We start from the raw sequence: 133149 nt of genomic DNA, 5'->3' as shown, positions 1-133149 counted from the left end.
TAATTACTATCAATTAATTACTATGTGGTGAACTTATTGCTGCTACAATTCACCACTGTATTATATTGTATTATGTTGATGCCCTTGTGGGCTCCGCCCCCACGGGGATGGTATATAGATCTGCAGCCTGTAGGCGGCACTCAGTACAGAGCAGTCGCAGGCAGGCACAAATCTAGCTTATTAAAACCACTGTTCACTTCTACTAATCGTCTCGTGTGAATTGATGGTCGCATCATACTATCGATGAGTTCACATAACAATTTCCTTCTTATGTTCTGTTACTAAATAAACAATTAATTACTATTCTTTGCTGAATTGGCTGATAGTTCTCAAATCTAAACATTTTTAGATAAATACATATATCCCTCTTTTTGTCATGTCTTGCAACAGCTTAAACTGGCAGATTTGTGAAAATGTAGCACGTGATTAGATGAGCTGAGCCTTTTGCATTGCCAGAGCCAGTAATCCAATCATCAGATTGGATATTTTGAATCTAAGAATGAGGTTTCTGATTCCAGATTCACTTGCTACAAGGTAGGGAAGAAATGTTGAATAAATTATTAGGCTGGAGTACAAGATCTGTCAACTGGTTATTTTTATTCATAGCTGATCCAAATATAATTCATATCTAGCATAACTCACCCTCATCAGGGTTACTACATATACAATTATTAAGATTCATTTTCCATCTAGCATTCAGGTCCGAGGAAGATCAGTAGAAAAGATTAACATTATCAATTAATGAATACTCATTCTATAAGTTTTCAGTTCTATAAAGAAAAATTACTACACTTTATAGTCAGATTTTTAAGTTATTGAGCTTCGCCAAATACCCAGGCTCTTAGTGAACTGTGGAAAATGTTTCATATGTATACACTTTCTTTGTGGCAATGATTTTATGCTAACATATACAATGTTAAAATTACATGCAAGTAATTTTCCTATGTCAACAATCACCAGTCACAATTTGCTGCAGGCTTTAGCCTCAAGTTGGCAGCATGGCCCAAGTTGCCGATATCAACTCAACACTTGTCTCTTTTATCAGATGATTTCTCACATCCCTTTCCATTACCCATCCCTACCTGCTCTCCTCACCCATCGCCCCCACTGCCCAAGGAGAGTCAGGTAAATTATTTCAGAATATTAAATGTCACATTTCTAGCAATAAAACTCCTGCCCTGTTGCAATGTTCCACAGTGCTCTCCCTGTGCTTGGGTCTTAGAAAATTCTCCTTTTCCCTCTGGTCCCTGCTACTCACCTTAATTTTGCCCCTGCTTCTCTCCCTGTCCCTGAACCCAGTGCCATGCGCGCGACAGGGTTCACTCACTCGCCACCATGAAGCTATTATCTTCACCAGTTTCTCAGCTCTGGCCAGCCTGTACTTCACAAATGTTCATAGCACTTGGCACTTTGGTTGTTTTGGCCTTTACTTTCCTTCTTAACATGCTGTCCCCACGAGTGAATCAGTGATCTTCAAATCTTAACTTCTTCCTCCACTCTGCAGGTTTTCCAAATGGTCAGCAATTCTGGGTCCCAAAACATCATTTGAACGACTTCCCTGACCCTTTTAAGTGCAGAGATACAGACTCTCTACACATTTGACAGCAATGGGAAAGGGGTGAAGAGGCTAAGGATGGGAGGAGCAAGGGTAGGAGATAGGAGCTGAAGGATAGAATGTGGGCCTCACAATATTAACTTATCGCAGTGTCCTTGTTTACTTTCACAGGCTTGCATTTCTGTTGCCAGTTTTTTTGGAAAGGCAGCAATACAAACCTGACAAGAAGAGGCACTAATTTCCCAAAGTCATTTTAAATTCATGCTTAAATATTTGTGGCAATAATGATAGCACCAGGCCATAATTTTGAAAGATATGTAAATGCAACCTCTTAATAATCAGAATTATTTCAAAATTAAACATTTACATTTGAACAAGGAGGATGAGTTATTCAGTCCTTCAAGCATACTGCACCATTTAATAGGCTCAAGGCTGATCTGACAGTCACATTAAATCTGCACTCCACCAACTCCCGACAGCCTATCATCCCCTTGCTTACCAAGAATTTATTACCCTCTGCCTTAAAAATATTCTAAGATTTTGGGAGGGATTCTCCGGCCTCCGACGCCAAAATCGCGTTCGGCGATCGGCGCGAGAATCCACATTGGCGCCGAAATCAGGGGGGGCACTTCTTTTACAATGCTCCACCCACTCCAAAACGTTACCCGAGGCCCTCCCCCGATGCTCCACCCCCGATGGGCCGAGTTCCCGATGGCATCAGTCGCGTGTGGTATTTTTTTCCGGGAACTCGGCGCGGCAGCGGACTATGTCCAGCACTACACAGTTAGTTGGGGGGGGGGAGCCGATCCACGGGCAGAAGGGGCTTTGGCAGAGGCTGATAGCACTGGTGGGGGTGTGGTGAACCTTGCCAAAGGGGATCACTATTTGGCAGGCCAGGTTCGCGCGCAGCGGGGCCATGCGCGGCCACGGACCCGGCAATTCTCCGGCCATATCCGCAGCTACAGCCGAGTCTCTACTCTGCGTGCCTGCTAGCCACCCCCCACCAGACTGTGGATCAGTGGCCGTTTTGCACCTTTTTTTGGTCGTAAAACACCACCATGCCAGCGGTCAGCATTTAGCCTCAAAATCAGAGAATCCAGCCCTTTGTTTGCACAGCCTTTTCAGGAAGAGAGTACCAAAGACTTACAACCCCTGTGGGAAAGAATATTGCCTCATCTCCGTTTTAAATTGATGACCCCCTTATTATTTTTTTTAAATATATTTTTATTAGGGTATTTACAATTTTTCTAATAATAACAGCGACATAAACATGGCACAATAAACATTTCCACCCCCATCACAATCTTCACCCCACCCAACAATAAAACAACAGTCTGGCCCTCCCCCCCCCTTCTTTTTTTGGAATTCTGCTTCCGCCGACATTTTCATTTTCCCCATGAAAGTCAACGTACGGCTGCCACCTCCGGGTGAACCCTAGCATTGACCTTCTTAAGGCGAACTTTATTTTCTCGAGACTAAGAAACCCAGCCATGTCACTAACCCAGGTCTCTACACTCGGGGGCTTCGAGTCCCTTCACATTAATAAGATTCGGCTCCAGGCTACCAGGGAGGCAAAGGCCAAGATGTCGGCCTCTTTTGCCTCCTGACTCCCGGCTCTTCTGACACTCCAAAATTCGCCACCTCCGTACTCGGCACCACCCGTGTTTTGAACACCGTGGACATCGCCTTAGCGAAACCCTGCCAAGGCCCTCTGAGCTCCGGGCATGCCCAAAACATGTGGACATGATTTGCTGGACTTCCCGCGCACCTCGCACGCCTGTCCTCTACACCGAAAAACCTGCTCATCGGGCCACCATCATGTGTGCCCGGTGGACTACCTTGAATTGTATCAGGCTAAGCTTGGGACATGATGAGGATGTGTTAATCCTGCTTAGAGCATCCGCCCACAGACCCGCCTCTCCCCCAGCTCATCATCCCACTTGCCCTTTAGCTCCCCCACTTGTGTTTCCTCCGATTCCATAAGTTCTTGGTAGATGTCTGATACCTTCCCCTCTCCAACCCATGTCCTGGAGACTACCCCGTGGCGGCAGCAGGGGGAAGGCCGGAACCTGCCTTCTCAAAAAGTCTCGTACCTGCAGACACCTAAACCCATTCCCTGCTGGCAATTCAAATTTATCCTCCAAGGCTTTAAAGCTGGGGAAGCTCCCGTCTATAAATAGACCTCCCGTCCTCCAAATTCCTGCCCCCTGCCATCTCCAGATCCCACCATCCAGCCTACTTGGTACAAACCGATGGTTATTATAAATCGGCGTCCAAACCGATGCTCCCTCCACTCTCTTACATCTCCTCCACAGCCCCCAGATGCTCAGAGGCGCCACCACCACTGGAATAGTGGAGTATCGGGCCGGCGAGAATGGCAGAGGTGCCGTTATCAGTGTTCCCAAACTTGTGTCTTTACGTGATGGCGCCTCCATTTGCTCCCACACCAATCCCCCCCCCCCACACTACCCACTTCCTAATCATGGCTATATTAGCCGCCCAGTAGTAATTGCAAAAGTTCAGCAGCGCCAACCCACCCTCCCCCCGACTGCACTCCAGCAACACTTTCTTCACTCGCGGGGTTTTACCCGCCCACACAACGCCCGAGATAGCCTTATTCACCTGTTTAAAAAAGGCCCCCGGGATGAAAATGGGGAGGCACTGAAAGAGAAACAGCAATTTGGGGACAACCATCTATACCCGCCAGTCATAGCGGGAGCATGTCGCATCTCTTAAAGTCCTCTTTCATTTGTTCTACAAGCCGGGATAGTTTTAACTTGTGCAGTGCCTCCCATTCCCGAGCCACCTGGATTCCCAAATATCGAAAGCTCCTTCCTACCATTTCAAACTGCAGCTCTCCCAGACTCTTCTACTGCCCTCTAGCCTGGATCACGAACATCTCGCTTTTCCCCATGTTCAATTTATACCCCGAAAAATTACAAAATTCCCCTAAGATCCACATAACTTCCCCCATCCCCTCCAACGGGTCTGAGATATACAAGAGCAAGTCATCTGCGTAAAGCGAAAGCCGGTGCTCCACGCCCCCCCACCCCGAACCAGCCCTTTCCATTACCAAGAGGCTCTTAATGCCCTGGCCAGTGGCTTTATGGCCAGAGCGAACAGTAGCGGGGAGAGGGGACACCCTTGCCTCGTCCCTCGGTGTAGTTTAAAATAATCCGACCTCAACCGGTTCGTACGCACACTCGCTACTGGTGCCTGATAGAGCAACTGCACCCAGTCAATGAAGCCCTCACCAAACGCAAACCTTCCCAGCATCTCCCACAGGTAATCCGACTCCACCCGATCAAAAGCCTTCTCCGCATCATCACGACCACCACCTCCATCTCCCCTCCCTCTGAGGGCATTATAATAACATTTAGGAGCCTTCGAACATTGGCCGTGAGTTGCCTGCCCTTTACAAGCCCCATCTGGTCGTCTCCTATCACCCCCAGGACACAATCCTCTAACCTTGTTGCCAATATCTTAGCCAGCAGTTTGGCGTCCACATTTAGTAAAGAAATTGGCCTGTATGACCCGCATTGCTCCAGATCCTTTTCCCGTTTCAGGATCAATGAAAGCGAGACCTGTGACATTGTTGGGGGAGGACTCCCTTCTCTCTTGCTCCATTAATTCCCTCACAAGCAGTGGGCTCAATAACTCCAAAAATGTCTTATAAAATTCCACTGGGTAGCTGTCCGGCCCCGGGGCCTTGCCAGATTGCATGCCCTCCAACCCCTCCATTATTTCTTCAATTTCAATTGGGGCTCACAGTACTTCCACCAGATCCTCCTCCACCCTCGGGAACATCAACTGACCCAAGAACTGCCTCATCCACTCCACCCCAGCCAGGGATTCTGACTCGTATAATTTATTGTAAAAGTCCTTAAACACCCCATTCACCCCCACTGGGTCCAGGACCGTGATCCCACCTCTACTCTTTACTCTCCCTATCTGCTGGCCGCCTCCCTTTTTCTGAGCTGGTGCGCTAACATTCAGCTTGCCTTTTCCTCATACTCATAAATCGCCCCCCTTGCCTTCCTCAGTTCTTCCACCGCCGTCCCTGGAGTCAACAGCCCAAATTCCACCTGTAACCTCCGCCGCTCCTTCAGTAGCCTCGCGTCCGGGGCCTCCGAGTATCCCCTGTCCACCTGGATAATCTCCCCCACTAGCCTATCCCTCTCAGCTCGTTGCACCTTTTCTCTGTGGGCCTGTATTGAGATTATTTCCCCTCTGATTACTGCCTTCAATGCTTCCCAGACCGTTGCTGCAGAGACCTCCCCCATATCATTTGTTTCCAGGTAGTTCTGGATGGACTTGTTCACCTGCCCACAGACTTTTTTGTCTGCTGACAATTCCACATCCAGCCTCCATAGCGGGCGTTGTCCTCTCTCCAAACTAACCCACAGATCCACCCAATGTGAGGCATGATCCGATACTGCGATTGCTGAGTACTCAGTTCCTCCCCTGTCAGCAAAGCAGCTCCCCCCCCCGCCCATTCCACCCTGGTAACAGAACCAGAAACTCAACCCCCCCCATATCAAGCTCAAGCTCATCACCTGCTCACCCCCCACTGTGCTTCCGTGAGCCAGCTGAACCAGCTGACCTGATAACTACTGCCCAGGGCACCAAACTGACTGTCTCTCCATTGTTCTCTCCCCTTCCCCCCTGCTTAGACATACATAGTCAAAGCATCACATTCCCCAGCAAACAAACAGTAGAAAAAACAGTGGAAAAACAACCACAGAAACTGCTCCCCCCCCCATCCAGCTCCCAATAAAACAAAGTTAACTTTTGATGCCGAAACAGCCCCATATTGCACATAACACTACTTATTTAAACCAGCACCAAAGTGATTATCAACAAATCACCATTGCAATACTCTCCCCAAAGCTCCAGTGTCTTTAGGTCACATCCAGTCTTTTTTCCTTGATGAAAGTCAATGCATTGTCCAGTGTTTCAAATTAGAATTCCCGGTCCTCATATGTGACCCACAGACGCGCTGGGTACAGCATCCCGAACTTCACCCCCTTCTTAAAGATGGCCGATTTTGCCCGATTAAACCCGGCTCGCCTCTTGGCCACTCCGCGCCCAGGTCTTGATAAATGCGCAGCTCACAATTCTCCCACCTGCTGCTCCGCTCTTTCTTGGCCCACCACCGAATTTGTTCCGCATCCAGGAACCGGTGCATACCTACCACCATCGCCCTCGCTGGCTCGTTCGCTCGGGGCTTCTTCGCGAGGGCTCTATGCGCTCTATCCACTACCTGGGGCCGTGGGACGCCTCAGCCCCCATCACGTCTCCAACATGTTCGTCACATAGGCCCTCACATCCGATCCCTCACTGCCCTCCGGGAGGCCGACGATTCTCAGGTTCTGCCTCCTGGATCTGTTCTTCAGCTTCTCCTGCATTTTTTTCTGGCGGCCATTCATCATCTCCACCTTGTTCTCCAACATGGTTTTGTATTCCTCGTGCTCGGACACCTTTTTCTTCACCTCCTGGATCGCACGTCCGTGGATTTCTTGATTCTGCACCGCCTGATCAATCGAAGCCTTGATCGGGTCCAATGTGTCCTTCTTAAGGTTGGCGAAGCATTCTTCAAAAAACTTCACCAGCTGCTCCGTCGGCCACTGTGCCGTCTCCCCGCCGCGGCCCTGCTTCTCCGCCATGTCTTCCCGCGTTGCCAGCTCTGCTCGCGTCTTTCTTGTAAAACTTTGTCTTCTCACACTTCTGGTCCAATTCTCCATGCACTGGAGGGGGACTTCTCCTCAGCGTCTCACTCTCCACCGATTCATCCAATAAAACCCGGAAAAAAATGGGAGATAAAGGTCCAAAAGTCCATCACAGGCGAGAGTTATCAAATGGGCGACCTACTCCTCCATGGCCGCCACCGGACATCCGATGACCCCTTATTCTTAAACAGCGATCCCTAGTTTTAGACTCTCCCACAAGAGACATCACCCTGTCAAGACCCATCAGCATCTTAAAGCGTTCAATTAAAGCGTTTTTCTTCTAAACTCCAGCGGACACAAACCAAGCCTGTCCAAACTTTCCGCACAAGATAACTCACCCATTCCAGATATTAGTCCAGTAAACCGATACTGTAAACAGTATTTCAGATGTGGTCTCACTCGTGACCACTACAACTGAAGCATAACCTCCCTAAATGTGTATGCAATTCTCCTCCCAATAAATGATAACAATCTATTGGCTTTCTTAATTACTTGTTGAACCTGTAAATGTGCCTTTTATCATTCAGGGACTAAGACACCCTGATGCCTTTGCACTTCAGTGGTGGATTCTTGGTCCCGCCGCGCCAGATTTCTGGTTCAGCACGCCGGCGGGATGCTCCATTTCACCGGCTGGTCAATAGGGTTTCCCATTGTGGGGCAGCCCCACGTCGGTGGGAAACCCCCGGCAAAACGGAGCATCCCGCCGACGGAGAATCCAGCCCCAGATCTCTGCAATCTCTCACCATTTGGAAAGTAAGTTCCTTTTTCTTTTTTGTTACGACACCCTGGGCTAGTACCCGACCGATTCTAGCCCCACAGATTCCAGAATGCCAACAAAAGTGAATTAACCAATAATTCTTATAACGTTTCTGAGATCGTTGGCCCTTGACTGCTCCAATTACTTGCAGGTACCAGATTTGTAAATGAAAAACAACTGTTTATTTATAAATAGAGAAAAGACATAAGAACATAAGAACTAGGAGCAGGAGACGGCCATCTGGCCCCTCGAGCCTGCTCCACCATTCAATGAGATCATGGCTGATCTTTTGTGGACTCAGCTCCACTTTCCGGCCCGAACACCATAACCCTTAATCCCTTTATTCTTCAATACTTATGCAATACTTATGCAATACTTATAATAGAAAAGTGGCCAGCTAATCTATGACACCCTTCTTTGACCACCCACTACATAAACACACCCAAGACAGACACACACAGGAGGAGCGGAGGTCAAAATAAGAGGACTAATATGAAATCATAGAATCATAGAATTTACAGTGCAAAAGGAGGCATTTAGCCCGAGTCTGCACTGGCCCTTGGAAAGAGCATCCTACACATCTTTGGACTGTGGGAGGAAACAGGAGCACCCAGAGTAAACCCACGCAGACATGAGGAGAACGTGCAGACTCCACGCAGACAGTGAGGTAAGCCAAGAATCGAACTTGAGACCCAGGAGCAGTGAAGGAACAGTGCTAACCACCGTGCTACCGTGCCATGGATGATGAGTTTCCTTGCTTCGGATGTTGAAATCTTTGCAGGCTGTCCTCCCAGGAAGCCACTTAGGATTGCTAATGAGGATCCTCTGGCAGGTGCATTCAGTCGGAATTCTCAAGCTGTAGGATTTCCCCTGGGGAGTCACTTTCACTTTTATTATCTGGGCTTTCACTCAAAAGAACAGCCTCAGGCTTGTTTAATTCTTCTTTATTTTCAGATCCACCAGAATGACCAACAGTTTGTCTGAGATAAGAACAGAGGGTGGGATTCTAAGTTTTTGAGACTAAGTGTTGACGCCAGCAGAGCACTTGTGAACTTTCACGATAGAAAATTCAGCGCAACACCTGCACCAATTCTGATACCACTAATGGGCTAGCACTGGAGCCACATGGAACACAATCAATTCCACTAAAAATGGAGCTGGATTCGCTGGGTCCGTAATTGACACTCAAGGCTGACGAGTGCCGCACACAAACAATTCTCCCTCCACACACACAAGATGGCTTTAAGGAGAGCGATCAAGATTCAGAGACGATGAGCTGGATAACTTCCTGGAAGCAGTGGAGGAGAGGAGACCCTATACCACTACCCGGGAGGAAGGATGCCAGGTGCTGCCGTTCGACGTGCCTGGGCACAGGTGGCAGAAGCAATCAGCGCCATGGGCAACGTCGTCTGGACTGGCATCCAGTGCAGGAAAAAACTGCATGACTTCCTCAGGGCGGCTAGGGTGAGTTGGCAGCACTATGCCCCTGTCACCAATACTGCCCCCCCCCCCCCACAGCATAACCTGTCCCATCTTCCCCCGGAGGATGACCAAATCTTCAACCTGCCCCACATGCCAGCCCCCATGGCTGGGTGCCCTGGCCACTGAGGCCACCAGCTACCCACGCACTGGCCTACATGCGTCAGACTGTCTAAAATGTTTGTTGTTTGTGTTTGGCACCCCCCCCCCCAGGAGAAGGCCGCACACAAGCGCCGGAGGTGGGAGACGACCGGAGGGGGACCAGCAGAACTGCAGCCCTTCACTGTGGCCGAGCAGTGGGCCCTGAACATGGCTAGCAGCCCAGAGGAAAGGGAGGACACCGGGGTGGATTGCGGTCACGGGCGAGCAAGTGAGACCCCGCTGAGTTGCGGATCCCCATAAAATGTGTGTGCCTCACCCCCACACTCCCGACCCCACACCACGCACATCCCCACACCGCCAACCCCCCCACCCCTCCATGCCCCCTCCCCACTACCCCACCCTCCCCCGGCCCGTGGTCTAATCATACTTGTCACCTTGTGTCTTGCAGGACCTGCTGGAATGGGGCGGGTCGATCCGGTGTCCCCCGGCCCCAGCCAGTGCCAGAGCCGGTGCCCCTCCCGGACAGCTGACCACTGATGGGGAGAGCAGCCCGGTCAACTGCCCGCCCCCCGACACTCAGGACACCCCAGAGCTCGGTTCGGAACATGACACTGATTTTCCATCACAGCTGTCTCCAACATTCTCCACCATCTCAGAGACTATCACCTCGGTTGGGCACTTTAATAAAGAGGCTCCTGGGGCACTCTTTGGTGTGCACCACACAGCTGACCCAGTAGGGCAGGTGGAGGGAGGAACACCTAAAGGGCCGGACCGTCAGAGGGCAGGCCAGCTCCAGGAACTAGATGCCATCCAAATGGGTCCCGGGCTTCTGGAAAATCCAGTCCCAACCAGAGTGCAGATGCAGTCAGAGAGCCAGGGACCACGAGCGGATATAAGTGAGCATCCAGCAGCACAGTTAGTGCCGACCATGCAGGACATCCAGGCCAACACCACATGGGTGGCGTCCGCGGTGGAGGCATGGGGTTGGCGGTTTCGGCTATGGATCAGCGTGTCCAAGGCCTGAGGCATTTTGTGGGGCCCAAGACAGGGCTGCTCTCTCATAGGCAGCCATGTGCCAGAGCCACCTGGACATTGCAGCCGTGCTCCTCAGCGTGGCCCAGTCACAGCAGGCCATGGCTGGGAACGTCGGTGGCATTGCCCAGATGCTGGTTGGTGTGGCACAGACAGAGGGTGGTGGCCCAATCCCAGAGGGAGATGGCACAGTCATCGCCGCTGATGGTGGGGATGTTTGAGGAGGCGTTAGGGAAGGGGGTGTTGCCACAGACTTTAGGGTAGGAATCAATCTCCCTGTTGCTCAAACAGGATAAGAATTCGACTGTGTGTGGGTCGTATCGGCCCAAATTACTCTTGAACGTGGATGCAAAGGTGTTAGCGAAGGTGTTGGCGGGTAGGTTGGAGGAGTGCCTCCCGAAGATGATAGGGAAAGATCAGACGGGATTTGTGAAAGGGAGGCAGCTCTTTTCGAACATTAGGAGGGTATTGAATGTAGTTATGGCACGACCGAGGAGAGGGAGACAGAAGTGGTGGTAGCATTGGATGCCGATAAGGCGTTTGACCAGGTAGAGTGGGGATATTTGATGGTGGTTTTGGAGCGGTTTGGGATTGGGTCACAATTTGTGGAGTGGGTAAGACTGCTGCATAGGGAGCCGAGGACAAGTGTCCGCATAAATTCAGGGTAATTTTTCTCTGCACCAAGGGACCAGGCAGGGATGCCCTATGTCCCCCCTGTTGTTTGCGTTTGCGATTGAGCCTTTGGCCATCCCGTTGAGGAGTTTATTTTTGTGCCTGCCGATCTTCCTGACAAAGGCATTTTTTGAGGAAGTAGGTAAGATGATTACCTCATCAATATGGGGAGGGGAAGGTGGCCAGGATTAGGAAGGTGATGCGACCATCAATTCACTCAAAGACACAAGGAGAAGTAAACCGTGGTTTTAATCTGCTTAGAACAGTGCCTGCCTGCCTACTGGGAACTGCCTGCAGGTCAGCTGCTCTTTATACTTCCTCTTAAGGGGAGGAGCAATGGGCGGAGCCCTTACATGCCCCAACATATCCGCCTGTGGATGAAGCCACACAATGGCCCATGGGTGGAGCCCACAGGGTTAACAACATAACACAACAGCAAAACATGATACAAATGCACTAGCATTATTATTAGCACTATACATTCACCACATTCACCCCCTGTTAAAAAATGAAGTCCGGTGGGGGTGACGGGCTCATAGGTTCAGCCGGTCCGGCGCGCGGATCGTGTGCTGCGATCGGCGAAGCACTGGTGTTGCAGCCGGTCCGGGTGGCTGTGGAAGTAGGTCCGGTGCGGGCACAGGCTTGGACTCCGGGAACGGCTCTTCTGGAGCTTCATTCCTGTGGACCGGTGTGGCGGGTGGCAGGGAGCGCGGGAGCCATATAGGGGTGGGGGAGCTGGACATGGTAGGTTGGACAGGATATAGCGTGGGGGCTGCGGTGGTGGTGTCGGTGGTGGAGCCTGCGGGCGCCAGGTCCCGGAGAGAGACGGTATCTTGTCGGCCATCGGGGTGGTCGACATGAGCATATTGTGGGTTGGAGTGCAGGAGCTGGACCCTCTCTACCAGGGGGTCGGTCTTGTGGCTCCGAACGTGTTTTCGGAGGAGGACTGGTCCCGGTGTCTTCAGCAATGACGGAAGCGAGGCCCGTGAGGTAGCACCCCTAGGGAAAACAAACAAGCAGTCATGAGGAGTTTGGTTTGTGGCCGTGCAAAGGAGGGACCTGATAGAGTGGAGCGCATCGGGGAGGACCTCCTGCCAGTGAGAAACTGGGAGATTCCTGGACCACAGGGTCAGTAGGACGGTCTTCCAGACCGTCGCGTTCACTCTCTCCACCTGCCGTTTCTACTGGGTTATAACTGGTCGTCCTGCTCGAGGCAATGCCCTTACTGAGCAGGTACTGAATGACGAGCCCCGGTCACTGTGGACATAACTGGGGAAACCAAATAGGGTGAAGACACTATACAGGGCTTTAGTGACAGTGGGAGTGGCCATTTCGGAGCAGGGGATGGCAAATGGGAAGCAGGAGAACTCATCTATGATGTTGAGAAAGTATGTATTGCGGTTATTGGAGGGGAGGGGTCCTTTGAAATCGATTCTGAGGCGTTCAAAGGGCCAGGAAGCCTTTACCAGGTGTGCCTTATCTGGTCAATAGAAGTGCGGTTTACACTCCGCACAGATTTGGCAGTCTCTGGTCATGGCTCTGATCTACTCGGTGGAGTAGGGCAGGTTGCGGGCCTTGATATAAGGGGCGAGCCGGGTGACAGAGGTCATCGTGGATAGCCTGTAGTCGGTCATCTTGTGCACTGGCGCATGTGCCGCTGGACAGGGCATCTGGGGGCTCGTTGAGCTTCCCAGGGCGATATACTATATCGTAATTATAGGTGGAGAGTTCGATCCTCCACTTCAAGATCTTATCGTTCTTGATTTTGGCCCGCTGCGTATTTGTCAAACATGAAGGCTACCGATCGTTGGTCGGTGAGGGGGTAAACCACCTATCAGCGAGGTAGTGCCTCCAGTGCTGCATGGCTTCCACGATGGCTTGGGCTTCTTTTTCGACCGAGGAGTGTCGAATTTCAGAGGTGGTGAGGGTGCATGAAAAGAACGCTACCGGTCTGCCTGCTCCAATGCGTCGCTCTCCACCTGGAAGGGGACGGACTCGTTCACCGCGTGCATCGCGGCTTTGGCGATGTCCGCCTTGATGCAGCTGAAGGCCTGGCGGGCCTCAGTTGCCAGTGGAAAAATGGTGGCCTTAATTAGTGGGTGGGATTTGTCCGCATACTGGGTGTAATAGGAGAAGAATCCAAGGCACCTCTTCAGGGCCTTGGACAGTGAGGGAGAGGGAGTTGCAGGAGGGGGCGATCAGCGCCGGGCCCTAGGACCCCATTCTCCACGACGTAGTCTGGTTGTGCGGAAAACGCATTTCTCCTTGTTTTAGGTGAGGTTGAATTTTTGGGCGGTTTGGAGAAATCGGTGGAGGTTGGCGTCGTGGTCCTGCTGATCATGGCCGCAGATGGTGACATTGTCCAAATTCGGAAATGTGGCCTGCAGCCCGTACTGGCCCACCATTCGGTCCATTGCTCTTCGGAACACCGAAACCCCATTCGTGACGCCAAAGGGGACCCGGAGGAAATGGAAAAGGCGGCCGTCTGCCTCAAAAGCCGTGTAGTGGCGGTCCTCCGGGTGGATTGGGAGCTGGCAGACTTCAGATCCAACGTGGAGAACATGCGGTAGTGTGCGATCTGATTTACCATGTCTGCAATCCAGGGAAGGGATACGCATCGAGTTGCGTAAACCGGTTAATGTAATTAATTACCTGTAATTACGGCTGTAATCAATTACCATCCGGAACTATTCCACGGTCTTGATGACCCCCACCTGAGCTCTCCAGGGGCTATTGCTGGCCTCGATAACTCCCTCCCGCAAGAGACGCTTGACCTCGGACCTAATGAATGTCCTGTCCTGCATGCTATACCGCCTGCCTCTGGTGGCGACTGGCTTGCAGTTGGCGGTGAGGTTTGCGAAGAAAGGGGGAGGGTCGACTTTTAGGGACGCGAGGCTGCATATGGTGAGTGAGGGTAGGGGTACCCCGAACTTAAGAGTAAGGCTCCTGAGGTTACATTGGAAGTCGAGTCCCAACAGGAGGAGCGCAGTGGTCTGGGAGCACATATAGTTTAAAATTAGCATACTCAGCACCCTATATTGCTAGGGTTGCAGTCGTGCACCCTTGGATTTGCACCGAGTGCGACCCAGAGGCGAGGGAGATGGTTTGTTGCGTCGGGAAAATTGGGAGCAAGCAGAGTCTTACCATTTCCGGGTGAATGAGGCTCTCTGTGCTCCCGGAGTCAAAAAGGCAGGGTGTCTCGTGTCCGTTAACCCGGACGGCCATCATGGAGCTCCGGAGGGGCTTGGGTCGCGACGTTCAGGGTGACCGCGCTGAGTTGCGGGTAGCCGGCGGCATGATCGGAGGTGCTGGGGCGGCCCCGCGATGACCCTCCGTGTAGATCGTACATGTCGAGCGGCGTAGTAGATGGCGGCCACCGTTGCTCGAGCGTGGCGGGCGGTGAGGAAGATGGCGTCCAAGATGGCGGCCCCATGGATCGCACGTGGCCAGCCGCGTGGGGGAGGATGGCCAAGATGGCGGCCCCCGTGAGTCGCACATGTTGTTAGGGGGCGGAGTCGGCAGACACACTGCCACATTGCAGGGTCTGCGGGCCTGTGAGTCTGAGGATCGGGTCTGTGAGTTAGAGTTCTTAGACCTGGCCAGGCAGACCTTGGCGAAGTGTCCTTTTCGCCCGCAGCTGCTGCAGTTCTTGATGCGGGCCGGGCAGTGCTGCCTGGGGTGATGAGACTGGCCGCAAAAATAGCAGGGTAGCCCCCCATGATGGGTGGGCGGTCGCACGGCACAGGCCTGGAGTAGTCTCTGGTCGGGGGCCCACGGGGGGGGCGGGGGCGGTGTCGTGTGGTCGGCTGGGAATGCAGTAAGGCTCTGAAAAGCAGCCTCCAGAGAGGTGGCTAACTTTACCGTGTCGTTCAGGTCCTGGGCCCCTTTTTCGAGCAGGCGTGTCTCACATAATTTGACCGGACTCCCGCCACGTAGACGTCTCGGAGAGCGAGCTCCATGTGCTGAGTGGCCATAACAGCCTGGTAATTACAGTTGCGTACGAGGGCTTTGAGGTCACATAGGTAGTCATCTAGCGACTCCCCGGGGCGCTGGCGGTGAGTGGTGAAGACGTGTCGCGCGTAGACCTCGTTCACAGGCCGAATGTAGATGCGTTCGAGCAGCGCGAGGGCATCTGTATAGGAGGCGGCCTCCTCGACAGAAATGCGATGGCTCACCCATGCGTGGAGGAGGCTCAGCTTCTGTTCATCAGTGACGGATGGCTGGACGACACGGCGAGGTAGGCCTTGAAGCATCGAAGCCAGTGCGAAAAAATTTGTTTCGCCTCCGCGGCCTGCGGATCGAGTTTCAGTCTGTCAGATTTGAGGGCTGATTCCATAGTTGTATTTAAGCTGATTAAATCACGAGAAGTAAACCGTGGTTTTAATCAGCTTAGAACAGCGCCTGCCTGCGACTGGTACAATACTGGGAACTGCCTGCAGGTCAGGTACTCTTTATACTTCCTCTTAAGGGGAGGAGCCATGTGCGGAGCCCGTACATGCCCCAACATATCCCCTGTGGGTGAAGCCACACATTGGCCCATAGATGGAGCCCACAGGGTTAACATAACACAACAGCAGAACATGATACAAATGCACTGGTGAATTACTGGCAATATACATTCACCACAGAAGGTACTGTTGCAGAGAGGACGGCAGTCGGGGGGGGGTCTCTCAAACTTACTGTATTATTACTGGCCGGCAAATGCTGAGAAGGTGAGAAGTTCGGTTGGTGTGGGACTCCCGGTGGGTTAGAATGGAGGAGAGTTTGTGCAGGGGGTTGGGGCTGAGGGCGTTGACATTGAAGATCTGGAGGCAGTTGCGGCAGCCTTTAGGTTGTGGGCGTGGTCAAGGGAAATGCCGATTCGGGGGAATCATAGATTTGAGCTAGAGAATTGGGATGGGAGTTTTCCGAGATGGGCGTTAGGGATTGGGGCAGGGGGAGATGTTGAGACATATGCAGATTCAAGATTTTGCTAGGAAGGAGGTAAAGAGCTTTCTGGTGGTGCCGGCCCCCACACTGTTGGAAGAGGTATTGACGACAGGTGGAGTGGAGAAGGGGGTAGTGTTGGCAATTTATGGGGTGATTCTGGAAGAAGATAAGGTATCCCTGGAGGGGATTGCAGCAAAGTGGGAGGAATAGTTGGGGGAGGGCATGGAGGAGGGGTTGTGGTGTGAGGTGCTCCGGACGGTGAATGCTTCAACTTTGTACGTGAGGTTGGGGCTGGTACAGCTGAAGGTGTTGCACTGCACAAAGATAAGGATGATCTGACTCTATCAGGGGGTAGAGGATGTTTGTGAACGTTGTGTGTGTGGGGGGTTGCGCAAATCACATTCATATGTTTTGGTCCTGTCCAAAACTGGAGGGGTATTAGTCTTCAGGGTAATCTCAAAGGTGGTGAGACTCGAACCAGGTCCACGAGAAGCCATATTCAGGGTGTCGGATCGGCCAGGGTTGGAAGCGGGTGCGGTGGCAGATGTTTTAGCCTTCGCATCATTGATCACCTGAACGCTGGTCCTGTTTGTGTGGAGGTCAACTTCTCCGCCCTGCGCCCTGGCATGGCAGGGGAATCTGATTGGGTTCTTAATACTCGAGAAAGTGAAGTTCGACTTGAGGGGAAGGATGGAAGGGTTCTACAACTCATGGGCTTTATGTATTATGCATTATCAAGAATTGGATGACATTGAACATTTAAAGGGGAGTTGGAGTGTATAATTTATTGGTGATTATGTATGGGGTGATGGTGGATTCCTGATTCTTTTTCTTTGGTGTATTTAAAATATTGAGGGCTGTTTGGGGGGTTGTTGGGATGAAGGGATTGTTGGCCAGTGGATTGACATTGTATTTGTTATTGTTGATTATTTGTCGATGGGTTTAAATTTGATGAAAATGTGAAAAAGGAGAATAAAAATATATTTTTAAAAAGACGCTGCCCTGATCTCGGTGGAGCCAGCCTTACCGACTATCAGACCCTGCCCTGCCAGAGTGACAGCACAATCTACACCCCCAGATTCTCTGTGCACTGAGTGCCAGAAGATCTGGAGTGAAAACTCAGCTGTGCATCTGAAGCATCTGAAGATATACACACTGGTTCAGTCTGAATCTGATACTCTGCCAGATTCCAGTTAAATTCTGCGCCATGAATCAAGACCGAGACTTGTGTGTTTGCATGGTCATGCTAGATTGGTCATAACAATCATAAAATTTCAAAAATGTGCATTTTAAAAACAAAGCAAACACCATCTTCCTCAAATTTGAATTTGAGTATTTTTATAGTGCAATTGAACATATATCGGTCGCATCATCTTGAATCATTCCGACAAGAATGAAAAAGGACTATTCATCTGAATAGTTGCAAGCGCAGGGATATGACATTCTCTGGCTGTATTAACTGAATTTATATGTTAAGTGTATGCTTCATGAGAGATTTTGGAATTAGAGAAAATTGTTTTTCGAAGTCTGTGCTACATAATGGGCTAAATATTGTAAGCTGTTTGTGACATTAGAAAAAAAACAACTAAATGGGTCCCTAAACTAGATCTAATTCAGCTGGTGAAGTGTGGCAATAGATTGCTTCTTGCCTTGTATTACCTTTTTGAAAAATACTGCAAATGCTTTCCATTTTTCTTGGATTTCCTTTGAGTGGCAGAAGACTCAGGCTCCCTCCTTGTAATACAACTTAAGATTTCCTCTTAATTTCAAAATTAATAGCTTTCTGGATTGATTTTCAAATTTACGAATTAATGCATAAATTAAGGAATTAATTGAAAGATTCATTTGCAAACTTATTAACTCATTTCCAAATAATTTATTTTATATCATTGAATGTTAACTGAGAAAATACATCATATTTCAGCACTCAAACCTTCACAAGGCAGGCTAAAATAGTGCATAAAATGATAATTTAGTTAAATTGCCAAATGAGAGAAAATTCCAACAAGAATAGCACCAAAAAAACAATTAAAGCCATTTCTCTCCGACAGAATGAATTTCTATGAATATAAAATTGAGCAATTCTTAATATAAATGAATCTTGAGAAAATTATGGCTGGTATTCAGTTACTGTTTGGCTGTATTAACATATAAATTCAGTTAAGTGGATGCTTCAAGAGAGATTTTGGAAATAGAGAAAATAGTTTTTCAAAGTCTGTGATACATAATGGGCTGATTTTGTAATTAAAGGAAAGACTAGAATTCCTACCCCTACCCAGTGGAACTATCTACTGAAATGTAATAACCCTCTTATAATAATGTGGAATCAAACGTTGGCTACAATTCAACTGACTAAAGTTCTAGACAATTCTTACAATTAAAACGTGACTGTTTCATTTAGGGCATTTGTACCACAGAAAAAAACATATTATTAAACATGTGGTATCATGCTATAACCAAAAGCATTAAAGGGCGGCATGGTGGCTAGCACTGCTGCCTACCTGAGGACCTGATTTCGATCCCAGCCCCGGGTCACTGACTGTGGAGTTTGCACATTCTCCCTGTGTCTGCGTAGGTTTCACCCCCACAACCCAAAAATGTGCAGATTAGGTGGATTGGCTATGCTAAATTTGCCCCTTAATTGGAAAAAAATAATTGGGTTCTTTAAATTAAAAAAGCCACAAAAGTATTAAGCACTAATGTTCCATTGCTAGAAACGCAGTGACTCAATGTTTCAGCTCGGTTAAATTCAAACTTCTGGCTGTGGTTCAAATAATTCCCACTTTAGGTAGATTTATGATATTCAGCAGTAAAGCAAAATTACACAAATTATTTATAGAAGTAGAACAGATTTGCTCACTACACTAAGTTTAATGTGTTAGCTTGATAAAATGTAACAGGAATCTGCACTTTAAAAAATGGAATGCAACCTTTTTAAACTCAAACATTTTTGACGTAAGCAACTTTTTGATTTCTAAACATTTGAACATGTATAAAAAAATTAATAGGAGGAAAGATATTTTACTACATTAAAGGCACTATACAAATCCAGGCAGTTTAATGAAGCTTGAAAACGAGACTTGGCAGGAAATTACATCCAGAATAGGATTTCTTCATCTGTATATAAGTTCAAATTCCAGCTGCTATCAGTCCCTATACAAAGGGATTACTTCTCTCTTCACTTGTCTTTGTGTATGAGGCATCCACCTGTCTCAGGAGATGATGGAGTGTATATCACTTCACTTCTGGATTGAACATCATCTATTATGGTTGTAGTGGTTGACTCGTAAGTGGCAGTTCCTTCTGCAGCAGACACAGATCAATAGCATTGGACAGAGGTCAACTGATGTTTTTTACTTTCCGCCAGGCTCTCTTTTTTTGCCAACTGGTAGTTTCTTTTGTCCTCTGCATTCTCCAAGCCCTTTCTGACTGCTGGTCTCCAGGCACTCCGGTAAGTAGTAAGGACTTCCCATTCATTGACTACGATCCCAGTCAACTTAAGAGTCTCTCTTGCAGGCATCCTTGTATCACAGATGTTAGTCACGCGCCTGTAGCAAGCTCATCATAGGGTAGGTCTTTGGGGATGTGGCTGTCAACCATTCTGCTCACATGACCTAGCCAATGGAGTCGCTGCTGACATGGGAGCAAACATGCTCGGGATCCTTGAACGTTGTCCTTCCATCCTCAGCACTATTCCCTGCCAGGATATTCCTGCCCAATATTTGTCTCAGGCTGTGAAGGTGGAAGGTGTAGCAGGCTTTCTTGGCCTGCATGAGTTGTCCATGCTTTGCTACTGTAAAAGAGGATGCTGAGAACACAGGCCTGGTGCAGGTATTTTCTGTTAGTTTGCCGTTGGTCCACACTTGTGGTAGGGAAAATGGAGGACCTGAGGTACACATTGGACAGTAGGGAAGGGAATGCCTGGAAAGGGTTAACCTGATAATCTCTAAAACTCAAAATGTGGACAAATGCAAATTAGCATACTAAACGCAGGCATATCTCGGGTAGCACATATCATAGCCTACAAAATGAAAATGTTCAGCCTGGCTCATGAATGTCTGAAAGGGGCACTGTGGACCCACCCAATATACATGTATCGGGGAAACAGAGCACTCACTGGTTGTCTAAAGGATGTTCCTTTGTACTGCAAAGCAGATGGACAAGATATGTTCACTGAACGATTAAAAGTAGAGCATGTCAGACAATGTATCCATGTCATCTAATCAGGGAAGTGACTGTAACCTAATCAAAATGCCGGTATCGATAATCGATTGTATTGTAGTACTTTGAATCACCTTGCATTCTTTTGAATTAGTCCGGACTATCCAAAACTGTAAAAGATGTGTAAGACAAGTTCATAGGCCAGAGCTGTAGTTAATATGGCTGAATTTTAGCTCTCCCGCATGCATGTGGCAAATAAAGCTATTTTGTTAGTTTCATATGGTCTGAAGAACTCAACTCATTTAATTCTGCTAACACTTGTCTTCTCAACTTTTCTTTGACATGATAGCTGCAGCCCTGGCAATCTTGGTGCTGATTTCAGCGTCAAAGTACAGGTTGCTGGTGATTGTTGCTCCAAGATATGTGAAGCTGTCAATGACCTCCAGAGTGAGATTGTCAATGTTGATGGAAGGTGGAGGCCGGGATTCTCTGAAATCCCATCCTCGGGGGCTAGATCGGCGCCGTAGTGTTGTGCGCTGCTCTGGCGCCGAAGGCCGGCTGACATGGGTACATGCATGCGCGCCAGGGGTCCACGCACACTCGCCACGGGTTCATGCATGCTCGCCACAGCCGTCTCTGCGCCGGCCCACGGGCAACATGGCGGAGCCCTACAGGGGCCCGGCACGGAAGAACATAGCGCGCCCGCCGATCGGTTGCCCCCAATTGCGGTCCTGGCCACCGTGAAGGCCCCCCCCCCGGGTCGGCTCGGCTCGGCTCCCCCCTCCCCCCCCCCCCCAACCAGGACGGCCCCCACAGCCAGAATGCTGACATCTCGCTGGGTAGGACCATGCGCAAACTACGCCGGCGGGACTCAGCGGGCACTCGGCCCGTCGAGCGCGCAGAATCGGCGGTTGCTGGAAATTCGGCGGGCCGGCATCGGAGCGGCGAGGCGGGATTCGTGCGATTCTCCGACCTGGCGCAGGCTCGGAGATTCCTAGCCGGACTCTCTACAAACTGCCCCATAACTTTGGTCTTGGTGGTTGACGATCGAAACACCTTGCAGGCCCGAGAGAACCAATACGCAAGGGGTTGCAAGTGAACTTCTGTATGGGTTGCCCAGTACGGCGTCAACAGCAAATAGTAACTCAGACTAGGAATCTACACACTTTGGCTTTGGAGCGCAGTCTTGCCAAGATGAGTGGGTTTACTGTCAGCTTTGTCAGGTGCCTTCTGATGTTGACTGTTAAGAGTAGCAGTCCTTAGGGGAGCTGATATCAATAAGGGCACATAAAGGGAAGCAGGAGAGTAAGGAACGGGAGCGGTTGCTGCAAGAACTTTTGAGGGTGGACAGACAATATGCGGAAGCACCGGAGGAGGGACTGTACAGGGAAAGGCAAAGGCTACATGTAGAATTTGACTTGCTGACTACAGGCACTGCAGAGGCACAATGGAGGAAGGCACAGGGTGTACAGTACGAATATGGGGAGAAGGCGAGCAGGTTGCTGGCACACCAATTGAGGAAAAGGGGAGCAGCGAGGGAAATAGGGGGAGTGAGGGATGAGGAAGGAGAGATGGAGCGGGGAGTGGAGAGAGTGAATGGAGTGTTCAAGACATTTTATAAAAAATTATATGAAGCTCAACCCCCGGATGGGAGGGAGAGAATGATGGGCTTCTTGGATCGGCTGGAATTTCCCAAGGTGGAAGAGCAGGAAAGGGTGGGACTAGGAGCACAGATCGAGGTAGAAGAAGTGGTGAAAGGAATTAGGAGCATGCAGGCGGGAAAGGCCCCGGGACCGGATGGATTCCCAGTCAAATTCTATAGAAAATATGTGGACTTGCTCGCCCCGGTACTGACGAGGACCTTTAATGAAGCAAAGGAAAGGGGACAACTGCCCCCGACTATGTCTGAAGCAACGATATTGCTTCTCTTAAAGAAGGAAAAGGACCCGCTACAATGCGGGTCCTATAGACCTATTTCCCTCCTAAATGTAGATGCCAAGGTCCTGGCCAAGGTAATGGCAATGAGAATAGAGGAATGTGTCCCGGGGGTGGTCCACGAGGACCAAACTGGGTTTGTGAAGGGGAGACAGCTGAACACGAATATACGGAGGTTGTTAGGGGTAATGATGATGGCCCCACCAGAGGGAGAAACGGAGATAGTAGTGGCGATGGATGCCGAGAAAGCATTTGATAGAGTGGAGTGGGATTATTTGTGGGAGGTGTTGAGGAGATTTGGTTTTGGAGAGGGGTATGTTAGATGGGTGCAGCTGTTGTATAGGGCCCCAGTGGCGAGCGTGGTCACGAATGGACGGGGATCTGCATATTTTCGGCTCCATAGAGGGACAAGGCAGGGATGCCCTCTGTCCCCATTATTGTTTGCACTGGCGATTGAGCCCCTGGCAATAGCGTTGAGGGGTTCCAAGAAGTGGAGGGGAGTACTTAGGGGAGGAGAAGAGCACCGGGTATCTTTGTATGCGGACGATTTGCTACTATACGTGGCGGACCCGGCGGAGGGGATGCCAGAAATAATGCGGATACTTGGGGAGTTTGGGGATTTTTCAGGGTATAAATTGAACATGGGGAAAAGTGAGTTGTTTGTGGTGCATCCAGGGGAGCAGAGTAGAGAAATAGAGGACCTACCGTTGAGGAAGGTAACAAGGGACTTTCGTTACCTGGGTATCCAGATAGCTAAGAATTGGGGCACATTGCATAGGTTAAATTTAACGCGGTTGGTGGAACAGATGGAGGAGGATTTCAAGAGATGGGATATGGTATCCCTGTCACTGGCAGGGAGGGTGCAGGCGGTTAAGATGGTGGTCCTCCCGAGATTCCTCTTTGTGTTTCAGTGCCTCCCGGTGGTGATCACGAAGGCTTTTTTTAAAAGGATTGAAAAGAGCATCATGGGTTTTGTGTGGGCCGGGAAGACCCCGAGAGTGAGGAAGGGATTCTTACAGCGTAGCAGGGATAGGGGGGGGCTGGCACTACCGAGCCTAAGTGAGTATTATTGGGCCGCTAATATTTCAATGGTGAGTAAGTGGATGGGAGAGGAGGAGGGAGCGGCGTGGAAGAGATTAGAGAGGGCGTCCTGTAGGGGGACTAGCCTACAGGCTATGGTGACAGCCCCATTGCCGTTCTCACCGAGGAACTACACCACAAGCCCGGTGGTGGTGGCTACACTGAAGATTTGGGGACAGTGGAGACGGCATAGGGGAAAGACTGGAGCCTTGGGGGGGTCCCCGATAAGAAACAATCATAGGTTTGCCCCGGGGGGAATGGATGGGGGATATGGAATGTGGCAAAGAGCAGGGATAACGCAACTGAAAGATCTGTTTGTGGATGGGAAGTTCGCGAGTCTGGGAGCGCTGACCGAGAAATATGGGTTGCCCCAAGGGAATGCATTCAGGTATATGCAACTGAGGGCTTTTGCGAGGCAACAGGTGAGGGAATTCCCGCAGCTCCCGACACAAGAGGTGCAGGACAGAGTGATCTCAAAGACATGGGTGGGGGATGGTAAGGTGTCAGATATATATAGGGAAATGAGGGACGAAGGGGAGACTATGGTAGATGAACTAAAAGGGAAATGGGAAGAAGAGCTGGGGGAGGAGATCGAGGAGGGGCTGTGGGCAGATGCCCTAAGCAGGGTAAACTCGTCGTCCTCGTGTGCCAGGCTAAGCCTGATTCAGTTTAAGGTATTACACAGGGCACATATGACTGGAGCACGGCTCAGTAAATTTTTTGGGGTGGAGGATAGGTGTGCGAGGTGCTCGAGAAGCCCAGCGAATCATACCCATATGTTTTGGTCATGCCCGGCACTACAGGGGTTTTGGATGGGGGTGACAAAGGTGCTTTCAAAAGTAGTAGGAGTCCGGGTCGAACCAAGCTGGGGGTTGGCTATATTTGGGGTTGCACAAGAGCCGGGAGTGTAGGAGGCGAGAGAGGCCGATGTTTTGGCCTTTGCGTCCCTAGTAGCCCGGCGCAGGATATTGCTAATGTGGAAAGAAGCCAAGCCCCCGGGGGTGGAGACCTGGATAAATGACATGGCGGGGTTTATAAAGCTAGAGCGGATTAAGTTCGTCCTAAGGGGGTCGGCTCAAGGGTTCACCAGGCGGTGGCAACCGTTCGTCGAATACCTCGCAGAAAGATAGACGGAATGGGAAAAAGAAGGCAGCAGCAGCAGCCCAGGATCGGGGGGGGGGGGGGGGGGGGGGGGGGGGGAGGGGGAGGAGAGGGGGGGGGGGGGAGGAACCAGAAGGACTCTCAGGGTTGTTAATATATACTGTATAGTATGTATAGGTCGTTGCTACAGATAATTATATATTGGACTGTTAAATTATATTTTTGGAGAGTGTTACTTGTGACAAGGCAGTTGCCAATTAGGGCTAGTTTTCATTTTTGTTATTTATTATTTATTCATTTTTTGTTTATAAAATAGGTCATTGTTATTTGTGTTGTTATAATATTGTGTAAAGGATGCACAATGTACTGTGTTGGTTGACCAAAAATTTTCAATAAAATATTTAATAAAAAAAAAGAGTAGCAGTCCTCAAAACTGAGTTATTAATTAAATTGAGAAAACCAATAGCTGGAAATAGATTGAGAGATATAAGTAATTGAAAGCTGCATATGGTCAAACATCAGGCTCCAATTATCTTATTGGAATCATAACTATTCAATTTACATCAGTTTGTAGGAAACTTTTAATGAAAAACTTATCAATAGGATATGCAAGCCAACATTAAATTATACAGTGAAGTTGAAAAGCATTTTTGGTTCAGTTTGTACTTGGTTTGCAGGACAAAGTGAATAATTTCTTGTTTTGAAAGCAAAGGAATATTTTCCATGCTAAATATATAAAATACAGATGTATATATGATACTTGAGAGTTTCAAAATGGTTTCAAATAATTGAAAAATCCTGCACAAACCTCATTGTTAAAAGCATTAATGTCAAATACATTTCACGCCATTTTTATTTTCAACGTATCCATGTATTGGAAAGTAATTTTTGTTTTCCAGGCCAATGTATTTTTTGATGGAATCTTGGATTAACAAAGCATTTTCAAATCGTAATTATATTTTCAAAATGTTGAGTGACACCAGCATTTCATTACAGAATTCATGGGGCTAGAAAATTGAACACATTCTAAGTAAGTGGGAAATCGGGATTCGCTGGTGCCACTCAAAGGAAACTAGCATCTCTTCAAGGGAAGGTCCACTCTCACTGTAGATTGAAGGGAAACTTTACAAGTCAAAAAGGGCTCGAAGAGAGACAAAGAAGGCATCCAAGTTACCTGATACAATGTTTGAATCTCCGATTCAATCAGTCGGCAGGAGAGGGAGATCTTGTGCTCCATGGTGGGAGAAAACACTCGAAACAAGAACAGCTCCGCTAGTGGCAAGATGTTGGGAAATGGTAATAATGTAGACTCAATGATAAAAATTCATGTGTCCTTATTCTTTGCGTATACCTGCAGCTTCACTGTGTGAAATTGCACGTGCAGAACTATTGTTCCAATGCCCATGGGGGAAACCGCAAACCAAAATGACCCCAAAAGTACCAACAAAATTACACTTTCTGCAACTATGACTTTTAACATGAACCTGAGTCGATGAATAGGCAAGTGATACTTCAAATAAAAGGAAAATTACATTTTAAATAGACAATAAAGATTTCTCAACCACATTCACATCACTCCTCACACCAATGTGGCGCTACATAGTTGTCCAGTTCTACAATGTGCTATTCTTTACTCACACAGAGTAGGTCAAGAGTCCTATCAAACAACAGCTTTCACTTTGAGTTTCATATACAAATTATCATCTGCAAGGCACACTTCTGCAAAGCTCCTCAGGTCATGATAGCCTCTCTAGTGTAGCTTTCCAGAGCGTCTTTTCAACCAAAAACATCTTTAACAGCTCCACCACAAAGGGATTTGGAATCAGGGTGATGAAATATTCGTCCTCAAATCATCACTTTTGTTTTTGCTATAGCTACTATATTCAGCTGTGCCATGCACTCCAATTTCAACCATCACAACACAAAACTATTTTACTGAATATTTAATGTTGAGGGCATTTCGGTGGTTTAAACAATATTTCTCCAATGACAAAACAAAACACGAAATGCATCTTAAAGGATATAGTGCATTGGAGGGGAAAGAACAAAAAAACAGAATATTTGTTATTTATGTAAGATATTAATTCCAGAAAGTTTTTTTTGAGAAATATTTACTTTCAATCCAGTACCATGACCCCAAAGGATAACTGCAGTTTTGCACCAGGTACATGACAGTTGTTGCTGCTCAGAATTGATTCACAGATTCACGATAAGTTGGACTGCCGATGTTAGGAATGAATCCCTGCTCAGAACCAAAGTCAAATAATAAAAAGAACACTTCAAATCCCAACAGCAGATCAACCACCAGCTCATCAGCCTAACATCAGCAAATTGGAAATCAATATTGCCACTTGATGCCAATTGTTGGGTTTCCTGGCATGCATGATGCTTGCGAGACTTCATTCAGAGGAATGAACTTTGAACAATTTTCAGTCTCAAAATGCATTTGGAGAGCACAACACCCTAATACTTAATATTTACTCATTCTATTCCTCTTTTTTTCTTATAAATTTAGAGTACCCAATTCTTTTGTTTTTCAATTAAGGGGCAATTTAGTGTGGTCAATTCACCTATCTCTTTTGGGTTGTGGGGGTGAGACCCATGCAGACACGACTCATTTTATTCCTAATTTCTTCAATGCCATCATGGAGAAATAGTGAACAGAGGTCAAGCACTTGTCTTCCTCAGTCCTAGATCGGAAAACCTGATAGACACCTTGCTGAATGGCTCTATAGGTCTCGCAGGTTACATGCCCTCTTAATTATTGATGTTCAAGAGAAGCAGGTGGGAACGAGAATTGTAGGCTGGGAAACTCCAGTCCACAGTGGGCCTCGGGACTTTTGCGCAGGGCTACACGTGCACTGACGGTGGAATGGCTGCACATGCTCAGTTGTTTTTTTTAACATTTCGGCAGACCGGGAAGCCAGCCCTTTGCCTGTGCAGAAGAAAAATAAAAGTGAAACAGTGTGAAAAGGAGGGAAGGTGACCTAGAAGAGGAGTGCCATTCCAAAGAAAGTGCCCTAAGGAGCAGGGCATGAGAAGGGGATAGGAAGAAACCCCCAAACCAAAACGATGGTTCTAAATCAGAGTGGGACACAAAGAGTTCCCAGGAATAAGTCCAAGTTAAGGAACAGGAATCTGAAACAGGTCCTGTTAAGTAAAGTTAAAAGTAAAGAGCAGTGCAATTGGTTCTGAGTGAAAGAGACAGCTGCAGGAAGCAGACTTGGACCAAAGTGGTTCTGAGAGAAGCCTGAAAATCTGAGGCAACCACCGAAGTTTGGTGACTCCATGATGCAGGCCTCAAGGGAAAAGGTACTCTTTGGAGCAGTGAAGTTCTGCTGGGCGTGGCTGAAGGTCTGAGCGGGTGTGGAAGGTGAAGCTTGAATGTATGTGTAGATTCAGGGGATGGAAACATCAGTAAGCAAGATTGAAATCTTGGAGATGTATCCTTGTTGAAGATGTCAGAGTGAAAGCGTCATAAGTAGAGAATTAGACTACAAAACATAGCAGAATTAGGCCACTCGGCCCATCGAGTGTGCTCCGCCATTCAATCACGGCTGATGTTTTTCTCATCCCCATTCTCCTGCCTTCTTCCAATAACCCCTGATCACCTTATTAATCAAGAACCTACCTACCTCTGTCTTAATGACATTCAGTGATTTAGCCTCCACAGCCTTCTGCAGCAAAGAGTTCCACAGATTCACCACCCTCTGGCTGAAGAAATTCTTCCTCATCTGTTTTAAAGGATTGTCCCTTTAGTCTGAGATTGTGTCTTCTGGTTCTAGTTTTTCCTACAAGTGGAAACATCCGCTCCATGTCCACGCTATCCAGGCCTCGCAATATCTTGTAAGTTTCAATAAGATCCCCCCCTCATCCTTCTAAACTCCAACCAGTACAGATCCAAAGTCCTCAACTGTTTCTCAAATGACAAGTTCTTCATTCCAGGGATCATTCTTGTGAACCTCGTCTGGACCCTTTCCAAGGCCAGCACATCCTTCCTTAGATATGGGGCCCAAAACTGCTCACCATACTCCAAATGGGGTCTGACCAGAGCCGCTTATAGCCTCAGACGTACATCCCTGGTCTTGCATTCTAACCCTCTCGACATGAATGCTAACATTGCATTTGCCTTCCTAACTGCTGATTGAACCTGCATTTTAACCTTAAGAAAATCATGAACAAGGACTCCCAAGTCCCTTTGTGCCTCTGATTTCCTAAGCATTATCCCATATTGGAAAATAGTTTCTCCTTCCAAATTGCATAACCTCACACTTTTCCACATTGTATTCCATCAATCATTTCTTTGCCCACTCTCCTAGCCTGTCCAAGTCCTTCTGCAGCCCGCCTTCTTTCCCAATACTACCTGTCCCTCTACAGATCTTTGTATCATCTGCAAACTTAGCAACAGTGCCTACAGTTCCTTCTTCCAGATCATTAATGTATATTGTGAAAAGTTGTGGTCCCAGCACCGACCTCTGAGGCACACCACTAGTCACCCATTACCATCCTGAAAAAGACCCCTTTATCCCCACTCTCTGCCTTCTGCCAGTCAGCCAATCCTCTATCCATGCCAGGATCGTATCCTCAACACCATGGGCTCTTAACGTATTTAACAATCTCCTATGCAGCACCTTGTCTGAGGCCTTCTGGAAATCTAAATAAATCACGTCCACTGGTTCTCCTTTGTCTAACTTCCTTGTACCTCCTCAAAGAATTCTAACAGATTTTTCAGACATGACCTCCCCTTGGCAAAGCCGTGCTGACTCGGTTCTATTTTAATCACACACTTCCAAGTACTCCGCGATCTCATCTTTAATAACGGACTCTTACTAATGACCGAAGTCAGGCTAACCAGCCTATAATTTCACATCTTCTGCCTCCCCCCCTTCTTAAACAGCGGTGTTACATTCCAAGGCAAGTTCTTTGAACATGGGAGATTGGAAGTCCTCATGAGAAACTCAGAGTTTTAGTGAGACCAGTTGGCTTATGGTGTAACAAGTTAGAGGAGGATTGTTGAGAATCCATAGAATTTGCTTTGATCGCACCAGTCATTTACTTTGGCATGTGGAGTGTCTGACCACAACTCACCATTAGTTTAGATGTATTGCATACTCATTGAATCGTAGGGTATAAGATAAAAATTGTAAATTGTGTTATCTTTACAAATTTGCATGTAACTGTAAATGTGAAGATGGAGTGAAGGAATAGCATGATTTGACTCATTTACTGGTGGTTGTATTGAGATCTTTCAAACCTTTTTGTCCAGTGTAATAAGGTTAATTTTTCTTGTTTAATAAATTGTTTGTTCTTTGTGTTAAAATTTCACAAGTCGACCCCTGTGAATATGTTCAGTAAACTGACCTCCGTGTTTTAAAAAAGTTAGGATCCAGAAAGCCAGGTTCCACTCTGGGATCTGACTTATCCAGCAATATCAGCTGGAATCGCAGCAGAAAACTGTCAACTGAATTAATACGGCAAATAAGCATCACATCTTAAATTACAGCACCCGTTTTATTTTAGCTCAAATTTTAGTTAAACCTAAAAAGAGCCTAGGAAGCAAATATCCATTAAATGCAGCAGTAAACAGTAGATACAGATATTTTCAACAGTACCAAGTTAATTTCCACTGTGATCTGTGCAAAATCTTTTCATAATTTGTTTTCAATGCTAGAGGTACCAAAAATCACATGTCCAACACATTTGTTTTTGCACAATAAACAGTTTCAAATTACAATCATTTATCATTTGCAGAAGTGACACAAAATGCTTGCAGATATGTTCTAAACATGATATGAAGTAAACATTTAGTATACAGCTTCCTGCTCAGAATTATTAAAAAAAAACACAAATATATATTCAAAAGTGGCATCTAATTTTTAAGCTTTTCTTACCTATTGTTAAAAAAGTATTAAGTATAAGCCATCACAAAGTGGTGATACTGGTGCCTGCCAGTTCAGCCAGACTACTGAAGATAGAACAATAAAAAAGACAAATTTCTCCTCTGGAAAGAGGGAAGCAGTCTCTCCCCTTAACAACCCTCCATGCCATCCGCATTTATAAATCAGAACGCATCAATCTGTGCAATGTTCTGATGTCACACTGGACAGAGACCTCCAAGACTTTGTTGACCCATCCTCGCAACATAAAACATACAGTGCAGAAGGAAGCCATTCGGCCCATCGAGTCTGCACCAACCCACTTAAGCCCTCACTTCCACCCTTTCCCTGTAACCCAATAACCCCTAACCTTTTTGAATACTAAGGGCAATTTAGCATGGCCAATCCACCTAACCTGCACATCTTTGGACTGTGTGGGGAAACCCACGCAGACACGGGTAGAACGTCCGCACAGACAGTGACCTAGCCGGGGAATCAAACCTGGGACCCTGGCGCTATGAAGCTACAGCACTATCCACTTGTGCTACCGTGCTGCCCAAGTTCAAGGACACCAACAGATATGGGAAGAAACAAGATGGTTTACCACAAAGAAATGTTCTTTTTGATGATTTAAGGTTAGGGTTAGTTAAGGCAGCAGTTCAGACGATAGCTTTCACCTGATGTCACCATATGTCGAATATATAGCTAACTGGGGGTGGGTGGGGGCGTGATGTCACAATTACTTTTGCACTTCTGGGCTTGCCATCCAGTCATCTTACTGGAAAGTGTATGTGTGGATACAATCAAGCTCCACTATAATGGCTGTTCAGCTTGGTTTACAGATGAGGAATGGCACTTGATGAGCTACCAGAACCAATGAAATTGGACACCAGCAGTAGTCACCTTTTTCATTCATAAAATGAAGGAGAAGAAAGGCAAGATAGCACTAACAATCTGTAGCTCGTAAATGAAATCCCACACTGAGCTGTTTATCATCTGGCACATTAAAAAATGAGAAAAATGCAGAGAAAAATTTAACCAATTTACACTGTTTTAAAACTAACATGGCAATAAACATTTTGTTTTCATTAATAAAATGAAGCATTTTCTTCTACAAAAGTTCCTAACTTTTAGTAAACAGTATATGGACATCAATTCTATACTGTAACACTAATGTTAATGCTATCACCATTTATTTAAAAGTCATCAGGTATCTTGGTTGAAACAAATCCTATTTTATACTCATTTAACTTCCTCTGACTAGAAAACAAAATGTTTTATGTTCAGTAGATTAATAAACATTATTCACATAGAACTCAAGTAAAACAGGTAATGTTGCCAGCTGTTGTCATTAGGTGAATGTTGGCGATGCTTGAAAGCAGTGATTTGCAATAAAAAATTATTAAGCAATTTGAACTGCTTGTAGAATCTTCATAATGGCACTAAAAAGCTCTTCAGCTTTACATGATGGTCATTTTTTTTCTTTTAGCCAGTCATATGATTAATATGACCCTAAAACAGAACCACATTCACAAATAATTAGTAAAATTCAACAGTATTACTGGCAGAACAAGTATGCTTATCCTTTGAAACAAACATATAAAATAGTGGAAAATAACACATAACATGTCAAGCAAAAGTTGAAAAACTGTTTCTTCCAGAGTTCTATAAGCCACAAGATATCTGTGTCCCCCAATCCCTTCACCTATTTTCTCTTTTCAATCCTCCCTAGTCATGTACTTTGTTGGCATATCAGGGGCTGGTTTAGCACAGGGCTAAATCGCTGGCTTTGAAAGCAGACCAAGGCAGGCCAACAGCATGGTTCAATTCCCGTACCAGCCTCCCCGAACAGGTGCTGGAATGTGGCGACTAGGGTTTTTTCACAGTAACTTCATTTGAAGCCTACTTGTGACAATAAGTGTTTTCATTTAATTTCATATGGTTTTGCATCCTCTATACCCATTGGAGTTTATAAGAATTAGAGGTGGTCATATTGAAACATATAGGATTTGGAGGGGAATTGATAGAGTGGATACCTGAAGGATGTTTCCTCTTGTTTGGGGGGGTGGGGGATTAAAACTCAGGGACATTGTTTAAAAACAAGACAGATGCCGCAAACCCTTTCTCCCAAAGAGTCATTGCTCTGTGGAATTCTTCTCCCCTGACAGCAGTGGAAGCTTGGTCTTTGAATTTATTTAATGCAGAAGTAGACACATTTATGTCAGGTGTCATGATAGGGAGATATTAGGAACTTGGTCCAGAAACAGGGTCCGAGATGTAGCAGGCACTTTAGGGGTTAGCAGACTGAGCTAAAAGACTGCTAGCAGCAAAGTCAGAGGTGTAAGCCCATACCCTGAGCTACCTTATCCCATTCAGACTTAACCTCGTTAGTGGGAATATACAAGATGCCCTGGTTCAGCCAGGATGATCCACTCAAGATCAATTGTTATTTTGGACAAGCTTGTTTGAATAGCCATTAGCCTATCACAGTCTGATGACCTATTTGTCCATTCATGGAAGGTTAGTTGCATATCAATAGCATGGCTCTGTTCTTTTGTATAAACGGGAGTGGGCAATCAGTTAAGATAATGATAAGTTCAAGTCTAGAAACCCAAGAGAACCTTTAACTGAGGGGCTGGTGGAGCTTAGAGAAAGAGAGAGAAAGACTGCTGTTCTGAACTGTGGAAATTGGCTAAAGAGGTCATGAAAGTTGCCACTGAGACAGGCTTTGGAAAAGGGTTCTGAACAAACGTCCCTAACAGAAGGAAAACTGCTTTGTAAATGCAAGTTTTGCCTTGACCTGTCTGTGTAAGCAGCATGGTTATTTAATGGGAAGTAGTGTGTTAACGTTAAGAAACTGTATTTAATCTGTGTTAGAGTTAAAGTAAAAAATTAATTATTGTTTTCTTATCTTTCGCTGTAATAAAGCTTGTTTATAAAATAACCAAGTCCAATTTCTTACATTATCGCTTCTAGAACGATTGACCTGTCTGCACCGTATTAAAACTTTAAAAATGTTGTGGCATCTGTCCAGTCTCTTAGCCACTGTTAAGATCTGAACAGGTGTCTGTAACACAGGCAAGAGAGTCAAGAGTTTATGGGGAGCAGACAGCAAAGTGAGTTGAGATCACAACCAAATCAGCCATGATTTTATTGAATGGTGGCACAGGTCTGAAGGGCTAAACGGCCTACTCCTGCTTCTATGTTCCTCTGGGCATCCTCTTGTCCCTTTTCTGAATTACTATTATTCATGTAAGCCATGGGAAGAAATATTATCAGTCCATTCAACCTAAGAAGCCATCACACCCAAGCTAAGACGCCATCATACCCTAGTACATCATCCAAACTTCTTTCAGGTAAGATTCTACAGATAGATGGCTGATAGAACTCTGGGCAATTTTCTTCTCCTAACTAAAGGTGCTGAAATTTTGCAATCAACTAAATCACCATAGATGAAGGGTTGAATGAAGGTGAAGACAAAGTCCTTTGTAGTGTGTATGGCTCAGCAGCTCACTGAATAGACATCTTGAGCCAGTGCAGAGACTCAAGACAAGCCATTTGCTCAGTGGCAGCACTCTCATCTCTGCGTCAGAAAGTCACAATATCAAGCTCCATTTCAGAGACTTGAGCACATAATTTAGGCTGGTACTTCAATACAATACTGTGGGAGTGCTGCACTGTAGGATGAGATGTTAATTCAAGATCCCAAAAAGATATCATGGTGCTATTTGAAAGGCAGGTGCATTCTCTTGTGTCAATATTATGTTTTAACCAACACCTAAAACAGATTGGGATAAACATTCTTGCATATTTGCAACCAGAGAATTGTAAAGTGCCGGACATAAACAAATCAAGAAAGCTTGTGCACAAGTGCAATATGCATATAATTATTTGATGCTTGAATTATGTTCATCTTGTAAGTTCATCTATTGATCACTGTACCTGAACATATCCAGGCTCATTATCATGGCTGAGCCCATGCTAAGGAATGGCTGAGCCCATACTAAGGAATGGTTGTGCCATGTTAAGGAACTGAACAAGGGAATTTTACACAATCACAGTGGTTCAAAACAAATGCAAAATTCAACACAGAACTTTAGACATCTAGTGTCCTGCTTTAGACACAGCAGGAAATTGACATTTTTTTGGCCTTACTTTAATTTTTTAAAAACAATCGTTATTTACTGTTTCTTTAAATGTATTTTTGTGACTTCAGTATGCATAACATTAAAAATTGAAAGGCTTCCATAATTGCATTTGCTTAAACATGCTGTGCCTAATGTCCATGAAAGATGGTGAGATGGCTAGACCAAATGTCATATTAGAAAAATGTACAGTGCTAGTTCCATACTTTCCTTGCACCATGATTGTTTACACCTTTGTTGAATTTTACATTGTCACTAGCATAAGCTGCATCACAGAAACTTTGGCTGTAAATTGATAACACCCAAAATGTGCACAAGAACTGCATAATTTTGGATGTCACTTCCCAATTATGCTCCCTCAGGTAATTTCACCCATGATCTGGCCATTTATTGCAATGCTTTGAGGGACAATCTAAATTGACTGCTGTATTTCCTAAATTACAATAATTTCAAAAATGAGTACTTAATTAACCGAAAAGCACTTTGGAACATCCTGAACAGTGCTGATTTTCTTCTTTATAAATGCATTTAGCTGTCATCTTGGCTCAGTTAGTAGCTTTCCTGCCTTTGATGGAAGGTTGTGTGAAGTTAAACTCTACTCCAAGATTAGGTTACATAATCACTTTAGTGCTAAGGAAATGCTGTCATCCATATGAAATATTAAGTACGAACCTGCTCAAAACAACTAAACAATTTTATGTCACCCATGGAAGAAAAACATGTAATTCTGACCGTGTCCTGGCTAACATTCTCCCCTCAGCCAACAGAGCAAAACAGATTAAATGCCCAGGCATTCATTTATATATAGGGGGAATTTGCTCGTCATATTTGTCGACATAACACTGTCATAGAGGACTTTGAAACAGAGGACTAACAAGTGATAAAATACCACCTCGATACATTTGGCCTTTCCTCAAAAAGGGAGGTATGAAATCACCTGAAATAGCTGGCTTTAAACAATCTGTTTTCCTATACCACTTGGAATTTAATAGGAGCAATTATAAAACAGAGTAAGACATAGAGCCACATAGAAATTTTAGGTCAGATGACCAAAAGCTTGGTCAAAGTAGTTTTTAAAGAGTGTCAAACAGCCAAGAGGCTGTGACGTATTGAGAAGAGGCAGAGAAGTGTGTTGGAACTTTTAAAAAAACCATTACAAATTCAACAGTTTCTTTTTACTTAAGTTAATGATGAAAATGAGGATTTTAACTTGTCGGCACTGCAATTTATTGTACTGCCTAACAATGCAGATGCAACTTTCAACATGTTCATTAATATTTTCAAAAAGTTAAGGTTTTTGCATTTTTGATTTATCTTTGCAATGAAAAACAGGATTTTTCTAAAGGCTCAGGAATTCCTCTGACGAACAAATGAGTCAGTCGGGTCCAACGTTTGCACTGGGCTCAACAACTCCACGTCACCAGATCACTATCAAACAAATTCCTTCTACGTGTGTGCATGTATGTCGATATCAATTTGGTTGCAAAGTTCCCTTTGCTCGAGTAAAATTAGAAGTGGTCACTGGGAGCTTAAATTTAATATCTAAACAAGGAGACCGTGCCTTCAGAAAATCAAAAAGTGACAAACAAATGTACTTCAATTGACATAATTGACAAAGAACATTAAATATAATATGCTCCAACCCACTCATTCTACTGTGAAAATTCTATCGTTGGAGATTAATGCCCAAGTTCTTGCTCTCCAACACGATTGAAGGGTACTAATCAAATATTCGTTACCCCTGTCCATCGACTTTCTATGCATATTTGCACTGGAAATTGCAGTGATTAGAAAGCAATGAGTCGCCGTGAATGGTTCTGAAGAGTTGCTGGCATCAGCGAACTACCCCACTACTTTTTTTTTAATAAATGTTTTTTATTGGGTTTTTGAACAAAGTATATATTTATATATATATATATATATATATAGAGAAGAGAAGAGCACACACAAAACATAAATAAAATAAAATAACGTAGGGTATTATGCACTAGCTCAACAACAACTTTGTACAATTGGCAATATTATTTTTAACACATAAGTAGGCATCTGTTTGTGAGGGGTGGGGGGGAACTGGGGAGGTAGATATACAGTTGGGTGCCGGAGAAACAATTACAGAGGGCAATACGCAAATGGATCTGGTGTTGGTGTTGTCACTTGCTTCTCCCGGACGGATTTCGTTGCCGTTGTCATCTCGCGACCTCCCACTTCTAACTTTATGATGGGAGGTAGGTCATTGATGAAACAACTGGAGGTGGTTGGGTCGAGGATATTAGGGCACTACGGAGCATTTTCTGCAGTGATGTCCTGGAACTGAGATGATTGACCCTCCAACAGCTACAACCATCTTACGTTGTGCTCAATATGACTCCAACCAGCAGATAATGAAGCAGCTGAAGATAGTTGGACCTTGGACATTGCCTCCAGGAACTGCTGTAAAGATATGTCAGCTTTGGCTTAATGTCTGGGTCAGGAGGCTATAGTTTCAGAGATTTGATCACAAAATCTAGGGAGACACTTCAGTGTAGCAATGAGACATAAAATGGAAGTGATGTCTGTCCTCTCATGGGGAAATTAAAAATTCTGTAGCACTATTTGAAGAGCAGATTGGTTTTCTCAGTATTCTGTCAAACATTTATTCTTCGAATAACATTTGTAAAACAGATGATTTGATCATTTGTTTAATTGTTGTTTGAGGGAGTTTGCTGTCTGCTAACAGATTATGTTTCCAACATTATAACATTGACTACATTTCAAAAACACTTAATTGATTGTGTAAAGTACATTCCAAAGACTTTAAAGACACTCTATAAATACAAGTGCGTTTTTATGGTCAGGGGCACATCTTCCTTTGTGACATGCCTGGATTCTTGGCAAAGGTAGAGTTCCCTTACAATAGTTAAAAATATAAATGCTCGAGTTTAGCAAGAACACTGTTCTTTGAACATTTAAGTTTAGGTAAGATAGGTGTGAGAAGTGACAAGAGGATCGGTGGGTTTCCGAGGCACTTTTTAGCTTTGATAATGCACTACATTTAGACTTGTTCAGTCAGACACAGGTTTACTACTCCAGGATAGCTTCCTTTCCCCTTCATCCTTCCCCTCCATTAATTGTGCTCCAAAAGAGTATATAATTTCCATTAAAAAATAAAAGAGATGTTGCTACAAGTTGCTTCATTGCAACTTGTAGCAAATCAAGTGCTGATGATGGGAGTTCCTCTTAGGAGTCCCAAGAACACTGCATGGGAAGGATGAGGAAAATAGATATCAGGGCAACAAATGCGGAGGCAATGAGATGTAACCATCTTTATACCAAATCCTGTATTTACTGACCCACCTGAGCATATCCCACTGTTGACATTTTTCTTTCACAAAGGGGAAAATCTAAAACTATTGTTTAGATGTCAGCCTGCAGGCAATCTGTATGATAGGGAGAGATCTTCTTATGGGAATGCATTAAGCATACATTACCCAATTCTTAAATTACTGCAACTGGCATAAGCCAACTAAGTCAGATGTTCAGATGCATGAAGCTAGTAAGAGAAGGCTTGTTTGCAAGATAAAAGGTTCATCACTCTTCCTTAGGACAGAAGGCAAAGCTAAGAATGTATCCCAGGAACAGGGTTACCAACATTACAAAGCATAATAGATGGCAGCCATACACTGCACAGACCCATAAACGCGGCCTTGGCTTTCCCACAGGCAAGTGGTACAGTATCACCAAACAGGTTAACCCTCTTCATTCCCACTTCATACAGCAGTAGCACATCCACTTTTCCTAGCAATAAAACTGATAAGCTACACTGCTTTGACATTTACCTCCAGGCACGTCTTATGTCTCCACATTGAGCTCTCATTTTACTTTGTTCCCTCTTCTCCTCCAACAAAAGCCGACACAACGTTTACATTTATTTGAAGCATTAGACGGACTAAATAACACTTGTGCCCACATAAATTTAAAGAATAAGTGCAGATTTAAAGGTAATTTGCTGTTGCTTAGCTGCCAATGGAAAGCTAAATCTATGCTAAGAGCCATATCCTTCATTCAAATAAGCTGGCCCCATGCAATTGAGCAGTTCCCTCAGTGCATGGTGGGCTAGTCTGGACCAGCCATTCCCAAAGGTTTTCTTGACCATTGAAAGTGAGGGTTTCAGTAACATTTTATTAAATTTATGATCTATATATTTGGCATTCGGCGTGCAGTTTCAACCTTCATTCAGGTATTCTAGCCTCCATTTATAAAGACAGGGGATGGGATTCTCCATCCTGCCAGCCCCGTTTTCTGGCGTAGCGCACCCCCGCCGGCACGCGGGGGTGCGCTGCCAGCAAAGCAGAGGATCCAACCGACGGAGGATCTCGCAAAGGATATTTATGTGTTCAGTAATTCTTAGAAATAATAAAATTACTTACCGATTCACCTGCTAAACATCGAGGACAAGGCTTTGATGTGCCCACTTGTTCATGGTTTTGTTGCATCTTTGAAAAGAAATGCTAATGTAAATATGAAATTTGGTAAGATAATGTCAACTATCAAATAATTAATCATTGGTAGCCTTTTGGGGTAAGTCATAAAAGTTACTAATTGCCTGGAAGACTGTATATGGACAGATGTATTATGATGAAAGTTTATAAATGGTTTCTTCTGCATTAATGCTCTAACATGCTTCATTATAGAGCGATAGGAGTTATATAGCTGTGCTATCATGGAGATTAACTTTGCCACAGAACAAAAAGTGGAAGAAGTGAAAGAAATGTGTGTATTAGGAACAATGTCTACCATCTCTTTGGTTGGGAAATAGTCTCATCTTCAATAACGACAAACCAATTGGAAATTAAAACCAGTCAGTTTTTTAAAAATTATGTGGAGGAGGGAAGCTATCCCTTTTATTTTAGATTAATATTTCCCAATAGGAATAATGACAACAACAGAAAACACTGGAAATGTGCAACATTTCAATCAGTCTATAAAGCAAAACAACAGGTTAACATTTCAAGGACATATTGAAATAGTCTGCATCCCCAACAAATTCTGTTTTTGTTCTCAAAATGAGAAATCTGAAATGAAAAAAAAAAGGAAAAATTGCAAATATTATGAAGTGATCAGTGTGAATGTGGTGCACTATGCTTACCTCGGGTTATAAATAAATATATATGAAGTGATCAGTGTGAATGTGGTGCACTATGCTTACCTCAGGTTATAAATACATAAAAATATAACTAGACTGCAATAATACTTGTTTAACAAAATTAATGATTTAACATATTCCATTTAGCAGATTTTAGAATTTGTTTCAGACGGAGAGAGTCAAACTATGGGTAACTCCATGATCTCACATTTCCAGAAGGGAACAATGCTCAGACAGTATAACAGAGAAGTACAGAAAATAGTAAATAAAGTCACCAGAGTCTCAGATGACCGTAGGATGCTTTCCCCTTTGACTGGGAGAGATGACTGGTGGTGATTTAACTTGAGGTTCACCACACCTCAGGTGAAGGACAAGGTTGAGAAGTGTTCATGAATAACCTCAGCAGGTAGGGGAAATTGAACACACGCTGTTGGCCTTGCTCTGCATCACAAACTAGCTGTCCAGCTGACTGAGCTAAACCGGTCCCCATCTATCTACTCCCTTATTAAACATATTCAGTGACTTGGCCTCCACAACCTTCTGTGGTAGAGAATTCCAAAGGTTCACCACCTTGCGTGAAGACATTTCTCCTCATCTCAGTCCTAAATAGACTACCCAGTACCCCGAGACTGTGACCCCTGGTTCTCAACCCCACAGCCAGAGGAAACAACATTCATGCATCCAGTCTGTCCAGCCCTGTTAGAAATTTTATGTTTCAATGAGATCCCCTCTAATTCCTCTAAATACCATTAAATACAGGCTAAGTCGACCAATCTCTCCTCACACAACAAACCTACCATCCCAGGAATCAGTCTGGTGGACCTTTGTTACACTCCTTCCATGGCAAGTATTCCCTTTCTTAGATAAGGAGACCAAAACTGTACACAATGCTCCTTGTGTAGTACAGCTGCAGTAAGACATACTTGTGTTAAGATGTTTGAGATGAAACAACTATCTTTTACATGTTGAGCGTTATATAGTAAAACAGGAAGGAAACAATAAAGGGTGTTGCACAATATTTAAGTAGATAGACATTTTTCCTATTGGGAAAAATGTTTATGTACTTAAATATTGAGCAACACCCTTTATTCAGCACATCAACTTTTTCCCACGACTAGTGAGAAAAACAACATCTTCATCCTGGTATCATGTATAATGCAAAATGTTCTCCAAGTGCAGACTAGATTTGGACAAGCAAAAATCTAGAAATTGTATAAATAAATTGTATAACTCAACATAACACAAAGCATCCATCATTATGCTTTGTGGCAGTTCCTGAATCTTGAAGCTGTTGAATGTTCCTTAATGTAAGCATTCCAAAAATGTTTAATTGATTATTGATTCATATTTATATACAGTTCATTTTGAGAAGTCAAAAATTAGTTGATAAAATATGCTTAGTAAAAAGTAGAATTGCAAAGTATTTCTGATCTTGAAAGTAGTGATGCTCTTAAGATATTTCATTTTCCAAATATTAATCACTGACTGGATGGCAACTCTAAAAAAGAAAAATTGGGCCATACCACAAAAGTCAACTTGTCCACATTAGGGACTGAAATTGTTCGACCTGTCAGTTCTGCAGGATCAACATGCTTCTGTAGATTCCAATGATCCATGGAGCTCCAGTTTAGCTGGGTGTATGGTACATCATTCTCAACTGCAAGGCTACCATCTAATCCTTGGCAAAACCGTTTCTGAAATTATAAAAGTGTATTACACCAGTTATATAAATGAATACAAATCTGAACTTTATTTCTGAATATTATTATTAATGAACAGCAATTTTCTGTAAAATGTACTGAATAGGCCAAGAAAAGCTGTCAAGCTATAATTAAGGGTAAATGCAGTAGTCTTTTAAAAAAATATAATATTTCCAATTAAGGTGCAATTTAGCGTGGCCAATCCACCTAGCCTTTCTTCTGCATGTGGTGTCGACGGGCACATCGAGGCCTTCCATGCCCGGTGGAGCACTGCAGGGGCTGGGGTGCTTTACTGACCTCGTTAACTGCACTCTTATTTGATGTTTTTAAGTTTCTGATCTTTGTTATGTTTGGGCGGTGCCCCTATCAGGAGCGGCCCTTTTTTGCTTTGTCCCTCAGTTTGTTTTCCTTTCTTCTGTTTTGTTGGTTGACCTCAAAGGAATGGGCAATCGACCTACACTGCACATCTTTGGGTTGTGGGGGTAAAGCTCACGCAGACATGGGGCGAGTGCAAACTTCACACAGACAGTGACCCAGGGATAGAACCCGGGTCCTCGGTGCGGTGAGGCAGCAGTGCTAATCACTGTGCCACCGTGCCATTCCAAATGCAGTACTCTTAATGTGGAACCTTGCATAAAGAAAGCACACATCAGAGAATCAAGACTGCAGTGTTCTACCCCTAACTCTTATCCCTAACTGCGCTGTGTGGGAGTCACCACTAGCAGTATTATATGTATTACGGCAAGACACGTATACTAGAGATACATGGGTAAATCCCTGCCTGCTGGCTCCGCCCAGTAGGCGGCGTATAAATGTGTGCTCGCTGGTGCTGCAGCCATTCTGGTGACAGCTACAGGAGGCACAACATCTTTGCTCAATAAAGCCTCGATTATCCCACTACTCTCGTCTTTGTGGTAATTGATAGTGCATCACGCTGGTAGCACTGAATTTACCACCATAAATTTTCTGATGCCAGATTTACTTTGAAGATTAATATTTTGACAATCTTGACCTAACAGGAATTTTAGATGTGAATGTTAGATACTCACATGTTGGGTAAAATGCAGCATAATTAGAAGCCCCTGTTGTGTAAACAGGACATTAAAAATAGCTCAAAATTAACATACACATTTGAGCTTACAAATGCATAAACCTTTGACTTGGAATGAACCATTGCTATTTTTATTTTGCTCTCAAATAATCTGCTCTCTCCTGAAGACTTCAGCTGATGCTTGTGTGAACCCCTTGCACCTTATCCTGGTAACTATTCTGCATATGCAAGACTAGACAACAGATTTCAGCATATCAGGGATATTATATCTTAGCAATCTCCAACAAAATGTGAAGAAAATGTACTGAACAGAAAAATTGGGTACTGAGAGAGATTAATATTCTCTCCCCACCCCCCTCCACTTGCTAGTCTTGGGCATTAATGCAAAATAATGCCAAAATATAGTAGCAGATAGGACCATGATACTAGAGTTAATACAACTGAAAATAATAGCAGTATAGTAGCATTGTGGTTACAGCATTGGACTAGTACTCTGGATACACTAGTTCAAATGCCTCCATGGCAGCTGTGAAATATAAATAAATCTGGAATAAAAAGATAGTATCAGTCATGGAGACCATGATTATCAGACTCTCATAGAACCCCATCCACAGTTCATTCATGCCCTTTAAATAGAACATAGAACATAGTGCAGAAGGAGGCCATTCGGCCCATCGAGTCTGCACTGACCCACTTAAGCCCTCACTTCCATCCTATCCCCGTAACCTAATAACCCCTCCTAATCTTTTTTGGACACAAAGGGCAATTTAGCATGGCCAATCCACCTAACCTGCACGTCTTTGGACTCTGGGAGGAAACCGGAGCACCCGAAGGAAACCCACGCAGACATGGGGAGAGCATGCAGATTCCGCACAGACAGTGACCCAGTGGGGAAATCAAACCTGGGACCCTGGCGCTGTGAAATCATTCATTCTTACCCTATCTGACCAATGTGTCCTCTGAAACTGCCTAGCAAGCCACTCAGTTGAATTCAGGACAGCAACTCACCACCTTGTTCTCATCCCTTTTAAAAATAGGCAGCGACCATATCCCAGGAATAATAGGTTAGAACCTCAATATAATCCCAATTTCACATTGCTCTACAATCTGTTCCTTTAAATAAAATGTTCACTGCTTAAGCATACCAATTGAATTAGGGCAAATGATCACAGGTCATTAGAAAACATTAACTCAGCCAAATACACACTGAAAAATACACAAAATTGCATTGTTAGTATCTTTTAACTGGCCTCAGATATGGTGGATTAAATGCTAATTATGTAGGTGCCATCTTCCAGTTGTCCAGAGCACTAAAAGCTCCTAAAGATGTTTCAAATTAAAAAATAAACCCTTTTAAAATTCATAAATACCATATGAATGACATCTAATTGCCCACATTAAATTTGACATCACTACAATGGATGAAGTTAATGTTTTTGTAATGTATTGACAAATGCTCCAAGGTACAATACTAAAACTAGGCATGATAATCCATCAATTCAGATACTATATAATTTGTGTTACATCATTACCCACTGCAGTAACAGGAGTGATGAGTTGGCTACAGATTACACAACGTAAATGGCTCTTCTGGGGAAACTGGAAACCTTATGACATAAGAAAATTATTTATCTCAAATATCAGGAGACTTAGGAATATATTTAAATCGGACAGTTAGAAGCTTGTTTTGTGATTGGTATATCCTTCATTTCTCTTGTTCAAGACGTGCAAAAATCATATTAGGTAGTCGATAATACAAATCGCATGCTTATATGTTAATAATAATACACATTGAATAAATAAAAGTTAAATCCTTAGCTAAAGCTGAATTCCAGAGGTTAGATGAGGGTGATGGCCCTTGATATCAAGACAGCATTTTACCGAGTGTGGTACTCAGGATCATTAGCAAAATAGAAATCAGGCAATAATCTCCATTGCTTGGTGTCACATGTAGCACAAAGGAAAATATTTATGTTGAAGCCAGTAATCTCAGCCCCAGGACTTTGCTGCAGAAGATCCTCAGGGTAGTGTCCTTGGCCCAACTTCAGCTGTTCATCAATGACCTTCCCTCCATCATCAGGTCATAAGTGGGGATGTGCAGTGATGATTGCAGTGTTTAGTACAACCGGTGACTCAATGACACACTGAAGCAGATTGTGTACACACGCAGCAAGACATAGACAACATTCAAGCTCAGGCTGATAAGTGCCAAGCAATATTTGCGCGAAAGTGCCAAGCAATGACCAATGTCACAACCAGGTTAGCAGGCATGAACTGACTCCTCTCTTTATCTCCCTCCTGAGTTGGTTATCAGAGTTTGAATTTTAATGCGATGTAATACTGCCAATTTAATGATATTTAAATGTGCATAGTTTAGTCCAAGAAATAATCCAGCCAGGTTCCTATAATTTATTTCACAGGATATGGGTATCACTGGCAAGGCCATGCTCCATAGCCTTCGAGAATGTGGTGGTGAGCTGCCTTCTTCATAGAATTTACAGTGCCAGAAGAAGGCCATTCGGCCCATTGAGTTTACACCAGTCCTTGAAAGAGCACTCTACCCAAGTCCATGCCTCCACCCTAGCCCGTAACCCCACCTAACCTTTGGCACTAAAGGGCAATGTAGTGTGGCCAATCCACCTAACCTGCATCTTTGGACACTGGGAGGAAACCGGAGCACCGGGAGGAAACCCACGCAGACACGGGGAGCTGTGAATGTGATGTGAATGTTACTTGCCACTTATCAGCCCAAGCCTGAATGTTGGCCACGTTCTGCTGCAGATGGGTATGAAATGCTTCAGTATCGGAGGAATCATGAATGGTTTTGAATATTGCACAATCATCAGTGAACATTCCCACTTCTGACCTTGTGATGGACAGAAGGTCATTGATGAAACAGCTGAAGATGGTTGGGCCTAGGGCACTACCATGAAGGGGTCCTGCAGTAATGTTCAGGGACTGACATGATTCACCTGCAACAACCTCAAGCATCACCCTTTGTCCACTGGTGAAGTGGAGAATTTGTACCCTCTGATTCCCATTGACTCCAGTTTTACCACGGTTCCTTGATACCACACTGTGTCAAACACTGCCTTGATATTAAGGGCAGTCCATTTTCACCTCACCTCTGGAGTTCAGCTCTTTTGTCACTATTTGGACCAAGGATGCAATGAGTGGCTGTGCCAAAAACTAAGAGTCAGTGAGCAGGTTGTTTCTAAGTGTTGCTTGATAACACTATTAATGATTCCTTTCATCATTTTGCTGATGATCAAGAGCAGTCAAATGGTAATTGACTGGGATTTGTTCTTTTTTTATGGCTTAATGTACCTGGGCAATTTTCTACATTGCTGCGCAGATGCCAGTGGTGTAGCTGTAATGGATCAGATTGGCTAAGGGCATAGCTAGTTCTGGGGCACAAATTTTCAGTACTATTACTGAAATGTTGTCCTTCAATGTTTTATTGACATCAGGTGGAGCGAATAGAATTGGCTGAAGACTGGCATTTTTATGTTGGGAACATCAGGAGGGTGCCGAGATGGATCATCCTCTCAGCACTTCTCCCTGAATATTGTTTCTAATATTTCAACTTTGTCTTTTGCACTGAAGTTCTGGGCTCTTGCATCGTGAGGATGGGGATATTTAATGAGCCTCCTCGAGTTGTTTAATTGTCCACCACCAGTCACGACTGGATGTGACCGGACTGCAGAGCTTAGATCTGACCTGTTGATTGTGGATCGCTTAGCTTGGTCTTCCCACATGTTGGTTTTGCAGCTTTGCATGCAAGTCTGTGGGACAGGACATACTAAGGAATGATGATGGTGGTGTCTAGGATATGTCTGTAAGATATAATTCTGTGAGCATGACAATGTCAGGCTGTTGCTTTGGGGCAGCTTTCCCAATTTTGGCATATGCCATATGTTTGCAAGGAGGACCTTGCAGGATAGACAGCGCTGGGTATGCCACAGTTGCTTTGGTGCCTATGTTGATGCCGGGTGACACATCCGGTTTCATTCCTTTTTGTAGACAATTGAGTGACTTACTAGGCCATTTCAGAGGGCATTTAAGAGTCAACCACATCGCTTACACATGGAAGCCAGGTGAGTCAAGGATGACAGATTTTCTTACCTAAAAAAGGAAATCAGTGAAGCAGATGGATTTTTACGATAATCGACAATGGTTTTATGGTCACTGTTTCCGATACTAGCTTTTTAATCCAGATTAATTAACTGAATTTAAATTCCACCAGCTGCCTTGGTGGGATTCAGACCCATGACCCTAGAGCATTAGCTTGGGCCTCTAGCTTACTAGCCTGGTGACATTGCCACTGTCTCCCCCCCGCTTGATGGGTCAAGGCAATGAATCAGGGAGTAGCTGTGCCCGGAGCTTTAATTTCGTTGAAAAAGACTAGATTTTTCCACCTCCACGCTTGACCCCCCCACCCCCCCCAAATCTGCTGCCCCTTTTGCTCGTGCCATTGCCAGCTTCCCACCCCACCCTCCCCCTCGCTCGTGCTGCTGCCCCATGGCCCCATCATCACCCTTGCTTGCCTCACTGCCACCCTCTCACTTGCCCCACGACTTTGTAACATTTTTCAATGTTATACACCAGCCTGGCTTACTGCGGAAACCATGGATGTATTGAACGGAATCTTGGGTTCTGCAAAACCCAGTTTGGGTGCTGTCATGATATTCAAACACACACATCATGATAGACACACCAACAGACAAATCAGAACACACAACACCACAACCAATGACAGAAAGATATAAAAGCACAGACACGACCCCCGGTGGTCAGTATTAGCTGCAGAGGAGAACCAGGACACATCTGTTATCAAACACACTCAGGGAGACAGCACGTGCAGAGTATCCAGAACGAACTGTATTATAAGAGTTATAATAAAATAGAGTTGTACCACATACAACTGTGTTGGCTCATCTGTGCACCAGAGCACCCAACACCACATGGTACAGGAGTGGATCGATACCTGCCGGCATACCTCAGTGTACACAGACAACCAGCAGTGCCCAGGCAAAATGATAGAGCTCCCGGTTCCGCAGCCGCTCCAGTGCTACGGCGATCTCCGCGAAAACTGGCGGCGATTCCGGCAAATGTTCGAATTGTTCCTGGTGGCAGCTGAACTCCAAGACCTGGATGATAGCGAAAAAATTGAATTTCTCCTCACCATCGCCGGTGCAAGGGCAAGAGAAATATTCACAAGGTTCAGGTTCTTCAGGAGGCAGCAAAGGTACGATTACCAGGCAGTCCTGGACAAATTCTCCAAGTACTGTGAAGAAAACGCAATCCAATCGGCAAATAAAGGTAAGAAAAGCTGCAGTACTCACCTCGTGGCTGGGATCCCGGAGCCCGAATTCCCAGAAGCCAAAATCCCGGGCCTGAGAGAAGGCTGGGTCGAGGTCGGCGGCCATCTTGCTAAAGGTATCACGCTAGCACAGTTGCGCGAGCAGTGCGCAGAACCGGAAGTTTCGTTTGCGCATGTGCGAGATGCTGCGCATGCGCAGTCAAGAAAACGGCCATCGGTAAAGGAACAGCGATCTGAGCATGCGCAGTCGCTTCCTACGTGCTACATACCGAGCGTCAGGATGTCAGAGGCCCCAGACTGCACCAATTTAAAAGGGAAATGTCCCAAATCCAATTTAAAAGGGAAACGTCCCAAATCAAAAAAACAAAAATCTGTTAAAGCTGTAAAACAACCTTCCCTCACCTGGAATGACAGCACAGTGCCGCAAATTGACCCAGGAGATGAATTTGACCTCCGAAGAACCCTCCGACAAGCAGTTACCTACGCACAAGCCGATGATTCCGACCTTGAATACTTCGATGACGATCTTTACAGTGTTTCCGGACCTCGCGAGCCCAATGATAGCTCCGTGGTCCTATATGACTATGACTCGGCCGAACCTTTCGTGTTGCACATTGGCTGTCACCCATTAGACTGGACTTATAACGCTGTTCATACGTTCAAAAAGTCAAACACTTCTGTATTATAACCTGTTGTTGTTTATTGTTCCAGATATCGTCTGACCAGACCAATGTTCAAGTTTTTTTTTTTTTCTCTCGCATCCAAGTTTTGTTATGGTACAACCTTGTTAGTGTGACGCACCCGACATCGCCCCATGTAAATAGTTACGTCATATACACACGCTGTACATAACACACACACACACACTCTTCGATGCACTCACGACACAATTATATTTATAACCACGTAGGCACATATCTTTGTAAAAAGGGGGGGATGTCATGATATTCAAACACACACATCATGATAGACACACCAACAGACAAATCAGAACACACAACACCACAACCAATGACAGAAAGATATAAAAGCACAGACACGACCCCCGGTGGTCAGTATTAGCTGCAGAGGAGAACCAGGACACATCTGTTATCAAACACACTCAGGGAGACAGCACGTGCAGAGTATCCAGAACGAACTGTATTATGAGAGTTATAATAAAATAGAGTTGTACCACATACAACTGTGTTGGCTCATCTGTGCACCAGAGCACCCAACACCACAGGTGCCAGATTACTACTGAACCACAAGCAAATTAGCAGAGGATAAATAAGATCACAAAATGGAATGCATTGCTCAAAGATTGGTGTGTGAGAAACAGGTTTTGATTCCTGGAGCACTGGCACCAGGACTGGTGAAAGAGAGGGCTCTACAATGAAATGGTCTTCAACTGGTTTCAAAGCTGTTTTTTATTGAAAAAAAAACCCAGACGGAAAAGGAAATTGGCTGTAATGTACTTTAATAAAGTCATATGAATGAAGGCTGCAAATTTACCAGTATTACAGAAACCAAACCATAATTTATTATCCTTATTCTGTGCAATCCATGTTCATAAATGAAAGCCCTGATGTGAAACTGCTTCTCCTAATTCTGTAATTTTTCTTCCAGTTTCTCTCCAGTATTATTGATGTTAGTTTCAGACAGTAACGGAGTGAAATGTCTCTAGGTTTGGAAATTTGAATTTTCACTGAAAATAAATCAAACTTTTACAGGAATACTCCAGACCCTGTGCTGGACAATCTGTACATGGAAAAGGCTTTGCTGACTATCTACTCGTTTTCATTTTTATAGATATTAATCTCGGTATTTTGATATTTTGGCATCGACATCTGCAGTCACACTAACACAAGCGTACACACAGAATTTTCTCCAGAAATATTCACATATAATTTGAATCATCAGCTCACAACTTTTATGATCCCTCATTTGTTTTGTACTCTTAAGTCATATGGACAAGAGAAACATGCAATATAAACTCAAACAGCTGAACCTCTTGTTTTGTGCTACTGAAAACAGCAAACACAAAAACAGCAGTCAGCCTACAAGAGACAAGTGGCTGCAAGGTGAGGTAGAAAGGCTGAGTCACAGTCTGAACTGCCAAAGAAGACTGGGCACAGAATTGGTCATCTGAATTAGTCACAGAAGCTGGATGGGTCAGGACATTAAGCATGAATCCATCCTCATTAGGAAAAGCAAAGAGGTGGAGCAGGTATAAAGGAAAATAATTTAACAGAGAAGCAAGTTAAACCAGACAAAAAGGAAAAAAAAAAAATCGAAACTATATCATGTTGGAGCATGCCCCAAAGTATTTCACATCTAATTAATTACTTTTGAAGTATACTGTCCATTATGTCAGCAAATATTGCAGCCCATGTGTAGAGAAAATGAAATGAACATATTAACTTTTTTTGGTGGAGTTGGACAAGGTAGCAATGTTTGCCAGAATTGCCTGTCTTTTTCAAATACTGCACTGAATTCTTTGCGCATCTTTTCAAGTATATGTGAGAATCTCAATTTAAAAACAAAGTAAAAAATGAAGGTGCAAAATTAAAACGACTGGTTCATGGCTTCTTGCAAGTATAGAAACATAGAATTCGTGCAGAACGAGGCCATTCGACCCATCAAGTCTGCACCGGCCCTTGGCAAGAGCAACGTACTTAGCCCTGGCCTCCACCCTATTCCCGTAACCCCACCTAACCTTTTGGACATTAAGGGACAATTTAGTCTGGCCAATCCACTTAACCTGCACATCTTTGAACTGTGAGAGGAAACTGAGCACCCGCAGGAAACCCACGTAGACACGGGAAGAAAGTGCAAATTCCACAAGGACTGTGACCTAAGCCGGAATTGAATCCGGGAGGCCCCTGGAGCTGTGAGGCATCAGTGCTAACCACTGTGCCACCCTGCCGCCCCAGGGTGTAATGTAGCCAACATGGGCCAATGAGCAACATTTCAGGTTTATCATGGTATTCACTTTGGACTCAATATTGAAGATGGCAGAGTACCTCAACATAAAAGGGAGACATTTTGTCCAAGAATAAACCTTTGCAGCACCATTATGTTCTGGGAATTTCAGGCTCCTTAGAGAAGTAATTTTTAAGTTTTTAGCTCACTCACCTGAAACCGTAATAGCTGCATCACTTATAATAACTTGTTATTTGAGCATAAAATCGAGTTGGTGAGAGTTTGCACTGAAGACAGACATCATACAATTATGCTCCATTTTGTCCTTATTGAAGCGACACGACACACATCCTCTAACAGGGGTTCACTGGTGAGCAATCAATCCATGCCTATTTTTATCCTCCTTAGTTAAGCAGTGTGAATCAATTCTAGGATTGTATTATTATTCAAATTGAAATCAGCTAACTCACAAACTTTTATACCCTGCTCAGCTAAGTAGCACACATGACAGTTCATTGATGTACCAAGCCCCCAGGGCAATTCTGACAGAATAATGAGCTTTTGCATTCCGTTCAATCCTATATTCCTTCTCCTGAATGGAATTTTTCAAATTATAGTGCACTATTGGAGAAGAAAATAGCATTGCAACTTCCTTAAGGTTTAACACCAGGGTTGCAATAGGACAGCTCCTACTCATCTCCTGTCCTTACCCCAGTTTTTCAGGTGACTGCAGACTAAACCCTGAATAGAGCATGTGGTTTGGATGCAATATATCATGATCCTGCTTTAGTATTCTAGCTTCTTCAATAAACAGTGTTTATTTTCCTACCCTCTGCTAAAGATTCTTATACAGAGTCTCCCAAAGCACAAAATGTTTCACAGCCAGTTTCACAAATGCCAACGTTAGTACGCCCTTCACAGCTTTGAGGATGACTGCCTTGGACACAAGGATCTTAGGTGTCAGCACCAATGTTGCGGTTGTCAAAGACTCTCATCCTTAGGTGTCCAGTGGAGGCAGGGGTTTCTCGGATGTTGATAGAGGGAGACTAGATCTTGCCCCAGGGCAAGTTGATGAAGGATTAGAGTCTTCTTGCGGTTGAGGACAAGACCGATTCCTCGGTATGCTTCTGCAAAGGTGTCAAGCATGGCTTGAAGATTCTCTTTTGAGAAAGCGGCGATTGTGATGCCATCCACATTCTGTAGTTCCATGAGCAATGTCAGGTGTCTTTTTCTTCTGGGATTTTATTGGTTTAGGTTAACATTTTTCCATCCATCCTGCAGACGATGTCCACTGGGAAGCTTGTTCTTGACAAGGTAAAAGAAAGGATAGTCATGATGAAAATAGAGAAAATGGTGGGGGGGGGGGGGGGGGGGAGAAAAGAGAGAGATGACGACACATCCCTGCTTGACTCCAGTCTTGGCGTCAAAGGTTTCGGTCTTATTTCTGTTGGTGAGGACTGTCGCCGACACCTTGTAATGGAGGAGTTGGAGGATGTTGATGAATTTGGCTGGACAGCCAGCCTTTGACAGGGTCTTCCAATTGACTGAGTAAAAAGCCTTGGTCAGATCGATGAAGGCCATGTAGAATGGTTGATGGTGCTCCTGGCATTTCTCTCGAATTGCCGAGCAGTGAAAATCATGTCCGCTATTCCACGGTTTGGTGGGAAGCCACACTGTTTTTCAGAAGGATTTCTGGACGCGGTGGCTGGCTAGGATTCAGGTGATGATCTTCACAGATTTGGAGGGTAGGGAGATTCATCAGTCGTTCTCACAGTCCATTTTATTTAATATGGTGGTGATGATGGCATTCCAGAGGTTGGCAGGAATATCTCCTCTTTCCCAGATTTTCAGCAACAGCGATGGAGATGACGGGTAATCTCTTCTCCTATAAGTTTGAAACTCTCCGCTGGAATCACATCCACTCAATGTGGTTTTTCCATGTTTAATGGCGGCTTTAACTTCATCCATGCTTGGTGTCAGTCCCAGTTCATCTTTGATGGGAAGCTAGGGGATTTCCTCAAACACATCCTCATCTGAGATTGTATCATGGTTTTAGGAGTTCTTTGAAGTGTTCTCTCCAAAGGCTGATGTTTCCTCTGTTTCTCAAGAGGATTCCGCCCTTGCTCCACACCGGTTTGAGGCCTTGGGCACTGGGTCCATATATTGCCTTGGTGGCACGGAAGCAGCCCTATGTGTCCTGCTTATCAGCAAGGGGTTGCAGCTCCTTAGCTTTCTCAGTCCACTATTGGTTCTAGATTTCTTCTTTGTACATCCACCTTGACTGATAGATGAGCTTTCCCTCTTTGCCTTGCTAGTTATGTTTATGTTGCTTTGTCAAGCGCAGAGTTTTCTTCTTCTTGTTGACAAGGTCTTGGATGGTGTGGTTTTTCTTGTTAAATCAATCTTGGTGTTTCCTGGTCTTGCTGCTGATGGTTTCTTCACATCTTGAGATGATGGCTATCTTCAGCACTTTTTGGTTTCTGGAAGGGGAGGGACACAATTGTTTCAAGGACACCTGGCGGCACGAGGAGGCCCAGAAATGGAGCCTGAGAAAGGAATACCAGTGATCTAGAGTCCAAGGACCAAACCCACCTCCCGGAAACACCTGCCAAGTGTGTGGTCGACTATGAGGCTCACCAGCAATACAAGAAACGACAGAACCCATTACCAGCAATACAGAGTTTCTGAGGTGGACAATCATAATCCTTTGCATGTGATCACCGAAGAAGACACCCTTCACTTACAAAATAAGATTCACATTTGACACTTTTGAAAAACTTTGTGAAATTGTTTTAGAAGGATTTTAGTCATAGAATAATAAGCAGAAACAGTCATCATTCAAATTAATTTTATTCTCTACTGACTGATACTGGTGAGTTATTCACTTCCTGCATCTACAATCAGAAGCCATGACTCGATAAAAAATATATAATGTATGACGGTCTCTCTGAGAGAAAGATCTCTAAATTACCACAAGAGGGCACTCAATCCATAGAAGTGCCTATATTCAGCTTAAGGTTTTGAATTTTTCTCCACTACAATGGGAATAAAGGTTTTCTCTTTGTTAATAAATTCTGACCAGAATTATTCCCAGCTTTGACCTAGTCGCTACACAAATTAAATATTTTGAGAGAATTATTTCTTCAAACAATTATGGCAAATGCTACAGCTTGTAAAATATATGTTAGTTACAATATCAGCCACCTCCGAACATAAAACAAGTTTTAGGAAAAAGCAAATCAACTGACCGTAAGAACAGATCATAAGACATAGGAGTAGAAGTAGGCCATTCAGCCCATCAGTCTGCTAAACCATTCAAGTGAGAATCCTCAACTCCATTTTCCAGCCAGTGGTAAACCACGTTATTGTGTTTATTGTATTATATTCACTGTGCTGTATTGTACATACCTGGACTTGTCCAGGCTGGCTCCGCCTGTGGCTCCTCCCCTCGGGGCTTCTGTATAAAAGTGGCAGGTCTCCACCTCCGGACCCAGTTCGGGTCCAGAGGCAGGAGGCTTGCTGCTTAGTGTATTAAAGCTTCAGTTAAGTTTATCACTCGTCGTCTATTATTGACGACGTAATGACGTATCAATTTAATACACTAAACTTCTAAAGATGGACTCTTCACTCAAGATGAACTCCTCACTCAAGTCTGATCACCTGGAACTGGACCCACAAGCAGTTGACGCTACAGAGACTTTTGAACACTGGCTCAGCTGCTTCGATGCGCACCTCACGTCCTTCAACGAAGATTTCACGGACCTCCAGTAGAAGCAGGTCCTCCACGCACGGGTGAGCCCAAGAATCTTTAATCTCATCAGGGACGCCCCCTCGTATGCGGAGGCGATAACGCTGCTAAAAGGACATTATGTGAAACCAGGTATATGCTAGGCTCCTCATCGCCACGAGACGCCAGCCCCCTGGGGAGTCACTCGTGGAATTCCTGCGCGCCTTGCGCATCCTGTCAAAACTGTGACTGCTGGGCGATATCGGCTACCCAGCACGCGGAGCTGCTGATCAGGGACACTTATGTCGCGGGCATGCACTTGAACTATATCCGCCAGCGTTTATTAGAAGGGGGGGACACTCGGCCTCCCAGAGACAGTCCAGCTCTCCAACTCACTGGAGGTGGCCTCCCAGAACATGGGGACCTACATCTCGGAGGCGCGGCATCCTCGTGGGCGCAGCCATTAACCGACCCAGGCGCGACGCAAGCCTGTGCCGCGCACCAGCCCGCCAACGTCAGAGGCCCGAGGTGCTACTTCTGTGGCCAGAATAATCACCCACGACAACACTGCCCGGCACGGAACACGACTTGTAAAGGCTGTGGGAAGAAGGGTCACTTCACAAAAGCCTCCCAGGCCCGACCCCCCCCTCCCTAAATCATCTAGGCCCAGCAGCGCTGCCTGTCGAGGGCCCTCCCAGCTGCCGCGCCACCCGCCATGTGCGACCAGTGGGCGCCGCCATCTTTAAACTCAGCCGACACGTGCGACCCACGGGGCCGCCATCTTGGACCTCGCCCACCACGTACGACTCATGGGACCCCGCCGCTGCCTCCCAGGAATCCAGCTCGCCCGGCTGCACGCTGGCCGCCGCTACCGTCGACCGTCTTCCGACACTCGCCTCCGTCACACTGGACCAGTCCCGGCCGTACCACCTCGCGAAGTCTACAATGACCATCCGGATCAACGGGCTCGAGGAGGCCTGCCTTTTCAACTCCAGGAGCACAGACAGCTTCATACACCCAGACACGGAAGTTCACCTCCGGGGTCTCGCTTCCATCCTGGCTGACAGTCCCGGGGCCCGTCCTTCTCCACCAGCACGCGAGGAGCCATGAAACCGACCCCCTCGTCAAGAAGGTCCTGCTGCTCCATGCGAACCCCCAATATGCAGACGTGACACACCAGGACGTGCGGCAGAACACGGTCTCCCTTCGGGATTTGGCTCCTGCAGGCTCCCTGTCGACAATCACCACCACCCCCGACCCTACACCGTCTCCCTCCACCTCCCTCATGAACTGACTACGTCAGGCTCACCAAGGACAATCAACCCCCCCCCCCCCCTTTCGCCAACTCAACATCTGGGTGAAGAAGACGACAACACGCTCACGGACGCTCAGGTCCAATGCCGGCGCCAACACCACAGCCGGGACTGAGGCGGTCACAGCGGAAGGTCAAGGCCTCTGACAGACTTGACCTTTTAAGGCACATCACCCCCGCCGGACTTATTTTAAACAGGGGGTGAATGTGGTAAACCATGTTGTTTTTAATGTATTATATTCGCTGTGCTGTATTGTACATGCCTGGGGTTGACGAGGCTGGCTCCGTCTGTGGCTCCTCCCCTCGGGGCTTCAGTTTGAAAGTGGCAGGTCTCCTCCGCCTCCAGACCAAGTTCGGGTCCAGAGGCAGGAGGCTTGCTGCTTAGTGTATTAAAGCCTCAGTTACGTTTATCACTTGTCGTCTATTATTGATGGTGTATCACTGCCTTCCCGCCTTATCTCGGTAACCCAGAAGGCCATAAGATATAGGAGCAGAAACTGCAATATTCCCAGCTGGAATTCTCTATCATATTGTCATACACTTCAGACAGTTTGTAACTCAATAATGAGAAAACGTTTCGATTGTTAAAAACAAAGTGCAGTTCCCATTTAAGTTAGGGAAGCTACAATTATTATTCAGGTATGCCTATAGAAAGCATATAGTCCCCGTTTCTAGATACCAGGAATTTATTTTTAAAAATCCAAGTTTCACATTGATCTGAGGACCTTTACATTGCCACAGACAGATTCACTATTTACAACAGTTTTACAACTCTTCCCAGCCTTTTCGTGAATGCTTTCCAACCATTTCTACATGACAGAAGTCAGCTTATCTGTCTCTTAAACATTTAGCTGCTCATTCCTTCACCTCTATTTCAGGTTTTAACAGAGATTACCTATCTTGCTGCTGTGGCAAAGGATCTACATCCAAAACGTTAACCCATATTTTCTCTTTGAGATCAATGCAGAAAATGCTGGAAGCACATGGGTCATCTTAAATTTTAAGCATTTAAATATTTTAGCCTCCTCAGCATGTGAAAGAGATATTTCCCCTGTTATCTTAACACGTCTCCACCTCATGAAGCAGAATATAGATGTTCATCTCACTTTTCACAGATTGACTATTCGATCAGAGTGCAGGATTATCAAACCGAGATGGCAACTGGAAATAATCCAGATTCTGGAGGATGGGGTGGGGAAGTGGATTGAAATAGAGGGAAGAGAGAATATCAGTGCAGAAGTCTGGTAGTCGGTATTACGGTACCTAGGTTGAGGCTGTAAGATCATTGGTGTGGGAGGTACCTGAGACAGAAAGATCATTGGTGAAGCCTGTCTGCTGGTTCCACCCAGTAAGGCGGAGTATAAGAGTCTGTGTCTCCCTAGCAGCCGCATTCTGTACCTGCGCTGCTGGAAGAAACATCTAGTCCAATAAAGCCTTCAATTGTCATCCAATCTCGCTTCTGGAGTCATTGATCGAGCATCAAGAAGGCCATTCGGTCCATCGAGTCTGCACTGGCTTTCTGAAAGAACATTCTACCTAGTCCCACTCTCTTCCCATATCACTGTAACCTTGCACATTCATCCTTTTCAGAATGCAATCCATTTCCATTCTGAATACCTTGATCAAACCTACCTCCATCACCCTTTCAAGAAGTTTGACCTAGACTAAACTTTTTCCTCACATCACTTTTATTCCTTTTGATTGTGCCCTTTAGTTCTTAATGCTCTCTTTAATGGGAGAAGTTTCTCACTACTTACTCTAGCCATACCCCTCAGGTTCCTGAATACCTCTATCAAGTCTCCTCTCAGCCTTACAGTTTCAACCTCAATCAATGGTCCCAGTACAGACTCTTGGGAAACCCCTTTCTCCAGTCTGAAAACAACTGTTCACCATTATCATTGGTTTCCCATCATGCAGCTATCTTCGCCTTCATGCTGCCACTGCCACTTTTATTCTACTGGCCTCAATATTAGAGGCAAGTGTATTATGTGGCACTTTACAAAACACCCTTTAGAAGTCCATATACACCACAACAACATTGCCCTCAACATCCCTTTCTGTTACTCAAAAAATTCAAATCAAGATCAAGATAATTTTCCTTTAACAAATATTACAGCCAGTACCCCAGCAATTTCCACCCTTATTTCCCTCAGCATCCTTGATCATCCCATCAGCCCTGGTGCTTTATCAACTTTTAAGTGGCAATGTCTTCTTCCTTGTCAAAGACAGATGCAGAGTACACACTTAATGTATCAGACATGCCCCCTGCCTCCATGTGTAATTCTCCTTTTTGGTCACCAATCAGTCCCAACCTACTCTTACTACTCTTTTACTATTTATATGCCTAAAGATGACTTTTGGATTCCCTTCTATGTTAACTTCCAGTCTCTTCCCAATCTCGCTTTGCCTTCATTTCCTTTTTCACTTCCCCTTTAAGCTTTGCATAATTCAGCCTTGTTCTCCATTATACTATCAAGTTGACATAGGTCATTTGCCCCTTTAAAAAAAAAAGATGGAAGAAATAAAAGTAGGGCATTCAGACCATCGAACCTTCTCAGCCAGTCAATAGGATCATGGCTGGTCTGACTGTTGCCTGAACTCCACTTTCCTGCCCGTCACCCCATAACACTGACTCCCTTTCAAATCAAAAATATTTCATAACTCTGCCTGGAACATATTCATTGACTCAACCTCCACTGCTGCCTATGGAAGAGAATTCCCAAGACGAACGATCCTCAGAAGAAATTCCTCCTCATCTCCATCTTAAAAAGGGGACCCCTTATTTTGAAACAGTGCCACATAGATCTAAATTCCCCTACAAAGCGGAAACATCCTCTCAACAGAGAGAATATAGTGTACAGTGCTGGTCACTGCATGATAAGAGGAATGTAATCACACTAGAGAGGGTACAGACAAGATTTACAAGGACATTTCCAGGAATTATGAATTTTAGACATGAGTAACGATTCAACAGGTTGGGGTTGTTTTCTCTGTAACAGAGTAGGCAGAGGAGATATATATTGAAGTGTATAAAAGTGTACAATAGAAAAAAATGGATGGCAAGAACCCATTTCCCATGAAAATAAGTCAATAACATGGGGAAGGGATTGAAACCAATAGTCAGATGGATTGGAAGGGGATCGAGGAGAATTCTTTTCACCCAGAGGTGGTGCAGGTTTCGAAGGCTCAGCCTGAAATGGTGCTAGAGGCAAGAACTCTCATCACATTTAGGTGTAAGTGGAGATGAAATTCCATTCAGGGCTGGGATCAAGGGCTGAAGAGTGGGATTAAGCAGGATTACCAATTTTCAGTCAATTATAGGCACTGGGTTGAATGAGATCCTACTGCCTGTAAATTTTCCATGTTTAAAATAGCAGATAGGGTGACAAAGCAAGCTTTGTCCTTGATGCTACGGAGCTTTTTGAATGTTGTCGGAGCTAAATTCATCGAGGTATATAAAAAGAGTAGTCCAGCAAACTCCTGGCTTGCGCCTTGTACATGGTAGAAAGGCTTTGGGGAGTTAGGAGGTGAATCAGTCTCGATAGAATACCCAGCCTCTGACCTGCTCTTATAGCCACAGTATTTATGTGATTGGTCCAGTGACCCTCAGGATGTTGTTGGGTGATTCAGGAATGGTAATGTCATTGGATGTCAAAGAGAGTGCTGCTATAGCTGTCACCACTGGTGGCTGACAGCCTGCATGGGATGTTGCTTTGTAGTCATTTAGGTGGTTGCAGTAAAGTTAGACTTTTCACCTTAAAACGGTTTGTATTGTGATCCCATGTCTGTGCCAATCTGAAAGCAAACATCTACTGGCATGATGGTAGCATTAGAGCATTCTCACATCCCTCTGAATAAATCAGAGTTTATTTGCCAGAGTTAATTTTAACTTTAATTTAGTCCACAATATTACAGCACCACAATAGTGGAAACTATGGCAGCCACACATCAGGCACCAAAGCAGTGGTGCTTAGGAAAGATTGAGACAAGTCAATTAGTTTGAGCATATACACTTTGAGACACATGATCCCAACTTTGTTCCCTTTCTCACTGATAGCTACATGTGGAGGAGGATTCTTCTCAGTGGATTCAGGGACTCGCCATCACTCAAGAAAAAAAATGAACTTATTGAATCTGATGCTTAGACAGGTGGTAAATCACTGCCCTGTAATTCCATTGTCAAAACATCGCTGTTACTTGCTTTGATAGGGCAGACCATCTGCCTATGTTAAGATTTCCAGGCCATGGATGTCCACCTCTTCAACCTGGCTGATTTCAGATTGCAATAAGACAAGAGAAACGAGGACCTTTTCAACATCGGATTACTTTTTCAGAGGATAACCTCTTGCCGAAAGGTGGGTTAGTCACCACTGTCGATCTCTTGACAAGGGTGAGATGCCATCCTCACTGGAGAACACAATGGTTCTAAAACTGGGTACAACTCAATTCACCCTAGCCTATCACATTTTGGTCATAATCCGCACCTCTGCTTCACCCAAGGTCCAGGACCCTGGTATCTGCCAAGCCAAAAATCACCCACGCATTTGATTCGCTGTTAGATGAGACTTAAACAGCTGCTGATGCCAAGGCTCTCCATGCTATTGCCTCCTCCTACCAGGAGCACTGGACTGTTTCACAATCTAACAAAATCAGATCTCGTAACCCCCACGCCTTCATGTACACATCTGGTGTCTTGCCCATTATGTCAGCAAGCAGGCCAACCAGGTAAGCATTTTCTCAGCAAATGGAAATTACTGCCAGGTCAAGAACACCATTACATTGCTGAAACTCATAAGGTAGCTGCAATCTTAGATGAGATCATAGTGATGACATCTTGGACATTCCTTTAGATGAAGTGGATGGGACACCTGCCCACTGGCCAAAGGAATCAGCTACACTCCATGTTCAGATCTGTCAGTCACCCTCATTAGAGCCATTTTTATATTATCAGCTCAAATTGTTCACCCACCGTCGATGCCATTGAATGGTTACAGCTGGCCACCATACTTGCATTGCCTCCAGACACTGTCATCCCCCAGTCTTTGCATGACTCTGGTGGTTGGCATCTCACTTTCGGTTATCAAGCATGAGCAACAATTTACTTTGACAAGTAAGTGTGTGTGGCACTTCTTACATGGTCATTGGCATAATTGCAAATTAACAACAGGAGTGTCCTTGATGGATACTCTCCTCCAGTTGCGCAAAGGACTTTGTCCACTGGAATGTCCCTTAATTGTCATAGAGACGGATCCTACCGAGTGGTTTTTCTGCCCTGTTAGGAGACAAGCTGCTTCTGGAACAGGAAATTACTATTGAACTTCGAACATCCAAGAACACCTATAAGAACCCAGTAGCAGAGAACCCAGAATGAGAATTAAAAGGTCAGCTCTTGCACCACATGGAGGCCCCATCACATCTTGATCTCCGTCCATCACCACAGAACAAAATCATTATTCTCAGGGCCTGTTAGAGATTTATGGACCAGTTCGCCAATATTCAGATTCTCTTATCCGAAAAAGGATTACTGAGACTTAATATCGACTTTTGTCAGGTCAATCATCTGCAGTCAGAAGTACAAGGCCCCTCAAGGAGAGCAGCCAACATTCACTTCAGTTGACCATACTACTTGGTCACCTCTGTCGATGACAGCTGGTGCAATCAGATTCATTGATTCCCAGGTCTGTAGCATAACTTGAAAATTTGTTTTTACAATAGCCAATTCTTTTTTAAATTCCAATTAAGGTGCAATTTAGCATGGCCAATTCACCTACTCTGCACATCTTTTTAGGTTGTGGGGGTGAGAATGTGCAAACTCCACATGGACAGTGACTCGGTGCCGGGATTGAACCAGAGTCCTCGGCGCCATGAAGCAGCAGTGCTAACCACTGTGCCACCATGCCGCCTTGGTCTGCAGCACAAAGAGTGAAGAGATCGGAATGCTACAAGTTCCCATCCCTCTGCATCGATTCTGTGATCAGTTTCACTTCCGGCTATAGTCTTATCACCTGGCGAATGCTCCCTGCCCGTCCAGCTGGTTCCTGCGAAACTTTACAAACCGACTGACCTATCTCTGCCCTCCATAGCCCCAGTGGTGTCAGAATTGTCAGCTACCGAGCAAACCATGCAAACTCCTCTGACAGACCCCATGATCCTGCCTCCATCACCACATTGGGACAGATCCCGGAGCTGCCCCCTAGGACCACTTCAGTCTTGCAGCCCCCAGCTCAGGGTTCTGATGTCATGGCACCGGCCTTTAGTCCGCCCATCAAGACGTCAAGTGTATCACTCGTCCTGTACCTCATTGCTTATAAACACGCCACTCGTCAGAACTTTTCCACAGATAGTGAATTTAATACTTTTGGATTGATGCTGGTAATCAGGTTCTGAAGAATCCTCTGTGAAATGTATGTGTACCCAGTATGTGCACCATTTGTTATGATCCTATGCATGTATTAGGAATGACTTTTGCAAATACATTTTTATTTCTTAGGTTGGTAAGCAAACATATGTGGCACAGATGTTTACTTGAGTGCGCATTTCGACTTGTGGACATGGTTTACATGTATTTGTGGGTGGCAGGGTAGCACAGTTGCTTCACAGCTCCAGGGTACCAGGTTTGATTCCCGGCTTGGGTCACTGTCTGTGCAGAGTCTGCACGTTCTCTCCATGGGTTTCCTCCAGATGCTCTGGTTTCCTCCCACAATCCAAAGATGTGCGGGTTAGGTGGATTGGACATGGTAAATTGTCCTTCGGTTAGGTGGGGTTGTTGGGTTACAGGGATAGGGTGGAGGTGTGGGCTTCAGTAGGGTGCTCTTGCCAAGAGCGGGTGCAGACTCAATGGGCCGAATGGTCTCCTGCCACACTGTAAATTCTATGATCAAAATTCTATGGTCATCTGAAGGGGAACAAGGTGGGTCATCTCAAGAGGCACAAGGTGGGAATTTGATGTACATGTAAGAGGGAAATAAAGGTATTGCCCTCTGGTGGCTGGGAAATCTGTGGTCCAGCAGGAGTGTGGTCTTCTTGGCTCTTTGCTTTCGACTATTGTTTTGGTGGCTGCTGTTTTGTTACCTGTGTGGTAGGTAATATGTGCTACTCAAACCTTGGTTAGTGACGAGGTCTTCTGAATCTCGATGAAGACTCAAACTCGTCCAATAGTAACAAAAGGTTTATTGAGCAACTATAACAATAATTGCATGAGTTCTTTACTTTAACACTAGTGATAAGGTTAACAAGATCTAACCCCGGTATCTATATGTAACTACATTAGCCATCTGAACTAGTCTGCTATTGCCCTGGTCACAGTGCACCCAAGAGAGAGAGAGAGAGACCCAATTAACCCCTTGTGTGCATGCACATATGGCGATCACTACAGCTGCATTAAAGTTCAACATTTACACCTTAAAAACGGTTTGTATCGAGATTCTGTATCCGTGCCATTCTGAAATTAAACACATCCTGCTGACAAGAGATAGTTTAAACTCTTGCCACTAATCAGCTCAGATCACCTTGCTCCTTGTTACGAATACAGCATTCGGATAGAGCCTTTAGTTTAGTTTTTTCACCATTTTCCCTACTCAGACCCCATCTGCTCGTGCACTCATTCATTTGTACACTTTGTCCTTTCCAGTCACAATCACTGATCCTATTGTTACCCTGTATGAATGCCTACAATAATGTTATAATCTTTATTAGTGCCACAAGTAGGCTCACGTTAACACTGCAATGAAGTCACTGTGAAAACCCCCTAATTACCACATTCCGGACTTGTTCAGGTACACTGAGGGAGAATTCAGAAAGTCCAATTCACCTAACAAGCACATCTTTCGGGACTGAAGTGGGAAGAAACCGGAGCACCCAGAGGAACCCCATGCAGGCATTGAGCCAAATGGGATGCCACTGCTCTGCCCATCTGCCCAGCCCATCTATATCATCCTGTAATCTAAGACTTTCCTCCTCGCTAATTACCACACTGCCAATTTTCCCAAGCCGGGAATCGAACCTGGGACCCTGGCGCTGTGAGGCAGCAGTGCTAACCACTGTCATGTGCTACCGTGCCTCGACCTTTCTAACTCTCCCCTCATCGGGACCCTCCCTCCCACTATTTAGCCTTCTCTGCTCTACAGCCCTCGTTATTCGATACACCTTCGCCCACCTCAGCATAGATCGATCAAGTGAATTCCCTCAGTCCCATCCACTCTTTCGGAAAACCAAGACAATCCCCAAGACCTGAAAACAGCCCCAGATTTGCTCAGCAGTTGGAACTAGTCGCTGAGTTAACAATGCTAGTTGGATGTCACCGGTAGGCGGGCCGGCAGCTGGTTTGTTCGCTGCTGCCCCCCAAAAACTTCGATGGAAACAACCAAGTTTGGTCAAAGTCAAACCCGGCTAGTTCTCATTCAGCAAGAGGTAAAAGCCCGCAACAATAAAAAAAAACCCGCCCAAACTCTCAAGTGCAGACAGAGCCTGGACTCTGGACGCAGTTATTATGTCGGAGTGGATGGACTCCGTGCTGCTGCTGACTGAGGTCTCACTGCCAGCTTTTCTGTCAGAAATAACTCTTTAATCCATCACCAATCACGCAGAACCTAGTAACTCTCCAAAACTCAGCCCCGAAGTTTCTCTCACCCTGCAAGGTTTTTGTTATTAGGCTATTCAATGCGATCTATAATTACAGCCAGTGTCTGAAGGTCAGTGTTCAATGGTAACTGTTAACCGCGCCTTGCATTATACACCAGGACCGGGATTCCTGTCCGGTTAATCTTTCAAAAGTTACACACCAACCGCAATTCGAAACTAGTTTGTTTCATCGATCAACCGCCACAAACATCTATCGCTACCGAACCTTCCAGCAACACAGACGTGGTGTGTTTCCCCCTTTCCTTGGCTGGGCTCTGCCTTCGGTTTATTCATTTATAATGTCCCACTCGAGGTTTGTTGTGGAGACTCACACTGTCCGCTTGTTCCCACGCAGCCGCCTCCTGGCTCCGGCGACGCTTCTGCACCGTGACCAAGTACTCCATGGACAAACCGCTGCCGACGGCGCTTCTGCCTCCTGAGTGAAAGTTGGAGCTGCTTCTACTTTCACCACGACCGTACTGCCGCCCTCCAGACTCTTCGGCTGCCGCTCGGCCACCTCTTCGGCTGCACTCGGCCGCTTCCGCTCGGGCACCTCTTCGGCTCAGCTCGGTCGCTTCCGCTTGGGCACCTCTTCGGCTGCACTCGACCGCTTCCGCTCGGACACCTCTTCGGCTCAGCTCGGTCGCTTCCGCTCGGGCACCTCTTCGGCTCAGCTCGGTCGCTTCCGCTCGGGCACCTCTTCGGCTCAGCTCGGTCGCTTCCGCTCGGGCACCTCTTCGGCTCAGCTCGGTCGCTTCCGCTCGGGCACCTCTTCGGCTCAGCTCGGTCGCTTCCGCTCGGGCACCTCTTCGGCTCAGCTCGGTCGCTTCCGCTCGCCTCCAAATCGCAGCGCGCGAGGGCTGCGTCAATCGACCGGAAATTATGCTCACGCGCCGGCGAATGGCCGCTAAACCAATCAGGGCGCACGCTCCGGCCACGTGCTAATTCAAAGCCCAAACGGTTGTTGGAGCGGATGGGCTGTTTCATAGCACTGTCAAGGCTGCTTTATAGACAAATCTCCAGAACCAAAAAATTTAACTTGTATATTAGGAAAGAAACAGAATGATTGGAACCACAATCAGCACGAGCATTACTCTGCAGGCAACCCTCAAACTCTAACAAATTGATAATCTCTGGGCGGCACGGTAGTACAGTGACTACACAGCATCAGGGACCTATCTTCAATTCCTGTGCGGATTCTGCACCTCCCTGTGTCTGCGTGGGTTTCCTCCGGGTGCTCCAGTTTCCTCCCACAAGTCCTGAAAGACATGCTGTTAGGTAACTTGGACTTTCTGAATTCGCCCTCTTGTGACAGGTGCTGGAATGTGGCGACTTTTCACAGGAACTTCATTGCAGTGTTAATGTAAGCCTACTTGTCACAATAAAGATTATTATTACCAGCTCTCTTCTGTGCCCATCCATACCCAGTTTCTCCAAGCCTCTCACACATCCACTCCTTGCTGCACAGGTCCTAAACACCATCCTTTCATTCAGGCAACACCAACATTCCAAATTTTTGATGTGGTTCCTTGGACAATCTTCCAACCATTTGTTTCTTCTCCAGCTCCAGGTGATTAGAAAGGGCTCGGGGTTGAGGGTGTAGCGCAGACTGGATTGATGACAAGGCAGTGCTCCAGTCAAAAAAGGGATATAGACAGGCTCAGTGAGTGGGCAAAAAACTTGGTAGATTAAATCTAATGTAGGAAAATGTGAAGTTATGCACTTTGGTCGGAAGAATAAAGGAGCTGAATATCATTTCAATTGAGAAAGACTGCAACAAGCTGTAGCACAGGGGGACTTAGAGGGTCCTCGTGTATAAATCACATAGCTAGCATGCAATTTTAGCAAATGGAATGTTGGCCTTTATTTCAAAAGGAATAAAGTATAAAAATAGGGAGTCTTGCAAAAACTATGTAACACCAGATCTCACCTGGAATACTGTTTGGCCCCATATCTAAGGAAAGATATAATGGCATTGGAGGCAGTCCAGAAAAGGTTCACCAGGTTGATCCTGGGTATGGAGGGATTTTCTTATGAGGAGAGATTGAGTAAGTTTGGCCTGTACTCATTGGATTTTTGAAGAATGAGTAGACCTTATTGAAAGAAAGGATTGTCAGGGGCTTGACAAGATAGATACTGAGTTTGTTTCTCCTTGTCGGAGAGTCTAGGACTAGAGGGCATAATCACAAAGTAAGGGGTCATACATTGAGGGTGGGCTGGTTTAGCACAGTGGGCTAAAGCGCTGGCTTATAATGCAGAACACAGACAGCAGCGCGGGTTCAATTCCCGTACCAGTCTCCCTGAACAGGCGCCAGAATGTGGTGACTACGGGCTTTTCACAGTAACTTCATTGAAGCCTACTTGTGACAATAAGTGATTATCTTTATTTAAAACAGTTGAGAGAGGATTTCTTCTTTCAGAGGGTAGTGAATCATTGGAATTCTTGGCTGCAGAGGTTGGGCCATTAGTGTGTTCAAGGCTGAGATAAACAGATGTTTAATCACTGAAGAATCATACGTTTACGGGGATAAGGAAGCTCCCTCTTCCAAATTCAAGTAATTAAAATAGAAGTCATTCCGTTGTAATTGTTTATATTGCAAAAGGAGAAACAATGTCTCCGCTGATTAAACAGGAGCAAAGCGGCAGCATATCAACTAAAATACTTCTTAAAACACGCACAGGCAAAGAGTTTTACAGCACACAACTGGAAATGGGAGTATCAGAACTGGAGGATGTCTCTGCAATGGGGCGGGGTTCGGAGGAAGGGGGCGGGGTTCGGAGGAAGGGGGCGGGCCAGGCAGCAGGAATCAATCGCAGTCGCTGCGGGCAATCGATGCGCCACTAGCGTGGTCTGGTAATCATGGCGGCGGCGATGGTGGTAGCGGAGACGGCGAAGCAATTCCAGGAGGTGCTGGAAAAAGCCAAAAGGTAAGCAGGCCGGGGCCCGGAGCTGGCAGAGTGTATACCTCCCGTTTTTGTCGGGATGATGGAATCGGAGGCTGGCCGGTGTGCGGGCCTTGATTCTCACTCGTTGAGGGGGGCCTAGGGGCTTTCTTCCTGTCAGGCTTTGCAACCGAAATCAGGCAGCAGTAAAAAAACAGAAAATGTTGGAGAAAATCAACCTTTGTGTGGAGAAAGAAGCAGCGTTAACGTTTGGTGTCCCCATGACTTCTTCAGAGCTGAGGAGGGGTAGAAACGTGATGGGTTATATCGTTGGGAGAGAAGGTGGCATAGGATAGCTGCATCAGCAATTGTGTGACAATGTTGGGGGCAAGGGATGTGAAAGCTAGGAGTGCCTGCGACCTCAGCAAATTGCTGTCTGAGGGAGGAAGGAGAAAAAGGGTTTAATTGAAAAAATCCTCTGGAATACCTGACAATTGTCTTACTTTTGAAAAGAAGTGGGTCGTAGAGAAACTGGCAGTCACTCTCATCCTCCTGCACCTCCATCCTAACATGTTTAACTGGCTCAGTCGGGTGAATTCTTTGTACGTGTATTTTGAGTCATTAGGTTGTAAGGCGTATTACACAGATGGTAAAATGAGGAAGCCAGCTCGGTCATTCAGTTTGTGTAGGTAATTATCCTCCGTGCAAGTAACAGTGGCCCCAATGTCACCTGCTCGCCCTGTTCCTTGAGTAGGAAAGGATGTGGGGAAGCATGAAATACAATTAGATGCTACTAAATTTATATTTAAAAGCCTGGGGAAGAAATTTACTTATGTGAATCTATGTTAAGTCTTTAGGTCTTGGAAAGTATAGGATTTGGCATGACAAAATCACTGAGATCAATTAACCAAAATGTGGCTAATTTGCTAAAATTGTGATCTCCTATGATTTTTTTTCTTGTTACTCGGTCAGTAATGTACTTTGAAGAGTCATTTGATCATATTCTGCCATTTGCAACCAAAACAAGAATAAAGTATTTAGGTGCTTCTCTTCTAACCAGCACGGAATATTCTCCACTTGCCTGAATGAGTGCAACTCCAACAACACTCAAGAAGCTTGACACCATACAAAGCAGCCCACTTGATTGACAACTCATCCACTAGTGTAGATGTTTACTACCTCCAACACGAACACACAGGAGGGGTAGAAACGTGATGAGTTGTATAGTTAGGAGAGGAGAAAATGGCATAGGGTAGCAGCAGCAATTGTGTGACCAGGATGAGAGCAAGGAATGTGAAAGCCAGAAGTGCTTGTGACAAGATGCACTGCAGCAACTCACCAAGGCTGCTTTGACAGCAATAATAGACGATTGGACATAGGAGCAAAATTAGGCCATTCAATATGGCTATTTTTACCATCCCTTGACAAGTCTTTCATTCCAGGGATTATTCTTGTGAACCTCCTCTGGACCTTCTCCAAGGCCAGCACATACACACATGGGCAGTACGGTAGCACAGTGGATAGAATTGTGGCTTCACAGCGTCAGGGTCCCAGGTTCGATTCCCCGCTGGGTCACTGCCTGTGCGGAGTTTGCACGTTCTCCCCGTGTCTGCGTGGGTTTTCTCCGGTTTACTCCCACAGTCCAAAGATGTGCAGGTTAGGTGGATTGGCCATGCTAAATTGCCCTTAGTGTCCAAAAAGATTAGGAGGAGTTGTTGGGTTACGGGGAGAGGGTGGAAATGAGGGCTTAAGTGGATTGGTGCAGACTCGATGGGCCAAAATGGCCTCCTTCTGTACTGTATGCTCTATGTTCTATCCTTCCTCCGATACGAGGCTCAAAACTGCTCAAAAAAATCCCAAATGGAATCCAGAGCCTTAACCTTAAGAGAATCCTGAACTAGGACTCCTAAGTCCCTTTTATGCTCTGATTTCTGAAACTTTTTCCCATTTAGAAAATAGTCTATGCCTCTATTCTTCCTACCAAAGTGCATAACCTCACACTTTTCCACATTGTATTCCATTTGCCACTTTGTCCACTCTCCTAGCCTTGACAGGTCCTTCTGCAAATTCCCTGCTTCCTCAATACTACCTGTCCCTCTGCATAACTTTGTATCATCTGCAAATTTAGCAACAATGCCCTCAGTTTCAACTCTACTAGTAACATCCTCGAAGGATTCCAGTAGCTTCATCAAGCATGATTTCCCCTTCATAAATCCATGCTGACTCTGTTCAAACCTGTCACTGTTTTCTAAGTGCTCAGCTATAAAATCTTGATAATAGATTCTAGAATTGTCCCCACTCCCGACATCGGGCTTACTTGTCTATAATTCCATGTTTTTTCTCTACCTCCCTTTTTAAATAGTGGAGTTACATTAGCTACCCTCCAATCTGTAGGAAATGTTCCAGAGTCTATAAAATCCTGGAAGATGACCACCAATGCATCCATTACTTTTAGAGCCACTTCCTTAAATACTCTGGGATGTAGATTATCAGACCCTGGGGATTTATCAGCCTTCAATCCCATCAATTTCCCCAAACCATTTCTCTACTAATATTGATCTCCTTCAGTTCGTCCATCTCACTAAACCTTGCGTTCCACAATATTTTTGGTATCTGATTTATGCCCTCATTTGTGAAGACAGAACCAAATTGTGTGTTTAGTTGTTCAGCCATTTCTTTGTCCTCCATTATACATTCTCCTGTTTCCGACTGTAAGGGACCTGCATTTATCTTCGCCAATCTATTTCTCCTCACTTACCTGTAGAAACTTTTACAGTCAGTTTTTATGTTCCCTGCAAGCTGAATCTCGTGCTCTATTTTGCCCTTCTTAATCAATCCCTTGGTCCTTCTTTGCTGAATTCTAAACTGCCCTCAAACCTCAGACCTATTATTTTTCTTGGTCAATTTGTATGCTTTTTCCTTGGATCGAATACTATCTCTAATTTCCTTTGTAAACCATGGATTGGCCACCTTTCCTATTCTACTTTTGTGCCAGACGGGAATAAACAATTGTTGCAGTTCGCCCATGCACTCCTTGAATGTTTGCCATTTCCTATCCACTGTCATCCCTTTTAAGTAACATTTCCCAATCGATCAAAGCCAACTGAAGCCACATGTCATCATAGTTTCCTTAATTAAGACTCAGGATCCTATTCTCAGAATCAACTACTTCATATTATAGTCGCTCACCCCCAAGGGGTCCCGCAAAACTAGATTGCCAATGATTCCTTTTTCAATATATAATAATCTTTATTGTCACAAGTAGGCTAACATTAACACGGCAATTAAGTTACTGTGAAAAGCCGCTAGTCGCCACATTCTAGCGCCGGTATGGGTACACAGAGATAAAATTCAGATTGTCCAACTTCCCCAAGAGCACGTCTTTCGGGACTTGTGGGAGGAAACCCACGCAGGCACGGAGGGCGGGATTCTGTGATCCTGAGGCTAAGTGTTGACGCTGTTGCGTTTCTCGACGGTGTCAACACGGCCTCAGGATCAGCAATTCTGGCCCAGCATGGCACCAAAGCGGTTCACGCCGCTCCAGCTGCTGATCCCGGCGTCAAATGGGCACCGCGGGATCCGCGCATGCGTAGTGGCACCGGCGCCAACGCACACATGCGCAGTGGCACCAGCACCAACGCGCGCATGCGCAGTGGCACCGGCACCAACGCGCGCATGCGCAGTGGCTTCCTTTAATGCGCTGGCCCCAACGCACCATGGCGCAGGACTACAGGGGCTGGCGCGGAAGAAAGGAAGCCGCCAGACAGAGAGGCCGGCCCGCCGATTGGTGAGTCCCGATCGCGGGCCAGGCCACAGCGGAGGACCCCCTCCCCACCCCTCCTGCCCCTTCGCCCCCTTGTCCCCTCCCCCTTCACTCCCTCCCCCCTTCACTCCCTCCCCCCTTCACTCCCTCCCCCCTTCACTCCCTCCCCCCTTCACTCCCTCCCCCCTTCACTCCCTCCCCCCTTCACTCCCTCCCCCCTTCACTCCCTCCCCCCTTCACCCCCTCCCCCCTTCACCCCCTCCCCCCTTCACCCCCTCCCCCCTTCACCCCCTCCCCCCTTCACTCCCTCCCCCCTTCACTCCCTCCCCCCTTCACTCCCTCCCCCCTTCACTCCCTCCCCCCTTCACTCCCTCCCCCCCTTCACTCCCTCCCCCCTTCACCCCCTCCCCCCTTCACCCCCTCCCCCTTCACCCCCTCCTCCCTTCACCCCCTCCCCCCTTCACCACCTCCCCCTTCACCCCCTCCCCCTTCACCCCCTCCCCCCTTCACCCCCTCCCCCCTTCACCCCCTCCCCCCTTCACCCCCTCCCCCCTTCACCCCCTCCCCCCTTCACCCCCTCCCCCCTTCACCCCCTCCCCCCTTCACCCCCTCCCCCCTTCACCCCCTCCCCCCTTCACCCCCTTAGCCCCCTCCCCCCTTAGCCCCCTCCCCCCTTAGCCCCCTCCCCCCTTAGCCCCCTCGCAACCCTTCAGCCCCTTGGCCCCCCTTCAGCCCCTTGGCCCCCCTTCAGCCCCTTGGCCCCCCTTCGGCCCCTTGGCCCCCCTTCGGCCCCTTGGCCCCCCTTCGGCCCCTTGGCCCCCCTTCGGCCCCTTGGCCCCCCTTCGGCCCCTTGGCCCCCCTTCGGCCCCTTGGCCCCCCTTCGGCCCCTTGGCCCCCCTTCGGCCCCTTGGCCCCCCTTCGGCCCCTTGGCCCCCCTTCGGCCCCTTGGCCCCCCCTTCGGCCCCTTGGCCCCCCTTCGGCCCCTTGGCCCCCCTTCGGCCCCTTGGCCCCCCTTCGGCCCCTTGGCCCCCCTTCGGCCCCTTGGCCCCCCTTCGGCCCCTTGGCCCCCCTTCGGCCCCTTGGCCCCCCTTCGGCCCCTTGGCCCCCCTTCGGCCCCTTGGCCCCCCTTCGGCCCCTTGGCCCCCCTTCGGCCCCTTGGCCCCCCTTCGGCCCCTTGGCCCCCCTTCGGCCCCTTGGCCCCCCTTCGGCCCCTTGGCCCCCCTTCGGCCCCTTGGCCCCCCTTCGGCCCCTTGGCCCCCCTTCGGCCCCTCTTCTCTCTCCCCCCTCTTCTCTCTCCCCCCTCTTCTCTCTCCCCCCTCTTCTCTCTCCCCCCTCTTCTCTCTCCCCCCTCTTCTCTCTCCCCCCTCTTCTCTCTCCCCCCTCTTCTCTCTCCCCCTCTCTTCTCTCTCTCCCCCCTCTCTTCTCTCTCTCCCCCCTCTCTTCTCTCTCCCCCCCTCTCTTCTCTCTCCCCCCCCTCTCTTCTCTCTCCCCCCTCTCTTCTCTCTCCCCCCCTCTCTTCTCTCTCCCCCCCTCTCTTCTCTCTCCCCCCCTCTCTTCTCTCTCCCCCCCTCTCTTCTCTCTCCCCCCCTCTCTTCTCTCTCCCCCCCTCTCTTCTCTCTGCCTCCCCCCTTCCTTCCCCCTCCTTTCCCCCCCACCCTCCCCCCCCCATTACACAGTATCCAGTCTAGGATGGCCTGTTCTCTAGTTGGTTCCTCACCATATTGGTCCAGAAAACCGTGGTATACACTTCAGGGAGTCCTCCTCGATAGTATAGTGGCTAATTTGATTTCCCTGATCTATATGCAAATTAAAATCACCCAGAATTACGTGCTATGGCCTATCCTTAGAAGTACAATTTGACCAGGGTTCTGATTTAATGTCTCAAATTTTCCAGAACACAATTTGTAGTTTAGTTATTGAAGAATTAAAATCAACCACCTATCACACACAAACTCCGGCAACGGGCAGCACGGTGGTGCAGTGGTCAGCACTGCTGCCTCACAGCTCTGAGGACTCTGGTTCGATCCCGGCCCCGGGTCATTGTCCGTTTTGAGTTTCCACATTCTCCTCATGTTTGTGTGCGTCTCCCGCCCACAACCCAAAAAGATGTGCAGGGTAGGTGGATTGGCCACTTTAAATTGCCCCTTAATTGGAAAAAAGAATAATTGGGTACTCTTAAGTTTAAAAAAAAAAAAAAACAACAAACAAACTCCGGCAACTTTAAAGTGATATCATCAGATGCCAAGATCATGATTAGGGCCTAAAGCCATGAATATCCAAGAGATTGGGACAAGGGATTGGATTTTTTAACTATTTACTAATCAATCTTTCGGCACAGTCTTAAAAAGAAAAAAAAACATTGCAGTTCTGATCTAGTGTCTTAGCCACTGTTGGGGCCTGACAAGGTGTCCATAACGCTATGGATACTGCACCCCAGAAAGGATGTATTAACCTTGGTAGGACTCGGTGGACAGCAGATACATCAGAATGTGAATAGGTCTAGAAGAGTCATGATTGGCCAGGTTACGTCGACTAAACCTGTATTCCCTTGAGTGTAGAAGATTAATGTGTGATATAGTTGAGGTGTTTAAATTTATTAAATGATAGGGTAGGTAGAGAGCAACCATCTTCTTTGGTGGGGGAGTCTAGAACAAGAGAGCTTACTTGAACCAATGTGGCCGAATTAAGTTAATGTACAAGTCAACCATGATCTAAATGAATGGAGGAATAGACTCAGGTCGACACTGAATGGCCTACTTCTGTTCCTGTGGTCATGGCTACTTGTGTGAATGACATTTAAGGTCAGCTAGCACAGAATTACAAATGGTGGGAGTGCAATATAAAAATTCTATAGTCCTGAGAGTAAACGCAAAACTACAACCATTGACAATTAGGCAACTTGGCCATTAATCCATTTATATATTACACAATTACTGCTAATTATGTTGAGGTTTGATTTAATATATTTTAACGAGTCAAAATGACCACGGTGAATCAAAACTTTTCATCAAAGCTCAAATAAAATGTCCAAGTTTGTTGTGCTGCATAGAGTTGTAGAAAACTTGGTGGTTTCATTAAAATGAAACTTGAACCTCTGCGCACATTTATATGGTGCAGTTGAGTTTCAATATATTGAAAAATGAACAAAGTGCCAAGATCTGACCTTCTGATATCTGGACATTAAAGTTTATTTAAAAAAATGTTTCCTTTCTTTAGGTCACTGGTTGTGGTCCATTTTTGGGCACCATGGGCTCCACAGTGTTTGCAAATGAATGAAGTCATGACCGAACTGTCCAAAGAATATCCACATGTCATATTTGTGAAGGTAATTTTCCTAATTATTTTGCAATGTAGCCAGCAACAAGTGATGCACATGGTGAATGACTAACAAAGGTTAGTAATACATCCAAGTCTGCTGATGGCACAAAACAGTGCAAAGGTGAGGATGTTAAGAGGCTTCAAGGTGATTTAGGCAAGTTGAGTGAGTGGGCAAATATGTGACAGATGTAGGGTGGATAAATGTGAAGTTGTCCACTTTGGACAGAGAAACAAGGCAAATGGAAAGTTGGTCTGCATTGCAAGGGGACTTAAGAACAGGAGCTAGGATTTCTTGCTGCGGCTGTAGCGGGCCTTGGTGAGACCACCACTGCTGAATGCAGCGAAGGTTCACCAGACTGATTCCTGGGTTGGCAGCATTGTCATATGAGGAGAGATTGAGTCGACTGAGCCTGTATTCACTGGAATTTAGAAGAATGAGAGGGTATATAATTGAAATGTATAAAATTCTGGCAGGGATGGACAGACTGGATGCAGGGCCAGGGGCTCTAGAAGCAATGGATCACAGTCTCAGGATACAGGATGGCCAACTGGACTGAAATGAGGAAAGAATTCTTCAATTAGAGGGTGGTGAACCTGTCGAATTCTCTACCATCTCTTCCACCGAAGGCTGGGGCCAAGTTATTGAATACATTTAAAAAGTAACTAGATAGATTTCTGGACTGGAGAGGGGGAAGATTATGCCTGGAGTATGGCATTGAGATAGAGGATCAGACATGATCATGTTGAATGTGTCGCAGGCTCAAAGGGCCAAATGGCCTACTGCTCCTATTTTCTACATTTCTCTGAATTAGAAGGTGGAAAAATAAAATGCACCTGTTTTTAACTGAAGTTCTCGCTATGAGAATGGCTGAAAAACAGCTATTTGGCCGAATCTCAATTTTCAGTTCTTCCTGCCTAGCTTCATAGACATTTCAAATGAGTGGGGAGACTGAACTAATCTTAATAGGATGGGGCAGATAGTACTAAAGTGAAAGGGCAGCATGGTAGCACAGTGGTTAGCATAGTTGCTTCACAGCTCCACGGTCCCAGGTTGGATTCCCAGCTTGGGTCACTGTCTGTGCGGAGTCTGCACGTTCTCCCGTGTCTGCATGGGTTTCCTCCGGGCGCTCGGGTTTTCTCCCGCAGTCCAAAGATGTGCAGGTTAGGTGGATTGGCCATGCTAAATTGCCCTTAGTGTCTAAAAGGTGGGGTGGGATTACTGGGTTACGGGAATAGGGTGGAGGTGTGGGCTTGGGTAGGGTGCTCTTTTCAAGGGCTGGTGCAGCTTCGATGAGCTGAATGGCCTCCTGCACTGTAAATTCTATGATTCTATGCCAATTGCTATGTGAATGGTTTGGAGTTGGAATATTTGTATGCAAATGTACATAGCTTTTAAAAGAAATAAAACCAAGGAACTAATGACACTAATTAGAATGAAAGGATGTAATGATGTAACCTGAGCTGAATTTTATGTGCCCCATGCAAGGTGTTTTCAGTGGGGGAGGGACATGTAAAATCCTCAAGTGTGGTTGAGGGAGTGTGGGAGGAGGTGGTGTTGGGCATGTGTTGAAATTGGCTGTCTGCCCACTGTATTTAAATTAATAGTCGAGGGTTAATTGAGGGTGTTGACAAACCAGCTGAACCTGATAACAGGCCGTCCATGCCATATTACAGTTGGAGTGGGCAGTCGGGCGGTGGAGGGGACGGAGAGCAGATCCTTTTGGAAAAACTTTCCAACAGGGAAGGGAGAGAAAAGTTTGCATTGATGGTGATGGAGTCTTTGTGCGTTCAGTTGACAAATAATGGATGGCATCATGTTTAAAGTGCATGGTAGACCACAGAATTATTCAAAGATAATTATGGCTGGGATCTGTTGGGAATGTAGAGAATTTTGCATTACAAATAGCCGAGGACTTTATCCTGCAATGTCACATGATCATATTCAAATCCCCTTTTCAAAATTTCTCTCTATCTAACTAGAACCCAGTTTCCCTTGGTTTCTGTGGCTATGACTCATCTTTCATTCTCACTCCACAGTATAAATATTTCCCACTTTCTCTGTCTGTTAGCTTTGACAAAGGGTCATTGGACTCTAAACTCTTTTCTCTCCCTGCAGATGCTGCCAGACCTGCTGAGATTTTCCAGCATTTTCTCTTTCGTTTCAGATTCCAGCATCCGCAGTAATTTGCTTTTATCTCGAAGCTTAGTGGTTCCATCTGTTTTGCTGCCTTGGATCTTCTTGTCTGATCTTACCGTATTCATGTCACACTCCGATGGAGTTGTGATGTAGTGAAGAGCAAGCTTCATATTTTTATACTTTCTTTTCCTCCTTGGTGGTATAAGAGTACTGTCCTCAGCAGAAGTACCGCTCATGATCTGGACTCCCTATTTGGCTTTGCAACAGATAAGAACTTGCAGTATACAAGCTGAATTTAGCTACATCCTGTGTGGTAATACCTGCAGCAGTTGTGGTACTGACTTTTTAAAATCTGGGAATTTGTAGGCTGGCATCAGAATGTTGCAGAATCCTAACTGGTTAACTGACTTGCTTTGGTGAAGAGAATCTGCCACCCCTATTGAGTCTGGGCTACACTTGACACCAGATTCACCTCCTGATTGACTTCATGTCCTTTTGAGAGCAATAAATATGTACCGTACACATCCCAAGATACTTTTTTAAAATCAATCCCTTAATCATGAGCCCTCTTGTAGTGAAAGCCTTACTCTGCCCCAAAGGACAACTGAGCATGAAATGTATAACCAAAAATGGCTATTGAGGATGGCACTTATAACATTTAAAAGGGAATTAGATAGAATTTTGAAAAGGGAACATGTAAAAGGACACTGGAAAAAGACAGGGAAATTTGATTGGAACAGATAGTGTCAGTTGAAGAGAGTGCACAGGCTCATGGTTGAACAATCAATTATAATCCGCGCTTCTATGAAACTTGCTATCGTCCAGTCTATGGAGTCATAATTATTGTTCCAGCTACAATTTTTTATATCCATGTTTCACATGAGCAAGAGATTAGGAAAAGGGAGAGTTGTCCTTGAAATCTTTATGTTCTCCATTTGAGTTTTATTACCTCGTAAAATAAAAAATTACATAAATATAGAATCTAAATCTTAATTAGATCACATTGAAACTTGATACATGCATAGTCAGGTTAATACTGTCTACGATGCCAGAAGATTCTTAGATCTTTACAGCTGCCATTTTTAAAAATAAAGAAATCTGAGTAATAAAACAAATCATTTTTACTACATTTTTAATTTTATGAAATATAAATATTAATTTATTAGATCAAGGCACAAAATAATGTTTTAATCTGCTAATATACTGGGAGATGTATCCATGTGGTAGCAGGTAAGTGATCTAGCATCTAAAATTAATGTTTTGAAGCCGTAAAAATGTCCCATCAATAAACTATACGTTAATTGAAAGTTGGACAAAATAATGTGTGTGTAAACTTAAATTCTCCAATTTCTTCAGGCCAGTGTCTTATCCTTCATCCTCCATAAAGTCTTAACTATTTACAAAATGCATCTTGACGCCATGTCTGCCGAGTGTGCAGTTTTGTTTACAACTCACTGTTGTTCGATTGATTGAGCTGTTTCACAATAAAGGCGCGCAGATACAAAAATATTACTAAAAATAGGTGTTTGGTTATTGAAAAAATTACAGTTTCATGGAACACATTATCTTGCTAATATTTCTGGCAGAGACGAGAACCAACCAAACCTTTTATAATTGATCTGGCTGTTTTATCCTTAAAATGTTCATTCTGGCTAAACTAAAATGTACTGCATACCACCTGCATTACTGTGTAGCGAATTTCAGTTATAATGGCCGGGATTCTCCCCTACCCGGCGGCACGGGGGTCCCGGCGGGATGGAGTGGTGGGAATCACTCCGGCGTCGGGCCGCCTAAACGTTGCGGATTTCTCCGCACCTTTAGGGGCCAAGCCCTCACCTTGAGGGGCTAGGCCCGCGACGGAGTGGTTGGCCGGCCGGTGGGAAAGGCCTTTGATGCCACGCCAGCTAGGGCCGAAGGGTCTCCGCCGGCCGGCGGAAGTTTGCGCATGTGCGGGAGCGTCAGCGGCTGCTGACGTCATCCCCGCGCATGCACGGGGGGGGGGGGGGGGGGGGGGGTCACTTCCGCATCGGCCATCGCGGAGGCTATGGCCGAGGCAGAAGGAAAAGAATGCCCCCACGGCACAGGCCCGCCCGCGGATCGGTGGGCCCCGATCGCGGGCCTGGCCACCGTGGGAGCATCTCCCGGGGCCAGATCGCCCCTCGCTCCCCCCAGGACCCCGGAGCCCGCCCATGCCGCCAGTCCTGCCGGTAAGGTAGGTGGTTTGATTCACGCTGGCGGGACTGGCATGACAGCAGTGGGACTTCGGCCCATCGCAGACCGGACAATCGCCGGGGTGGGGGGTGGGGGGGGGGGGGCGCCGACTGGCGCGCCACGATTCCCGCCCCCGCCGAATTTTCGGTGCCGGAGAATTCAGTGGCCGGCGGGGGCAGGATTCACGCTGCCTGCCCCCCCCCCCCCCCCCCCCCCTGTGATTCTCCAACCCGGCGGGGGGTCGGAGAATCCCTCCCAACGTATGGCCCCTTTGGAATTTGTCAAAACAAAATATATTGCTAAAGGCAAAAAACACTTTCCACATCTAGTAATCAAGAATTTATAAGTTTTCAAGAATCGAAAGTGGTTTTTAAACCCAATCTCCAAAAGTGGCCTGAAGACACTGAAATGTGTACAAAAGTGAAACCTTTGGGCCTGTTCCAACATTATGAAAGTTGTCTAAACTCAGAATCTTGGCGACTCAAGGCATTGCATCGGTTTGAAGACTTTTCTTTACATTGTAATTATTTGTTTTGTATATAAAATGTTTAACATTTGCAGATATAATATTGCCATTGTCATATAAAGAACATTAATTGTTTTAGCTTCAAATTGATATTAACTTTCAGTCATGGTATTATTATAGCTTGAAGCTGAATCTGTTCCAGAGGTTTCTGAAAAATACGAGATTAGTTCGGTGCCTACTTTCTTGTTTTTTAAGGTAAGATTTTATTGTGGTACGCAATCTAAAAATCAGACCCTTTTGAAGAAGCAAAACACTAGTTGGATTGTTTCTATTTTTATGTTGCCATAGAAGCCAGCTGTTAAACTGCCTGAATTTTACAGTGACAAGAATCTTGACTAGACTTGAAGTGTATAAATAATTTATTGTGATATCTGTCTTTGAAAATATTTCTTGAAATCCAGTTTCATGACTTTTCACATAGTGAAGAAATATTTGTATGCTAATTGTAATTTTTTACAGATACAATTTCCAAATATGTTTTGTAAGAATGCAATGAGTTGAGCAATATTTATCCGGAGCATTCCTGTAATCTTTAAATTGGATTAATTTTACAAATCTGCAGGATTTACTGAGTGACCATCTCTTGTTTTGTATGTTTTTGAATGGGAAAAGTATTCCAGAAATCAAAGTTTGTACCTGTTGCTAGTACAAGGATTTCTGTATAAAAGCTGGGATTTTAAAATAGGTTTGATTTATATGTTGGTTGACAGTCAGCAAAATATTTTCAATTGGTTAAAAGGATAATTCTAAAATTTTCATACCTCCTGCTTTTTCTTCCATACAATCACGACTGCATGATCTGAATTAAGGTGATGACTTTGTCAGTAATTCAAATTATTTTAAAAATGCACTATGACTGTATGGTTAGCCACTTTTGATCTGGCTTTTAAAGATGTTATGGGAAGTGGAGACATTACACATGAACATACAAAAATGCGAGCAGCAAAACTTGGGACTTAAGAGAAGGCCCTTTCAGCCTGCTCTGCTTTTGATGAGATCATGGCTGATTTGGTTTTGGTCTCAACTACACCTTCCTATCTGCCTTCCATAACCCTAGACTCCCTTGTCTATTAAAAATTTATCAAACTCCACCTTGAATAAATTAAATGACCCAGCCTCCACTGCGTTCTAGAGAAGAGAATTCTGCAGACTAATGACCCTCTGGGAGAACCAAATTATCATCCTCCTCTATCCTAAAGGAGAGACCTCATATTCTTGAACAGTGTCCTCTGCTCTATACCACAGAGAGCAAAATCCTTTGAGAATCCACTCTCTCAAGTCCCCATAGGATCTGCTTCAATAAGGTCACCTCTCATTCTTCTAAACTCCAATGGGTAGAGGCCCAACCTGATCAACCTACTTGATAAGATCAGCCCTTCATTCCAGGAATGAGTCAAGCAAACCTCTGATTGCTTTTACCACAATTGTATTATTTTTCAAATACGGAAACCAATATGTACACCGTACTCCAGAGGTCTCACCCAGGCCCTTGTTTGCTGCAGTAAAATTTCCTTACTTTTATATTCCATTTCCTTTGCATTAAACACCATCATTACGTTCACTTTCCCAATTGCTTGCTGTACCTGCATACTAACATTTTGTCCAGAATTTTGTAAACCCCACCCTGCGGGTTCGGATTTTTCTTGTATCACAAACATCTGAAATTACTCTTTGTTTAAATAGTATACTGCTTTTCTATTATTGCCAAAGTGGACACAATCATATTTTCCCACATTATACTCCATCTGCCAAATTTTTGCCCACTCACTTAATCTGTTTGTATCACTTGTGTGGACTCTTTACCTCGCCTTGACAACTTACTTTCCTATCGATTTTGTGTTATTGGCAAATTTAGCTGCAAAACATTTGGTTTCCTTATCCAAGTCATTGATGTAGGTTATAAATAGTTTGGGGAGCCGGCCTCAACTGCTCCCTTTGACACTCCAGCTTTCCAACTTGGAAAATATCCATTTATCCCTATTATTGGCTTCCTGTTGGCCAACCAATCCTTTATCCATACTAATATGTTACCACCTACATCACCTGCTCTTACCTTGTGTAGTAACCTTTGGTGTGGCACATTATCAAATGCCTTTTGGAAATCCAAGTACATCACATCAACAGGTTCCCCTTTGTCCACCTAGCTTGTTACTTCCTCAAGAACTCTAATAATTACACACTATTTACCTTTCACAAGACCATGTTAACTCTGCCTGATCCAATTCTGATGTCCTAAATATCCTGCAATAACCTAAATAATGGAGATTGAATGGATTCTAGTTATTTCCTTTTGACAGATGTTGGGCAACATCCTGGTTTCCGTCTCCTTTCTTGAATTAAGGTGTTACATTTGCTATTTTTCAATCCACTAGGATCCTTCTGAAACATGAGGAATTTTGGAAAGTTAGAACCAATGGTTCTACTATCTCTGCAACCACTTATTTTCAACCCTATAATGTATGCCAGTTGATCCTAGGGATTTGTCAGCCTTTAGGTCTGATAGTTTTCTCACCTTTTCCCTGGTGCGGGTGATTTTTTTAAGTTCCTCCCTCCCTATCACCTCTTGTATCTTTGGAAAGTTTTCTGAATCTTCTACAATGAAGACTGACTCAAAATACATGTTCAATGCTTCTACTATTTCATTGTTTGTCATGATCAATTTCCCAGATACTTTTTCTGGGGAATTGAGAAATCTTGCTGAATTGGGAAACCCTATTGGGCTATTGAGCCAGTCCTCTGCACTCATGGTACAACTGATGAGTGTGATTTTCCCCATGCCCCTTGCTTGCCAGAAGCCCTGCTATTTATACTTAAAGTACTAATTTAATTTGGAGCTCTGATACTACCAGCTTTTCAAGCCTTTAGAAAATTAAATCAAGAAGGTGTAGCTGAGATAAAAATGCTCAAGAGCTCATAATTGATACTTTAATTTTCTCTTTGGTGTTGATTGATGTTATAGTCTGCCAGATTATTATTGGCTGGGGTCTAATGGCAATCCCTTAGTGAGTATGAGCCCACCTGCATAAATGGAGCTGGTCAGTGTGGAACCAGCCAGATGAGAGAGCAGTGGTGGAGTACTGCTGTTGTCTATATGTAATTGTAAATAAAGTTATTTCTTTTCGATTCGACAAACTCGTGTGGATTCTTCGTGGCCCTCACAAAAATGGACCTTCTGTAAATTCCTATCTCTTTTTGTTTTAGTACAGAATTTTAATATCTAAAACTAGATTGTGACGCTTCCATTTTTGTTATTGTTCTCAATTTCTGTATTGTACTGTGTTTGTAAACCATTTAAAATGGTGATCGGAGTCTTTGATATGCTGGTGGCCAAGATGAGTGTTACGGCTGTGCTATTTCTGCTGGAAGTAGATTTTCTTGCCTTAAGTACAATTCTAATTATTCATGTTTCCGTGTCACTGATTTTGCCTTACTCCATTCGTGGCTTTTATTTAATCAAAATACACATGTTTGCTTCAGAACTGTCAGAAGGTTGACAGAGTAGATGGTGCCCATGCTCCTGATTTAACCAAGAAAGTTCAACAGCATGGTGAGACTGCGAAACAAGACCTGAATGACCAACTGAGAAAACTTCTAAATTCTGCACCTTGTCTGTTATTTATGAAGGGAACTCCTCAAGAACCTCGGTGTGGTAAGGATTATTCAATTTAAAAAATGTACTTGAGCGGTTTTGTTAATTTTTACTACCTTCAAATGGCAGGAATACTGTTCAACTCCTAAATAGTAAACCTACTTACAACCTACTAGCCTGGGATCCACCGGCCTTGATTGATTTTCCATCCTCACCAGGAAGGCTGCAGCCGGGCTCTGGCCAGTGCTGGTCCACGCAAACATGGACCAGACGGAACGGCACCCGAGGGGCCTCCCGGGCCTCCGAGATCCCTGGGTGGTCAGGGTCGGTGCGGGTGGCACCCCGGCCCTCCCTCTGGAACACGGGCACCACGTGTTGCTCTCTTTATTTGGTTCTAAATATTTCGGTCAATATGGTCGCATTCCTTAATTTTAATTACGTTTGCTTTAGAGTCGCCAGGTATCTTTCGATACCGCCACAAGGTTCAAACTCAAATACTGATCAAAGAGACGGTACACCAGTTAGTTAGTTCAAAGTCAATACTATTTATTTACACACACACCAATATTTACTCATGCACGAAATACTACAGACTAAACGATCACTACTGCTAAAGCCTATACTTAGCTTCGGGCTCCTACTCAGTCAGAGAAACAATGGCCATTGTTCGGATCTGAGGCTGCTGGGGTCGAATTGGTGAAGGGGAACAGCTAAGGTCGTCCGTCTGGTAGCGAGCGCTGACCTTGGACTTAATTGCTTCTGGTGTAGCTGGTGGAAGGGTCTCTCCGCTTTGAGAGTCCATTCCAAGAGAGCGATTCTCTCTCGGGGCCTTCTTCTACCCGAAGGGGTTTCGCGCACTTTTGGGCGGGCCTTGAACTTGGCCCCAATCAATTGGGCCATATCTCGATCACTTGTGTTGATCCTGACTAATAAAGGGGTGGGTGCCCTGATGGCTGGGTGTGTCCTAGGTGTCCGTTGGCCTGGCTTTGTTTGTGCTTTCGGTTTGGGGAACTGGCGCCGTGAGGTCTGGAGACAGATCGGCTACTTGAGTATCCCCCTTTGTTCCCGGAGATGAGCCATCGAGATACTAATGGACCTACAGTTTCAGTCTCATCTGGGAGCTGCGGTTCCAATACACGGACATGCTCTGTGCCTGCTTGCTTTCTTAGCATTGTCCATAGTTCCCTGCAATCTTTGCAAACATCCATTTTGTATTCTGGAAGTGGCCATCCCAGAAGACTACACATGGCACTGCACAGGTGACACTGCCAAGGCCGGGAGGGAGGAGGGGCCATGAAATGAGTGTGGGTAAGGGGTTAGTACTCATGTGTGGGAGGAGACATTGCCCATTGGTGGGGGTGACCCACAAGCTCACTTCTGAGATCGGGGCACCCGATCTAAGTTGAGCTCCCAGTGCTAAAAACAGGTTCCGCAAGTGTGTGCGAAACCGGCGAGAAACTCCCCTGGGCTCAAAAACGTGACTTGGTATCATTGAATAGTGGTGGGGAATTTGCCGTCAGAGCCGGCGGGAAGCTCCCTAAAAAACCCCACCACAAATTAACTCGGAAATATTTGGGGAGAATCGCGCCCTATCATCTCCAACAAGATAGAATCTAACAATCTCCCCAAGACATTTGATGGTATTGCCATTGCTGATCTCCAACTGTCAACATCCTAGAGGTTACCACTAACCAGAAACTGGACATAACCAGTCATATAAATACTTGTGGTTACAAGAGCAGGTCAGAGACTGGAAATTCTGAAGCGAGTAATCACCTGACTCTCCAAAGCCTGTCCATAATCTACAAGGCACAATTCAGGAATGTGACTGCATACTCCAGTTGCCTGGATGAATGTGGCTCCCAACACCACTCTAGAAGCTCCAGGACTCAGGACCATCTAGAACAAAGCAGTCTGCCTAATCGGCACTCCTTCTACCACCTTAAAGATTCACTCACCCCACCACCAATGGCAGCAGTGTGTGAAATATACAAGATGCAGTGCAGCAACTCACTACAGAGTCTTTGACACCACCTTCCAAACCCACAGTTTCTATTATTTAGAAGGACAAGGGCAGCAGATGCTTGGAATGTGTTGCTGAATGATTCTCTCTTTATTTGGCTCTGAATATGGCGGTCAATATGGTCGCCTTCCTTAATTATAATTACGTTTGCTCTAGAGTCGCCAGGTATCTTTCGATACCGCCACAAGGCTCAAACCGAATACTGATCAAAGACTCGATACACCAGTTAGTTAGTTCAAAGTCAAATGCTTATTTATTTACACACACAGTTAAATATACTCATGCACAAATACTACAGGCTAAACTATCACTGCTGCTAAAGCCTATACTTAGCTTCGGGCACCCACTCAGTCAGAGGAACAATGGCTGTTGTTCGGTTCTGAGGCTGCTGGGGTCGAAGTGGTGAAGGGGAACAGCTAAGGTCGTCTGTCTGGTAGCGTGCGTTGACCTTGGACTTACTTGTTCTGGTGCAGTCTCTCCTCGGTGAGAGCCGGAGCTAAGAGAGCGATTCTCTCTTGGGGGTTCCTTCTTATACCCAAAGCGGCTTCGCGCACTTTTGGGCGGGCGTTGAACTTGGTCCCAATCAATTGGCCCGTTTCTCGATCGTTCCTATCGATTTCATCCAATAAAGGGGTGGGTGCCCTGATGGCTGGGCGTGTCCTAGGCGGCCGTTGGCCTGCTTTGTTTCGGTCTCCTCTGGCGCCGGGGTGTCTGCTTTAGTATCGGTTACTCAAATGTTACTCTTTTGTTCCCGGAGATGGGCCATTAGTATGCTAATGGGCCTACAGTTTTGGTCTTGTCTGGGAGCTGCGGCTCCATTAAAGCGACAAACCCTGAACCTGCTTGTTTTCTCAGTATTGTCCCTGCAATCTTTGCAAAGTGTCCATTTTGTAATCGGGAAGTGGCCATCCCAGATGACTACAAATGCCATCACCTGAAAGATTCCATCCAAGCCACACACCATCCAAACTTGGAACTATATTGCTGTGCTTTCACTTGTCACCTACATCAAAATCTTGCGAATCCCTAACATCGCTTTGGGTGCACCCGCCCAGATGTACTGCAGCAGCTCAAAAAGGCAGCTCACCACCAGCTTCTCTAGGACAATTAGGGATGGGCAAAAAATGCTGGCCTTGTCAGTGACACCCACATCCCATGAAAGGACCAAAAAACGTTTTTGTTTGTGTTTTGATGTAAATACTTGGTTCAAATGTGTTGTGTACCTTTTACTTGGAGCATTTCAGTCATTAATTTTTTTTGTTATGAGAGTAGAGGTAAATTTTCCTTCATTAAATGTTGACACATGTTCCCGTATTTAGGTTTTTAACTATAGTACCACAAACCTGTGTGTGTGTGCACAGCACCCAGTAAAGTTCTTTAATATTATTGCTTGGTAGTATGGAGCTTGAAAATTGCTGAAAAGAGAGTGATTTGCCAAAGCTTTTCGAAGTGTACTCATTCGGACAATTGCAAGAATACCAAATTTTAAATGATCACAACAATTTATACCACTGGAGAAAAGAGTGCTGGTTGGCAAATCAATTCTGATTGGTTGAGGAGTTAGCAATATTCTGTAACATTGAAAACTGTTTTCAGTTTGTTTATGAGTGTAGTAAAGTGACATTTGCTACCTTGTCGTGACCAGGGAGACACCTTGTTGAGTTCATATTCGAGTGATCAAAATCCACTAGGACAGGGCAGCACAGTGGCACAGTGGTTAGTACTGCTGCCTCATGGTGCCGAGGTTCCAGGTTCGATCCCGGCCCTGGGTCACTGTCCGTGTGGAGTTTGTACATTCTCCCCGTGTTTGCGTGGGTTTCGTCCCCACAACCCAAAGATGTGCAGAGAAGGTGGATTGGCCACGCTAAATTGCCCCTTGATTGGAAAAAAATGAATTCGGTACTCTGAATTTAAAAAGGAAATCCACTAGGACTAGTGATAATTTAACAAAGTGTAACAAATTACAAGCTCCAGACTTGACTGAAAAGAAAACTGAAGTGCCTGCCTCCAAATTATGTTGCAATGTCCCTTAATTTTTGTTTACCGTTTGCAGTGCATAATGCTAATTGCTTCCAGTATAAAAACATTTTGACATAGTCCAAAGAGAAGTAGAAGTTACAGGGACCTTGTAATTGACAAACAATAAATATACTTGTATAATAGCCCCCTGTCCACTATTGCTGTCCACTATTGCTGTGGCAATGTTACTAATTTGGTTTAAGTTGGTTAATATCACTGTTAAATTAATGTGAAGAAAAATGTCAAAACAAGAAAGAAATGGTTAATCCTCAAAATTATCTTTGAGGTATTTTCTCCATTTTTTTGAGTCAACTCCGTATTTAAAGTTGTTTATATATTCCTTGTTCTAATTATTTTTAATTGTGGTACTTTTTCTTTTTAAAATTTATGTATACCCTACAAACATGCAAGCTTTCCAGCGTAGTACAGGTGACTGCCTTGATCCCACATTATATTGTTGGGTCTTTCATGGTGGATATGATTCTAGTACAGCCACCAGGTCGTGATCTCCCTCCAGGTCAATTGTGTTTATGCATCATAATGCTGTTAATTGTAATGCAGCAAAAAAATAGGCCTCAAAAATGGCCCCATGACCCTGCATCCATCCTTATCTAATTTCTTTTATTTGACAGGCTTCAGCAGAAAGATTGTGGAAATTCTCAACGAACGTAATATTCGTTTTTGCACCTTTGATATTCTTTCTGATGAAGATGTGCGTCAGGGACTAAAAGTTTACTCTAACTGGCCTACATATCCTCAACTGTACATGAATGGCGAACTGGTGGGAGGGTTTGATATTGTAAAGGTTAGTATTGTAATATTTGGGTGGTCTTGGAGAAAATGTAGATGCTTTGCAGCTTTTTACTGAATCCAAGGGAAGAGCAGATGCAAGGATTATTGGTGGGATAAAATGTAGCAGCAGGCTAAGGGATAATTAGCCTAAGAATGAAATGTGCAACATTTCTGAAGTCCTTGGCTCAGTACAAAGAATCTTGAGCAGACCATATCGGAAGCATAACTATAATTTTGTCAATAAATTGCCAGCTATTCAGGAGGGTAATTTGACAGATGCGTGTATTGAAAGGTAATCAATTGTTGTCTAAAACGATTATTATACTTTTGCACAATAGACAGGCTGTGACAAGAATGCAGCCACGATGTTCAGCAATCTGACCCCAAGAGCCTAAAATACATCATGAGATACCCACTGAAATTTAGTTTAATGCTCTGAACTTCACAAACTAAATTGTGATGGCATAAGTGAACTGTTAAAGTTACACGATGACCATATATGGCCAATATAATTACCATAAAAGGTTAAAAAAAGCTCTGGCTCTCTCACTTCGGGAAACAGCATTTTAACGAAGTCAAGTATCCCATGAGTGAGTTTGCAGTCAATGCTTAATTACAGCTTGTATTGAAGTAGGTATGATTAAACATTTCTTAAACTGTATTAATGTAGTGTCTAATTAAACTTGTCTTTTGACAAGTTTTGATAATTAGCCTAAGAATGAAATGTGCAACATTTCTGAAGTCCTTGGCTCAGTACAAAGAATCTTGAGCAGACCATATCGGAAGCATAACTATAATTTTGTCAATAAATTGCCAGCTATTCAGGAGGGTACTGCAAACTCACTCATGGGATACTTGACTTCGTTAAAATGCTGTTTCCCGAAAACTTGTCTTTTGACTAATGAAGCAATATGCTGGATATACCTATCAAGTTACATTGAACTAAAACCAGCTAACATTCATTTGTTGGCTTTTTTAAGCATCAATACTAATCCCCTGACTCTCTTCTAGGAGCTAGCTGAGACGGGAGAACTAGAAAAAACTTGTCATACAGAAATGGGACTGGAACATAGGTAAAATAATAAACATAGGTAAAATAATTTTTCCAGCATTTATTAAAAAAATTATAGTTAAAATAATGCTTGTTTACTGCAATGGATTTGATGTACCTTATACAGCAAGGAATACAATGAGCACAGATAACGTGAACCTGCTTAGATTTAAAATATGCAGCCTTGAATATGATACAAAGCTGCATTCTGCAACAACATTTGGTGTTCAGCGTCTTTGTGTTTGTAGGTTGAAAGCCCTGATCAATAAATCAAGAGTCATCGTGTTCATGAAAGGCAACAGAGGGGTAAGTATATTTTATTTTTTTAAGAATCAGCAGAAATTCAAATAGTGGTTTGTATCGTATATAAATGTGTTGTATAAATATGTATATACGCCCTCAACTGATGTCAGTGGCAGCATATGTGGAATCCGTGTAAACTATGCTGGAAGAAAAGTTAATTGCATGAATAATCCAGCCAGTGGGTCAAACAGTCCTCGGTACTGCTGTGCAACTTGCTGCAGACCGCCTTTGCCTTGCTGCCTATATCTCTAAAATCTCCTCCAATCTAAAGGGAAGCACCAACAAGACCTACACCAGCTTCTTTGGATGCCCAGCAAGCATTTCAAGAGGAAGAACATAATCCTTTTCACATTGTAAATGTTGTTTATAATTCTGTTCTTAGTTGGCAAAATGTGGATTCAGCCGTACTATTGTGGGAATACTGAATGAAGCTGGGTATGTATCAATATTTGAACAAAAACATTTTGCATGAATTTAACCTGTTTTGTTTAAGTTGGAACTTACCATTGTACTTTCTTAATATAGTGTTGAATATGAAACATTCGACATTTTGGAAGATGAAGAAGTAAGTTCTGTTTCAATTCTAAGCTACTGTGTATAAAATGATAATTGTGAAATACAAATTGTGGAGATTTGTATTTTTTTTTTGTAATTCCGTGCATAACTGCATCAAACTTACCACTCTGAAAACAAAGCGATTTATGTCGCTAACGCCTCTACCCCTCTGGCATGTGGAAGATGGTCCTGTTTAGTAATCTAAAGCAACAGTTGCATCACAATAGTGTGAAATTATCCAGATTGTACATAAAAGATTTTCTGTCTCTGTTCATCAACATTCCAAATCATTATTGAAATGATGTATGATCTGTAAGTTCAATCCATCACAAAAAATAAATGGATTGCAGCTTTCCATCTTAATGAATTGGAAACTTCTCTCTCAGGCAGTGTCAATGGGAAACCTATTTGAACAATGTCAGCATTTACTTGCATTACTTATTATGCTTTTCGGTGCAAAACCCATCATTGTACTGTGTTCTGACCAGAGTTACCTTGCAGTTTTTCTGCAAAGCCACTGGGTGTCAGCAAAGAAATGTCATAATCATTATCAGATCATAATGTGTGAGGCAGAAAGCAAATAATGTCATGGTATAAATGGCCCAAAAATCTAACTGTTACAAAAACGCATCCTCAATTCTAATAATCAATCAGTTTAGTCAAATTTCAACACCACCTCCCACAATCATTTGTGTTTATTACATTTTATCCAGTCACTACATTTTTCATAGAATCCATAGAATACCTGCCCACTTTGCTTAGGCCCAGATTAGTTGTGGCCTTTATAAATTGAAATTCTGTGCATCTTCACCCCATCCTCCCCCAACCATGATTTCATTTGGTAGGAGTTTTTTCTAGGTTTTCTCTCTATGAATGGCTTGAGCTCCTTGGTAGGTATTTTGTCCAGAGGACTTATTAGAGTACAGGGTTGCATGTCTTTGATCTGCCCCTCTCCCACTTTCCTCCACCTTGGTCTAATCATTCCCACTCCAGCCTTATTTGACCTGAATACTGCAGTTGATCTTGTCTCGTTTATCACAGGCCATTGAGTATTGATTTAAAAAGTCTACTTCGGGTAATACAAGTACACACCAAAACAGAATGCTAAAAAGGAGGTTTTATTTTGTATGGATGCTGAATTTTTTGTGTGGTATGTAAAAGAAGGACCTGTGTGAAGACCAGGCCAACTGTTTTAGAATAAGTAATGGGTTGTAACATCTTGTCACTTGATACCGACTTACCTGCGCTTAAATTCTAAAGCGCCTATCTCGCCCAATCTTCCTGACTCAGGCCGGTTGAGACTCGAGCAGTGACACATGTCCCCAGCTCCAGTAGCGAAGTGTAAAGGAGTGGAGCAAAGGAGGACACATCTTTTTATGGCACTAAATGCCAAAAGCAGGTGAGTTTAAAGGTCCCGGGGGGGAGTGGTGAGAAGGGAAGTGGTTGGACATTGGGAGGAGGTGGGGGTTGGACATTGGGAGGGGTGTCCGACATCGGGGCAGGGAGTGTGGGTTGGGGCATGGGTCCTGGGTCTTCTAAGTAATTATGCTGAAGTCTAACCCTTTTGGAGTAACTATGTGTGTGAAACTGGCAAAACCATCCGATGTTAGTGATATAAATCGCTTTGTTTGCTAGTTCCCAACTTAGTGCAATTGGTATGGGGACGTTGCCCCTTCTGGACAATTACAGGGTAAACCCTTATTTGGAATCTCCAAGAGGGAATTTCTCCATTCATCTTTAGGGTGAGTTCTCCCCCGGCCCCTTTCTAAAAACAACGCTGGAGATTCAGGCCAATCTATAGATAAAAGCTTCTGTAATGTTTTGCCTGATTCAACACAAAATCATCAATGTAAGTAACTTCTCATGAAGATTTTTATACAATTGTATAACCTTTTACAATACACAGCAAGTTATTAAAACTGGTTGAGACCAAACCTAATTCAGTACATAATTCCACACCCCTTTCCTGCAGGTCAGCATCAGGGAGGTCAGGCTCAGGTATTGGAAGGAAACACCCAAGTTGTATCATTTTGTAATACCACATTATACAACAGTGCACATCATAGGCTGACATGAACTGTTTCTCCTTCCCCACTTTGTATTTTTCTCTTTCTCTCGTTCCTCAGTTTGTGCTCATTTGCTCCGCCTTCACCATTTGCAACTGCTCAGTTTCCAGATGAGTTTGCTTATCCCCGATGCTGTCATCCACACTACTGGCAATGAAGTGATGTGTTCAAATAGCGGAAGACCAGCAGGGCTCATAGTGCATATCAGGGCAGCCAGAGTAATGATCTTGAGTGAATTCTGCATACATGGGCCATTTCTCTTGAGCGACCAGCAGTGTCTCACAGGAGAGCAGACACACATGCTGACGGAGACTGCTGCCAAAAGCAGAAGAGTCGGGATCCTAATCTATCCGTATTCGATCTTCACTTTAGATTAGTAGGTCCGATATTATTGAATTGTCAAAAAGCAATACCGTGGGATACTTTCAGCCGGTTGCTGGTAAAGTGATCAATAGAATGAGCCAACTATATGAACTAGAGTAGATTAAGAAATTGTTCTTGCACGTTTTGCCCTTAGAACTGTAGAGGTAAAGGGGACTTTGAAGCAAGTAACAGAAATGTTTCTGTGAGAGGATTGAGGAATATGTCACTTTTTATCTGTTCTCAAGACATGGCTGCTTGTTTCTTTGCATAATATTTCAGTTTGCAAATCCTGCAATGAAAATCCTTTGATAAAGGTGCAAAATTTCATTATTGTGAAGTATTCCTCCAAACAACCTACTGGCAGTTGAAAAATCAGGGTAACCCCTGCATGTCATACAGCTTTGATTGTTGATCTTACAACTGCTGAATGATGGAGCAAAGTGTTTCCACTCTTTTGTATTAGACTGTTATTTAATTGTTTTAACTTTGGGCAAGTCATCCATACATGTCTTTTTTTCACAGGTAAGGCAGGGATTAAAAACATTTTCCAACTGGCCAACATACCCACAACTATATGTGAATGGTGAACTTATTGGTGGACTTGATATTGTGAAGGTAACTTAATATATTGTTAAATGTAAACTGGGAAGAGCTGCCCAGAATTTATCTTTTTTTAGAAACAAAGAATTATAACCCTTTTCCCTCAAGGACGAACCTTCACTTAATGTAGCACCTTTTGCAACTACACAATGGTCCAAAGTACATTATTGCCAATTGCTATGTAGAGACACAAGGCAGGTATTTTGTGCAGTGTGCCACAATCAGCAGTGAAAAAAATACCAAGGTCATCTGTTTTTAATGATGTTTGCTGAGGGATAAATATTGGTCAGGGAGTCTTTCACATCAACTTTAGAGGGCAGATGAAAATGGCACCTATGACAGTGTAGTACTGCCTGACACAAGATCTTTTTCTTTCTGGGAGGAAACCAGCCCCCCTCCCATAGAATCCCATCACTGCAGAAGGAGGCCATTCAGCCCATTGAGTCTGCACTGACTCCAAAAGAGCACCCCACCCTAACCCTTTAGACACTTAAGGGGCAATTACTCATAGCAAATCCACCTAACCTGCACATCTTTGGACTGGGACGAAAACGGAGCACCTGGAGGAAACCCATGCAGACATGGGGAGTGCAAACTCCACACAGAGTCCTGGGTCCCTGGTGCTGTTAGGTAGCAGTGCTAACCACTGTGTCGCCTTCCCAATAAGGTGAGATATAATTCACCTGATTTATACATTTCCAGCATGTTCTGAGGGAGAGTAAACAGAATCAGTTTACTGGAACTAGCTCTTGTTTCAACTTCATCCCTGTGGGGATTCAATGTATAGATGGAGGAAGTAGGGTGACATATTTGCAGCTCAGAGTGAGAGGAAAGTTCAACAAGGCCTTAGTCAAATTAGTACACATGAAAAAGAAAAGCTGAAGGAGTTAGTGATTCTTGACTCCTTCTAAAAGTTTAAGGGGGAAAAATGCACATCATGCAAAATGATACCGTGGATCTTTAAAATCACTTAGCAATGGCAATGTGGAAATCCAATTTGAAGACATCCAATTTGAAGACTAAGAAAATAGATCAAGAATGTTGAGAGGGATGAGAACTTAAAGCATAACTGTCAAGTGTATGATATGATAGTTGTCTTAACACTGCAAAAAATGTTAAGAACTTTTCTCCTGAGTAATGGAAGGATCAAAACTATTCTCGAAGCATTGAAGAGCATGGATAAGCTGAGGCTACAGTGTTTGAACCAGTACACTGCCCGGGACTGATGGATTGTGAGTGGAAGGATTTGCAAAAGAGTGATAGGGTGGGATGATGAACAGAGAGGATTGCTAATGAGAAGGAAGTGCAGTGGGAAAGAGAACATATCAGGTGATTCCAGAGTTAATGGAAATAAAATGAAAGACTAGACCAACCACAGAATTTATTCAAAAATACTCCTGTCTCACTCTGTCAAAAGCACAAGTGGTCCAGAGTAGAATTCCATAGGTGCTTTTAAGCATAAACGTTGCATACATTTTTTACAGTAGCTTGAACTGATTTCTCAATTTTGGAGGTGATTCTTCAGCCGCATTGCACCCCGCACACACCCCGCTATTCCAGGAGAATAGCGGTGAACCCTTAAACGGGCTCTGCACCGGGCGCCATGCTCCTGGTGCGATGCTCCTGGTCCACTGCAGATGATTTTAATCTGGTTCATGCCCTCGTTGGGTGTGAACCAGATTAGCCTATTCAAATTTGTTTCAAACCTGAATCTCCCTGCTCCTGGTATTTCTCCCGACCCCCCCCCCCCAACACCGCCGCTAGCGCAGCATTAGGTCGGCGGGAATCACTGTGTCTCCGCCACTGGAGACCATACTGGGGGACTCAAAGGACATTGGAGCCCCCGGGTGGTTTTTTTTTGCAGTGTGCTGAATTTGGTGCATTTGAGTGCTATAGTGAGAGTTTGGTGACTGAGGGAGTTGGGTGAGGAGGGAGTAAGGTGCTCCTTTCATTTCATTTCCTCAAAGAGCAATAAGGGAGCCAGTTTACAGAGAGTGCAGCTGACTGGGAGCAGAGTTGGAGGGCGGAGGTCCAGTTGGTCCACAGTGCAGCTATATTCTGTAAGGTAAGAGGGGATGGAGGCTAGGCCAGTTGCATGCTCCTCCTGTAGGATGTGGGTGGTGAGGGATACCACCGGTGTCCCCGCTGACTATACCTGCGGGAAGTGCACCCGACTCCAGCTCCTCAGAGACCATGTTAGGGAGCTGGAGCTGGATGAACTTCGGATCATCCGGGAGGCAGAGCGGGTTATAGAGAAGAGTTACAGGGAGGTAACCACACCCAAGGTACAGGACAAGAGTAACTGGGTTACAGTCAGGGGAAAGAAAACAAACGGGCAGACAGTGCAGAGATCCCTCATGGCCGTTCCCCTTCAAAACAAGTATACTGTTGTGGATGCTGTTGGGGGGGGGGGGGGGGGGGATGACCTACCAGGGGAAGGCCCTAGCGGCCAGGTCTCTGCCACTGAGTCTGGCTCTGGGGCTCAGAAGGGAAGGGGGGAGAATAGAAAAGCAATAGTAATAGGAGATTCAATGGTTAGGGGAATAGATAGGAGATTCTGTGGTCGCGAGCGAGACTCCCGGAAGGTATGTTGCCTCCCGGGTGCCAGGGCCAGGGATGTCTCGGATCGTGTCTTCAGGATCCTTAAGGGGGAGGGGGAGCAGCCAGAAGTCATGGTACACATTGGTACCAACGACGTAGGTAGGAAAAGGGGTATGGAGGTAATAAACAAATTTAGGGAGTTAGGCTGGAAGTTAAAAGCCAGGACAGACAGAGTTGTCATCTCTGGTTTGTTGCCAGTGCCATGTGATAGCGAGGCTAGGAATAGGGAGAGAGTGCAGTTGAACACGTGGCTGCAGGAATAGTGTAGGAGGGAGGGCTTTAGGTTTTGGATAATTGGAGCGCATTCTGGGGAAGGTGAGACCTGTACAAGCAGGACGGGTTGCATCTGAAACAGAGGGGCACCAATATCCTGGGAGGGAGGTTTTCTAGTACTCTTCGGGAGGGTTTAAACTAATTTGGCAGGGGAATGGGAACCGGATTTGTAGTCCAGCAACTAAGGTAGCCGATATTCAGGACACCAAAGCGTGTAGTGAGGCAGTGGGGAAGGGAGCACTGACAAAGGAGAGTACTTGCAGGCACAGAGATGGGTTGAAGTGTGTATACTTCAACGCAAGAAACATCAGGAATAAGGTGGGTGAAGTTAAGGCATGGATCGGTACTTGGGACTACGATGTGGTGGCCATCACGGAAACTTGGATAGAAGAGGGGCAGAAATGGTTGTTGGAGGTCCCTGGTTATAGATGTTTCAATAAGATTAGGGAGCGCGGTAAAAGAGGTGGGGGGTGGCATTGTTAATTAGAGATAGCATAACAGCTGCAGAAAGGCAGTTCGAGGAGTATCTGCCTACTGAGGTAGTATGGGTTGAAGTCAGAAATAGGAAAGGAGCAGTCACCTTGTTGGGAGTTTTCTATAGGCCCCCCAATAGTAGCAGAGATATGGAGGAACAGATTGGGAAACAGATTTTGGAAAGGTGCAGAAGTCACAGGGTAGTAGTCATGGGTGACTTTAAATTCCCAAATATTGAGTGGAAACTCTTTAGATCAAATAGTTTGGATGGGGTGGTGTTTGTGTCCAGGAAGCTTTTCTAACACAGTATGTAGATTGTCCGACCAGAGGGGAGGCCATATTGGATTTGGTACTTGGTAATGAACCAGGGCAAGTGATAGATTTGTTAGTGGGGGAGCATTTTGGAGATAGTGACCACAATTCTGCGACTTTCACTTTAGTAATGGAGAGGGATAGGTGCGTGCAACAGGGCAAGGTTTACAATTGTGGGAAGGGTAAATACGATGTTGTCAGACAAGAATTGAAGTGCATAAGTTGGGAACATAGGCTGTCAGGAAAGGACACAAGTGAAATGTGAAACTTGTTCAAGGAACATTTACTACGTGTCCTTAATATGTATGTCCCGTCAGGCAGGGAAGAGATGGTCGAGTGAGGGAACCATGGTTGACAAGAGAGGTTGAATGTCTTGTTAAGAGGAAGAAGGAGACATATGTAAGGCTGAGGAAACAAGGTTCAGACAGAGTGCTGGAGGGATACAAGATAGCCAGGAGGGAACTGAAGAAAGGGATTAGGAGAGCGAAGAGAGGGCATGAACAATCCTTGGCGGGTAGGATCAAGGAAAGCCCCAAGGCCTTTTGCACATATGTGAGAAATATGAGAATGACTAGAGCGAGGGTAGGTCCGATCAAGGACAGTAGCGGGAGATTGTGTATTGAGTCTGAAGAGATAGGAGAGGTCTTAAACGAGTACTTTTATTCAGTATTTACAAATGAGAGGGGCCATATTGTTGGAAAGGGCAGTGTGAAACAGACTGGTAAGCTCGAGGAAATACCTGTTAGGAAGGAAGATGTGTTGGGCATTTTTAAAAACTTGAGGATAGACAAGTCCCCCGGGCCTGACGGGATATATCCAAGGATTCTATGGGAAGCAAGAGATGAAATTGCAGAGCCGTTGGCAATGATCTTTTCGTCCTCACTGTCAACAGGGGTGGTACCAGGGGATTGGAGAGTGGCGAATGTCGTGCCCCTGTTCAAAAAAGGGAATAGGGATAACCCTGGGAATTACAGGCCAGTTAGTCTTACTTCGGTGGTAGGCAACGTAATGGAAAGGGTACTGAGGGATAGGATTTCTGACCATCTGGAAGGACACTGCTTGATTAGGGATAGTCAGCACGGATTTGTGAGGGGTAGGTCTTGCCTTACAAGTCTTATTGAATTCTTTGAGGAGGTGACCAAGCATATGGATGAAGGTAAAGCAGTGGATGGAGTGTACATGGATTTTAGTAATGCATTTGATAAGGTTCCCCATGGTAGGCTTATGCAGAAAGTAAGGAGGCATGGGATAGTGGAAAATTTGGCCAGCTGGATAACAAACTGGCTAACCGATAGAAGTCAGAGAAATGAAAAAATGAATGAAATGAAAATCGCTTATTGTCACAAGTAGGCTTCAAATGAAGTTACTGTGAAAAGCCCCTAGTCGCCACATTCCGGTGCCTGTTCGGGGAGGCTGTTACGGAAGTGGTGGATGGCAAATATTCAGCCTGGATCCCAGTTACCAGTGGCGTACCGCAGGGATCAGTTCTGGGTACTCCTGCTGTTTGTGATTTTCATTAATGACTTGGATGAGGGAGTTGAAGGATGGGTCAGTAAATTTGCAGACGATCCGAAGATTGGATGAGTTGTGGATAGTGAGGAGGGCTGTTGTCGGCTGCAAAGAGACATAGATAGGATGCAGAGCTGGGCTGAGAAGTGGCAGATAGAGTTTAACCCTGAAAAGTGTGAGGTTGTCCATTTTGGAAGGACAAATATGAATGCGGAATACAGGGTTAACGGTAGGGTTCTTGGCAATGTGGAGGAGCAGACAGACCTTGGGGCCTATGTTCATACATCTTTGAAAGTTGCCACTCAAGTGGATAGAGCTGTGAAGAAGGCCTATGGTGTGCCAGAGTTCATTAACAGAGGGATTGAATTTAAGAGCCGTGAGGTGATGATGCAGCTGTACAGAGCCTTGGTAAGGCCACATTTGGAGTACTGTGTACAGTTCTGGTCGCCTCATTTTAGGAACGATGTGGAAGCTTTGGAAAAGGTGCAAAGGAGATTTATCAGGATGTTGCCTGGAATGGAGAGTAGATTTTACGAGGAAAGGTTGAGGGTGCTAGGCCTTTTCTCATTAGAACGGTGAAGGATGAGGGGCGACTTGATTAGAGGTTTATAAAATGATCAGGGGAATAGATAGAGTAGACAGTCAGAGACTTTTTCCCCTGGTGGAACAAACCATTACAAGGGACATAAATTTAAGGTGAATGGTGGAAGATGTAGGGGGGATGTCAGAGGTAGGTTCTTTACCCAGAGAGTAGTGGGGCCATGGAATGCACTGCCTGCGGAAGTAGTTGAGTCGGAAACATTAGGGACCTTCAAGCAGCTATTGGATAGGTACATGGATCACGGTAGAATGATATAGTGTAGATTAATGTGTTCTTAAGGGCAGCGCGGTAGCATTGTGGATAGCACAATTGCTTCACAGCTCCAGGGGCCTAGGTTCGATTCCGGTTTGGGACACTGTCTGTGCGGAGTCTGCACATCCTCCCCATGTGTGTGTGGGTTTCCTCCGGGTGCTCCGGTTTCCTCCCACAGTCCAAAGATGTGCAGGTTAGGTGGATTGGCCATGATAAATTGCTCTTAGTGTCCAAAATTGCCCTTAGTGTTGGGTGGGGATTCTGGGTTATGGGGATGGGGTGGAGGTGTTGACCTTTGGTGGGGTGCTCTTTCCAAGAGCTGGTGCGGACTCGATGGGCCGAATGGCCTCCTTCTGCTCTGTAAATTCTATGATAATCTATGATTAATCTAGGACAAAGGTTCAGGCACAACATGTGGGCCGAAGGGCCTGTTCTGTGCTGTATTTTTCTATGTTCTATGGCAGTGCAATGCCATAGCATTCAACCCTGGCACCCACTGACACTTGGAGATCCGGGCACATATCCTGTAAAAATGGCACCCTTGAACTCTGTGGAGCCTGGCTTGCTGGTGTGTTTAGGCTCTGTGCCGGTGCAAAACTATTTCTCTCTTTCCCCACCCCACCCCAAAAAAAATGGGTAGATTGTGATCTGGATCACGCCAAATTACACAGCAGGAATCATACCTAGTTTCCTACCAGAGACAGCATTGAGAAACTTTCTGTGAGAATTCTACCCTCTGTTTTTGCAGTAAAATTAGGTTAAATGTCTGTTTGGCCAGGGAATGGAGAGAACAGTAAGGGATCATTGCCCAAAGGAAAATTGGAACTCTTTTTGGGATTAGACTTTTGAGAAGAAGAACCAAAATGGCATACAATTGTGTCTCCCTGCTCTGATATAATGTTCATGGTTGACTTTATACTCCAGTTAACATGGCTTCAGTGCAAACACTGTCACGACACCCTGGGTTAGTAGTGCGCAGTCAGTTCCTGCCCCACTTGACCCAGAGTCGCAGATTTTAGTTAAAACACCTGAGGTCCTTGGGAGCACAATAAACTGCAGTCACCAGGGTTGTAATTTAAAAATATGAGTAACCTTTTGTTATGAACAGTATTATAATTAAAGGACAGAAAATGTAACTGACTATCTATTACCCCTTTCCCAACCCTACCTTTCTAACTGGCCTCACTCTACATGCACACATCGACAAACAACACAGAGGGGAAAAGGGTGATGGAAAGGAAATTTGATAAGGATCTTTGATGCACTGGGATGACATCCAGTCAATATTTTTCTGAAGTTCAGGCTTTTATTTTGGTGGTACTTCTCAGCTTGAGATGGTTTTCTCTGGCAAGGTTGTCTACTTGCTCTGCAGACTCAGCATAATTTCAGGTTCACCGCAAAGGATGCCAGGCCCCCACTGCGTTCAGAACAATAGAGCAGTTCTTTCACTTCAGTCAGTAGTAGAGAAAGAGAGTTCCTTTTATTTCCTCGGTTTAAACACTTCTCAGTTCTCTCAAAGTATTACACAGGAATTAATCACTGACCATTATCAGATAAACCACTGTCCCTGGCCAATCTACCGGTTGCCAGTTAACCAATCGAACTGACTTCCTCCAAAGCTGCTTCTTTCTAAGACCCAGTTGGTGCCGAAGAGGGAGGCATGAAGCCGGTTGCTTCAGCTTTGAATCTTCTGCTTATGGGTCTGCAGATAAAATAAATAGGAACAAAGGAAACAAACAGGAAGTACTGTAAATACTGTGTTATATTGTTCAAGGTTTTATTTCATGTGGAGTAGAATTGGTGAGACCTTTTTCCAAGATGCTTTTCATCAAACGTTAATATATCCGTGGAGTTGGAATAAATACCACATAATGGGAATGATTTTAAAACTTTCATTCTTCTGTTTAGCAATCCAGGATTCAGCTTGTTCCTGTTGGTATTTCCGTAGTTGCAATTGAACCTGGCAGCATTCTGTAGAAGGGAAATTCAGAGAGTGGAGCTTAAACCACCGATTTCCATGTGAATGCTGTTTGCCTGACACGCCATAGTCAATATTAATGTGTTAATCGATAGAATAGTTGACGTGTACTAATGTAACAAATATGCTACTTTTTCTGACAGGAATTGGAAAAGAGCGGAGAGCTTCTTTCAATTTTAAAAGGAGAAAATGCCAGTTAGAATTTTACAAAGCAGAACAACTGCCATCATCTTGTAATATTTGTTGACTTTAAAGATTGATCATTAGTGATAATGTGGTCTAAATTCTGGTAATACAATGTTGGATATAAATCATTTTTGATGTTCAAGCTTCTCTAATAATTCATAATTAACAATGTAGCACAAAGGGAGCAAAATGCAAATAGATTAGAACGAAAATAAAATATTATACCTCTTTTATTACAATAATAAAACATTACTGCTATTTATTGCGTGACTCATTATTACACAGTTGTTCCGACACCCTGGGCTAGTGCGCGGTCAATTTCCGCCCCACTCATCCCAAAGTCACAACACCAATGAATTAACCAATAATTCTTCTAAAAGTTCCCGAAGTCTTATAAATAATGAACTATATTGACATCTGCAGTAAATGCAACTGGATAACAACAAGCCAATACCTACTACGCACTTTAAATGTCCCATCCTCTACCCATACACACAAGACAAACAAACACACAAGACAGACAAACACTGGGGGGACGGAGGGAGGGGTAAAATAAGGATGAAGATCAAAAGATAAGTGTCTTTGCTTGAAATGGTGGTTCTTTAGTACGCTTTCCTAGTAGCACACTTGCTGATTAAAGTCTCTAGCTTGCAGCTGGTAATAGTCTTTGCAGAATCATTGATTCAGAATCCCGGTAGGTTAGAAAAATGAGGTCCGACTTCCGGTTGCGGCTATGCGGAGCTAAGCCGCACGATTCGGCAGCTCCCGCTATCACGGACTTTCGGGCTCTTTAGAGGAGCCCCAACAGGAATTTTTTTGAAAACGACCTGTGGGGAAGGGAAGAGCGAGGTCCCCCTTCAACTTTTATGGACCGGACCAGAAGTGAAACGGCCAAAAAAGCGGCATTGGAGCAGCGTGATAAGCGAGGGAAAAAAACAAAATGGCGGCGGCCGGGGACAAAGCGGAATGCGGGCCGGAGCTGCAGGAGTTCATCAAGCGCTGCTTCGAGGAGCTGCGAAAGGAGATGCTGGCGCCTATGTCGTCGGCGATTGAGGGACTAGGGATGACCCAGAAGGCCCACGAGGTAAAGATCCAGGAGGTGCAGAAAAGAGTCCGTGAGAATGAGGACGAGATCTTGGGCCTGGCGGTGAGAGTGGAGGAGCACGAGGCGCTGCACAAGAGGTGGGCGGGAAGATTCGAAGACCTGGAGAACAGGTTGAGGAGAAAGAACCTGCGGATCCTGGGTCTCCCTGAAGGAGTGGAGGGGGCCGATGCCGGGGCATATGCGAGCACGATGCTCGAGGCGATGATGGGCACGGAGGCCCCTTCGAGGCCGCTGGAGCTGGATGGGGCACACCGGGTGCTGGCGAGGAGGCCCAAGGCAAACGAGCCACCAAGGGCGCTGGTGGTGAGGTTTCACGGACAGAGAGAGGGTCTTGAAATGGGCCAAGAAGGAACGGAGCAGCAGGTGGGACAATGCGGAGATCCGAATATACCCGGACTGGAGCACGGAGGTTGCAAAGAGGAGAGCGGGTTTCAACCGGGCCAAGGCGGTGTTGCACCGGAAAGGAGTGAGATTCGGAATGCTGCAGCCAGCGCGATTGTGGGTCACATACAAGGATCAGCACCATTATTTCGAAACGCCTGAAGAGGCGTGGACGTTTATTCAAACCGAAAAGTTGGACTCAAACTGAGGGTTTGTGAGGGTGGGGGGGATGTTTGATGGTTGTTGTATATAGGGGGTCAATCACGTGCAGGAAATGTTACATGGGCTGGGGGAGAGAGACAAGGCCGCGACAGGAGCTCTGCCAGAGGGGGCGGGGTAGGCTTAGGAAAGCGCAGGGTTTTTCCCATGCTAGGGAAGAAAGTCAGGAGGGGGAATGGAGGAACGCACACTGATTGGGAGATTCCCACACGCGGAGGTCAATGGGACGGCGGGGGAAGCCGGGGTCAGCTGACTTACGGGAGTAATATGGGGGGAGCAAAAAAGCTAGACATGGGTCTAGCAGGAGGAGGGGAAGTGGGGGGGGGGAAGGGAAAGGGTTGCTGCTGCACTGGTCGAAGGGGAATGGGACACAGAAGAGGCGGGGGTCCACCGGCTGGGGGACTGGAGGGTGAGGGCGGCGCGGACACGGGACCGGTGTAGAAAAGGAGATGGCTAATCGGGGGGGGGGGTGTGAGAGCCCCTCCAATCCGGCTGATAACGTGGAATGTGAGGGGCCTGAATGGGCCGGTGAAGAGGGCCCGAGTGTTCGTGCACTTAAAGGGACTGAAGGCAGACGAGGTCATGCTTCAAGAGACATATTTGAAGGTGGAGGACCAAGTCAGGTTAAGAAAGAGATGGGTAGGACAGGTATTCCATTCGGGGCTGGACACGAAAAATAGAGGGGTGGCAATATTGGTGGGGAAGCGGGTGTCGTTTGAAGCCAAGAATATCGTAGTGGACAACGGAGGGCGATATGTGATGGTGAGTGGTACTGGTAAATGTATATGCCCCGAACTGGAATGATGCCGGATTCATGAAGCGCATGTTGAAGCGCATTCCGGACCTGGAGGTAGGAGGCCTGATAATGGGGTGGGGGGGGATTTCAATACGGTGTCGGACCCAGCACTGGACCGCTCCAGATCGAGGACTGGAAAGAGGCCGGGGGTTTATGGATCAGATGGGGGGAGTGGACCCGTGGAGGTTTGCCACGCCGCAGGCCAGGGAATTTTCTTTTTTCTCCCACGTGCACAAAGCCTACTCCCGGATAGATTTTTTTTGTTCTGGGCAGGGCGCTGATCCCGAAAGTGGAGGGAACGGAGTATTCGGCCATAGCCGTTTCAGATCACGCCCAGCACTGGGTGGAACTGGAGTTGGGAGAGGAGAGGGACCAACGCCCTCTGTGGTGGCTGGATGTGGGACTGCTGGCAGATGAGGGGGTGCATCGAAAGGTACTTGGAGGCCAACGACAACGGGGAGGTGCGGGTGGGGGTGGTATGGCAGGCGGTGATCGGGGAGAGCTAATCTCCATCAGGGCTCATAGGGAGAAGATAGAGGGCATGGAAAGGGAGAGGTTAGTGGGGCAGATTTTAAGAGTGGACAGGAGATACGCAGAGGCCCCTGAGGAGGGATTACTTGGGGAAAGACAACGTCTCCAGACGGAGTTTGATCTGTTGACCACCGGGAAGGCAGAGGCACAGTGGAGGAAGGCGCTGGGGGTGACCTAAGAGTATGGGGAGAAGGCGAGTCGGATGCTGGCACACCAGCTCCGTAAGAGGATGGCAGCGAGGGAAATAGGGGGAGTCAAGGATGGAAGGGGAGCCACGGTGCGGAGCGCGATGAAAATAAATGAGACATTCAAGGGCTTCTATGAGGAGCTGTACAGATCCCAGCCGCTGGCGGGGGAAGAGGGGATGAGACGATTCCTAGACCAATTGAGATTCCCGAGGGTGGAGGAGCAAGAGGTGGCTGGTTTGGGGGCACCAATTGGGTTGGAGGAGCTGAGGAATGGTTTGGGGAGTATGCAGGCAGGGAAGGCCCCAGGACCGGACGGGTTCCCGGTGGAGTTCTACAGGAAGTACGTAGACCTGTTGGCCCCGATACTAGTGAGGACCGTTAGATGCAAGGGAGGAAGGGACCCTGCCCCCGACAATGTCGGAGGCGACGATTTCTTTGATCCTAAAGCGGGACAAGAACCCACTGCAATGTGGATCGTACAGGCCGATCTCGCTCCTCAACGTGGATGCTAAGTTGCTGGCAAAAGTGCTGGCTACGAGGATTGAGGACTGTGTCCCGGGGGTGATCCACGAGGACCAGACGGGATTTGTAAAGGGCAGGCAACTAAACGCCAATGTGCGGCGGCTCTTAAACTTGATAATGATGCCATCGGTGGAGGGAGAGGCGGAGATAGCGGCAGCTATGGACGCGGAGAAGGCCTTTGACCGAGTAGAGTGGGCGTACCTCTGGGAAGTGCTGCGTAGGTTTGGGTTCGGGGGAGGGTTTATTAGTTGGGTTAGGCTCCTTTACAGAGCCCCGGTGGTGAGTGTGGTGACGAATCGGCGGAGTACTTTCGGCTGTACCGTGGGATGAGGCAGGGGTGCCCCCTGTCCCCCCTGTTGTTTGCATTGGCGATCGAACCCTTGGCCATGTCATTGAGGGAGTCTAGGAAATGGAGGGGGGGTGGTCCGAGGAAAAGAGCATCGGGTGTCGCTTTATGCGGATGACCTGTTGCTGTATGTGGCGGAACCAGTGGAGGGGATGGTGGCGGTCATGCAGACTCTTAAGGGAGTTTGGGGATTCTTCGGGCTATAAGCTCAATGTAGGGACGAGTGAGCTTTTTGTAGTACAGGCAGGGGACCAAGAAAGGGGGATAGGCGATCTACCGCTGAGGAGGGCGGAGGGGAGCTTTTGGTACCTGGGGATCCAGATAGCCAGGAGTTGGGGGGCCCTACGATAACTGAATCTGACGAGGTTGGTGCAGCAGATGGAGGAGGACTTCAAAAGATGGGGCATGTTACCGCTCTCGCTAGCGGGTAGAGTGCAGTCGGTCAAAATGGTGGTCCTTCCGAGGTTTCTCTTTGTGTTTCAGTGCCTTCTTATCGTGATCACCAAGGCCTTTTTTAAGAGAATAGGCAGGAGTATTATGGGGTTTATGTGGGCAAATAGGACCCCGAGGGTAAGGAGAGGGTGTCCGGAACGCAGTAGGGACCGAGGAGGGTTGGCACTGCCGAACCTAGGGAGCTACTACTGGGCAGCAAATGTGGCGACGATCTGCAAGTGGGTGATGGAGGGAGAGGGGCGGCATGGAAGAGGGTGGAGATGTAGTCCTGCAAAGGAACGAGCCTGGGGACGCTGGTGACGGCACCGCTGCCGCTCTCGCCGTCAAAGTATACCACGAGCCCGGTAGTGGCGGCAACGCTAAGGATCTGGGGCCAGTGGAGACGGCACAGGGGTGCAATGGGAGCCTCGGTGTGGTCCCCGATCAGGGGTAACCACCGGTTTGTCCCGGGGAGGATGGATGGGAGGGTTCCAGAGCTGGCATCGGGCGGGGATTAGAAGAATGGGGGACCTGTTCATTGATGGGACGTTTGCGAGCCTAGGGGCACTAGAGGAGAAGTTTGAAATACCCCCGGGAAGTGCTTTTAGATACATGCAGGTGAGGGCGTTTGTGAGGCGGCAGGTGAGGGAGGTCCCATTGCTCCCGGCACCGGAAATTCAAGACAGGGTGATCTCGGGTGTATGGGTCGGGGAGGGCAAGATGTCGGCAATATACCAGGAGATGAAAGAAGAGGGGGAAACATAGTTAGAGGAGCTGAAGGGTAAATGGGAGGAGGAGCTGGTGGAGGAGATTGAGGAGGGGTTATGGGCTGATGCCCTAGGTAGGGTTAATTCCTCCTCGTGTGCCAGGCTCAGCCTGATACAATTTAAGGTGGTTCACAGAGCGCACTTGACGGGGGCGAGGTTGAGTAGGTTCTTTGGGGTAGAGGACAGATGTGGAAGGTGCTCAGGGAGTCCGGCGAACCATGTCCATATGTTTTGGTCATGCCCGGCACTGGAGGGGTTCTGGAGAGGAGTGGCGGGAGCAATATCTCAGGTGGTGAAAGTCCGGATCAAGCCAAGCTGGGGGCTAGCAATATTTGGAGTAGTGGATGAGCCGGGAGTGCAGGAGGCGAAAGAGGCCGGCATTCTGGCCTTTGCGTCCCTAGTAGCCTGGCGAAGGATCTTGCTAATGTGGAAGGAGGCGAAGCCCCCCAGCGTGGAGGCCTGGATAAATGACATGGCTGCGTTCATTAAGCTGGAGAGGATAAAGTTAGCCTTGAGAGGGTCTGCGCAGGGGTTCTACAGGCGGTGGCAACCGTTCCTAGACTATCTTGCGGAGCGTTAGAGGAAGGCCGGTCAGCAGCAGCAGCAACCCAGGGGGGAGGAGGGGGAGGGGGAAGGGGGGTTTGCCTAGGGGGTGTTTGAGCAAGAGAACACATGAAAGATTTGGGAAACTGGCACGTACGGGAGAGAGCCAGTGTACAAAGCTCTGTACCATACCGTTTTAACATGTATATGTCTTGCTATGTGCGATTTCTTTCTATTTTGTTACGGGGGGAGGGGGGTTATTGTTTGTAAGGGTGAAAAATTGTGTTAAAAAACGTTAATAAATATAATTTTTTTAAAAAGAAAAATGCGGTACTCACAGGAGGCAGGCTTTCTGGAGAGACACTTTATTTTCCTTTTTAAAAAAAAATATATATATTTTATTGTCCCACCTCCCCTGATGCCCTCCCCGTCAATTTCAGCTGTGTCTATCTTGTGTGTGTGTGGGGGGAGGGGGGTTGCACCCTCTCTCCGCATTGTTTCTTTTGTTCCTCTCGGGCACTCTTCTCTTCCCCCCCCCCCCCCCCCCCCCCCGTCCCCAGGGTTGTGCGTCCCTGTCATTCCTCTTTGTCTTTTTTTTACTTTCCAGTTTCCCCCTCTACTAGCTGTTGCTGGCCTTGAACAGGTTTTGGCCGACAAATTGCCCGCATGCAGTAAGGATGCCTTCCTCCGACCCTCGAATGGCATATTTCATCTTTTCCAGGTCACGAAATTCCGATAGGTCTGCCAGCCAGTCTGCAGTTGTGGGTGGTGTGCTGATCGCCAGCCAAGCAGGATTCTCCGGCATATGATATGGGAAGCGAAAGCTAAAGCATCGTCCCTCTTCTCCATGTGTAGTTCTGGCTGCTTTGATACCCCAAAGATTGCCACATTTGGGCATGGCTTCATCCTCGCCCCCCCCAGAACCTTGGGCATTGCCTTGGGGAAGGTTGTCCAGAACCCAGCAAGTTTGGGGCAGGCCCAAAACATGTTGATGTGGTTGGCCAGGCCGCTCTTGCACCGTTCACATTTGTCCTCCACCTCCGGAAGAACCTGCTCATTCGTGTTCTGGCCAAGTGTGCTCTGTGCACCATTTTGAACTGCATGAGGCTGAGCTTTGTGCAGGAGGGGATGGAGTTGGCTTTGCTCAGTGCTTCGCTCCAGAGTCCCCAACCCACTTCTGTCCCCAGTATGTCCTCCTATTTCCATCTGGTCTCGTCGAGTGGCGTTCGGGCTCTGTCCAGTAGCTGTCCATATATTTTCCCACAGAGTCCCCCTTCCTGTGTTCATCAGGTCCTCTTATAGTGTGGTCTTCAGGACCCTTGGGTATCCTACTGTCTCTTTGCGGAGGAAATGTTTTATTTGTAGGTGTCTCATTTCCTGTCCTGTCGGTAATTCCCATTCTTCTGATAGTTCGTTCAGCATCACTAGTCTGTTTCCTATATAGAAGTCCCTAATTGTCAGCGTTCCCCCGTCCTGTCTCCATTTTCTGAAGGTTGTGTCTAGCATGGCTGGTGAGAACTATGTGTACGTGAGTGCGCGCCTGCACTCCAGGGTCTCCCTTTGTTTAGAGACCCTCCAAAGTGGCTGCTTGCGGTGCCATCTTGATTTCTCGGCCTGTTCCATGCCCATTGAGGCTTGTGTCTGTCTTGCCGCCAACCCTTTCGTATCTTTCTGCCCCCTGTCTGTTCTGTGAGTTCACCGCCCGCCCCCATGGCCAGATGCTCCCTCTCCCCTGAGAGGTGCGCCCCAGCTCCCCGTACTGCCTGTCTTCCCGTACTAGCCCTCCATGCTGGTATGATGGCTCCCCTCCCTGGGCTGCTTTAGCCCTGTCTCCATTCTGTCTGCCCTTCCCTTCCTTGCCCCCTCACCTGCTTCCCCTGTCCTCGCTCCTTTCTCTCTCTGCCTTCCAACGTTAAGCTGAGAACGAGGCAGCACAGTCCTGCGCAAACACAGTTGTTCCTGGTCCCATTCAGTCTCCCTTGGAGTCCTTTTTTCCCGCTGCCCTCACCGCTGCCGCGTTTTTTCCCGCTCTAGATTGTTCGCTTTCACAAACTCGTCGGCCTCCGCCGCGATGCCAAAGTAGTATTCCTTCCCCTGGTACGTAACCCAGAGTCTGCCCGGGAAACAGCATGCCAAACCTCACCCCGTTCTTGGAGAGCGCCGATTTTGCCCTATTGAACTCTGCCCTCTTTTTAGCAAGGTCCGCCCCAATGTCCTGGTAAACCCTGATTCTATGGCCTTCCCATGAGCACGACTTTGTTTCTCGGGCCCACCTCAGGATCCTTTCCCAGTGCAACTTTGCGATTATTGCACTCGGCTTCTCCCTAGAATCGGGTTTTGGCCGGAGCGACCTGTGTGCCCTATCGAGTTCTGGGGAGTTGGGGAAGCTGTCTTTCCCGCCTAGGTTGCCCAGCATTTGGCCGATTGGGTCCCTTCCCTCAATGCCCTCTGATAAGCCCACAATAAGGACATTTTGCCATCAGGACCCGTTTTCCTGGTTCTCGACCTTCGCCTTCCAAGTTCCCCAGGGCCGCCACCAGCCTCATCACTTCGGCCTCCAGAGCCACAACCTGTCGCTCTGATCCGATGACGCCTTTTCCAGGTCACCAGGTCCAGGATCGTCCTTTCCTGGGCCTGCACCTTCTTCCCAGGCCATCGTGCACTGAAAGGAGGCCATCAATTCTCATCACCACTTGGAACTCCTTCCCACCACCTGGAACTCCACTTTAATCGCCTCCCTCATGGTGGCCAGTTGCATTTTTAGGAAACTTCCATCCGTCCCCTGGTGTGGGTGGAGGTGTGCCGTTTGCTCTTGTTCCGCCATTCAGGTATCCGGTCTTCCCCACTCCTGGTTCGCCGGTGCTTCCACCTCGCCTCGTGGGTCCGCTGGTCCATTCGCCTGTTGCTTGTGCCCCTTTCCGCCGCTTCTGCCTTCTCGTTGGCTCTTTGAACTGTCGTTTTCTGGCATCGTCTTCTCCACTGCATTGTTGTTCGCCCCCTCTGGGTTTGGGAGAGTCTTCGGCAGCTTTGTGGGCCAAAAATCTAAAAACATTCACTATTTTGGGTCTGGTTTGGGAGGAGAGCCACCTGCTGTGCGTCCACTCAGCACATCACCGCCATCGGGAATCCACACTTATTTTTCATCCAACTGGGCCTCCAGCTCGAGTTTGCCTATATCTTTCTGGAGAGACATGTTATTTCACATCAAACCTTGCTCCCAGCTTGTGGTTTGGCTTCAGGCCTCTGTGGACTCGAGGACAGCACCCAGACTTGCTGGAAAGAGAGTCAGTCTTATTATAGACCTTTCAGAAGAGAGTTTGCCAGAATCAAAACTGAAAGCTCCTAGGGTCTCTGAACCATTTCAGTGGGATAATATTAAATCAGTACCCATTGCCATGCAGAGCGCAGCCTTTTGGGCCAATTCATTGTCCACCAGCACATTCAATCAAACCAAGTCCTGTCAATCTTTGTCATTGGCGCCAGATAGCCTACAGCTTTGGCTTGAACCAGCACCGACTAACAGAGTGCGGTCTTCTGCTGTTGAAATCCTCTGAATTAAAGGTACGGCCACTGCTTTCTTCTGCTTGAATTAAAGATACAGGTTGCCTTAAAAGACACGTCCATTAATCATCCATCGATCAAAAATGTTATGGCAGAGGAAAAAGGGGAATAAATAGGAAGGACCCTTACACAGTGAATATATGGAATCCTCACCAAATTATTTTTGTGGGGTATAGGTAATTTAACTTGTTATCAAATATATGTGATTTGGTAATTTATCCATAATGTTTTGGTTTATTTAATGAATAACACCGGTTATATTTTAGTAGAAACCAAGTGAGCCAGCGTTAGGCACATGTATCTCAAATAATCCTTTGTGGAAATTTGGCTTAACTCCTTGAGCATCATATATGCATGTTAATTAAGTTGCCATTTATCATTAGAAATATCTTGAGTAACCACTTGATAAAACACTGTACCTAAAACATGATTATACAATATCTTAATTAAATGTTTAAATCTACAATTGAATTGTAATTATGCCTGTCAAATGTCCATTTCCTAGTCCTAATAAGCATAAAGGCATAAGATGCCACAATTTGAACAATTTCTACAACTAATTGACTTACCATTTTGTAGAAATATAGAATATTAATTTTCATGAATCCAGCCTTACAGCTATCTATTTACATGAGTTATTCAAGCATATAGACCGGAATCTGCCGGCCGTTCATGTCGGTGGGATTTTCCAATACCACTAGCGGTGAACCCCTGACCCATGTTTGCTGGCGGCGGGGGTGCAAACAAGGCAAAAAAAAAATCATTGACAGTGGGGAAGAAGATCCCACTGCGCCGGCCAATGGCGCGCGCTGCCTCCGCTGCTGCAAAACACACCACAGGGTGCGTGACATCCGACCCAAAGGTTTTTTAAATTAAATACTTACAAAAAAAATATAAGTTTGCCGTATAATGTAATGCTATTACTAAAGTGCCAGTCAGCAAACGGGGGAAGCTCCTAAACTGCAAGTAAAATAAAATCTTAAAACATTTTTATCATTGATAGCAGCAATTGAAATAGTGTCGGAAATAGCCCTGTGCCATAATGGGGGAAATTGAATATCAGAGTCTCTGACATTGTTCTATTTTGAATTTGGGGCACAAAAGTGACACTGGGCTTGGAACTAATTTCACCAAGACAGATACCACTACAAGTGTCCCCTCAGAAGGAGGGGATCAAATCCAAAGCTAGTAGCACATTCAAACTAATAATGCGTGTCTTGTGTATTAGTGTAAATAATGGGCCTTGATTCCAGTTAAAAAGGTTATAAAAGATGAGGGCATTTAAAAGTTTATTGGATAAACATATGGATGATAATGGCATAGTGTAGGTTAGATGGCTTTTGTTTCGGTGCAACATCGTGGGCCGAAGGGCCTGTACTGCGCTGTATCGTTCTATGTTCTATGTTCTATGATGAAAGAATAGAGGGAGTAGGTGGTGATGCAGTTTTGTTCAGGAGGGCTTAATGAGGTCGAGACGTTTGGTCTGCAGGGTGGACCTGAAGAAGTCTGTAGATCAAACAGTTAAAACTGAATTAATCATTAATATCTGCCATTAATCTCCAGATGATCTACAATGGTGAAGGTACAAAAATATGTACATATATCCCTATACAGTAGCAGAATGATTAGCACTGTTGCTTCACAGCTCCAGGGTCCCAGGTTCGATTCCAAGCTTGGGTCACTGTCTGTGTGGAGTCTGCACATTCTCCCCGTACCTGAGTGGGTTTCCTCCAGGTGCTCTGGTTTCCTTCTGCAAGTCCTGAAGGATGAGGGTCGGGATTCTTCGACCCCTGCCTTCTGCGTCGGCCCCTGTAGGGCTCCGCCATGGCGGCGGGGAGGAGACACCCCCCCCCTGTGCATGCACCAGAATACGCCGGCCGGTCTGCGCATGCGCTAACTCGCGCAGTCCCTTCGGTGCTGGCTGGCATGCGCGAACCCCTCCGGCGCCAGCCTAGCCCCCGGAAGTGCGGAGAATTCCGCTACTTCCAGTCGGCCCAACGCCGGCGTGGTTTGCGCCGCTAGTTACGCTGGCATCAGGCCATTGCGCCGATTAGGGAGAATCCCGCCTGCTTGTTAAGTGAATTGGACATTCGGAATTCTTCCTCGGTGTACCTGAACAGACGTCGGAGTGTGGCTACTAGGGGATTTTCACAGTAACTTCATTGCAGTGTTAATGTAAGCCTACCTGTAGCAATAATAATAAAGATTATTATTATCCCCATGTCTCTGTTTCAGAACCATTTTTAAATTGTAGTACATTTATATTGCTCCCCCCTCCCCTTCCTACCAATACTTCACATATCTTTATTGAATGTAATCTGCCATATGAGCTGTTGAGGAGTCTGGGTTTGTACTCGTTGAGTTTAGAAGGATGAGGGAGGATCTTATTTAAACTTATAGAATACTGGGAGGTCTAGAGAGAGTGGGCATGGATGGAGATGATTCCACTAGTAGGAACAACTAGAACCAGAGGGCACAGCCTCAGACTGAAGGGACGATCCTTTAAAACGTAGATGAGGAGAAATATTCTTCAGCAAGAGGATGGTGAATTTGTGGAACTCATTGTCGCAGAAGGCTGAGGAGGCCAAATCACTTGAGTGTCTTTAAGACAGAGATAGATAGGTTCTTAAGTAATAAGGGGATCGGGGTTATGGGGAGAAGACAGGAGAATGGGGATGCAAAAAATATAAGCCATAATTGAATGGTGGAGCAGATTCAATTGGGCGAGTGGCCTAATTCTGCTCCTAGGTATTATGGTCAGATAAAAGTGCTCTTCAGGACAACTACTTTTGAACATAAATTCGAATTAGTCAGGCTGAAGAACTAGTCTGTTTCATAGCGGATTTTAAATTACCCAATTTTTCAGGTCAGTCAAGTATTGAGTGAAACGGTAGAAATGCTTGTGGATGTAATGATTTTCATACACAACATGGAGGATCATACTGCACAGAAGTAAGCTATTTGGATCACCATTCCTGTGCCAGATTTTTGTAAAACTATCCAATTGGTCTCACTCCTGTTTTTATTCCCCTATTGCCCTGCCACCAAAAATTTATTTAATTCACTTAGAAAGTTTTTATTGAATCTGCTTTTGCCACCCTTTCAGACAGTGTATTCCAGATTATCATAATGCACTGCCTCAGGAAAAACATGCCTCTGGTTCTGTGGCTAATTACTGTAAATCTGTGTTCTCTCATTATTGACCTTTCTGCCATTGGAAGCAGTTTCTTCTTATTTACTCTATCAGAATGTTCCCTGACTTAAAAATCCCTGGTCTTGCCACATGCTTGAAGCCCTGCAGTCTGGTATCATTCCAGTAAATGTTTTTAAATATGCACATATTTTAAATATTTATAAAGCATCCTTAACATTATGAAACAACCCAAGTCACTTCACAGGAATGTTAGCAAACAGAATTTGACAGCCAGTCCATAAGGATTTTTAGGGCCTGATGCCCAAAAATAATCTTGGCTAAAGACGTAGGTTTTCAGTAGCATCTTTGAGGTGAAGCAGTTTATGGAGGGAATTGGATTTAAGCAGTTAACAACAATGCCATCAATGACGAAGCTACAAAAATATGATCATATATCCCTATCCTGAGGTCTCTGTTTCAGAACCACCTTTAAATTGTACTACATTTACATTGCTTCCCCCGCCCTTCCCTTCCTACCAAAAGTGTATCACTTCATTTACCTTTGACCTCTGTCAGGCAGAAGGCAGAGAGTTGGGATAAAAGGTACTTTTTCGGAATGGCAACCGGTGACGAGTGGTGTCCCGCAGAGTTCAGTGTTGGGGCCACAGCTGTTCTCTTTACATATTAACGATCTAGATGACGGGACTGGGGGCATTCTGGCTAAGTTTGCCGATGATACAAAGATAGGTGGAGGGGCAGGTAGTATGGAGGAGGTGGGGAGGCTGCAGAAAGATTTAGACAGTTTAGGAGAGTGGTCCAAGAAATGGCTGATGAAATTCAACGTGGGCAAGTGCGAGGTCTTGCACTTTGGAAAAAAGAATAGAGGCATGGACTATTTTCTAAACGGTGACAAAATTCATAATGCTGAAGTGCAAAGGGACTTGGGAGTCCTAGTCCAGGATTCTCTAAAGGTAGACTTGCAAGTTGAGTCCGTAATTAAGAAAGCAAATGCAATGTTGTCATTCATCTCAAGAGGCTTGGAATATAAAAGCAGGGATGTACTTCTAAAGCTTTATAAAGCATTAGTTAGGCCCCATTTAGAATACTGTGAGCAATTTTGGGCCCCACACCTCAGGAAGGACATACTGGCACTGGAGCGGGTCCAGCGGAGATTCACACGGATGATCCCAGGAATGGTAGGCCTAACGTACGATGAACGTCTGAGGATCCTGGGATTATATTCATTGGAGTTTAGGAGGTTGAGGGGAGATCTAATAGAAACTTACAAGATAATGAATGGCTTAGATAGGGTGGATGTAGGGAAGTTGTTTCCATTAGCAGGGGAGACTAGGACCCGGGGGCACAGCCTTAGAATAAAAGGGAGTCACTTTAGAACAGAGATGAGGAGAAATTTCTTCAGCCAGAGAGTGGTGGGTCTGTGGAATTCATTGCCACAGAGGGCAGTGGAGGCCGGGACGTTCAGTGGCTTTAAGACAGAAGTTGATAAATTCTTGATTTCTCGAGGAATTAAGGGCTATGGAGAGAGAGCGGGTAAATTAAGTTGAAATCAGCCATGATTGAATGGTGGAGTGGAATCGATGGGCCGAATGGCCTTACTTCCGCTCCTATGTCTTATGGTCTTATGGGTGAGGATGGAGGAGGATGTACAGGGATGACACTTCGGGCCCTCGACACGGCAAAACACTCAACATGTCCAGTGGTGGTAGCCACCCTCAGAACCTGGAGCCAGATGAGGCAATACTTCAGCTTGACCGAAATGGCCCCCATCTGTGACAACTATAGGTTTGCACCAGCCATGACATACTTTTAAGAGATGGTGAGAGGGGAGGGGGGGGCTGACTTTAAAGAGATTTTTCCGCAGAAGACAGACTAGAGACCTTAGATGAACTGATGGAGAGACTGCAGCTATCTAATGGAAACAAACTCAAACATCTACAGGTGAAGAACGTTCTCCGCAAGTAAGGAGAGGACAGCTTACCCACGGACCCCAAGACCACAATGTTAGAAGAGTTACTGGTCCTGGGTAGTGGCGGTGGGGGGAACGGGCGACTGTTGGGGCCTGTACGAACGACCATTAGAAAGGACACGCTCCCCACTGGATGAAACACGAGAAAAATGGAAGGTGAACTAGGGATGGAAATAGGATGGGAACCGAGGGGGGGGGGGGGGGGTCGACCCCAAGAAAACTGTCTTGTATATTGTAACCAATGCACATACCGTTGCCAAATGTACAGTATATAAAATGTAAAACTTCAATAAAACCTTATAAAAAAAAGTTTCTTCCGAAACTTTCTGGAACAGGTAGTATCTGAACAGTATCAAAAAGGGCTTTTGCAAAGATGGTGCTGTTGCTATGTGAGATCTTTTGTGATTCCTTGTGTGGTTCCTACCTTTTGATTTATCTAACATATCTGTTTGACAATTATATGTTTACCGTTGCTGTATATGTAAGGAGGCAAGACAGCTTATGTTCTTCCTGACAGCAATTGTTGAGCTTTCACCCTCAAAACCACAAGTTAGAAAGTCTCTAGAATTCTGACCTGAATGTAGCCACTGTAAATAATGGGTAAAGGTCATGGAAGAGCTATTATGTAATGCCCTATAGCAAAGAATGAAAGCAATACTGTATAATACACAGTGCAGCAAAATCGAAGCTTGGCTCGCCTACTACTGAACCTACTGAGCCTACTACTGAACCGAGCAACCATAAAAGGTGATACTGTGTATTCTTTGCATTGTCTGTGATTATGATTTCTTCTAATTAATCTCAGCGCAAGATTCTGCATCCAGAATCATTCCTAGCGCAGAAACCGACAGCTCCAAGATTTAATTTCAAGTTTCTCTATGGTATTTATCAATATTGCAGTTGAGCCTGATCACAATTGAAGATTAGGGCAATTTTTCCAATCCTTAAACCAGGACTACTTAAGAGTTATTAAATATCTCTGCATAAACTAGGCATTGAAGCTGGAGCACTACTACTATAAATAGCTCACTAGTCTAAGTAAATTAAGTCATTTCAGGATTTTTGAATACTTTAATTATGTTAAATTTACCATGTCAAGGAGGACTGTAGCAGGTTTTATGCTACACTTGTTCTTAACCGCTAGAAAAAACACAAAAAAGGAATGAAACCTGATGGGCCACCTGGCATCGATCCAGGCACCGGAAACGACAATGGCAAACCCAGCCCTGCCGACCCTGCAAAGTCCTCCATACTAACATCTGGGGCTTGTGCCAAAGTTCAGAGAGCTGTCTCACAGACTAGTTCAGCAAAAGCCTGACTAATCATACTCACAGGATCATACCTTACAGACACTGTCCCAGACCCCACTATCACCATTCCTGGATATGTCCTGTCTCACCAGCAGGGCAGACCCAGCACAGGTGGTGGCTAAGTGGTACACAGTCAGGAGGGAGTTGCCCTGGGAGTCCTCAACATCGCCCCTGGACCCGTGAAGTCTCATGGCTTCAGGTTAAACATGGACAAGGAAACCTCCTGCTGATTACCATGTACCTGCAACCGTCAACTGATGAATCAGTACTCCTCCATGTTGAACATCAATTAGAGGAAACACTGAGGGTGGCATGGGTGCAGAATATGCTTTGGGTGGCGGATTTCAACGTCCATCACTAAGAGTGGCTTGGCAGTACCACCACAGACCTAGCTGGCGGGTCCTAAAGGACATAGCTGCTGGACTGGGACTGCAGCAGCTGGTGAGGGAACCAACAAAAGGGAAAAAAGTATTTAACCTCATCCTCACCAATCTGCCTGCTGCAAATACATCTGTCCATGACAGTATCGGTAGAAGTGACCACCGCACAGTCCTTGTGGAGACAAAGTCCTGTCTTCACATTGAGGACACCCTCCATCGTGTTGTGTGGCACTACCTCTGTGCTAAATGGGATAGATTTTAAACAAACCAAGCAAATCAAGACTGAATATCCATAAGGTGCTGTGGGCATCAGCAACAGCAGAATTGTATTCATCCACAATCTGCAACCTCATGACCCGGCATATTCCCCATTCTACCAATACCACCAAGCCAGAAGATCAGCCCTGGTTCGATGAAGTGCACAGGAGGGCAAGCCAGGAGCAACACCAGGCATACTGAAAAATGAGGTGTCAACCTGGTGAAGCTACAACACAGGACTACTTGTGTGACAAACAGCATAAGCAGCAAGTAATAGATAAAGCGAAGCGATTCCACAACCAATGCATCAGATTTAAGCTCTGCAGTCCTGCCACATGGTGGAGGACAATTAAAAACTCACTGGAGGAGGAGGCTCCAGAAATATCCCATCCACAATGATGGAGGAGCCCAGCACATATGTGCAATAGACAAGGTTGAGGCATTCGCAACAATCTTCAGCCAGAAATGCCAAGTGGATGATCCATCCCGGTCTCCTCCGGAGGTCCCCAGTGTCACAGATGTCAGCCTTCAGCCAATACAATTCACTCCACATCATATCAAAAAACGGCTGAAGGCACTGGATGCTGCAAAGACTATGGGCCCTGATGATATTCCGGCAATAGTACTGAAGATTTATGCTCCAGCACAGCTACAACACTGGCACCTACCCGGCAATGTGGAAAATTGGCAGGTGTGTCCTGTACACAAGAAACAGGACAAATCCAACCCAGCCAATTACCGCCATATACGTCTACTGTCCATCAACAGCAAAGTGATGGAAGGAGTCATCAACATTGCAATCTAGCGGCACTTGCTCAGCAATAACCTGCTCATGGACGCTCAGTTTGGGTGCCACCAGGGTCACTTAGCCCTTGACCTCATTACAGCCTTGGTTCAAACATGGACAAAAGAGCTGAATGCCAGAGGTGAGGTGAGAGTGACTGCCCTTGACATCAATGCAGCATTTGACCGAGTATGGCATCACAGCTAAATTGGAGTCAATGGGAATCAGGAGGAAACCTCTCTGCTGGTTGGAATCATACTGGCACAAAAGAATATGGTTGTGGTGGTTCAAGATGGTGGTCCGTGGGCAGCACGGTAGCACAAGTGATTAGCACTGTGGCTTCACAGTGCCAAGGGCCCAGGTTCGATTCCCTGCTGGGTCACTGTCTGTACGGAGTCTGCACGTTCTCCCCGTGTCTGCGTGGGTTTCCTCTGGGTGCTTCAGTTTCCTCCCATCTGTCCAAAGACGTGCAGGTTAGGTGGATTGGCCATGATAAATTGCCCTAAGTGACCAAAAAAGGTTAGGAGGGGTTATTGGGTTCCACCCATAGGGTGGAAGTGAGGGCATAAGTGGGTCGGTGCAGACTCGATGGGCTGAATGGCCTCCTTCTGCACTGTATGTTCTATGATACTATGATAAGATCTCAGCTCCAGGATATCACTACAGGAGTTCCTCAGGATAGTGTCCGAGGCCAAACCTACTTCAGCTGCTTCATCAATGACCTTCCTTCCATCATAAGTGGGGATGTTTGCGGATGACTGCACAATGTTCAGCACCATTCGAACTCCTCAGATAATGATGCAGTCCATGTCCAAATGCAGCAAGACCTGGACAATATCCAGGTTTGGGCTGACAAGTGGCAAGTTACATTCGTGCCACACAAGTGCCAGACAATGACCATCTCTTACAAGAGAGGACCTAACCATCTCCCCTTGACATTCAATGGCATAACCATCTTTAAATCCCCCACAATCGACATCTTGGGGTTACCATTGGTCAGAAACTGAACTTGACGAGCTATATTTAATACTGTGGCTACCAGGGCAGGTCAAAGGCTAGGAATCCTACAGCGAGTAACTAACCTGCTGATCCCCCCCCAAAGCCTGTCCACCATCTACAAAGCACAAGTCAGGAGTGTAATGGAATACTCTCCACTTGCCTGGATGAGTGCAGCTCCAACAATACCCAAGAAACTCGACACCATCCAGGACAAAGCAGCCCGCATGATTGCTCCTTCTTCCACAAACATTTAAACCTTCCACCACCAACCAACAGTGGCAGCCGTATGTACCATCTACAATATACACTTCAGTAACTCACCAAGGTTCCTTCGGCAGCACCTTCCAAACCCACGACCATTACCATCTAGAAGGACAAGAGTAGCAGAAACCTGGGACCCCCACAACCTGGAGTTTCCCCTTCAAGTCACTCACTGCCCTGACTTGGAAATATATCGCCGTTCCTTCACTGTCTTTGGAGCAAAATCATGGAACTCCCTCTCTAACAACACAGTGGGTGTACCTACACCTCGAGTGGTTCAAGAAGCCAACTCACCATACCTTCTGAAGGGCAACTAGTGATGGGCAATAAATGCTGGCCTTATCAGTGACACTCATATCCCAGAAATGAATTTTTTAAAAGAATTACAATTTGAGATTCCTCATAACAGATGTGTCGGCTCTTAATTGGTTGAAATTAAGTTAATCATTTTTGTTTGAAGACAATCTTGGTAGTGTTTAATATCTGATTATATTTGCAACAAGTCATTTTTTTCCCAAGGTGAATAGGCTGGGACTTTAATTTGTAAATACGGTATATTTTCTGTAGCTGTAGTTTTTATTAGAAATGTAGAGTACCCAATTAATTTTTTTCCAATTAAGGGGCAATTTAGCATGGCCAATCCACCTAACCTGCACACCTTTGGGTTGTGGGGGTGAGACCCACGTAGACATGAAATGAATGCGCAAACTCCACACGGACAGTGACCCGGGGCCGAGATAGAACCCCGGTCCTCAGCGCCGTAGGCAGCAATGTTGATCACTGCGCCACCGTGCCGCTTCTTTCTGTAGCTATAGTTAACACAACCATCCTCTTCAGTTAACAAAAACAACAAAAGATTACTGATGATCAAGGTGTCAACACTATAAATTGTGCAGCTAACAGGGAACTGTTTGCATCCTTTGAATACCAACTATCTGAAAAATTACACTGCCCGAGCAGAGATAACATCAGAAGCACATATGATATAATAATAATGTTGGATCACATGACTGAGAAGGAAGAGAGATCTGAGGAGGAGGAGAAGCTCCAACTTCTTGTCGAGATCCAAATGTGTGAATACTTGCTGTAAATAGAGAAATGGTTTTGAGAAACTACAGATTCAAGCATTATACTTGAGGAGACTAGATAATCCTCAAAACCCCTATCTAAACCTCAACCACACAACAAAATACCCCAGTAACCTGCATTAAATTTAAACTGAATATGTTTTATGTTAAGAACGAGTTCTATCCTGCTCATCCGTGGGCCACACATCGGCATCAGGAGTTTTGTTTTGAAACGCCGGAGGAGGCATATGAGAGACCATGGACTGGGAGGAGCGTGAGGACGCTGAACTGTGGAGATGTTTAATGTGGAGAAGGTGGGTTCACAAGATAGGTGAATGTAATGAGAATGGGAGTGGAGAGCGTGTGTGCTTTAATTTATGTTTGGATTTTGGGGTGTGGGCGGGTTGAGGGGTGGATTTGGAAAGGTGGATAGAAGGAGAACCCGGGTGGAGGCCCCGGGTGGGGGGGGACCACCATGCTAGCCAATTGGCTAATTAACAGGACTGAAGTGCGGATGACAGGAGGAGGGAATGGGAGAGGGGGTGATGGGTTGGTTATGGGGATGTGGGGAGGGGTGGGGAGGGATGCTGATGTGGGAAATGCTGGTATGACGCAGTTGGTTAAGGAGGAATAGCGGTGGACATCTTGGGGCGGGCTTGGAGGAGTGCTGGGTACGGACCAGTGGGGAGCTGGGTAAAGAAGGGATATGGCTGACTGGCTAGGAAAGGGAGGTGGGAAGTCTCCCGACGTGGTTATTTGCAAGGCTGAATAAGCCAGTTAAATGTTTGCGTGTTTTCGCACGCTTAAAAAGTTTGAAGTTGGACATCATGGTTTCTTCAGGAGACACACCTGAAGCTGGGGATCAGACGAGGTTGAAGAAGCGGTATGTGGGGCAGCTGTTCCACTTGGGATTGGATATGAAGACAAGGGGGGTGGTGTTTCTGGTCAACAAGACGGTGGCCTTTGAGGTCGGCAGTATCGTAGCCGACCCTGGAGGCACATATATGATGGTTAGCGGGAATTTGGAGGTGAAGCTTGTGGTGCTAGTGAATGTTTATGCCCTAAACTGGGATGACGTGGATTTTTTTGAGGTAGTTTTAGGGAAGAATCTGGACCTGAACAGGCATTGGTTGATTATGGGGGGAGATTTCAATATGGTTCTGGATTCTAGGTTAGACCAGTCGTGTCCTAGGTCCCTGAAGGTTTTGGCCACAGCGAAAGAGTTGATGGAGTTCATGGAACATATGGGATGGGCGGACACATGGCAGTTTGGAGGCCGAGGGCAAAGGAGTTTTCGTACTTTTCACATGTGCACCGGGAGTACTCCCGGATAGATTTCTGTGTACTGGATAAGGCGCTGTTGGCGGGGGTTGGTTGATTCAGAGTATTCAACAACCATGGTTTCTCACCACACTGGGTGGATCGACAAATGGTGCAGGGGGCGGCTCAGTGGCCGCAGTGGAGGGTGGATGTGGGATTGATTGCAGGTGGACAAGGGGGTCTGTGAGAGGGTGAGGGTGGCCATTTGAAATTATGTGGAATTGAACAATACAGGGGAGATCATGGCCTCCATGCTGTGGGAGGCATTGAAAGTGGTAGTAAGTAGGGAATTTATTTTGATTCAAGCACAGAGGCTGAGGTTAGTGGAGGAGATCCTGAGGGTGAACCGGAGATATTCGGTGGCCCCAGAGGAGGAATTGTGAAAGGAGAGACAGAGGCATCAGATGGCGTTTGGGCTGTTGTCCACAGGAAATTTGGTAGAGCAGCTGCAGAGGGGCGGTTCATGAATATAGGGAAGTGAGCAGGATGTTCGCGCATTTGCTGAGGAAGCATGCGGATAGAGAAATTGGAAGGGTGAGGGGTGAGAGAAGCACGGTGGTGTCAGAGCCAGAGGGGGTGAATGGGGTCTTTATGAAGGCTGTATGAATCAGAGCCTCCGTTTGGGGAGGAAGGTATGAGGTGGTTCTTGTGCGGGCTGGAGTTCCCAGGAGTGGAGGAGGAGACGATGCAGGGATTGAGGGCTCTGATTGGGCTCAGGGAGGTGATGGACTGTGTGGGTTTGATGGGTTTCCAGCTGAATTTTACAATAAGTTTCGGTCAGAGCTGGGCCTCTGCTTGTTGGGATCTATAATGAGTCGATAACAAGGGGGAACTCCCCCTCACGTTGTCGCAGCGACCATGTCACTGACTTTAACGACCTAGAGCAGTGTGAGTCCTACCGTCCGGCTTCACTGTTAAATGTGGATGCAAAGGTTTTAGCACCGTGGATAGAGGGCTGTGTGCTGGGTGTGATAGGAGAGGACCAGATGGGATTCGTGAAGGGGTGACAGCTATTGTCAAATGTACGTAGGCTGCTCAATGTTATTATGATGCCCTCGGAGAAGCAGGAAGTCGAAGTGATGGTGGCAATGGACGCAGAGAAGGCGTTTGACTGGGTTGAGTAGCCATCTGTTGGAGGTGTTGAGTCAATTCGGGTTCAGGCAGGAGTTTGTGGATCGGCTTCAGCTGTTGTATAAGGTGTCCAAGGCTGGTGTCCTTTTGAATAGTTCGGAGTACTTTGCGCTACACTGGGGAATGAGGCAGGAATGCCCGCTCGCTTCGCTGCATTTTGCTCTGGCGATAGAGCCATTGGTAATGGCACTTTGGACGTCGAGAGGGTGGAGGGGGATTGAGCGGGAAGGGGTCGACTACAGGGTCTCTTTGTATGCATACAACCTCCTGTTGTACATTTCTGATCCAGTGGGAGTTTTGATAGGATCAAGGGGGTCCTGGGGGAGTTTGGCCATTTCTCAGGATATAAATTGAATATGGGGAAAAGCGAAGCGTTCCTGATAATTGCCAGGAGGTAGGAGAGGAGGCTGAGGGAATTGCCATTCAGGGTGGTGGGGGTGAGTTTCTGCTATCTTGGGATACAGGTGGCGCGGAGTTGGGCCCAACTGCATAAGTTGAACTTGGTGCGATTGGTGGAGGGTATGAAGGCGGGTATAGATAGTGAAAATGACAGTGCTGCCCAGCTTCTGTTCATATTTCAGAACCTCCAGATTTTGTTCCTACGTCCTTTTTCAGAAAGGTGAATGGGGAGATGTCAAGGTTCATGTGGGCAGGGAACGTCCCGCAGGTGAAGAGGGTGTTTCTGGAAAGCGATCGATGGGAGGGGAGGTCTGGCCTTGCCTGTTGAATTACTACTGGCCAGCAAACATCGCAATGGTTAGAAAATCGGAGGAGGGTCGGTTTGTGGACACAGTTGATGGCACTCCTGCCATTTTCACCGATCCGGTACTCCTTGAGCCCAGTGGCAGTGTCAGCAGTGAGGGTTTGGAACCACTTTGGACTGGGAGGTATGTCGCTATGGGTGCCGATATGTGACAACCATAGGTTTGTGCCGGCGGAGTTGGAAGCGAGATTCCGGAGGTGGCGACAGGTGGCGATAGGGTACTTCAGGGACTTGTTTGTAGTAGAAGGTTTGCTGGCCTGGAGCAGCTTGAAGAGATATATCAGTTGATTAAGGGAAATGGTTTCAGGTACCTGCAGGTCAGGTACTTCGTTGGAGAAGAGGTGCCACTTCCTATGCTGCAAGACAAGTTGGTGTCCGAGGATGACATTAGGGAGAGGAGAGTGTCGTGTGAGAGTACCCTTTAAGAAATGAGTTTAAGAAATGTACCTTTAAGAAATACAGCTGATCATATCACTGGAGTGATGTCAGAGTGTGGGTGGAGCTGAGCTCCACTTCTGCTTTCTAGTTTCAGTTTGAGAAAGAGCTTGGCTGCGTCTGTGTTTTTCAGTGAGCTGAATCTGAAGTTAAAAGTGAGCTGCACTGCTATTGATCTCTGCCATCCAAAGACTATCTATGGATCATTTGGTGAATTCAGAAGAATTATAAATGTTTTCAGTCTTGAATGTAAACCCTAATGTGCTCCTGTTTGAAGGTTTGTTAAGCCTTTTGGATGTTAAAAGGACTGCATACAGATTACTTAGTGTTGTATTCTTTGGGGGTGTATTTGATTTACTGGTTGCTAAGATATTCACTGTTTGTTTTAAAAAGGTTAACTTGAGTTCATAGAATAAACGTGGTTTTGTTTTAAAAAAACACTGGTCATGTCTGTTGTACCATACCTGTAGAGTGAGCCGTGTGCTCCCCATACCATAATCTATTAATAGTTGTGGGTCAGGTCAACTCCATGATACACTTTGGGGTTCTCTAACTCTGACCCATAACAAGAGTGGCGGATATATATGGAGAGCTTGGAAATAGGGAGAGCGCTCCTGTGGAGGAGGTCAGATGCAAGTGGGAGGAAGAACTGTTGTGGGCCAGGGTGTGGAGGCAAGCATTGCAGAGGGTGAACGCTTACTCATCGTATGCGAGATTAAGTCTCGTCTAGTTTAAGGTGGTGCACAGTGCCCACATGACGGTCTTGAGGATGAGCTGGTGGAGGATAGGTATGGGCGGTGTGCGAGAGGGCTGGCGAACTATGTGCATGTGTTTTGGGCATGTCTGAGGTTGAGAGGGTTTTGGAAGGGATTTCTGGATGTAATGTCTAAAATTCTGTGTGTAGGAGTGGCTCTGAGTCCGGAGGTGGTGATATTCGGAGCATTGGGTGATTTGGGAGTTCAGGTAGGGAGCGATGCCAATGTCTTGGCCTTTGCCTCCCTGATAGCCCAGAGATGTTTAGTTGAGCTAGCGGGACTTGGAGCCACCAAAGGTGAGGGTTTGGGTGAGTGAACTGGCAGAACTTTTGCACCTGGAAAATGTTACGTTTGCCATCCATGGAGTGGAAGAGGGTTTCACCCTGAGGTGGAAGCCGTTTATCGACTTCTTTAAAGTGAATGGAGGCGTCAGCTGGGGGGTGAGTTATGGATATTTTGTTTTGTTTAGGGGTGGTATGAGGGGAAAGAAAAAAACAAGGAGGCAGCCGTAAGGTTTGGAAGGTGGAGGGGGTTGTTAGTTTTGTTACTTGTTGCTGAGGTTTGGCTTTTGTAATTTTGTTATTATGAAAAATGCCTTCAATAAAAATATTTCTTTAAAATAAAGGAATCCAGCCTCTGATCTGATCTTGTAGCCACAGTATTTATATGGCGAGTCCAGTTCAGTTTCTGATCAAGGGTAACCCCCTGGATGTTGATAGTTGGGGATTCACAATGGTACTGTCATTGAATGTCGAAGGGCGATGGTTAGATTTTTTTCTTATTGGAGATTGTCATTGCCTAGCACTTGTGTGACACTTGTCAGTCCAAGTATGAATATTGTCCATGTTTTGCTTTATTTGGATAGTATCTGAGGAGTCATGAATGGTGCCAAATATTGTGCAATCATCAGTGAACATCCCCTCTTATGACATTATGCTGGAAGGAAGGTTTTTGATGAAGCAGCTGAAGATGATTGGGCCTAGGACACTACCCTGAGGAACTTCTGGGGTGATGTCCTTGAACTGAGATGATTGACTTCCAACCACGACAACTACCTTCCTTTGTGCCAGGTATAACTCCAACCCTGGGCCATTACCCTGGATCTCTGGATTACCATTCCAGTGACAAAACCACTGCGCCACACCGCCTCCTATCTTCACTGTTTATCAATGTTAGGCTTTCAACCAACATTATGCTCAATATTGAATTCTCAGACCTCAGATATTATAATTGTGAACATGAATTTTGGGCCCTAACTTCCAAGCTCGAGAGCGCCATGTTGTGTGGAGACCCCAAAGATCCGCTCGGGACTCCCTTCGGAAGTTCCCAGGTAAAGTTTGCACGCCAATTGCCCATATGTGCAAACTTCCTCCTGCACTGAAAACCATCTGAAAAATTAGATTTAAAAAAAAATATGGAACGCTTCACAAACTTACTTGTCATCCGGAGGTGGGGGCCATGCTAATCCTCTCTGTATCGTTCCAAATTTAGAATATGTGCCGCCAAACGAGTACTGAAAAATTAGATTTAAATCGCAAACTTCGGATGGTTCGGACTGGGTTACACCACTTGTTAACCCAAAAGGTTTGGAAGAATTAAAATCCAGGTAACTATTCCACAGACCCATACTGACACTCCTCTTGTGCCACATGGGAATCATCCCATACCTAGGGATCGATAGGGGACTACCCCTCCCTTCAAAATATTCATTTTCTTACACTCATATTTCGCTGCTTTCTGTCATTGTAGCGGAAGAGGGAGCAGAACCCCAGGTAGAGACAAAGAACTTTCATAGATTTCATAGATTTCATAGAATTTACAGTGCAGAAGGAGGCCATTCGGCCCATCGAGTCTGCACCGGCTCTTGGAAAGAGCACCCCACCCGAGGTCCACACCTCTACCCTATCCCCATAACCCAGTAACCCCACCCAACACTACTGGCAATTTTGGACACGAAGGGCAATTTATCATGGCCAATCCACCTAACCTGCACATCTTTGGACTGTGGGAGGAAACCGGAGCACCCGGAGGAAACCCACGCACACACGGGGAGGATGTGCAGACTCCGCACAGACAGTGACCCAAGCCGGAATCGAACCTGGGACCCTGGAGCTGTGAAGCAATTGTGCTATCCACAAGGCTACCGTGCTGCCCCACTGGGGTGGCTCTCCAGTAATTGCCACCTTTTGCTCGAAGGAGACAATTCAGATCAGCAGCATATTGGAGATCGGGGTCTTCCAGATGCTCTTGACACAGCTACATGGCACAAAACAGCCAACTATTGAATTGATATCACCAGTTACTGATCTATGACCACCTGCACAATGAGGATTTTGACCTTTTCCCATTTTCAGCTATAAATCCTGGGTGAGATTCTCCGGCAGGGGCATGGGGTGGCACGCCCCTGCTGGCAGGTGGATTTTCTGATCCTTCAGGCAGCCAATGGGGTTTCCCGTTGTCGCCACCCTATGCCGTTGAGAAACCAGTGGGCATGGGTTCGCTCCTGGCGGACTGGGGGATCCCGCCGTCGGAGAATTCCGCTGCATGTCTTGCACCTTCTACAGATCTTTTAAGCATGAAGAAGTGCCCGATATGGGAGGAGCAAAGGAGGCCTCAGAAGCGGTCTAAAACTGCATTTATAAATTGCATTTGCGATTCAACCAGCCCGCTCCCGTGGGTGAAATCAGGATCCCACTGCAGCATAGCCAGAAACCAATAATCACCACAAGACCGATATCCATATAATTAACAGGAGCAACCCCATATCCAATGGTCTCTTGTGATCCAACCTCTTCCCCAGCAAGTGCTCACGCTGGTGCCGCTGAGTACTTCTTTGTAAAAACGTGAATCTGGCCAAAGGGCTGCTGCGGAGACCCGAGGAGGTGAGTAGCTATCTTCGCTCACAGGCATTGACCCCAAGGGCACTGGACTTGCTGCACCTGTGTTCAGAGGGGTTGGGGGGACATGACAGCCACCGGAGACAACCCTGGACCCTGCTTGACTGCCCCACCAACACCCATAACCCCCACTGACTGTGGAGGCCTCTGGCCGCACGGCTGAAGCTATTGCTAATAGGAAATTGGCAATCATTGTTATGTGAGCACTTCACACACCCTAAGTGGATTCCTGTGGGTAGGCATGCCATGTAGCATGTGGGGGTTATTGCCTCGCATCCCGACCAGACCGTGATGCCTGGATACCGTTCCTGAACATTGCGGGAAGCAACACCAAGGACTTGGCAACCAATATCCGAACACCCAGGGGATGGGCCCCAGCCCCGGGGACATGTCCATGGCGGGATGAAGGGTGAGTGCAACGGTGAGCGGGACAGCAACCAGCCTAGGTAACGTTATGTGTGGGTGTCAGGGGTAGAGGGTCTGGAGTCCGGTGAGCAGGGCCCCCCGTCCGGGGTGTGCTTGTAGAGGGGATCAGTAGCCGAATTGAGGGTCCCGGAGTGGAAGACAGCGCTGTTGGTCAGTCTCTCACCCTCTCCAATTCCTTTCAGATATTGAATGGTATGGATGGTACTTTGGACCGAGCAGAGCTTGTCCTCGTGGTGCCACCAGCGCCCCCAAGTTCCACCCCTCTGATGAGACCGTGTCTCGCAGCCAGCACCCAGAACAGGGCGGCACGGCTGTGCATGTGCCGCCGACAAGTGTTCTGGGACTCCCCAGAGGACACCCGCAAGGGACATCGAAGGCCACACGACATGGCTGCCTCCACCACTGATGTGCATCCTGGGGACACACCTAGACGTAGTAGTAGAGCTAGGTGGGCCAAGCACATTGAGGATCACTGAGGGCACTGGGGAGGGGGTGGCATAGGTAGGGGCTGAGGGAAGGATGGGGGGAGGGGGCACATCACCATCGGGAGAGTGGGGAATTATTGCACAATAAACACCCTTGTGCACAACCAGTATGATGCCTCTGTCACTTTCTTCCGCAATACGGGCCGACCTCCGAACTCTTGGCCCACCTCTCCAGACATATTCCCGGAGCTGTGTACCATCCACTGGGTGTTCGGATGTAGGCTGCTGGTGTGTGGTGTTTCTCCTGCAGTATTCAGGCACAGTTTCCATGCATCAAGGTGTGATTGAATGCTATGCAATGACTCCCACGTATTACATGGCACACCTACCTAGGGGAATCCATTTGGGTTGTGTAAATTGCTCACTTAACCATGTTTGCCAATTCCCTATTATCAATAGTCTTCAGCCGCACAGCCAGAGACCTCGGCAGTCAATGGGGGTTATGAGTGGTCGGTGGGGCAGACGGGCAGGGACAAGGATTGGCCCTGAAACGGTACACATGATCCAGCGGTTGGCATGGTGGTGCCATGCATGGTTGTGCCCCAGTTGCCCCCCACCCTCCCATGGTGGTCCACCCCTGCAGAGGGTCCCCCAACCTGAGCTGGTGTTCCCCTGCCCCCAGCCAAAGGTCCCCCACGCCCTACAGAGCACTGGGGTGGCAAACCCGGTGCCCCTGGGCACTTTGCCTGTGAGCAAAGTTGGCCACTCACCTCCTCAGCTCCCCTCAGAAACCCTTCCGCTAGGTTCACGTTTTTCAAAAGGAGTAGTAATCGGCGCCAGCGTGACCACTTGTTGGGGAGACCGAGGAATCACGGGAGGCGGTTGCGTAAGGGGTGGCTCCAGTTAATTGTATGGAAATAGGGCTTAACTGGTGAGAATTTGTTTCTTGCCACGCTATGGCGAGATCCCGATTTCGCCTAAGGGAGCAGGCCGGTTGTATCGCGAACTTTTTGCCGCCTGCTGTGGTTCTTGTTTTCAGCCTCTCCCACTATTCACCGGCCTTGTTTCGCTTAGCAAGAGCTGGAGAATCATGGCCAGTATATTTCTTAATACGTGTTGTAATATAAATAGAACCACGGACGAAGTTAACCGTCGGAATATTTAAAATAGTTGTTAACAATTCCATGATTTCCTCAAATGATGTGGATCATTTGCAGTTTATGTCTTTGTCTAATATATTGCTCGATTATTCCCAAAGAACCATCACCTCCAATAGTTACAAATTTGCCAGGATTTAATCACATACAATGAACAGCCTACCAATGAGAAATATTCACTCACAGCACATGACAACTGAATGTAAATGGGTTCCAGTACAACTCCGATAACATCATCGTTGTTATAACATTTTCCTTTGGTGATTGTGTCGGACGTCAGTGTGTCTCTTGCTGCCGGGTGGCCGGTTATCAGTCAGCATTGTTATCTGGCTACCAAACCGGCTGTCAGTCATCATTAATCATGACCACCATGTGACAAAATTGAGCTGGAAGGTAGGCCATCCTGAAATGCAATATATGTTAGCTTCGCTTGTGTTGTAAACGCAGAGTACTTTTGATTATTTTTTCAGTCTTGCTATCTGACATGACTTCATAATGTATTTTTAGCGATTTGAAAACTTAGACTTACATAAATGAGTGTGAGCTATTTGAGTTACAGTATCAGCAGAGAGACGATGTTGGGATTAAGCATTTCCTTTATGTATGGAAAATACCTTTGCCTATTTTTAAAAAAAAATATTGAATTGTATTTTGAGGTGGTAAACTGGGCATTGACATCTGCGATTGTGCAAATGTCACCACTTGGTATTAACCCAGTACAGTCTGTTTTTATTACCCATTCACATTGCAATTCTGCTTAGTTGATGCACCTCATCTTCATTCCCACCCTTCCCTCCACTTGCCCCCCATCCTTCCTTTGCCTTCCTCTCACTCACTTGGCCTCCAATTCCACCTTTTACCTCATCTCTTCCCTCAGGATATCAATCATCCTCCGCCTTGTCTTCCTCGCCCGCTTTTAACCATGCTCCACCTTTACTTTTCTCCCCTCAAACCCTTCTCTGCCTCCCTCACTGACCCTGACCACTAAATACACTTCCTCTTCCACCCCCTTCCCTGTTCACTTAATTTAAAGGGACATAAAGAGACAAGCATTTTAAAAGTACATTATTATGTGCAACTATTTTTTCTGAGATTTCTAGCTTGGCCTCTGGAGAAATTATTTCTGTACTGAGTTGGGCTGTAGCTATCGAATGGAGTTCTGCAGACAATCTAAAAATAAAAGAAAGGGGGGAGGGTGGGGAGTCATCTGATGGGAGCTGTATTTCCGTGAGCTCTAATACTGCTCAGTCTATAATCCTTTTATTTATTGCACTCACCCAGCTCGTGCTTAACCAATCCAGGAGTGATAACCACAACTCCTTGACCTTTACCATAGTCATGGAGAGGGATGGGAACAGACAGTATGGGATGGTATTTAATTAGGGGAGGGGAAATTATACTGCTATTAGACAGGAGCTGAGGAGCATAAAGTGGGAACAATTGGTCTTGGGGAAATGCACAACAGTAATGTGGGGATTGTTTAAGGAGCACTTGCTGCGAGTGCTGAATTGTTTTTTTCCCACTGAGACAAGGAAGGAATGGTAAGGTGAAGGAGCCTTGGATGACAAGAGAAGTGGAGCTTCTAGTCAAGAGGAAGAAGGAAGCTTATGTAAGGGTGAAGAAGCAAGGATCTGACTCGGCTCCAGAGGGTTACAAGGTAGCCAGGAAGGAACTCAAAAATGGACTGAGGAGAGCTAGAAGGGGGCATGAAAAAGCCCTGGCGGGTAGGATTAGGGAAAACCCCAAGGCATTCTACACTTATGTGAGATATAAGAGGATGATCAGAGTGAGAGTAGGGCCGATCAGAGATAGTGGAGGGAACTTGTGCCTAGAGTCTGAAGAGATGGGGGAGGCCCTAAATGAATATTTTGCTTCAGTATTCACTAGAGAGAGGAACCTTGTTGCCCATGAGAACATTGTGAACCAGGTTAATAGATACAAACAGGTTGGTATTAAGAAGGAGGATATGCTGGAAATTTTGAAAAGCATCAGGATAGATAAGTCCCCTGGGCCTGACCGGATATACCCAAGGTTACTACGGGAAGCGAGGGAGGAGATTGCTGCGCCATTGGCGATGATCTTTGCATCCTCACTCTCCACTGGAGTAGTACCGGATGATTGGAGGGAGGTGAATGTTGTTCCCCTATTCAAGAAAGGGAATAGGGAAATCCCTGGGAATTACAGACCCATCAGTCTTACGTCTGTGGTGAGCAAAATATTGGAAAGGATTCTGAGAGATAGGATTTATGATTATTTTGAAAAACATAGTTTGATTAAAGATAGTCAGCATGGCTTTGTGAGGGGCAGGTCATGCCTCACAAGCCTCATTGAATTCTTTGAGGATATGACGAGACACATTGATGAAGGTCGGGCAGTAGATGTGGTGTATATCGATTTCAGTAAGGCATTTGATAAGGTTCCCCATAGTGGGGGGCATGGGATACAGGGACATTTGGCTGTCTGGATACAGAATTGGCTGGCCGAAAGAAGACAGCGAGTGGTAGTGGGTGGAAAGTATTCCGCCTGGAGGTCGGTGACCAGTGGTGTCCCGCAAGGATCTGTTCTGGGACCTCTACTGTTTGTGGTTTTTACAAATGACTTGGATGAGGAAGTGGAAGAGTGGGTTAGTAAGTTTGCCGATGACACGAAGGTTGGTGGAGTTTTAGATAGTGTTGAGGGTTGTTGCAGGTTACATCAGGACATTGACAGGATGCAGAGCTGGGCTGAGAAGTGGCAGATGGAGTTCAACCTTGATAAATGTGAAGTGATTCATTTTGGAAGGTCGAATTTGAATGCTGAATACAGGGTTAAAGGCAGGATTCTTGGAAGTGTGGAGGAACAGAGGGATCTTAGTGTCCATGTACATAGATCCCTCAAAGTTGACACCCAGGTCGATCGGGTTGTTAAGAAGGCGGATGGTGTGTTGGCTTTCATTAACAGGGGGATTGAGTTTAAGAGCCGCGAGGTTTTGCTGCAGCTTTATAAAACTCTAGTTAGACCACACTTGGAATATTGTGTCCAGTTCTGGTCACCTCATTATAGGAACGATGTGGATGTTTTGGAGAGGGTACAGAGGAGATTTACCAGGATGCTGCCTGGACTGGAGGGCCTGTCTTATGAAGAAAGGTTGAGGGAGCTAGGGCTTTTCTTACTGGAGCGAAGAAGGCAGAGAGGTGACTTGATAGAGGTGCACAAGGTGATGAGAGGCATGGATAGAGTGGATAGCCAGAGACTTTTCCCCAGGGTGGAAATGGCTGTCACGAGGGGACATAATTTTAAGGTGATTGGAGGAAGGTATAGGGGAGATGCCAGAGGTAGGTTCTTTACACAGACAGTGGTGGGTGTGTGGCATGCACTGCCAGCAGAGGTGGTGGAGTCAGAGTCTTTAGGGACATTTAAGCGACTCTTAGACAGGCAAATGAACAGCAGTAAATTGAAGGGGTGTAGGTTTGGTTGATCTTAGATTAGGATAAATGCTCGGCACAACATCTTGGGCTGAAGGACCTGTACTGTGCTGTACTGTTCTATGTTCTATGTTCTATAACTTCATATTATGCCCCTGGAAGATTTCGAG

General features: G+C 46.0%; 2 protein-coding genes and 1 non-coding gene across 3 annotated transcripts; 1 reads left to right on the top strand and 2 right to left on the bottom strand.

Annotated features, from left to right (window-relative positions):
• Positions 1-30024: 30024 nt before the first annotated feature.
• Positions 30025-65793, bottom strand: LOC140392303 (uncharacterized). The gene is made up of 5 exons (XM_072477619.1): positions 65710-65793; positions 64644-65252; positions 41199-41369; positions 38960-39025; positions 30025-31920 (listed from the first exon to the last, which is right to left on the bottom strand). Exons 1-5 carry the CDS (start codon positions 65791-65793, stop codon positions 31894-31896), a joined length of 957 nt encoding a protein of 318 aa, XP_072333720.1. The 3' UTR covers positions 30025-31893.
• A 1298-nt stretch (positions 65794-67091) lies between these two features.
• Positions 67092-100958, top strand: glrx3 (glutaredoxin 3). Its single transcript, XM_072479168.1, has 11 exons — positions 67092-67239; positions 74174-74282; positions 79270-79344; positions 82627-82798; positions 87413-87585; positions 88584-88645; positions 88872-88929; positions 89309-89361; positions 89452-89491; positions 92433-92525; positions 100654-100958. Exons 1-11 carry the CDS (start codon positions 67172-67174, stop codon positions 100708-100710), a joined length of 960 nt encoding a protein of 319 aa, XP_072335269.1. The 5' UTR covers positions 67092-67171; the 3' UTR covers positions 100711-100958.
• Positions 100959-126078: 25120 nt separating this feature from the next.
• LOC140393432 (U6 spliceosomal RNA) lies at positions 126079-126184 on the bottom strand. Its single transcript, XR_011935613.1, has one exon. It is a non-coding gene; the product is annotated as a U6 spliceosomal RNA (small nuclear RNA).
• Positions 126185-133149: the final 6965 nt, after the last annotated feature.

The sequence above is a fragment of the Scyliorhinus torazame genome, chromosome 16 (genome assembly GCF_047496885.1).
Source record: "Scyliorhinus torazame isolate Kashiwa2021f chromosome 16, sScyTor2.1, whole genome shotgun sequence".
NCBI classification, from domain to species: Eukaryota; Metazoa; Chordata; class Chondrichthyes; order Carcharhiniformes; family Scyliorhinidae; genus Scyliorhinus; species Scyliorhinus torazame.
The sequence above is the reverse complement of the archived record's forward strand: the minus strand, read 5'-3'. Positions and strand labels throughout refer to the sequence as shown.

What these genes read in the sequence shown, in the direction of transcription:
- LOC140392303 (XM_072477619.1), bottom strand. Translation starts at nt 65,793, where the DNA reads ATGGTGTTTAGGACCTGTGCAGCAAGGAGTGGATGTGTGAGAGGCTTG. An exon ending in TGGACAAGTTGACTTTTGTG is followed by an intron (nt 39,026 to 41,198) that starts GTATGGCCCAAT and finishes TTCTTTTCAAAG; the next exon opens with ATGCAACAAAACCATGAACA. An exon ending in GATGTTTAGCAGGTGAATCG is followed by an intron (nt 31,921 to 38,959) that starts GTAAGTAATTTT and finishes GTTCTGTTTTAG; the next exon opens with GGTCATATTAATCATATGAC.
- glrx3 (XM_072479168.1), top strand. Translation starts at nt 67,172, where the DNA reads ATGGCGGCGGCGATGGTGGTAGCGGAGACGGCGAAGCAATTCCAGGAG. An exon ending in GTGCTGGAAAAAGCCAAAAG is followed by an intron (nt 67,240 to 74,173) that starts GTAAGCAGGCCG and finishes TCCTTTCTTTAG; the next exon opens with GTCACTGGTTGTGGTCCATT. An exon ending in CACATGTCATATTTGTGAAG is followed by an intron (nt 74,283 to 79,269) that starts GTAATTTTCCTA and finishes GTATTATTATAG; the next exon opens with CTTGAAGCTGAATCTGTTCC.